The 143,848-nt window shown below is 37.6% G+C and overlaps 2 protein-coding genes across 2 annotated transcripts; both read right to left on the reverse strand.

The window, feature by feature from the left end:
- Nucleotides 1–704: 704 nt before the first annotated feature.
- On the reverse strand, nucleotides 705–36,257 carry txnrd3 (thioredoxin reductase 3). Its single transcript, XM_039771122.1, has 16 exons — nucleotides 35,938–36,257; nucleotides 34,204–34,264; nucleotides 26,719–26,828; nucleotides 25,463–25,570; nucleotides 22,042–22,114; nucleotides 18,524–18,643; nucleotides 17,204–17,346; nucleotides 16,617–16,732; nucleotides 15,286–15,511; nucleotides 14,601–14,693; nucleotides 14,394–14,470; nucleotides 12,760–12,916; nucleotides 11,520–11,627; nucleotides 10,637–10,732; nucleotides 7,725–7,859; nucleotides 705–1,697 (listed from the first exon to the last, which is right to left on the reverse strand). Exons 1-16 carry the CDS (start codon nucleotides 36,043–36,045, stop codon nucleotides 1,635–1,637), a joined length of 1,794 nt encoding a protein of 597 aa, XP_039627056.1. The 5' UTR covers nucleotides 36,046–36,257; the 3' UTR covers nucleotides 705–1,634.
- A 26,895-nt stretch (nucleotides 36,258–63,152) lies between these two features.
- On the reverse strand, nucleotides 63,153–119,205 carry LOC120540398 (protein SSUH2 homolog). The gene is made up of 13 exons (XM_039771123.1): nucleotides 118,940–119,205; nucleotides 91,696–91,773; nucleotides 89,941–90,045; nucleotides 88,374–88,440; nucleotides 86,904–87,033; nucleotides 85,432–85,492; nucleotides 83,304–83,425; nucleotides 80,358–80,420; nucleotides 75,668–75,750; nucleotides 74,239–74,331; nucleotides 70,867–70,972; nucleotides 70,643–70,750; nucleotides 63,153–63,878 (listed from the first exon to the last, which is right to left on the reverse strand). Exons 1-13 carry the CDS (start codon nucleotides 118,965–118,967, stop codon nucleotides 63,738–63,740), a joined length of 1,185 nt encoding a protein of 394 aa, XP_039627057.1. The 5' UTR covers nucleotides 118,968–119,205; the 3' UTR covers nucleotides 63,153–63,737.
- Nucleotides 119,206–143,848: the final 24,643 nt, after the last annotated feature.

The raw sequence follows: 143,848 nt of genomic DNA on the forward strand, positions 1-143,848 counted from the left end.
TCACTTTCCCGAACAATATCCTGACTTTTGGTGTGCCATTCTGATTCAATGTATTGAAAAGCTTCAGAAATTGATACTTTTTTTTAAAGTTTTTTCCCTTCATACTTCTAATTGTTATGGCACAGATTTTAATTGTATCCATAGCACCGAGACAAAAAAATCAAGGAATCTTTCTGAAGTGTAAGATCTGAATGTGAGATTTCTCCTCGCTCCTCCTACCAGTGCACCCATGTTAATGCTAGCTCTGTTTGGCCCAAATGCACATACTTAGTCTGCTCTGCATTATTAAATATACATTTTAATGTGTTTAGTATTCTCCGAGTGTGTTTGTGATCTGCTAATCCAACATGATAAATGACGCTTCTTAAAATATTACCTAAACAGAGCAGCACAGATTAATTGCTTTGGTTGCAGTCATCAGGTTGAAAAAAGAAAAAGGAGAATAAAAAATATTTCATGTGAAAGTTTGAAAATGTTGTAACATTTTACATACCGGTGACAAAATTAGCAGTTATTGCAAGGTACTGGTTAATCTGAAAGTAATATACATAACATTAAAGGACAAAGGATATTACAACGGCATATTCACTCAAATTATGTATTTTATTGGAACTGCAATTCTAGCCAACCTCTACAGAGACTGAGTAATAGAGCTTTCAAGACTTCAAGAAATACTCCAGGTAAAAAAACACATGACAAAGAAGGACGCGTATATACTGTTTATTGAGACAAAAACATTAAGAAATATGGACATAATATTACAGTCTCAACAGAATACCTTCAGTATCAGCTTTCAAAACATTCTTAAATATTTATTAATTATACATTCAAACACTGAGGTAAGAACACAAAAAAACATTGCTTTTTTGGAGCTTACCTACACAGCACTGCTACCCTCCTTATGTATAGGTTGCAAGTGAACAGACTTGATACATTAACAAAAAGTAAAGAATGGAGGAAATAAAATTAACAAGCTTACCAATACATGTATAGTTAAACCAACAAAAATGTATTTGAAGGAAATTCCATTATTGAGAGGGGTACAGTATATTCTTCATAGAAGGATGCTAATTATTGACTAGATTGGAGTGTGCTTATGGTTAAAAGATTTAATAGACTGAAGAAAACGTTAGGCAAATGAAAGCACAACCAGAAACAAAACAATACAAGGTGAACAGAAACTGACAGTAAAAGAAATTCCACTAAAAATAAAGATTAGAATGCAATGTATGACATAATAAAAGTCTGTTCGTTTTCTGTGTCTTTAAGGTCATTTCTGAAGGAGGTACGGCCATCTGAAATCCTAAATGTTGCTCAGAAGTAATCAGTCCCAGTCCACCAACTTATTGGTTCAGGGCTAAGACGTCAAAAACTGCCAGGATGGCATTTCTGAGCACAAGTTGGATCCAAGATTCTAAACATATCCCTGCTGTTAAACTGTCTACCCAGTAACATGTCATTCTAATTTTGCTTGGCCAAATGTATGATAAACCCTGCTCCATCAATAGCAGGCATATTCTCTTTGTTGTGTAAAATTACCTGAGAAACTTACTGGTGCAGTTCTAGACAGCCATAAGCCAAAGCAAAAATTAGATACTGAGTGGGCAGAAGTTAGGCACAGCAGGGATCTATCCTCAGCAACCTCTTTGGGAGATATCAGCTCCAGAGCGCTTGGTAACAGACAATGTTGTAAATATCTGTAACAGAAAATAGATTTTTTGCAATTTAACACAAAATGTAAAATATACAGTTTCAGAAGTGCTACATATACTGGTCTGCACTGAGCAGAAAAATAATTTTTGTACTGTATAAATGTAGGGGTGCTAAATCCATTTTTAATATTGGAATTTCTCTACCACAAACCATCTCCACTGTATATCAGATTCAGTTGGGGGGTGGGAAATCAGTTACATTTGTTTAATGGCACAATTATTTTTCATGCTTAGAACATTTGAAGACTATTTTGTGCTGGTCTTAAAATTACATGAGGTGGAAACAACCAAAAATTAAGTTTTTGCTCTCAATTAGTATTTTTTCCCCTCCTCATTTCTTATTCCTTCAAAATAAGTCAGAATTATATATTTAGAAATGTATACATTCACATTTTCCCCCCTCCGAAAAGATAAAGTTGATATTTAAGTTGTTTACAGAAATATGTAAGGTTGGTTTGATCCATTCATTGTCTTGACCAGGCAACAGGTAAGTTTGTTAAAGGAAAAAAAAAAATATATATATATAATAATAATAATAGGGCCATAATTTCCTTGGGAAAACTGAAGTGGAAAGATACAAAGAACTAGTGGAGCTTCTCTCTTCCTACCTTGCACTTGGGTGCAACTTGTCTTTACAAACCATTGACCAATCTCATTTTGATTTTATATTGAGAACATGGGAGGATTTTCAAAAGGACATCACTCACATGGAGAGATGTCACCGCAGAAAGTGAAGTATGTATATGTATATATGTAGACATCTGTTGGTCATTCCACTGTGAAAACACCTTCAGATGATCATTATAAAGTGGGTTTGGGAACTACCACTTGACTATTTTTTGTAAGCAATAATTATATTTCAAACAATGTGTTAATGTTTTCAAGTCCAAATAATGCATTTAAAAATATTACTTTTTTCACTAAAATGTTTGTTCTTCATTTTACACCTGCACCTCTCAAAAACTGGATGTAATAGAGCAATTTGCAGACCGATGTTATTACTCAAAAATCACTTAACAGTCATGTTTGTGAACCCATTTTTTAGTTTTTTCTTTTTTCTTTTCTTAAAACCACAAAATACAAATTTAGGAGAATTTGTTTAATAATTGAAATAAATTGTAATTATTCACAAATATATGTGCTTTGAGAGAAAATTAAGCAAAATACATGGCATACAGAAATGCAAGTTCAAAAATAATTGAACCCTTAGTTCTATTTTTCACATGAAGGTAAAGCAAGATCAAGTGGTTCAATGATTGAACTAGCCAATGAAACTAAATATTTAAAATGATGAATTAGGAACAGCGAATAAAATAGTAAGAAAGCAGGTTGGCTAATATTCTAAGAACAAAAAAAAAAAAAAGAAAAAAAAAAGTAATTTGCGCTCATTGATCTAGACAAGGTGATGCAGATATTTCAAGAAGGTTTGGACTTCATAAATCCAAAGTCTGGCAAAAATCAACATGCAAGTGAAAGACCTTTCAATCAATAGCAGCCATACCAAAAAGAGGACATCCTCCATAAACCAGCCAGGGTCAGAAGGGGCATAAGAGGTAAGAGATAATCCTAATTTTCAAGCCTCCCTAGCTACCTTTGATGAAGTAATGCATGTATCAACAACAACCACCACCTTTGACAGATATGCCACATATAGGAAAACAGTCATCTTTTCTCGGCTGCTACCGTTAGGGGTCGCCACAGTGGATCATCTTCTTCCATATCTTTCTGTCCTCTGCATCTTGCTCTGTCACACCCATCACCTGCATGTCCTCTCTCACCACATCCATAAACCTTCGCTTAGGCCTTCCTCTTTTCCTCTTCCCTGGCAGCTCTATCCTTAGCATTCTTCTCCCAATATACCCAGCATCTCTCTTCTGCACATGTCCAAACCAACGCAATCTCACCTCTCTGACTTTGCCTCCCAACCTAATCCCAATGACCTCCCTCTCATTTACACACGTCTTCTGTCTTGTTCCTACTGACCTTCATTCCTCTCCTCTCTAGAGCATATCTCCACCTCTCCAGGGTCTCCTCAATCTGCTCCCTACTATCGCTACAGATCACAATGTCATCAGCAAACATCAGTCCACGGGGACTCCTGTCTAATCTCATCTGTCAACCTGTCCAACACCATTGCAAATAAGAAAGGGCTCAGAGCCGACCCCTGATGTAACCCCACCTCCAACTTGAATGCATCCGTCACTTCTACTGCAGACCTCACCACTGTCACACTTCCCTCGTACATATCTTGTACAATTCTTACATATTAAGATGTAAGATGATATGGCCTTCTTTAAACTTCTCCATCAACATCCTCTGAGCAAACATTGCATCTGTGGTGGTCTTTCTTGGCATGAAACCATTCTGCTGCTCAGCAATCATCACCTCACTTCTTAACCTAGCTTCCATTACTCTTTCCCATAACTTCATGCAGTGGCTCATAAATTTTATTCCCCTGTAGTTACTGCAGTCAGTCCTGCACATCTCCTTATTCTTAAATATCGGCACCAGTACACTTTTTCTCCACTCCTAAGGCATCCTCTCACTTTCCAAGATTCCATTAAACAATCTGGTTAAAACCTCCACTGCCATCTCTCCTAAACAACTCCATGCTTCCACAGGTATGACATCTGGACCAACAGCCTTTCCATTTTTCATCCTCTTCATAGCTGTCCTTACTTCCTCCTTGCTAATTCGTAGCACTTCCTGATTCATTATCTCCACATCATTCAACCTCTTCTCTCTCTAATTCTCTTCATTCATCAGCCTCTCAAAGTACTCCTTCCATCTGCTCAACACACTCTCCTCGCTTGTCAGTACGTTTCCATCTTTATCCTTTATCACCCTAACCTGCTGCACATCTTTCCCTGCTCAGTCCCTCTGTGTAGCCAATCGGTACAGGTCCTTTTCTCACTCCTTTGTGTCCAACCTCTCATACACCTCATCATACGCCTTTTCTTTAGCCTTCACCACCTCTCTCTTCACTTTGTGCCTTATCTCCTTGTACTCTTGTCTACTTTCTGCAGCTCTCCGACTATACCACTTCGTCTTTGTCATCCTCTTCCTATGTATACTCTCCTGCAATTACTCATTCCACCACCAGGTTTCCTTTTCCTCCATCCTTCCAGATGTCATGCCAAGCACCCTTCTTGCCGTCACCTTTATTGCCCAGAGGGGACTGGGCGGTCTCTTGGTCTGGAATCCCTACAGATTTTATTTTATTTTTTTTTGTTTTTACTGTCCACCCTGGCCATCGGACCTTACTTATTCTATGTTAATTAATGTTGATTTATGTTTATTTTTTATTGTGTCTTCTATTTTTCTATTCTTCATTTTGTAAAGCACCTTGAGCTACATTTTTTTTGCATGAAAATGTGCTATATAAATAAATGTTGATTGATTGATTATTACTACATCTGCTGTAGTTTTCCCAACTGTCTGGTAACTCTTCACTGCCACCCAGTGCCTGTCTCACCTCATCCCTAAACTCAACCTTGCAGTCTTCCTTTTTCAACTTCCACCATTTGATCCTTGGCTCTGCCCTCACTCTTCCTCTTCTTGATCCCCAACGTCATCCCACAGGCCACCATCCTATGCTGCTTAACTACACTTTCCCCTGCCACCACTTTGCAGTCTTCAATCTCCTTCAGATCAACTCTTCTGCATAGGATGTAATCTACCTGTGTGCATCTTCCTTCACTCTTGGATGTAACCCTATGTTCCTCCCTCTTCTTAAAATACATACTCACCACAGCCATGTCCATCCTTTTGGCAAAATCCACTATCCTCTGACCTTCTTCATTCCTCTCCTTGACATCATACCTACCCATCATCTCCTCGTCTCCATCGTTCCCTTCACCAGCATGCCCATTGAAATCTGCTCCAGTCACCACTTTCTATCCCTTGGGTACACTGTTCATCACTTCACTCCAAAAATCTTCTCATACCCATTGCACACCCAACTTGCGGTGCATATGCCTTAACAACATTCATCATCACACCTCCAATTTCCAGCTTCATAATCATTACTCTGCCTGACACTCTTTTCAACTACAAAACACTCCACATACTGTTCTTTCAGAATAACTCCTACCTCATTTCTCCTCCCATCCACACCATGACAGAATAATTTGAATCCACTTCCGATCCACCTAGCCTTACTCCCCTTCCATTTAGTCTCTTGCACCCACAATATATCAACCTTCCTTCTCTCTATCATATCTGCTAACTCTCTCCCCTTACCAGTCATACTGGCAACATTCAAAGTTCCTACCCTCAGTTCCACTCTATTTTCCTCCTGCCTCTGGACACATCTACCCCCTGCCTCTATTCGGCCAATAGTAGCCCAATTTCCGCCAGCAACTTATTGGCTAACATTACTGGTGGCGGTCGTCGTTAACCCAGGGCTCCGCATATTGATTTGGCAAAATTTTACACCGGATGCCCTTCTTGACGTAACCCTCCCTGTTTATCCGGACTTGGGACCGGCACGAAGAAACCCCTGTGGCTGGGTTTCCCCTGTGGGACAACAGTGTTAGGTGTGAAATATTAAAGTCTAACAATCTAGAATTCATGTTGGATTATAAATAAATAAACCTGTTGATCTGGTATACCGGATGAAAATTTTTCGTTGGCTATGGAAAATACAAAATGTGCATGTATAAGGAAACAGGAAATGTTACTTTCTGTCAGTGCATGCGTCTTAAAAGGTAAACTGTGTGTAATAAGTGAACCTGCATTTTTAGGAATATCACTCTGAGTGCCGTGTGTTTCAACCCAATTGGTGAGTTAATGCAAACTGTAAGTTAGGAATGGAAAAAGTCATGTCTTCTCCTATACAAAAACAAGTGTACTTTTTATCTGTTTGAGGGGGTGAATACCTGATATCAAATCTGAGTACCACAGCGTTAATTAGCATTAGTGCAGGTAAGAGATGCACTACTGTGCACAATTAATCAGTAGCACAATTTAACAGAAAATATACTGCACAAAAAAATTAAGGGAATGCTTAACCCACTGAGGGCTGGAAACAACATCACACCAAAAAATCAAAGTCAAAAACTGAAATCAAAGTTCGATCCAACTTGCATGAATTTCATCACAGCAACTCATAATGTGACTCAGTAGTGTGGATGTCCTAGACTTGCCTCTATGCACTCTCGGCAACGTCTGGGCATGCTCCTGAAAAAACAGTGGATGGTGTCCTGTGGGATCCCCTCCCATACCTGGATCAGGGAGTTCCTAGATAGTTTGCGGTGCTATTTGGCGGCATTGGAAGGACCAATAAATAATGTCCCAGAGGTTCTCAATTGGCATCAGCTCTGGTGAAACATGAGGGGCAATTAATGGCATCAATGCCTTCGTCATCCAGGGACTGCCTATATACACTGGCCATATGGAGCCGGACTTGGTCCTGCACCAGTAGGAACCTAGGGTCCACTGCACCAGAATAAGGTCTGACATTGGCTCTGAGGATTTCTTCCCGGTACCTAACAGCAGTTAGGGTACAGTTGCCTAACACGTGGAGGTCTGTGCAAGTCTCCAAGGGTATGCCTACCAGACCATCACTGACCCATAGCCAAACTGGTCATGTTGGATGATATTGCAGGCTGCCTAATGTTCACAACGCTGACTCCAGTCTCTTTCATATCTGTCACATGTGCTCAGTGTGAACCTGCTCTCATCTGTAAGAACGGGGCACCAACAGCGGAACTGCCAATTGTGGTATTCTCTGGATGAATGCCAATCAAGCTGCATGGTGAAGGGTAGTGTAATATATGTGAGATATGTATGTGAAATCATAGTATAAGAAATCATATAGTATCTAGGCTCATACAACATGCAAAACACTAATATTTATCAAAAATAAATATTTGTTGTTGATTTGATACGTTAAACCATTTCTTTGTGTTCTTTTTTTAAAAAAGTTAGTTTTTGGAAAAATATTCAGCCCTGGAAGAAACAAAACACACAAAAAAAAAAAAAAAAAAGAGTTAAAATGTCAAAAATTACCTCTGCACAGGTTGGGTGAATGCCAATTGTTGTTTCAAGAAGTTCTTTAGTTAGCCCACATTTTATGGCTACACCATATCCCTGGGTAACTTCACCAGCATTGGGGCCTAGATAATGAAATCCTACCACACGTTCCTAGAATTAAAAAAGATGTTTAAAAAAAACAATAAATAAATAAAAATAAAAAAAATTATATATATATACACACACACACACACAGTGGGATGCAAAAGTTTGGGCAACCTTGTTAATAGTCATTTTCCTGTATAAATCGTTGGTTGTTACGATAAAAAATGTCAGTTAAATATATCATATAGGAGACACACACAGTGATATTTGAGAAGTGAAATGAAGTTTATTGGATTTACAGAAAGTGTGCAATAATTGTTCAAACAAAATCAGGCAGGTGCATAAATTTGGGCACCGTTGTCATTTTATTGATTCCAAAACTTTTAGAACTAATTATTGGAACTCAAATTGGCTTGGTAAGCTCAGTGACCCCTGACCTACATACACAGGTGAATCCTATAATGAGAAAGAGTATTTAAGGGGTCAATTGTAAGTTTCCTCCTCCTTTAATTTTCTCTGAAGAGTAGCAACATGGGGTCACAAAACAACTCTCAAATAACCTGAAGACAAAGATTGTTCACCTTCATGGTTTAGGGGAAGGGTACAGAAAGCTGTCCCAGAGATTTAAGCTGTCTGTTTCCACAGTTAGGAACATATTGAGGAAATGGAAGACAACAGGCTCAGTTCAAGTTAAGGCTCAAGTGGCAGACCAAGAAAGATTTCGGATAGACAGAAGCGACGAATGGTGAGAACAGTCAGAGTCAACCCACAGACCAGCACCAAAGACCTACAACATCATCTTGCAGCAGATGGAGTCACTGTGCATCGCTCAACCATTCGCGCACTTTACACAAGGAGATGCTGTATGCGAGAGTGATGCAGAGGAAGCCTTTTCTCCGCCCACAGCACAAACAGAGCCGCTTGAGGTATGCTCAAGCACATTTGGACAAGCCAGCTTCATTTTGAAATAAGGTGCTGTGGACTGATGAAACTAAAATGAGTTATTTGGGCATAACAAGGGTGTTATGCATAGAGAAAAAAGAACACAGCATTCCAAGAAAAACACCTGCTACCTACAGTAAAATATGGTGGTGGTTCCACCATGCTGTGGGCTGTGTGGCCAGTGCAGGGACTGGGAATCTTGTCAAAGTTGAGGGACGCATGGATTCCACTCAGTATCAGCAGATTCTGGAGACCAATGTCCAGGAATCAGTGACAAAGCTGAAGCTGCGCCGGGGCTGGATCTTTCAACAAGACAACAACCCAAAACACTGCTCAAAATCCACTAAGGCATTAATGCAGAGGAACAAGTATAACGTTCTGGAATGGCCATCTCAGTCCCCAGACCTGAATATAATTGAAAATCTGTGGTGTGAGTTAAAGAGAGCTGTGAATGCTCGGAAGCCATCAAACCTGAATGAACTAGAGATGTTTTGTAAAGAGGAAGGGCCCAAAATACCTTCAACCACAATCCAGACTCTCATTGGAACCTACAGGAAGCGTTTAAAAGGCCGTCATTTCTGCAAAAGGCGGATCTACTAAATATTGATTTCATTTTTTTTTTGTGGTGCCCAAATTTGTGGTGCCTGCCTGATTTTGTTTGAACAATTATTGCACACTTTCTGTAAATCCAATAAACTTCATTTAACTTCTCAAATATCACTGTGTGTGTAAATAAACTCTCCTATTAACATGCCAAGCTCAACTCCATTTACAAGTCTATCAAACAAAAATAAATTAAGTGTACAGTATAGCTTACTGTAGAAAATTATGCAATACAGGATGGTAAAACGGCATGTTAAAGATGATCTACTGCAACAAGTTATGCATTAACAGAACTTATTAATTGACTACAGCATTAAGGATCATTGACCATAAAGATATGTCAAATTTGACAATGCAATTATGAAAATTCACATAATTTCAAAGAAAAAAAGAGGTAATAAGAGCAATTTAAAAAAGGTACATTTTCTCGAACCTGACAACTATAAAGTTTCGTATTAATATACCAATAGGGTAATTTAAGAAAGAGGGATGAAATATAACAAGACACAGAAACAAATGTATAGCTTTCCCATTAAAGAAAAGGGTGCATTAGAATATTACCATTATAAAGGACATTACATCACAACCACCTCATAACACTTTCTATTTGTTAAAGATTGACTGAAATTTTGTAATAAGGCAAGGCTAACTTCCTGTCTTTCTTAGCCTGATTAATTAGCATTTATTCACCTTATTATTCAAATACTACACAAAATTTCTTGAGACCTTGTCAGATCTCTGTATTTTTACAAGGCATGAATACATTTAAGTTAAAATTACAAAGCAATTTGAATCAAACTAATATCACAGTAAAGAACTCACATTAGTGAAAAGGCACCATTGTGTTCTTGATGTATTTCAACATAATTGTAACAATTATGTGTATAGTAAAAATGTACTGTATGCTACATGTTACCGTTCTTCTCTTTATCTTCAATTAAACTTAAATGACTCCAAGGATATATGTAATCTTTAGGACCACTTATAGTATGAACAATACTTTACAACCAGTCCCAAGCAACACAGTAAAGTAAAATCTAAACACATGATCGTACAAACAGACACACAGTTACAATGGACAGTGAATCTACTGCCACATGGAATATGATGGTTTTAAACGCTAAACATACAAGAGAAAAATCATCATACTAATTCATTTATACACTTGTGCACATAAAGATCTGTATGTGATATTACCAATTTTCATATTTTATCTGTGATAAAAAGAGACTAACTTTTTAGGATGCATCAAAAAATAAAATAAGATCACCATTTCAATGATTCAGGAAAATACTTACATTATCCATTTTGTTGCAGATAATTTTGGAGTAACACTTATTATTGTCCCTGCCAGCAACTGTGTATTCAAGAGGCCAAAACAAACTGTGATATACCTATTAAAAAAGAAGTCAGAAATATCTTTAGCAGGATCATCATTTAACTAGCACCTTTTAAGCAATAAGATTCTTTCTATAAAAACTAAACAAATGAAATGACAAATGCAATTAATCTGATTTAGGGCTGTGAGGATTAGGGCACCAGTTCATAGCAGGGCCAAAAATTAAATAGTAAGGTATATTATTAAGCACTTTTTTTGAAAGATAAACATACAAATTAAGGGCAGTGTGTGTGTGTGTGTTGAATCTCTACATAATGCAAATCGCATCAGTTCGTTCTTAGTAGGAATGCAAACAACAAGATTGCTGGCATACATATAAACCATTTCTTAATGAGAAGACAATTCTTTAACTGGAATATGTTAAAATGTTTGTTATTGTTTATGCCAAATACTTAAAGTACTGTACATCTTACTTTCCAAGGAAATTAAAACACACTTTTTTTATTACTCTACAGTATAAAACAAGCTTAAAATAGTTTTTTAAAATAGTTGCACTGCTGCCAATTAATGTCTAATACAATTCAGCTCATCTACTGCAGCAAGAGTGTATGACTTTCGGAAGAGTATTTTTAGCCTTCTATTCTTCTACTCTCTTTGCAAGTTTAGGCTTTGGAGGTGTGTATTTTTTACCTGCAAAAATTTAGAGCCTAGACAACTGGGAAATGTCCAGTAATGATACCATTTGTACAGGTACTCTTTACATAAAAGTTAATGATTTATCAAATAAAGTTCAATTAATACATACATCCTAAACAATAATTCAGCATTATTGAAGTTCTCACCTCTAGGTTTTCCTCCCCATACAACTCAATGGCTTTCTCCTCCGATAAACCACAACAACCATATTCCAAAGGTGTAAAGACTGTGGTACAAACATTTATGTAGTCACACTTTATACATATTAAAAAAAAAAAAAAAAAAAGAGACAATATATACACAATTAGAACATTTGTTTTAAACATGTTCAATAGACAAAGTATTGCATTTATCCACATCAAATGAGAAATGTTATTTGAACTGACAAGTATGTAACTGGTCTATTGCTTATCAAAGAATACAGCAGCGCAAATTATTCCAGCCTCAAAATTATTTGTGTTTCCCCTTCTTAAAACTGAACCTACGATATTAATGCTTTTTTATACTGATTAAGTTGGCTAAATAATTTATTGAAGTGCCTTCACCGTATATTCAGACAATAACCGTTTTGAGTAATTTCTATTAAAACGTACACATCATTTGTTGGGTTGTGGGGGAGGGAGGTGTAATTATTTCATAGCCTTGATCAGATAGGTGGAGAAATGGTGATGGACAGTTACTATGGTCAAGCCATTAATTCCAGGACTCTGGCCACATCTCTCAAAGAGTTATTTCTTTCCCCCCATTTTAAGTAACAGCAGCAGCTTTGGATCATTCTTCTGCTAATATGCTTTCTTACAGAATTTCAGTGTTCTGACAGGTTCTGATTCAGTAACTGTGTACTATACATGAATATTCTTGCCATTTCCCCCTACTGAATAGATCTCCATCACTATATGCCATCACCACCATATTTTACAATAGGAAAAGTACGGCTTGGCTGGGATGTGTCACAGATACTTCAGAGTACCAAAGCCAAAATGTTCCACTTTCCTCTTATCAAGCCATAAGGGAGGACGTGGGATGCAAACCAATTATCTGCTTACTGAGAGGCAGCAGCACTACCCTTGTACCACGCAGGTGGAGCATCACAAGCAATTTTAGGTCAACACTATATGCTAATAGCTAAGTGCATATTTACCCAAAAACAGTGCTGCAGTTTTGTAATGCTGTAAAATTCAAAAATGTATTACTAGATATGAATAATTAATCATTTACTGAAATCAAATCACAAAGCACACCTTGTATTTTATAAATATTCGGTTTATCAGTTCTTTTTTAAAGAAAGTATCAATACAAATAAATAAGCTACAGAACAGAACTGTTTTATTTAAAAAAAACAACAAAACAAAAAAAAACAAAACAAAACAAAAAAAAAACCCGCACCTTTACAGAGGACCCTCCAAACAGCCTTCGTGCAAGCAGTTTTCCAGCTTGAATTGCAACAGGAGTGAGTTCCAGTTTCCCATCAAGGATATCGCCAATGGCATAAATATATGGCACATTTGTCTGTTCCTCATCATTTACTGGAATTTTACCATTCCTATAAAGCATATGATAATAATAACCAAAAACATTTCACAACACACTTTCCAAATATAGATACCAGTACTATTCAGACGAAAATAAAATTGGAAATTGACATTCTGAAGTTCTTGCAAAAACATTCTGGGACAATACAGAAAACATAGCTCATGAATGGCAATAAAATAAATAAAATGTCCCAGCTAAGTAACTGAAATTATGCATGGTTTAATTATTTTGCTCCAAATTAAACATTTTAACGAAACTATTCAACACATTTAAAGGAGGCACTTTACAGCTATCAACAAGTTAATCAAGTCATGTAATGTTCTAACCCGCTAATCCACATTAGGGTTGCGGAGGGTGCAAGCATAATGTGCAATGCAGGAACAAACCCTGGACAGGGCACCAGTCCATCTCAAGACAAACACACACACACGGACCAATTTAAAGTCATCAATTCACCTAATCTGCATTACTTTAGACAGTGAGGGAGAACCAGACCACCCAGACAAAACCCACAAAGACATGGGGAGAGCACGCAAATCCTGGTCTTCTTACTGCGAGGCAGTAACATTACCACTGCGCCACAATGCTTCCCTCATTTTAAAGTGAATGCAGTAAAAACAATTTTTTTTAAACAAACATTTTTAATGTATGAATAATATAGGAGTGTTCTCTTGGTGCTATGTAATTGATAGCTGTCAATCATATCACCATGTTAATATGTAAGAACAGACATTACTACTGCCTATTCCTCTCTTAAAATCATCAATAAAAGGACTGTGGAAAGATTTGCTTTAAGAATCCAGTGCACAATTACAGCAATTTCACTAACTAACCCACAACAGTCATCAATAGGTTGACAACATTCTGAATAATTTACACCCATAATGTGATTATGTCAAAACTAACTGTATTCACTGCCAGACATGTGCTATGCTGGACAGTGGGTAGATGGAAGTTATCCGAGCAGCTGGTAGCATAGAAGAATATTCTTGTAATCAAAAACAGTACATTACTTGAGATCATCTCGTTATAAGTAAAGAATCACAGATGTAAGAACTCTCCTTACAACAACAACATTTATATAGCACATTTTCATACAAATAATGTAGCTCAAAGTAATGATAAAGAAAAGAGAAATAAAAGACAAAGTAAGAATTAGAATAAGACAACACTAATTAACATAGAATAAGAGTAAGGTCCGATAGCCAGGGAGGACAGGAAAAAAAAAACTGCAGGCGGCTGGAGAGAAAAAATAAAATCTGCAGGGGTTCCAGGCCACGAAACCACCCAGCCCCCTCTGGGCATTCTACCTAACATAAATGAAAGAGTCCTCTTTGTACTTACATGCACATACCTAATGATTAACATCAAAAGATACATTTAGCGAGTCATTAAGTGAATTTCCTTCACTTAACAGGTAAGAAATTACACAGAATCATTAGAAAATTCCAAGTTTTTAAAAAATGTAAGATAAATAAGACACATACTTATCATTGATTTGGACCCCAACTTTATCAAGACCAATTTTTCTGGTGCAAGCATCACGGCCAACTGCTATCAAAACCTAACAAGGATTATAAAAACAATATTCATTACAAAAAGAAAACAATCACAGTATTAAATTACATGAGCAAAGTAGTTATGAATACAGCACTATTTTTTTTTTTGGCTTTTAAAAGTGTACCTTTACTTACAGTGTTGTATTCACCTTCTATAACCTCATTACTTTCTGTAGATTTTGCTGTTACTTTTAACCTTCCAGGTGTTCCTTCCTCAAGCTGTTCAACCTATTAAGATAATAAACAATTACACCAGTAGATCTTGAACAATGAATCTTTGTATAATAATATTTTGTTGCAAAACTTCTGTAGTTTCCTCTTCATTATTTCAGGAATGTCACTTGCCTTCCCATGGAAAGGTAACTCTCTTTGAAAGTAAGAACCATTCTGAAATAGGAATTAAGCACCGAACAATGCATATATGCAGAAAGGGTACAAATATCGTACAACTCTCAAGGGAAATAAAAGATAAACCATGCAGCCTCAGAAAGACCAAACCATTCTATTAGGCAATGTTACATAACCATTTTAATAATTTCAATGCATTTTCTTACATACAGACACTATCATCATAACCAAACGTATAATTATGTACACCAATCAATTGTGACTATATGTAACATTGTGCACTTCCTCCTAATCAGATTATTGGAAATGCTAATGTACCAGGTCATGGTTACATGTTGCATGCAAGATGGACTCTGTACTTTTGATACTACCACCACCACCACCAATACAACATACAAGCTATATACCTTTTCTCTAATTTGCACCAGTTTTTACGCTGATCCCAGGTAAATACAAATCAGCAGCAAATTACCTTTATAGGCACAAATTTTCTGATAAACTTGACACCATGTTCTTCCATATAAGCGCCTGCCTTTTCTGCCATTTCTTGGTCAAAGCCTCTCAGGAGAATGGAACGGACCATTACTGTGACATCCAAACCAAGGCCTGCCAGGAAACCAGCACATTCAAGGGCGACATAAGATGCCCCCACAACTAGCGTCTTCCCAGGGCAGTATGACAGATAAAACAAATCATCACTACAAAAATAAGATATTTTTTATTGAACATATGTAATACTACCATTCACAACTGATTTTTCAAATGTGTACAAAGACAAGCTTAAATGTTAATTACAATACAGAAGAAGTTTTTACCAGTAATAATACATCGAGAATGGGGTAAGTCAGCAAAGTGAAAATATGAACAGTATTTTCAAGAACAATAATTAATTTGAAAAGGATTCATAGGAGTGTTGAAAGCAGCACCTGGGAGGGGGCACCTTGTGCTGCAGTTGTGTATGGCATTTATTTGTTTACTTCAGTGTAATGTTCCCGTTTTTCCCCCAGTGGTCTTTATGTCATTTGGCAGCCAAAAATGTCTCTAACCTTGCAGTACACACAACCATGAATAAGTGAAAACTATGAAAGAATCTTTTAAAATAGTTAAGTCATGCACTGCTATTCACTGAGCATAACAGCTCCACAGCCTGAGATTACAGCAACTGCAGCCCTTACATATATAACAGGTATATAAACTAATACCCTTTGCAGGCTGTTTCAGGAGGTAAATCTGGCACTGCCTTTACCAATTACATCAACCCCATAAGCCCTAAGATTAATGCATTCCTATAATTCTCACCTCCTTTCAATAATTTAACATATAATGTAATGCAAACAGTATTCTGATCTCTTACCATTTACAAACATTTAGAAAATGGAATTCAATTGAAAACATGCATGCCTTTTTTGTTATCATGCAGTTTTGAATGTGATTCAATTTAAAATTTGTAGGTATGCTTTTTTGTTAGTAACTCATTACAATTTATTGCAATACCATTAAAAACTGTATGTACTCATTTCGTGTTATAAAAAAAATTACAGTATTTATATTTTTGCTATCACCATTAATTAAATTGATGTATTTAATCAATGCAACCTCTATAAGTAAACCATTCATCAATTATTAATTGCAGCCACCTGCCCCAACTGACCAGGATAAGCAGCCAATGCTGTTCAATAAAGGATTTCTTAAAGGACAAATAGTAAATTTGCAATTAACTGCAACAGCATATTAATATTTCACCAGATCATAACTTTAAAAAAAAAAAAAAACACCATTATATAAGGATAAAAGAACTCTGACCTGGTAATACAGTACTCTTTATCACCTGGAATACCCAAATATCTTGGACGTTCCCCGGTAGCAAGGACAAATGTTGCTGCTGTGTGGAAAGTTTCCTTGCCTCGTGCATTTGTTGCCTAATGAAAACATCAGATAAAAATTATCTATAGTTATATAGTTCAAAATTTATCACAAATAAAAATCTATTGACAGTGTCTATTTTTTAAAAGACCAAATTGAAAAACCTAGTATATACAGACTGTACTACATATATTGGTACTTACATTTTTAATCATATTTATCTGACCAAAAAGTCACTTGACTGTCATATATAAGAATTGACCAAAGGTGGTAAAATAAAACAACACTTTTAGTAATTATTAGCCAGACAGGAAAGTTTCGCAAAGACATACTCTAATCAAGTGAATTATTTCCCATAGCTACCACCAAATCCATTTCCAAATGTTAAATAGACAAGAAGCTTTAAGCAAAAGATCCCAAAAGTTTTACTCATTATTTTATTAATTTCTACTCTACTACTATACTGTATTCATACTCTTGAAGAAAGCAAGAGTTTTATAAAATGGAAAATCCAAAATATTATTTACCTTAATTTTATGTGGTTCTACGAATTCGGCATAGGAGTTCAAATAAGCAACGTTCTTGTTTCTTAATTCTACACGATATCCCCAATTCAAAGAACCAATATAACTTGAGATGGCATCTTTCATTGTTGACCAATTGTGCGTGACTAGAAAAAGAAATTTTAACAACTATCAACACCAGACACAGTTAATGATATGATTTTAAAAGAATTTCAAATGTAACTTTAAACTCAGATTGCAACTAAAATTAAAATATTACTGTGCTCTCACAACTTCAGGGACTAAGCCTCAAATGACTGTGAAGATGATGAACCTCCCAGTATATTTTGAAGTAAAATACTTAACACTATTATACAAGTTCTTTTATTCCCTACCTGTCTCTAGACACCAAAGTATACATAAAATGGCAAATCAGATTAAAAAAAAAATGCACAAGAGCAGAATGTTGAATGATGAAAGACACAACTTCAATTAAGTTTAATTTGTTTCAGCATGGTTCCACATTTACATTGTACTAATGCTGACAAAGCACAAAGTGGTTAAGTTCCACTTAACATAAAAAACATTCATTCAGGATTTACAAAAACCATTCACCAACATCATTAGGCTGGATTTTAAAAATATTTATATATCTATATCACAGACAGAAAACCAGATATGAGAGATATCCCTCACACCAAATTAAGCACTATAAAACTGTTTAAATTAAGAAAAATGTTTTCTCCACTGCAAATGAGCACAGGCTGTATGTTTTCATTTTCATTAGGAAAAATGCTGGATATACAATACTGTACACATCTGACATTAACAATGCAGTAACCAAACTGCTTTCTGGTAAAGAAAACACAACATTGCAGAGTACTCTGGCCTACACAGAATTTAATAGTTACTAATTTGGTTAGGTTGTTAAACTGTAGGGAAATGCCTAAATCATTTACTGTATTTTATCACTACCATTAACTTAGGTTATATAAAGTAGCAGTAAAGGTTAATATTTTAAAGGCAAACTGTCAGAAGAAATCCCCTTTACTGTAAAATCTGCTGTAAAGAAGATTAGATGCTTCCAGATGCTAACAGTTTTCCATTTTTTAGTTGAAAAATATCATGTTCTGATACAATAAGTTTACAAGATACGCTACATCCTGCATTTAAACAAACATAACACAGAACCGTCTCATCCCAGGTCTTGGAGGACTAGAATCAAACGAGCAATGGATGAAAAGCATTAAATAGTCCTGGACAAGGAACAGTCATTCGCAGGGCTCATTCACACTCAAACAAGGACAAGCTGCATAAAAAAAAAAACAAAAAAAAAAAACTAACCTTTGTCTTCATATTCCCAGCCAAAATTTTTTGAATCTTTAAGTGACGTCCCCAAGATGGCAGCTTGGTGCATCAGCTTTTTAGGAATACATCCAACATTTACACATGTGCCTCCAAGTCCTTAAAAAAAAAAAAAAAAAGTCAACAAGAGGTAATGCTACAAATAAAACTTCATTCTTTCAGTAAGCTGAGAACTCATTTTAAAATATGCAATTTATTCAAAACTGAATCTGCAGTATTTTAACAACCTATTTTCTATTTATGTAATAATCAATTGAATAGCAGTTGGTCAGAGTTATATTTTCACTCCAAATTGTGTAATCCTATATTAATTGCTCAAATTTTGGGAATTTTACGGTTCATAAAGTAAAACATTTGCCTGCTCTGTCTGTTTGAGATAAGATTTAAATTGTTTCTCTAATTACTTGGAAGCAAATGGACATGAGACAGACAAATGATGAATGTGAAGGTTACCGGCAATGTATGAAAAGCAGGTATTGTATAGAATACCTAGGCAATGTATACATGCCTGCCGTTTTTTAGGCAAGGCATGAAATATATGCGTTGTTACATACTTTTCCTAGGCATTGCATAAAATGCCTAGGCATTATAAAGAATGACAAATATTATTTTACGCAAAGTGTGAATTGTCCAGATTGGAAAGGTCTCTAATAACAAAATGTCTAAAAATGAAAGAAGAAATACAAAATGAACTACAGGATATGCTTACTGGGATAACAAAAGAATCAAGTGTCATTAATTAGCCTACTATTTGTTGCAGCAAGGAAGGCTAGAATGGCATTCTGAATTGCACTTAATTTTCTTTTTTACGCAAAGGCATTTGTTGTTTTGGCACTTAGTCTTGCACATACACCTCACAAATCCTTGGCCACTTCCTGTGGACTAAGCAGTAGCAGCAGATCGAAGAGCTATTTCGTGGTCAGGAACATCTTCAACCATGAGTAAGCCCTTTTGACAAACACTGAATTGTGATCTTGCATAGAGTTAGTTCAAAATTTCTCGCACCGTTCCAAGTCGGTAAAAGCAGTCTTCTGTCACATTCATAACAACTGCCAAAAGATTTCGCGGGTCACCGCACCCCTTGTCGACGTAAGGGATAGGAACCCGCACAGTGTCCCCCAAAGATGCAGGAGGGAATTTTTTGTCAGTGTCCATTTTCATTTTTTTGGCCTGTACTTCTAGATTCCCTTTCAATTGTCTCTTACTTTCTACTGCATTCTCAATGTTGAAGCAAATAGCGCACCAAATATTAGCCCCATAACCTTCCATTTCCTCACCGCCATCGTCTTTATTAGCATGTCCACAGATCACATGAACATTTCGGCCACACTTTCTGCACATACGGGCACCACTGCTTTCCTTTAAGCACACACAACATGTGGCAGAAAAGGAGTGTTCTTCACTATCCATGTCTTCCCTGCTACTTTCGTTTCCTTCGTCATGGATTGAATTCTCGTCAGTATTTTGTGCAGTAACCTCAGTCTCTTCTGTCGAAAGGTTTGTTTCTTCCAGCTGTATTGTTTGTACACTTTCTATTATCTTTTCCAGTTCTTCTGTCTATACACCTTGTAAAACATCTTGGGGTATGGAAGACGTTGTAAGACCCACTTTAACTTTGCACCCAAAGAAAACTTCGTACAGTGTTCTCTGAATCCCAGAGTGAAAGGCCCTGTTTTTCATAAGCTAGATGAACCATATTCGCTCGCTCCAGCGGTCAGTTTTTTCATCTTGCATCCAAGTAGACAGCATATTTTTCGATGTCTTGGTTAGCTCGTTCGACACTTCCCTGGCTTAGTGAGTGGCGTGGCTTCCCATGGACAATCTTCAAAGTTGGCCAGTATTCCTTCAGGCTGCTGACCACTTTATTTGCAAATTCCCGACCGTTGTCGGACTGTAAAATCGATGGTGCTCCAAGCAACGTAAATATGTCTATCAAGTTGTAAGCTACTTCTTCCGCTGTCTTTGATTTCAGAGGCCCGAGAACAACAAACTTGGTGAGATAATCTTGATACACCATTTTAAACTTGTATTCCTTATCAGGATGGGACTGAAAATCGATTAGATCCACCTGACAGCAGGAACTGAAATCAGAAAACACCATAGGCTTCACTACAATGCCTTTTTATACACCTTTTTGATTCTTCTGGTATGACTCACAAAGGTGAATATACAGTTCAATGTCATGACAGGTAACATTCTTGTATTTGGGTGCAAGCTCTTTCAACATTCTGTCTCGTCCTCCATGGCCAATGGCCAAATGAGCATCGTGAAGTACGTCAAATAATTCAGAATCTCTGACGTAAAACTGGATAGCATTGAAGCCTTTTTTAACAGGATAAATCAAGTTGCTTTTGTTCTCTAACATTATCAAATCATAACGTTTCAGCAGCCAATAGTCCCGTGGTTCCTTCTTAGTAGTCGTTTTAGCCTATGTTACATCATTCACTAACTTCTCGTAAGTGGCTTCCATTAGAAAAAAACAATTTTTAGCAGAGTTGGCTCGCATTTGGGATAGTTCTTTGTAGAACCGTTGTCTCATGTCAGCATGTTGTGATTCTTGTCCATACACTACATTCTCTTCTCCCATCTTCACGCAGCACAATATGGGTCAGCTTCTGTAGCAGTACTTCACCCACCACAATACTGCTGCGGCACAGCAAGCACACGTGCTTCTACATGGACAAATAAAGATCCAGGCGCCACTGACTAAATGTTCTGGCTAGAATAAGCTTATTCTACACTCTGCCGGTTTGCCGTTTAGGTATTGTATAGAATGCCTAGGAAATGTATGAAATGCGATGTATTTCATACTTTGATGTCCTATTTCGGGCACTGTATACATTGCCTAGGTATTCTATAGAATGCCAATTTTTACACATTGCCAGCAACATATATAATTTTTGCATAAATGTAATACACAAAACTTAATTTAATAAAAATAAAAAATGAACTTGGAGTACCTAAAAGAAGAGATATAAAGTGAAACAGCTGAAGAAGCCTGTGACGAATTACACAAATTTATTACTAAAAACGTCACACACGACATATTCCTCCTACTACATCAAAACAACCTACAGGGGAAGGTGAATGTCACATATTTGTATTGCAAAAGAGAAATGCCCACTGCTGGCACCCTGCCCGGGGTTTGTTTCCTGCCTTACTCCCTGTGTTGGCTGGGATTGGCTCCAGCAGACCCCCCGTGACCCTGTAGTTGGGATATAGCGGGTTGAATAATGGATGGAAAAAGATGCCCATATCAAAACTTGTTAAACAGTGATTTAATTGTGAGAGCAGAATCTGATGAAGGAAACTTTTTTCTTACTGAAGAACATAAATTGCCTTAAAATCATGTCTTACAGTGTAATAATTAGTTTATGTAATCATGATGAGTTATACTCTTCAAAAGCTTAATGTAAAATATTTAAATCATTCTACAGTAGTTAAAGCAACATTCAATTAAATGAACAGTTAATAGACAAGTAACTATTTCTTCTTACCCCATTTAGTTCCTTTTGGTGTAGGAACAACATAATCCAGGACCATTACTTTCTTTCCTAATAATGCAGCTTCCTAGTTAAAAATAAAAATAAAACATTTAATATTACATTTACAGAATATTGTGATATATTAAAAACTAAGTACAGTAATCCCTCGCTATATCATGTTTCGACTTTCATGGCTTCACTTTATCGCGGATTTTATATGTAAGCATATCTAAATATACAGTATAACACAGTTTTTTCGCTGCTTCGTGGGTTCTGCGGACAATGGGTCTTTTTAATTCCTGTACATGCTTCCTCAGTTGGTTTGCCCAGTTGACTTCATACAAGGGACGCTATTGATGAATGGCTGAGAAGCTAACCAATCAGAACACGCAGTTGAGTTCCTGTGTGCTGAATGGCTCAGCGACGGAGTGCTGAATTCGATTCTGCGGCGTTAACCAGGAAGTCCCGTCTCGCTCATTCAGCATCAACGCGTTTCACTGTGTAAAGAGTTAACTTTTGTGCTCTTTTATGTTTATCTTTGTGCATAGTCAAGCCCTTCATTATGGCTCCAAAACGATCTGCTCCTGCTACTGCTTCAGGGGCCGTGCCCAAGCGCCAACGGAAGATGTTAATGATTGCCGAAAAGGTAAACGTTTTGGATATTTTGAAGGAAAGGAAAACCTACACCGCTGTAGGACGCCATTACGGCATCAACGAGGCCACGATACTTTTTATTTAAAAAGTAGGAAAGAAATACAAGATCTACAGCCGCAGCGTCCTTTTAAACAGGGTGCAAAATGAGTTGTAAGTGGATGTAATAAGGCAGTAGTCTGGATGGAATCTGCTCTAGGGATTTGGATTGAAGTCTGCTGGAAGAAAAACAACGGCGGTGCTATACAGTTGCCTGAAGAGGCTCCTTTAGAAGAGCTGTAACGCTCTCCTTTGTTGTGCAGTAAAACTAAACTCCTCGTTATCGGACAAGTCATTGTGTCATTGTTGATAAGTAACTAATTTTCTACTTACAGTACTTATTACATGTACATATGTTTAGTGTCACTGTACACACATTTACTGTATACAATTTTTCTTGCATTGTACGTATTTATTGCTGGGGGCCTGTCCATCATATATGTTATCAGAGACACTTGATATCTTTAAAATAATATTTAGGTTTTACTGTATATAAACAGTGTGTTTACATACAGAATTTCAATTAATCTTACCTAATATCTAAGAGGATACAAAGGGTTTATGCTGTATAACTGTGCAGGGAATATTTATAAACAGTGTGGGAGAGTTTATAAGGGCTTAAAATATATAAAAATAACCTTACAAACATATGGTTTCTACTTCGCGGATTTTCACCTATCGCGGGGAGGGTCTGGAACGCAACCCCCGCAATCGAGGAGGGATTACTGTATTTCACATTTTAGCAACAATAAAAACTGCAAACTTTGAACTCAATTATTAAGAAGTAGTCTGTGAATTATATAAAAATATTTCTGGGTAGGGGAGGAAATGTCCAACTTGACTTGAACAAAATGCAGCATTATTGTCTCACTGATCTGCTACTTATTGATTATAATGCAATCAATATAAGCGATACAAATATTAAAATACATTTTTTTTTTTTAAATGTGTCCTAATACCAATTTAATCAACACATAAATGCAATAAGAAATATTTATGGAGTATTTGCATGTACCTAATGGCTGTAAAAAAAAAAAATAACTGCTTAAATTAAATGTGGTACAGTTTTTTTTTTTTTACAGAGGTATTACACAATCACTCTTAATTATCTAGGGCAGGGGTTCTCAACATCGGTCCTGGGGAACCCCTGTGGTTGCAGGTTTTTGTTCCAACCAGATTCCTAATCAGTGACAACACCTTATAGCACTGATCTCATTTAATTAGCTGGTATTTTTTTTTTCTTTTATTCAACATTCAGAAAAGGACAGCAGAATTTTTACATTTTGCCTACAGCTTTTGCTATAGATTTAAATGCTTAACTCTTTGGCTGGTTTCATTATACTTTGCCCTTTTTCTGTGCAGTTTTTCCCCCCCTCATTGTATCTTAATAATGACAACTTAAAACGAGCAGAGCAGACACCCAGGCAAACACTGAATAATCAAAGGCTGCAGCTACTTTAGAGTCAGACCCACTAGTAAATAACGGATTAATTAAACAATTAGAACACCTAGAAAATTAGAATGAAAATCAAGATGAAAATACTGTTAAAAAGGAAAAAAAAAAAAATCACATTATTCCTATATAACTGCTTGGTACATGTTAATACAGTATATATATTTTTAGCAAACTTGGTTTTCTAATTAATATATTGTTCCTTAAACAGAGAACTTGTGAAATATCAGTTAACTTAATTAGGCCAGAAGTTTAATTAAAAACAGAAGATGGTTGGAACAAAAACCTGCAGCGACGGGGGTCCCCCAGGACCGACGATGAGAACCTCTGGTCTAGGGATTAAGGTTTCTTTTGTGCTCCTGAATTAAACCTAATAAACCAGTCACAGCTACTTTCACACAGTAACTGTGATGGAAATACTGCCCTAGAGCACCAGTCCATCATAGGGACCACTCATACAAACCTACAGGTTATCTGGCAATACCAGATTACCCTTAACACGCAACCTCTTAGGAATTGGGAGGAAACTAAAATGCTTGGACAAAAACAGACAAGAACATGCAAACTACACAAACTGAATTTAGATTTCGCAGTTGAAGTAAGCATCCTGGTACTGTACACCACAAGCAAGCATAAATATATTACACACAACCAAATACAATATATGACTGTGTAGTTGAGTACAGAAAGGAAGATGTCAGTGTAGAGAAGCAACACCATCAAATTAACAGCTTCTTTATGATGAAACAGCAATGATTTTAAGCATCAAGGCTTTTAACAAGATGCTTAAAAATTCTATATGTACATAGATATACTTTAAGGTTAGAAAATATCTTTTGCTCTCCAAACGTAACATATAAATTACCACATTAAGTATAGGCTGTAGCCTAACTTTAAATTGACGTATAATTGCAGCAGACATACTGTAGATATATATGAATATGTTTAACTTACAAAGAAAGTGACCTTCGCAGCTTAAGGGTATGAGCAGCTCATTGCTCAAAAAATAAACACTAAAACTAACTGCAATGTGAACTGGTTTCCAGTACAAACCCTTATTTAACTATTATTTGTAATTTTTAGTTTTGTGAAATGCAACAGACATGAAGATTAAAATATTTGAGCACTAGGATTATATCACATTTAAAGCAACAGCATGAGAAATAACTGACAAATGTTAAGCAAAAAAAAAAGTCTGCCTAACGCAAATGATAATGCTCAGAAAGCAGAATACATAAAATAATTTACTGAGGTTTACTTATCTGCTATAGATGTCATAACAGATCATACCTTAGAACATGCAAGACCGCCTGAACCACCCCCAATAACAATGAGGTCATAATCATAGGATTCAGTGCAAATCCCCAGGAGTTTCTGAAGCACTCCATCATCATGAGCCTGTAAGTGTAAATGCACAATAGTTAGAAATTGCAAAACACCACAAAGGTACTAGATTTGTAACAGAAGAAGTAAACAGAATAATAGTAAAAAAACTCAAAAAAAACCAAAAACAAAAAACAACATTGTTGCCCTGCACTCAAAATATCTGATTTCTATAGTGAATAAAGCCAATTAATTTTCACAAATTAATACAGGAATTGGGTCACTTTCTTATTACTGAATATATGTTGTATAAACTACTGTTTAATTTTCATAAATACAAAACTCATTTGTACTGAATGTGGAGGTTATTTTGCATGGGTCAATTGATATTGTACATCATGAAGAAGATTTCTGAACATTATACCGCACAGCCTCAATAACATTAGTTAACCATCTGTAATTAGGAATGGCTATATTCCATTTGGTGCCAATTAACAACAAAAATGGTACATTGGCTATTACAAGGGAAAACAGGGAGAGAGAAAATAAAATCTAATCAACAACTTCCACCACTGGACGTATTTTTGATAAATCCCAAATTAATTTCAGAAGGTATTAATGCATGGACCTCTGGTTTTCTATCAAATAAAGGCCTAGAAACTTAAAATTAGGCCCAGCTCTAAAATAGGGTTAATTTATGAGTGAGCCTTGAAAAGTACTAGTACCTATTTGGTACCCCAATGCTAAGTTCTGCAACAACATTTAAAAAAGAAAACGTATATACAGATGTACAAGATCCCCAGACTACTACGAAGCTAGTTGCATTTTCATGTAAGCATTTTAGAAACTAAACAGCTAAATAAAAGTAAATTGACTACAGCAGTTAAAGAAGCACATTAAATAGCACTACGGGGAAGTAAAAAACGCATACACACTTTTATAGTTAATATTTCTATTCCTTAGTTGTGCTGCTTTCATTAATTCAATAAATGCATAGTGTACCAAAATTCAACAAATCTTAACAACTGAATATACACATCCACTAATATAATTTATCTAATATATTTTTCAGAAACACAGGAAAATAGAGCTTTTGCAAGTATCATCGTCAACACACATTCTGTAATGCTGCAAATTAGTATTTGCTTATTTATAATCAGAATACGCATTTTGCCTAAGAAGTCATTCATTAAATGATTATTTAAAAGTTCTTCAGAAATTACCTGCATAGTTTTATCGCAACCTCCAATGTGTTTTTTATTGACAAATACATTGGGCACCGTTTTCTGGCCAGTCATCTCAAACAATACATCTTGGAAGTTTGGTCCCTCATCTAAAATAAATAGCACACAAATCCAGATGTGTTTATATAATCATTACATAAAAATATGCAGCATTTCTTTATTTGACCATTTAAATCCATTGAGTTCCCTTAACCAATGACATAAATATAGGATGATAGGAAGAAATGCACCAACTCATGTGACAGCCATCAGGGTGTGTAAAAAGGTCAGAAACAGGCTTTAGCAGGGGCACTAGTCCTGAGAAGTATGGTATGGATCCCAAGAATAGCCATCCCAGAGAAACAAGTGTAGAACAAACAGCAATGATGGCAACTACAAGTCTTCCAACCAGTTAAAATCCAGAACAGAGTCCCCTCTATACTGAGGATGGATACCGGTCTTTGTTATTTGTAATTAGTTTCCATTCTATATTGATAATCCATTTTGGAGTATAATGTATATATAGTGTTGACATCCTTGGTCCTTATACGAGTTCTGATGAGTAAAATGTACAGACTATGTTTTTTTTTTTTAGTCATTGAGGAGTACAGTGCGGAGAGTGATTCAATAGAGCAAATTTAATTGACAAGGTAGTAATGTGAGCAAAGTCAATATATTACAATATTCTTTAAGGACATAAATATATAAGTAATATTCTGTACTACCTGAAGAAGCAGAAGAGGACCTATTAAAATTAAAGATAGCCAGAGATAGCCGCGTCAACAGCAGATCCAAAAGTTTGGCTTGGTAGCATCCCTTGGAAAAAGGTGCAAAAACTGAAGATTGGTAGCAAGTATGAAGTTTGATATATACAGTACATGTTGTACAATTTTACACTGTGTCAGCTAGGGAAATCCCTATAGAACTACCTATTGACTACTAATACTTAAAATTTCAATATATTTTCCTAATTTGCATATCATACTGCCATTGCCTCCTACTGAGAATGAAGCAAGTCACAGCATCCACACCAAGATGTATGAACTGCTGCTTCTTTCCTAAAGTATAAGACCAACTCCTTGATTTTTCTGACATTAAGGTGGAGATTTTGTCCTGGCACCACTGAGTCAAAATGCAAAACTTGTCTCTATAAGCCATCTTACTATTGTTGGTAGTCAGGCCTACAAGACTAGTGTCATGAACAAATGTAATGGCAAGTAGTGAAGTTGTATTTTGCTACACTGTTGTAGGAGGAGAAAAAAAAAAAAACAGCACAATACCAGTGAGGCACAAGTGATGTGGATGATCTGAACTAGCTTGATCATGTCAATTATAAAGTTTAAAATCTGGTTGTTGATCGTTATTGTAAGTCCATAATTTAGAAGCCTTAAGATCATTTAATGTGTACCAGCAAGAGTCTTTCAAATAATTCTCCTAGAATGTGAGAGAATGCCCAACTACCTGGTAATTATTGAAGAAGTCAAATTCTGGGTAATTGGTCACAAAGAAATCATCTTTGTGAAGCTGACAGTAATAAGGCATTAAAAAATATAAAAACCATCAGTTAATTGGTCACTATAGATTTTTATGACACACCCATTGGGAATCACTGGGACAAGCCAATTTATATTATTTTGTTTTAAAATACTACTTATGTCATGAACCAAAACAAAGAAGGCCTGAATTATTGAATGTTGCAGCAACTTTATGGGAAAGACATTCACTGTGATTATCAAAATATGAAAGAAAGAAAGAAATTTCACCTACGAGAGAAAAGGGAGCTACAACTAGATGAGACTTTAAGTGAACTAGCCAGGAAATTAGACATAATCTGTGTGACAGTTAAGGAAAAATACCCAACATACTGCACCTATGTCCAATGTTTTATATTGTGTGATAAAAATGAAGCATTGTAAGAAGTTTATTTAACTCGAACTTTCTTATATAAAGATACATTAAAATCATTTTCAACATATTGGCCAACAAAAAAATCATTTATGTTTGTAAAGCCGATAGTTCATTTTACATTTTATTACAATGTCAACTAATAACATGCATTTCTGGTTGTATTAGAAGAGGAACCATGTGCTTGATATATGTATAAATTGGCAGCATACTCTATCAGACAAAGTTTTGATTTCTAACTTGAAAGTACTACATATGAGTTTTGCAGTCTTCAGTACAGTGAACTGTGGAAAATCATAGGTGACAGAACACCATGGCGGTTGGGGAGGAAAGCGGTCTATTATTCCCCTAGCACTTGTTGATATCTAGATAGAAAGTGGGTCCAGCAGGAAGCAAAGTAAAAGCATTTGCTCGATAAACACACTGGACAGACAAGCTTATAAAGTGATTGCCAAGGATGCACAGATATTATTAGGTAGTACAAGGTCATGTTAGACAAAATGTAAACAGATACTCGGTATAAACTAAAAATAAATAAAATTTGTGACTAGAATCTTCATCTCATGCAAATGAAGGGAAGAGCCTGTAGTAGTGGATTTTCATTTTTAAAAAGGAGAAACTAGGACATTTGCTGTACAAAACAATCCCTGTTAAATGGTGCTTGGATAACGGGCAGATTCCTTTATGCGTTGCATTTTTGTGTTTGAATGGAATTATTTCAAACAAAAAGTTTTTTTCCCCAACTAGGGCTGCAAAAATGAATCGATGCAAAAACAAAACATTTGATTAAAATTATATTTTCTTAATCATTTAGTTGTCCCTGTCCCTCACAGTACCACCATATTTTTTCAGACACTACAGATGTATGTATAATGCATTACTTGTTTGCTGTCATTATTACTAGCAAATGCACTGAACTTCAAGAATTTTTTAGCAAATATATGTTAGCTAAACACGCTAGACTAGTATGTTAAAAGCACTTTTTAAATTTTACTTTGGACAGAGATGCACTTTCACCCTCTACTAGATATTTATGCCAGGGCTGGCAACTTGTTAACTGTCACCTTGTGGACCAAATAAATAAATAAATAAACTACTTATCAGCAATTATCAAAATTGAGCAGCAATAACATCCTATATAAACATAACCGATCAGGCTGGCTCAGTAAAACCCAGGTTTTAAAATTAAAAAAGTATGCACATTTCAAGCATAATGGTGCTGGGCTCTTCCAACATTCTCTCTTAAATCAGTACAGACAGCCTGATGACCATCTCACAGCCCTCATGTCGCTCATGTATGATGTATCCTTGAGTATAAAAATTTTCTCCCACTTCACTTTCCTTCTATATCTGAAACAACTGCAAAGGGTAATTGTTTTTAGCAAAAGAACTATTCTGAGTGAAATCATTTTTGTGTTGCACAGAACGTTTTGCATAGGATTTTTGAGGGATTATTAAAGCACACTTACTGTATGTGGTAACCCACTAATTAAGATATCCCATAGGTCACTTTTGAAAAAGTGAAAAATTGCCAAAGAACATCAAGAATGTAAAATTAATGCTCAGATTTATGTTCATCACTATTTTTATAAATAATAAAATGTTTACATGTGTTAAGGGCAATAACAAACAATGATATGGGTTTCCTTGTTGTGCAGACATTGTACACTTCAGAATAAAAAAACAAAGCCATTCCAATACTGTATTGGCAGTCCAAAAAAATACCTGTTAGTGAAAAGTTTAATGTATAATCATTTAATGCTTTGCAGCTGCATTATCCAACTAACCCTAACCATTTTATTCAAGTTATAGATGTTTTATTAAGTATGTATGCACATTTCTTTCATAACAAGAAGTCATGTTTAGGTTTACTGTTGGATCTTTTGGATTCAAGTCACATAACAATGACTTTAACCTGTCATGATTATATCATTTTATGTGTAAAATGAAAACCAAGTGAGCATTGATGATTATCATAGTGAAAATACTACGAATTTCTTATATGCATTTATACGCAGAAAATTTGTCTTTACTTTTAAGTGTACAGTATGATTCAGATTGCTGAGACTTAATTACCAAATTTTACATAATTCACTAAAGTATGATAGTACAGTTAATCCAGTTCTCGGCAGTTTTTCCCACAACACAAACAAGACTGTGATTATTTAGGAGCTGAAACATTTTGAAGAACTAGCTGACTAATGATGAAATGATTTCTTCAGTTTGTTTACAGAGAATACTTGAGCAATGTAATAAACAATATGCCTTTATTCTCACATTTTATGACAGAGACCTACCTTCCACTTAAGTCTCTGTCCTAATATTTTTTCTGTTACACTTTTACACTGGGGGGTAGCACAGTGGTACCATTGCTACCTCGCAGTAAGTAGACCGGGGTTCAAGCCTTGCATCCTCCCTGTGTGGAGTTTGCATATTCTCCCCATGTCTGTACTATATACTAGATTGGCCCTTGTGTGTATGTGTGTTTATATGAGAGACAACATGTGTGCTCGCTCTGCCCAGGCTTTGTTTCTGTGCCCTATGCTGGCTGGGAAAGGTTCCAGCTACCCCCGTGACCTTGTTCAGGACTAAGCGGGTCAGAAAATGACATTGACTTTCTTGCATCTTTATTCACAAAAGCTATTAAGAAATTAGATTTGAAATAAAAAAGATGCAAGCCCACACAAGAATTTGGCACAAGTAGCATAGCAAATACACACCAATTTATGACCATATGTTTTTGTTTTTACATTCTAAATATATACAGGTCAAATCCTGTTATAGCAAATACTAAAGTAACAGTTTTCCGAATAACAAATACTTTTTGTGGGTCCAGACAAACATTCATACAACATCATGTTAAATTAATTTAGTTTTAACAAAATGTAAATTTCAGTATAACAAGTGTTTTTTTGACCAGAAATGGCCACAGAAGATACCAATGCGATGCCAAAAAACGCTTAATGTGGTGCCTACTTTTCTGTGACGGGTCTCAGGAACCCTGCAACAGGTTGTCTCAAAGAAAGATAGTCTATTGTGAAATTTCTGGTCTCAGGTGGTCTTGGTGAGTGTGTAGGCACATCATCATACAGGTAAAGAAGAATTCAGAATCAGTACTCCACCTAGCCTCCATATGGGGAGTTGTGAAGTGTGTGGATACCGAGTTTCACAGCGTTTTTCTTTGAGATAGACCCCCCAAAAAAAAGGCAGGAAACAGCATCAGTTTACACTGAAAGAAAAATTACCAGTATTAGAAAAAGTTGTTTCTGGAATGAAGAAAAATGATTAGGCAAGAGCACCTTCATCTTTATCGAATGTCTTGCTTTAATTTTGTATTTTCATACATTTTTCTATTAAAAAGAAGTTACATCTAACATCTCGTTTTCAAATAAAATATTTTTTGCAGTTTAAGAAGTGCTGCTTTTTTTTTTTTTAATGCAAGTATTATCAACCTTGGGTCACAGAGTTGCACGAGAGACAGGAAGAAGAGTCTGGGCTTTCAAGGAAAATACAGGTACTTTATTACTGTATTAGAGATCGGTACTGCCACAAGACTTCATTCAAAATGGGCTATGACACAGGCATTCGTCCTGCTTTAGCTCCCATCTTCAGAATAGAAGAACACCAGCGGCTTCGAATCACTGCTGTGGCAGGAGTAGTCTAGAAAAGAAAGATCAGGCAAGCATTTCAAAGCCTGATGTTAAATATTCTAAATATTGCACGACAAGCATGCTAAGCAGTAAGCCTGATCCTGCAGAGGACAACCAATTGCTTTGCCCTTGGTTTACTGTTTACCAGACGCAGCAGATCAGCTACGGAGCTCTCCTCGCACCGCTACCATTAGACATTGCGTCCTCGGTCACAACAGTATACGTATTTTCCCCATATTCATTATAACAAAATATTTTTATGGTCCCATGATTTTCGCTATAATGGAATTCACCTGCAGATGTATCTGAATAAATGCTATGGCTGTTCTGATAACTGCTGTTAAAAATCAGATACTGCTGGAAGTACCATAGGTGCAACAGAGTACTGCAGTAGGTAAACGACCATATTTACACAGAAATCCAATGTGCTCTTCCTTTTCAACGAAGGACAAAATTATACTTGTGCACGCAGAATGAATTAAGAAAATGACTAAAACTACTTTGCCATTTCTTTAGAAACGCCCACAGTTCCCTACAGCTTACAACATATTGTACTCCTTCAAGGCTTTCCTTGATGCCGTACACCATCGTACTCTGAATTTTAAAACCAACATTCCATCTGCAGTTAAACTTTTCATGAGAAACTGAGGAAACATTACTTGACTGTTGAACAAAATACTGACAGATTACAAAGGAATGATGTCACACCATTTACAAGCTCTATCGAGATGTTCACCAAGATTTTATCTTTCATCCCCAGTATGTTCAAACTCAATCCAATTCAAGACCATTGGAGGACACAGCCTACCCATGCATCACTGGAATTAACACAGGAACCAATCCCGGACACAACAAGGCAAACGCTCATATGGTGCCAATGCATAGTTTATCTAACACAAGCATCTTTGAGGAGGAGGAAGAAAACTGGAATGCTCCTTGATTGGGTCGGGGGGATTCACGTAGGCACAGGGAGGACATGTAAATCAGTTGCAGGACTGGAACCCTGGATGATAGCTCTGTGAGACAGCAGCACTATCCACTTGACTACCATGCCACCTATCCTATCCTCCTGTATCCATTTACTATGGCTATTTACATACTGTAATACACTATAACTTTAATAATACCACAAACTACCTTGCTACTTTAAGTAGTTTTAAGTGTCCTGTACTCTGCACCATATACAATAATGTAAATCAACTTCCAGAATCTTTTCACTTAATGTTAAATAGGTTGTTTATAAGTTATAACCTGCCAATGAACCATTCAAAGGCAGCAAAGAACACCACAGATTTATTGGAACAATTGGAAAAGACATACAATCATAATTCATTTTTCAAAGCAGAAGTACTCTAAAGCAACAGTGTTAAATCATACATTAACAACCTGGTAGTCTTCAGATTAAGGCTCAGCATAATCACAATTATTTTCATTCATTCATTCAATAAACAAATAATTCAGAGTGCAGTAAAATTAAGAGTGCATAAAAGATACAAAAGTAGTGTTTCATAATGCTACAACACAAAGTTGCTATGTGACCTAAGTAATGTGTAAAATTCTTTTAACAGCGAGGTTTTAGGCACATTATAAACAAGGCTTAGAAGTTAAATGGAATGAAGCCCAACTTCCCAAGAATGATTCAGCAATTTGCTAGCTATTCACAGGCCATTCTAGCATCAACATTTTTATACAGCCGGGACACTGCATCTTAAGCAGAAAGTTAATAGCAACTCAAGCAACAGTCACATATTACAAATATTGGCCAAAACATCCTCATTTACAATAAATAAGTTAACTGTTAAAAGATTTAAGTGCCTTTTATTTCCATTTACTATAATTTTAGCAGCAACTGAACTATAGACAGACCTTTTAAAAATTGGCAAAAGTAGGGATTTAGAAAAATGGCAAATCAACAATACGCACAACTTACCCATTAAATCAAGCTCTACTGAATTAATGTCCACATTTAATTTTTTGAAAAGATCCTTTACCTATACATTAAAAAAAGGAAATTAATTTATAATAATTTGATTAAAACACAGGAAATGTTTGGAAGTTTTGACAGTAAACATGATGCATTGTTTATTTCAAGGGTAATCAAACAGAAAGAACCCATTATACAATAGGGGTTATATATTTTTAATCTCAAAATAAAAGGCTAAAAATATATAGACAAAGTATCATGACCGTAGAATGTCCAATACTATTCACTGATTAAGCAAAAATGTTTAATGTGTACAAAACAAAATTATCTTTCTGCAGTAACCAATGGAAAGATTTATCACTTGACTACAACAGTATTCTGTGTAACATTTTTATATAGCAATAAATCACACACAAAAAGTAACACAAGAAGCCAATCACTATAATATATAGTCAAGCAACGTGTTTAAAATATGTTTGTGCTGCATTTACAGATGTTACTCATGTTCCCTTCAATGCCTTTATATTCTCCAACAGGTATCACATTTTTGTAGCTTACTATTAATGATGAAATCTACTTTATAAAGGAATTACTAAATGGTACCTATTTATATGATCTATCAAATATAAATTCAAAATCTTAGACCAATTATTAATAGTGGATCTGGAAAACACAATCATCAACATTACATGGTCAAACGACTGTAATTACATTATTTCCAAACATGAATAACTATTAAACAAAATGTTTCTAATAGTGTATGAAAACATAAAAATGTAACCCAAATGTCTGTAGTTTTACACATTTAGATACCCTTTCTTATACGAAAAGCATTTAATATCAGGACTAGTATTGTCTCCTTTTCAATGTAACGATACATATGAAAGTATAACAGAACAAGATGTCCCTAATCAAAAAGCTTAAGAAAATGAACAATGGAGTGCGGACTCGGGGCTGATAAAACAGTCTTGTCAGCTCACAGATAAAATCTGAAATTTTTACTCAGAATAGTAATCTACTCGATCTCGTGGATATTGCATAACCTACACAGAGCTCAACTGTATAGACGGACAAAATGACTTTGTCAGCACGGTTAATGCACTTGTGTTTCTGAACTTGATATCACCTCGTCTAAAGTCCGAAAACCATACTTTCCTTAACGCAACATATATTGTATACTTACATAATATAGCGCCTTTCACATTGATAACAGACTAAACTGTACAACGGCCTCATGTATGCAAGTAATGAAAAGTGAGTAACATGACAAGGATTTAAACTAGAAGGGACAGACACAAAGGGAGACAGAGGAGGACACGCTCAGTAACTAGAAAGGAAAAAGAAACATTTACGTGGACAGGGTATACGCGATCAATATTTACATGTGTGTATATGGCTGAAAATTTAGCACGTGAGAAGGACTGTACAGCATTTTAAATCCCCAACCCCTTGCTCAAGCACTCTGGCATAAAATTACTCTTAAAACTTGTTTCTCCCAGATAAAGATTTCTAAAATGTTTGCGACGACAGACGGATAAAAAGTGGGGTAAAGTGACATCTTAAATTGGCTGCTTCTTCAAATCACATCTATATTTGAATAAAATACTTGTTTCTAAGGGCACATTTTATCGGATGGTTGTACTGCCCCGAAAAAAAAAAGTTAATACATTTGAGAAAACGAAACTCATTACAAATCCTTTTCACTTGACTGCCCCGATAGCACGTTAAACAATAACTTACCTTGACACAATACGGACAGTAGCTTTTACTGAAGACGACGACTCGGTTAGAGTCGATAAGAGACTGGACTCGAGCCCGAAGCTGATCGCCGCTTCCTGTTGGAGGCATAGTGGCAAAAGTAGTAGCGGCAATTTAGCCTAGCTTAACTACAGGAACGGGGAAGAAAACCTATTGGGATAAGACAAGAAGCAGCCCAAAAAAGAACAACAGTCACTAACATCAAAAAATTCCACCGCTATAAATAAGCGCCATGTTCAATCCCGCGCAGCAGCCAACCGCGCAATGACAGTCGCAACGCGCGTAGCACCAGCGGGACTTAAGGTGGGAAGGAGGTTGTCCACAGAGTGCCTGAACAGTAAGCACAATAAATTGCTTATAGCGCAACTTAGCAGTCGTTAAAACGTCACAGAATATTAAAATTATATCACATTTGATCAATGACAAGGTCCATTTTCATTTTGGCTGCATCAGCCTTAAAGTCCAGCAGGCAAAATATGAACCTCTTTCGCCTTGTTTCGTAGAAGATGGTGTGCCATCTTGTGGAAATCTTATTGTTACCCCAGAAAGGGAAAAGATACACAGCACTGACTGAGTCACGGGTTAGTATAAATAGCAGGGGTCAAGCTTAGATTACTTTCTAGCAGTTGATGTTTAATGGAAAACACTAATAATAAGATTATCTTCTTAGACATAAAACTAAGTGCCAACAGTTGTAAACTTAACTGTTATCAGGAATGTTGCTAAAAGAATGGGAATATATTAATAATTAAATCAAAAACAGTATGCTAGTTTTCATCCTAGTCATAAACGTCAACCAGTGCATTTTTTTAAAAGAAAACAGTGCAGTCTCCAGAAGTAAAATTCTAACTAAATGAAGGTGTTTAACCAATTCTGTGTTACAGTCAAGTTCAAGTGTTCATGCAGTATAATAGCTCTTTGTCTATATTTAAGTAAAAAAAAAAATTGTAATATTCAACATTTCATTTAGACATCACATATATTCTGAAACAATGATTTGATTTTTCTCATTGAAGAAAGTGACCTAAAATCATATTGAAATGTTGAAATTGGATTAATTTGAATACACATTTCTGAAGACAAATGACTGCTGGGGAAAGATTGCTATAGAGGACAGCAGGGAGTTCTTTCTCAGTCACTGGTTCCATACAATCTGTTCAGCTTTCAAAATAAACTAGTGGAAAATACACACCTCCTGTCTTCAATAAAAGAGTTTTGAAAAGTTATGAAGTCTACAAGATAATGATAAAATTTAACATAAATTTTAAGAACACACAAGCACCATGTCCTGGTAGATTATCAGTACAGGCTCCAAGAAATGGCAAAGATAAGGAACTAATGACACTGCATTTGTCCAGCACTGAAACAAAAAAGGGAATGTAAAACTTAATTACGGGCAGTGTAATGTGGAAGTCTGAAATGAAAGATATGTGTTATTGGAAAAAAAAAAAGAAAGCAGCATGGAAAACACAAAGGCAAGCAAATGGAAGAATGTGATGAAACATTAAACCAAAAGATTAAGTACTGTGTGTTGCAACAACATTGATCTTGTGTGAAAGAAGAACTTTTTAAGTTGTGGTAGCTGTATGACATCTGGCTGTGGTTGCAGTTTGTATTCTTGTGTAACTTGCCTTCTGTTTGTGAAAGCTTGATTGCATGCACTGAGGAAGGATCAACAGTATGGGGGGCCCGGAAGGAGGTAGGGGGTGAATGGCGTGGAAGAGACTACACCTTAATTCCATATTACAGCTTGTCACTATTTTTTGGTAATGTTATACTGTAAAGGTACTTTAAACTTGATTCATTCAAAGCAGAAAAATGGTAAAAAAAACCTTGGCATCAAAGCTTAAAATTATCACAGGCTTATTATAGTGAGTTTGAATAAATATCTACCAAAAAAAAGTTACTAATTACTTTTACTAACTGAAAAGTGCCATCTGCTTTTAGTCTCCTTCTAGCATGTTATAAGAAACAGCATCTCAATGAGCTATAGTTGAAATTGGGGTCTATTCTTTTGCATTGTGGTTTAGGTCCAGTACTTAATTTGCAGTGATTCTTTCTTTTGTTTTTTAATCATTAGTGTTTTTCTCACTTGAAAAAATGTTTTGACTACTTCATGTGATTTTCATGTACAGTGAGATGCAAAAGTTTGGGCAACCTTGTTAATAGTCATTATTTTCCTGTATAAATCGTTGGTTATTACGATAAAAAATATAAGTTAAATATATCATATAGGAGACACACACAGTGATATTTGAGAAGTGAAATGAAGTTTATTGGATTTGCAGAAAGTGTGCAATAATTGTTCAAACAAAATCAGGCAGGTGCATAAATTTGGGCACCGTTGTCATTTTATTGATTCCAAAACTTTTAGAACTAATTATTGGAACTCAAATTGGCTTGGTAAGCTCAGTGACCCCTGACCTACATACACAGGTGAATCCTATAATGAGAAAGATTATTTAAGGGGGTCAATTGTAAGTTTCTCTCCTCCTCTAATTTTTTCTGAAGAGTAGCAACATGGGGGTCACAAATCAACTCTCAAATGACCTGAAGACAAAGATTCTTCACCATCATGGTTTAGGGGAAGGATACAGAAAGCTGTCCCAGAGATTGAAGCTGTCTGTTTCCACAGTTAGGAACATATTGAGGAAATGGAAGACCACAGGATCAGTTCAAGTTAAGCCTCGAAGTGGCAGACCAAGAAAGATTTTGAATAGACAGAAGCGACGAATGGTGAGAACAGTCAGAGTCAACCCACAGACCAGCACCAAAGACCTACAACATCATCTTGCAGCAGATGGAGTCACTGTGCATCGTTCAACCATTCGGCGCACTTTACACAAGGAGATGCTGTATGCGAGAGTGATGCAGAGGAAGCACCAACAGAGCCGCTTGAGGTCTGCTCAAGCACATTTGGACAAGCCAGCTTCATTTTGGAATAAGGTGCTGTGGACTGATAAAACTAAAATTGAATAATTTGGGCATAACAAGGGGTGTTATGCATGGAGGAAAAAGAACACAGCATTCCAAGAAAAACACCTGCTACCTACAGTAAAATATGGTGGTGGTTCCATCATGCTGTGGGGCTGTGTGGCCAGTGCAGGGACTGGGAATCTTTTCAAAGTTGAGGGACGCATGGATTCCACTCAGTATCAGCAGATTCTGGAGACCAATGTCCAGGAATCAGTGACAAAGCTGAAGCTGCGCCGGGCTGGATCTTTCAACAAGACAACGACCCGAAACACTGCTCAAAATCCACTAAGGCATTCATGCAGAGGAACAAGTACAACATTCTGGAATGGCCATCTCAGTCCCCAGACCTGAATATAATTGAAAATCTGTGGTGTGAGTTAAAGAGAGCTGTCCATGCTCGGAAGCCATCAAACCTGAATGAACTAGAGATGTTTTGTAAAGAGGAATGGTCCAAAATACCTTCAACCACAATCCAGACTCTCATTGGAACCTACAGGAAGCGTTTGGAGGCTGTAATTTCTGCAAAAGGCGGATCTACTAAATATTGATTTCATTTCTTTTTTGTGGTGCCCAAATTTATGCACCTGCCTGATTTTGTTTGAACAATTATTGCACACTTTCTGTAAATCCAATAAACTTCATTTCACTTCTCAAATATCACTGTGTTTCTCTCCTATATGATATATTTAACTGACATTTTTTATCGTAACAACCAACGATTAATACAGGAAAATAATGACTATTAACAAAGTTGCCCAAACTTTTGCATCCCACTGTATATTTGGGTGCTGAATTAAAAAAATAAAACTATTTTTCCCCATTACACAACATAGTTTCATAAAACACATTTTTTTGCTGACAATTATAGTTTTTATTTTGTTTTCACATTATAAATAATCAAATAAATATTTTAATAATTTGTTTGAATTTATTATTTTTTAATATTAAACTCTATGTTTAAAGCTGCAATGAGTATCATTGGTTTATATGTGGGGACTTGAAAGTTCAGCGTATGTTAGTGAGTCAGTTGTCAGGTCAGACAAAATTCCCAGGTTTCCTCTGTGAGTGAGGCAGCAGAGCCAAGAATTGACCCTGGGTTCAAAAGGAATGGCCAGCTAGAATAAAGCTGCAGCTTGGTACCAAATACATCATCAGACCTAGTTTGGTGGATCCATATAAAGTGCTGCTACTACTGCATCATTGTAAGCTTGGTTTAATGAAGCAGTTTGTCAGAAGATGAAGGCTATTTTATGTATTTGTGCTGTTTCTGGGTTTGGCTGAGTCTAAATTGAAGAAGGAATTTTTGCTATTAGAAAACCCGAATGACCTAAACATGATGCTTGGATATCATTCATAGAAGTAATTTATAAGTTTTGGGGTCACAATAAAGATACAAATTATAAAAAAATGTGAAAAATTTATAAACTAAGTTTCAGAAATGCAGTTGCAACATAGGTCTCAAAGTTCACTTTTTAGTTTTGGATCCCTGAAAGTCTGGAGCAGTGAGTTAAGAGCTTGGTAAAAGATTTTATCGGGATATCAACGATATGGAAAGAAGGTACCTGGGACATTGGGATGTCAGTATGATGGTGGACTACTGCTGGGTGATTCACCAAAAAAAAAAAGTGTAGACGGGCCAGCAAACAAAGTATGGATCAGAAAAAACTGCGAAATGGCAAAAACTAGAGAAGTTTTAGGTTAGTTAATGAATGTGCATTGTTGTCTTCTTTACATGTATTATGTTTAAAATCTATTAATATAGATTAATTTAGGTCAATGTTAGATCAATATTGTATACATAAATTGTGTAGTTTGCTAATTTTTTATTAAATTTCTTTTCAATTTTGTACCTAAATGCTACGTAATGGAAACATTCTAATTATATTTTTTATTGTGCTTGTGAATACAAATAAAAATAATTTTATAATTAAAGCAATTTTCATGAGTTTAATTTTGCAGACCTGGGTTACCAGTCATTAAATGATTAAACTGGTAAGATATTAGATTTCAGAATCATCTCGTAAAATGTGTTTTACAGTGTTGAACCCTTTTTCACCTTGTACACAGCACATCTGTAACTGTAACTGAATAGCTAAAAAAGAATCATATCTGTGAAATATTGCACGGGTCCCTTGGGTCGAATCCCAACAAAACTTCCAGAAAGCTAAATCACTGTTCTGAAAGCACCCATTTGTAACATTATCTTTTATTGACTGACACAGTTTCTATTTCATTAAAAATGTGAATTGTTGGACTATTATTAAAAAAAATCAGAACTAGAACCAAATGTACTTAATAATTATAGACTTTAATTCAATGTGTCTTATCTTTTTAAAGTAGTTAAAAAAGTAGCTTTTGTGCAACGTCAGTCTCATATTACTAATTACCACTTACTTGATACATTTCAGTTTGGCTTTTGTAAGCATTCTGCAAAACAGCATTGACATGTGTTCTTAATAGCATTTTAATATCATATGATGAAGAAAATGCTACACTTATTATGTTGCTAAATTTGACAATTGACCACTCTGTTCTATTACATAGGCTGACAAATGATCTTGGGCTCTCACTGTCTTTGCATGGCTTAATTCATACTCATCAAATCATTATGTACAGAAATAAGATTACAGTACACCATTACTACATTCTGTAGTTAAATACAGTGTCCCCTAGGGCTCAGTATTCTTATTCACTTTATATTCTGCTCCAGGAGATTAAAACAGAAAACATCACATCTGTTTTCATCCATATTTAAATGATGCTCAGCCATATCCTTCTTTTAGAGCAAATGACCTTTCTCCTATTGTGTCCTTAATTAATTGTGTTGTTACACTACTGTGTTTAAGGGATAGTTACAGGGCTCAGATCATACCAGTAATACCACCCTGAGCCTGGGGGTAGTGCTGTCAGACTCATGGACAGAAGGCCACAAAAAACAAGACCCATAATGTTTGCAGTTAGCCCCTCATCTTCTTCCCAAGAACATTTTAAAACCCAGAAAAACAAAGGACCTGGCAGTCTGAAAGTAGACTTTGATCTGGAAAGACGTTGCTCCAGCATCAGCTTATGTAAATGTATTGTTTGTGTGTTTTTCTCTTTTTTTGCAAAACCTTGCCATTATATACATGGATCACTCACATGCCCCAAGCCTTTATCTTTCTTTTTCTGTTCTGTTGTAGTGACAATAAATGAAAAGATTGAATGAGCAAAGAAAACGTATTCTCTAAAAATGCAGAAAAAAACAGAAATGTTATTAATTGGTAGGAATAATAAAGACAGTAAGAATGTCCTGTCTTTTTTTAATCAATAGTCCTAGGCATACATCCAACTGATTTAGCAAACAATTCAGCTGCTATCTTAGACACCAGTTTATCTATTGCCACATACTGTATATTAAAATACTACCTAAAATTCCTCTTAAAACTTATTTTAATGAGGACATTTTCTAAATACGAAGGATACTGGGAATCACAGGCAGGTCAAATCACTATATTGATAGCTTTCAATTAATTCTAAATGCTGCGGCACAAAGCACTACTAGAAGTAGAAAGTATGATCACATAACCCCTGTTCTTTACACAGGCCTCCAGATAAGTTTAGAGGTGATCTGGATCTTGCTTCTTACAGAGGCATCAAATCTTTCCATTTTCCTAACCCGCTTATCCAGGTCGCTGGACAGCTAGAGCCTATCTCAGCAATCGTTGGGTGTGAGGCAGAAACAACATTTTCCAAGAGTGCCCGTCCATCACAGGGTAAACACATACTCACTATATTAATATGAATTTACCCAAACATACATAATGGAACATACTTTATGGCATAAAGCTTCCAAACTACAAAAAATTCCAAGGATTATCAAAACAACAATGAAAGTTTGAGGTTTATCTTGAAGATCCCAAAGCTATGAAATGATCGGCCTTCTTGCTTATGAAGTGCCCCATTTCTCTCAGCATTTAAATCCACTCTGAAGACCCATTAGTTTAGTCTACCAAACTCTGATTAGAGTTGCAGATTAGTTTTTAACTTTGTAATCCTGTTTGTTAATCATTTGCACATAAATTTATCTGTGACTATCATTATGAATTTTATTCTGTTCCCTTTCTCTTCTTGGTGTCTTGCTGTGGAAATTGATGGCACTCCTATACTGCCAAACTGCTACTTCTGTTTATCAGAAATGATGCAATGAATACTGGGAGCCTTGGAACTCAAGAATGAGAAGATTCCTCTTATTAGATTACCTAAAATGTATTTAAAAGGTTGTATAATACCCAGAAATTTCTAGGCAATCATTAGACATAGGTCACCAGAAATTGTCAGTTTCTCTAACTTTGATTGTGTCTCTGTCTGTTGTAGCCAACTGTGGATAGACCCCAGAGATTTATTTTCCCCATTAATGTTTTTGACTGGAGTTTCTATCTTTCCTCTTCTTTGTTTTCAATTGGCCATATCACAATTAGCCCCTGGGAAACAGAGGAAGAACACCTGATACCTCAGAGCATCTTCTTCTCTCTCCTTTCTCCCAAGGTGAGGTCAGTGTGAACCTGCCATGCCTAAGAGGACACCAGAAACCAGGGGCCCATGGACCTCCCAGTGAGGATAAGGGTGCAGAATGCGGGCCAAACCTCTTTCAGATCATGTGATTTTAGGAAGACTAATACAAAGGGACACCAAAAGGACTGGGGGCAGTTCACTTTACAAAACACACAAGGAACTCTACTCTTTGAGGGATGTATGTACTTTGTAAGAAAGAGATTGTTATGGAAGCATCACAGACGGAACCTGTGCTTGCGGGACAGTCGTGCACATTGGATAGACATAAAGGAAAAGAAAGGTTTTAACTTTCTAAAAGCTACCCCGACAGACCAATGTTATGAACTGCTAGCTCTCAAAACACACTTCAAAGTGAGACTGCAAGGCTCCAGATGCAGCATAATAACAAAAGCAGTTTAACCCTAAATTCTACATGCAGGCTTATTGGTCTGCACAGGCCCAACAAAAGGTGATAAAATACATTTAAATTCAAATAATCCAGAAAGGGAGAGAAGAACCATGAAACTTATGGCTCAATTGACAAAAACAAACTTTATCTATACTTAAAAGATTTATTTACAAAAACAAAAAGAGCAAAAAGGAAACAGAAAATGTATGCTTTGTGAAAGAACAGCCCGGCAACAGACAGACACAGACTCCATATGTCCCAAAAACACGCACTATTTATTTTGATTTATCAAGTACACACAATACCATGCACAAACCACAAGGCTCATTCCTTTTACTTCTCTTCAGCCATCTCCACTCCTTTTTCGTACGCTCCGTCTTCCCCCTCCCGACTCCGGCTCCTTGAATGGAGTGAGGCGGCTCCTTTTATCCCGCCTCAGATGTGCTCCAGGTGCTCTGTGATGGTCTTCCGGCAGCACATCCTAGTGTAGCAGGAGTGCTGCCCTTGCACCCGGAAGCCCTCCGGGCGTTCATGGTTCCTGATTTGGCAGCACTTCCTGGTATGGCGGAAGTGCTTTTGTCTTTGGCTCAGGAACCATCCAGGCACCCCTTGGTGGCGACCACGAACCCCCACAGGGCTGAGCTTCCCAACTCCGTGGTCCTGATGGAAACCAGGGAGGCCTGCCCTCTTACGCCCAGGGGGAGTTACTGCCTCTCTCCCGGTCCTTCTGGGTCCTAGGTATCCCAGTGAGGCAAGATACCTGGCCGTCTGCCACAGCTTAAATGGCAAAACATAAATAAACAAAGCCAATCTGAAATTTAGTAATCCTTAAACAAAGCCAAACTCCGGTAGCATACATCAATCAGAAGAAGAACTTACAGAAATGTAAATCAAAAAAAGCCATCAGTGTCTAAGCAGCCCTTTTGTGGTGTGCTGGCTCTTAAATAGAACTGTGGAGGTCCCCCAATTTCCACATCAGTATCCCCCGCCCACCACCCCTGCTCAACATACATAGCACAAGGAACATAACTCAAAAAACAAAATATCCGATGAATGGAATACAAATAATACTTCCTTAATAATAACAAACTTAAAAATGAGAAAGGCTAAAGCATAACTTACAAAGAAAAACACAAAGTGCAATAAAATAAAGAAATAAAAAGTAAAAGCTTTGAGCAAGGGATGAATCTCTGTACGACATCATCTAGGAGCAACTTCCATAAGGAGCTGAGTCATTTGAACGTAAATAATTCTATTCTGAGTATGTAAAAAATAAATAACTTTTCTTTAAAAACAATGGAATGTCTGATTTGTATGTTCTCTCTCTCTCTCAAGGTGGCTGAGTGCAGTCCTGCTACCACTAGAAATAAATATACAATATATTTTTTTAAATACATGAATCTGTGCTACAACATACAATATCACAACTGAAGCTTTCCATCCTTTGAGTCCAAGGCTGCCAATTTCTCAGATGTATTTCAATGGGCAGGAAAATAGCCGGGAAGTAGAATTGTGGCATCAAGGCCCACAGCAGGGCCCTGAGAAGAGAAATATGTTAGATTAGAGTTTGGCCATCCATCCCTCCATTATCCAGCCCGCTATATCCTAACTACAGGGTCACGGGGGTCTGCTGGAGCCAATCCCAGCCAACACAGGAAGGCAGGAAGCAAACCCTGGGCAGGGCGGCAGCCCACCACAGATTAGAGTTAGTAATAGTTCATAATTAAAGAATTACTTATTTTTTTATACAAATAATTAACACACAGAGATGTTATAATAACTGCTAATCAGCACTTTTAAGTCAGGGTATGCTAAGACTAGAGTAGTAAGTCTTCATCTTGGATTTAAACGTCAATACTGAAGGGGCATATCTTATACAAGTAAGCAGATTATTTAATATCTTTGGGGCTTGTAGTTAAAAGCTTCAACTCCCACTGTTATTTTGTTGATTCTTTGAAGCCTTACAGTAGTAGACTGGCATCTTGAGATCTTAATTCATCCTCCAGTTTGTAAGTAATGATAAGTTCAGATATGTAAGTAGGGCCTTGGTCGTTTAAGGATTTATATTAAAGAAGGTGAATTTTAAAATCAGTCCTAAGCCTAACCAGAAGCCAGTGTAAAGACTTAGAAACAGGAATTATTTGGGCATACCTCTTAGCTGCAGTTGGACTAGATAGTGAATAATGCATTGCAGCAGTCAGTGCTACTAGTAGCAAATGCATGAATTCATTTCTCAGAATCCTTTATATTTAACCGTTGTATTTTCCCAATATTTTTACACTAGAAAAAATAATTGTTTTAGATAATTTTGTAAAGTGTGTTTTAAAATGTATACATGGGTCAAACATAACACTTTAGTTGCATGTTAATTCATTAAGACTAATGTTTATAACAAGTGAGTTGAACAGTGCCAGAATATTGTTGAAGTCACCATTCCCCCAATAAAAAAAGATTAAATTTTTTTCTGTATTCAGAGACAAGCAGTTATCTTTCATCCTCTGTTTCAATTCACTGACACTATTCATTAAAAACACAAGGAGGAAAACATAATTTAGGATAAAAACGTATAAACGGTGTTTCACCTGCATATGAGTAAAAATGAATGATATGTATACTAGTTGCCAATAAAAGTGAAGTGAAAACAGTAAAAGTCTGAGTAGAGAGCAGTATGGGTCACCATATTTACCCTATGAATATAATGACAGAGTACTGTCATCAAATTTCTTTACATACTGAAATCAATTTGATAAATATCAACTAAACCACAGAAGAACAGTGCCTAATTGTCCAGCCTATTTAAAATAATAAAGTGATTAATCATATCAAAGGCTGCTCTTAAATCTAACAACATAACTACTGTGAAATTTTCTTCCTTAGGCGATATTACAATGTTGTTTGCAATACAGGTTAGCTCAATTTCTGCACAGTCATTTTCTAACCCGCGTAGTCCTGAACAGGGTCATGGGGGTGGGGTGCCAGAGCCTAGCCCAACTAGCATAGGGCACAGGGCAGGAACAAACCCTGGACATGGTGCCAGTCCATCGCATGGCGAGTGCACACATTCACCTCAACCACACACTAGGGCCAATTTAGTATTACCAGTCCACCTAACCTGAATGTCTTTGGACTGTGGGAGGAAACTGGAGTACCTGACGGAAATCCATGCAGTCATGGGGAAAACATACAAAGAGTGATTTTTCTTCATAATAGTCTGATAAGTGACTCTTTTTTTGCGCATTAGGAACTATTGATAATGCTAGGAATGGCTGAAACCAGAACAGCAATTTAACTTTTTACTAGTTGTGTTGGGACAAAAGTCTAATTCACAGGCAGTAGGTTTCATTTTAGAAGATTAAGTTATGATTTCATTTTCTGTTGTTAAACTGAAATAACTAAATTGTGTGTGCAATAGTTTTTTTGTGTGCTTTTTTAAATTATAGATATTGACTAAAAATTGCTCATTGTTTTAAACTAAATATTGCAACATGCCCATGACATGGTTGAAAAATGAGAGAAAATACAGTCACTATGCAAAACAGGAACTCTGCCTTCCACAGAGGGGTGTGGTAGTGTAAGACAAAGTTGCCTAGTCATGTTGTTAAAGCAGATTGTGAGCTGCGTTTAAGCAATCAGACAAGAAACTGTGCAACCTACTGTAGCTATTAGCTAACCAAACACCTACTGTAGATCAACTGAGCAGAGTCCTTTTGATTGTAGCTTTTTTGCTTATTTTTCTTCAGTTACTAGGATACACATCCTAACAGTATGAATCACTACAGCACTATGAGTACAAGGATATGAACAGCTGCCTTACTACATGTACTTAAAGCCAGTGTTTTGTAAAGAAGATTACAATTTTCCAGTCAAACCCATGCAGCCGATCATTCTTCTAATCAGTTTTGTAATATATTTAGAATCTGATAAAATTGCTTAATTTGAGGGATGGATCCTACCCTTAAGTGAGCTCTTTATTAATGTAGTATATATATGTCATTTCAGTTTGTTGAATAAGAATAAATGTACCCTCTGTCTAACCCTAACCCTAAAGCCTAACCCGAATCTTTGTAGCAGCTGGTATATAAACTAGCCTTAATCAGGGTGCCAGACAACGGCAGGACACGCTGATTTAGGCCATAAAGTGCACCCACTAGGACCAGATACAGGGTGTAAAGCCTGAGCACCAATGTACTTTACCTGCCTTGTACTTTTCTCTGAGATTTATTTATGCACAACACAATTATTTACCTTTAAAAAAGTTTTTAAAATGTATTTTTTTTTAACATTTAATTAATGTTAAAAGCAACTCATCCAAAAGGGATAGGTGTAAAAATACAATATCCTTATCTTCTACTAGTCTAAATGCAATACATAAATGCAACATAATCAAAAAGCAAATAACTTGCGCAGTTGTGGCTGCTTTAGGTCTTGTCAATAGTTTGTAATGCTTAACTTTTACAATAATCAATCAATAAATCAGGCGAGATTATGACAACAAGATGTTTAATAAAATATACAGCAATGCATTTCAAAATTCTTGCCATATTCATTTCTCATCTGAAAACTGGGGCATTCTATATGTTTTACTATCTTTTTTTTTTTTATTCTTTAATAATTGTTATTTCCTTCTGAATTGCCATAGTGAGTTTTCTTTGCAAGAGGGGAACTCCAGTACATTAATATGCACTGAGATTTTTCAGATAAGGATGCCAGTGATCATGGTGCCTGATAGTGATGAAGTGCTACAGGTTGACTACTATATGCAAGTAAGAATTTCTCTATATTTTGTACACATGACAATAATGATCCTATGTAATAAGTGTGTAAGTTTAATATGTCACTGTGCTCTGTGCAAATATATTTTATAAATCTGTCTTTTTCTTCTCACATGCACAGTTGATACAGAGCCAGATTTAGCACACAGGAGCTGCTAGGCAAGCATTTTAAAACAAGACAAGCTAGGGACAACTGCAAAATGGGCAGTCAGACTGATGACCATTGTATACTATTACTGTGTGTCAAACTCAGCATGAAATTGAATCCTTTGTGACAGATGGCCGGGGCCCATGCCTGGCCGGGATGCCCCTTCACCACATCTGCCAGGGAGACAAGGTTGGGAAGCCCAGTATCTCCTTCTGGACGCTAGGTGGCAGCAACCCTGGGTTGCAGCGGTGCCTCAGACATCCTTCATGGCTTCATGGGGATTGGAGTTCTTTGAAGCTCTGTGGGGTTCCACAGGCGCCACCAGGGGGTGTCGCAACAGGAACGACTGGCCCCTTTTGGGCACTGGTTTTGCTGCACCTGGAAGTGCAGCTGGAGGCCAGCAGTCAACCACCTGGAGCACTTCTGGGTACCTGATAAAAGGGAGCCAGAAACCACCACTCGATGGCCAGAGTCGGGAGGAGGAGGACTAAGCTTGAGGAGGAGTGGTGGTAGAAGAAGAGAAGAGAAGAGTGTTTTGTGGTGTGGTTTCAGTGCTTGGGACTGTGTTGTGGCCTCCAGCTGAAGAAAAATAAAAGTTTTTTAATTTTACACATGCCTCCGTGTCTATCAGTGTCGGGTCAGGCGCTTATATATCGTCTTTTATTACACATTTTTGTCCTTGTTTGGAATGGCATGATTCACCTAAGTGGGGGCCTGCACATGAAGAAAGAGTATAAAGCCTTGGAACATTGCCCGGCACACCTTTGAAGCCGACCGACAGATGGAAGATAACGTCATCCGATCCTGAAAATCCTTCCAACGCAGCAACGAAAATGGCAGACTCTACATATCAGGTCCCCACTCCCAAACTGGGTTCTTGCCATTGGCTTCGTTCATCTGTTATTCAGCTTAAGCCGTCATTAAAGAAAGCTAAGTTATTTCTCCTATGTGATTTCTTACCGCCATATTACTAAGGGAGGGGCAACGCCTTTTAATATATCACGCCCCCTGCTGGATACACCCTATTACCTATCAAAATGTTTTTTGTTTGCTCATTTTGAAAATTAGTTATTTTAATATTACAACATGCACCAAAAGTGAAGGAAACTCAGACAGCAAAATGGTGTACTTATTTGTAACTGATCTTGCACAATGGAGGAGTAAATACAGAAGAACAGTAGAAAAGCAAATAACAGAAAATTATAAAAACAATAAAAAAACACCAGCTCTTTCACTGCGTCTTACTCATTTGCCCATCTGTCAATGTGCTTCCAAAGCACTTTTCATCTCAACTCTTCCTTCTCCCATATCCTCTGTTCTTACTACAAATGAGCTTTCACTCAAAATTCCCACTGATTCTACAATTAAAAAATCTTTGGCTCAAGATTTGAACCCAGAGCATTGGATATGTAAGGACCAGAACTAACCAATGTTCCACTCTACCTCTACACTTCTGGGCAACCCCTGGAATCAGTTCATGTTTGGCTACAGGATAGCTTTAAATATTAAAATATTAAAACTGAATAGCTTTAAAGATTCTATTTCTAATCTCTTGCAGAAGCTGGATGGTCCCTTCTGCCCCAGAAGTAAACCACATGTGGTCCTCTAGTAGACCGGAAATCTTCTGGCCTATTTCCATCACTAAAACAGTGCTTATCCCACCATCAAGAAGTCTATTTTGTTTTCCCGCTTTTAGGATCCAGAATTGCAACCTGCCAGCCCTTGTCTTGGGATCCATGGGATCCGTCTTTCTGATGCTTCTTAGGATGTTACTCTTACAATTTGTTCACATGTTGTGTGAATTTTTGAAGGTCCCAGTTTTGAGTGTCACCTGGTCACCTTTTTGCATCCACATAAATTCGTCGTTAATATTTTTGGAGGATTGCTGGTCATTTGTTCCTCAGTTTACACAACAAGCATGTAAAGATAATCTCTATTTTTTCATGAAAATAAAAAGCAAGTAAAACTTTCTAAGTGGCCCTGCGGTGGGCTGGCGCCCTGCCTGGGGTTTGTTTCCTGCCTTGAGCTCTGTGTTGGCTAGAACTGGCTCCAGCAGACCCCCGTGACCCTGTAGTTAGGATATAGTGGGTTGGATAATGGATGGATGGAACTTTCTAAGTGTGTATCAAATCACCCCAAATACAATTTGATCACAAAAAGCTACTTCTTGATGACTGTGTCATTTTTTTATTTAATATATTAAGAGTTCAACATTACATCAAAATTCAGGTAATTCAGGTAGAGTTATTTTCTCTGAATTTTCCTTCTCATAGCTCCCACTTTGAAGGGTGCTGAGTGAAATTTCCCTCAGGGAAATATATATTTTGGTTTTATCTTAAAAAGGAAATGATAGATTTTTCTTTTACAGTTAAATAAACAGGGAGACAGACAAAACAAACTGTGGTTGATGTACTGGCAGGGGTCATTAACAAGATTATAAAAATGAACAAAACTCAATACACAAAGATTAAAGTTGAAACTGAGGGGGCACACAAGAAATTCAAAGTCTAATAAATTGTTCCACACACTGCTAAAATTCAAAATGGTTTTTTTTCTTGTTTTGAATCCAGTTTTGGACCATAAGGAAGTGCACAATTCTGACCTTTATACCAACGCTACACGAATGTCACCTATTGCCACTACTGTTTACCACATGGTAGCAATGGGAGAAAGGAACAAACATAAATTCATTCAACAATGAAGGCACCTTGGTGAAGTAAAATAGAGGCATGCCAAGATGTAATATAACTTTAAGTCCTGTGAATTCTTTGTACTTCAAAACTTCTGAGGTGAAGAACGAGTAAGAAAGTACACAAAATTAAAAACTGCACTGAATCATAACAGTTTTATGAAGACTGTATCATGCTCTATAAGGGAGATCAGAAAAGATGATGATTTATTAGAACCTCATACAGAAAAAATCTGAGTGCTTGTGATGCCAAACCTGCTACTTGCAAGCGCATATGTGCCCTGCATAAGCACAACAATTGACATGATACTGTTGAAGACGAGCAATTTCTAGTAAAGATAAAAAGAAAAAAGTTCACACAAAAAGCATGAAAAACATATTTAACCATGTATATAACTTGCCAGATTGGATATATTAATCTGCCTATTGTAAAACAAAATGAATACAGCCAGCTAAAAAAGCTGGGGTACCAGCAGGGTTGTCCCATGTAATAGGCAGTAAAGATGAAAAAAGAACACCAGAGGGTGTAAAACACTCTTGTAAGTTTCCAAACCTAACATTTTTTCCTCTGGCTTTGGTCTTCACCTCCATGGTACATGGAAGCGACTTCAGGGTGCCCATACTGTAGTGCATTTTGGTGTTGTTCAATTACATCTACTAAACCCTCATTATTAAGCCATGTATGTATTCATACAGATGGGGTGTTGTTCTTAAGCAGGTCGTGTACCAGATAATCACAGAAGCCTAACTCCGCAATTTTGCCTTTAGAAACAAGATCACTTCCCCTATAAGTGAAACACTTTGGGTGGAGCTGGCTTATAGAGATGAATCTCCAGTCACAGCATTTTTCAGCTTGACAATCTGATATAAGATCATATTTGGAGAGCATTTCCTTTTTCAAGACTGAAAAAATATCCGCATGAAGTTTAATACATCCATCCATTCATCCATTATCCAACCCTCTATATCCTAACTACACAGTCATGGGGGTCTGCTGGAGGCAATACCAGCCAACACAGGGCACAAGGCAGGAAACAAACCCTGACAAGGGCGCCATCCCACCGCAGGGTGCACACACACACGTACACCCACACACCAAGCACACACACTAAGGACAATTTAGGATGTCTTTGGACTGTGGGAGAAAACCCACACAGTCACGGGGAGAACATGCAAACTCCACACACACGTCAGCTTGAAATAGGGTTACCACTTTTAATACAAAAAAATAAGGGACGCATACTGCAGCGGGGGCCACATCCCTTGGGGGCCAAGCGCAATTTCATTCTCAAATACGGGACGATTTTAAAGGACGGGTGGCAACCCTAACTTGAAATGAACTGGCTCTGTGCAGGGGCAACCTGTTGTCCGAGGTTTTAAACGGGTTTATGTAGGGAGCCAATTCCTACTCTGGTCGGAAATCACGAAGAGTTTGCGTAAGAAATTTTGCGTATCTTACACACAAAAAAAAATGTAGTGGGCATGCGCCAGTCTGAGGCCGACTCTATTGGCGTGGTGTCTGCGTCAGAAGAGTGAAGTGAACAGGGAATAAATAGCTCGTCATTGCGTAGCTTGCTGCACGTGCAGGAGCGAAGTGATGGCTTGCAATCCCAGCCCAGGAATCACCTGTGCAAAGGGGATGCTAAAATAAAAACACATTTACCGGGAATTTTTGTTGTTGTTGGGTTTTGTTTTTCCTTTTTATTCTTTTACGATCAATGCATAAAAAGCACAATGACACACCAGGATGTTTCGGCCACCAGTGCGAATCGTTCAAGTATTTCAAACGGTGTTACACTCTAGTTGGAAGGATCTTCTTCATTTCAAGTGTAAGCTTATTGATCTGAAGAACTGTCTGCTAAGTGTATAGCACTGCACCTTCTAGGTGAAAATCAAAGCACTGGTTCAGTTGGAGGCTGCTCGCTACCAAGTGGCAGGATTACTTTGTATTCCAATAATATGACACATTGGAGACAGAAAGGATACAATGAATGGGTAGGTGACGCGAGCCAAGCAGCAAACAATAAGAAGAGGAAGGCGAAAGTGGTTGCTTTCATGTGTGATTGAATATGAGAAAGATGGAAGAGACACTTTTCCCACGGTGGTCTCAGAATGAAGTAAAGAGTGCGAAAGGAAGAGTACAAAGCGAGTTGGAAAGCATAAGTGTAGGGAAAAAGCAAGAAAGTGACAGCCTTGAAAATGAAACGAGAAACGAGAAATGAAACGTTAACGTGCAAAGAGTGAAAAGAGGAATTGGAAGGAAGCGTGTAAAGTAAAGAGAAAATGAAGGCATGAAATGAACAGTCCCCGTGACCCTGTAGTTAGGATATTGCGGGTTGGATAATGGATGGATGGATGGATGGAAATGAACAGTACAAGCGGAGAGCGTAGAATGAAGAAACTGGCACGAGGCGAAAGTAGCAGCAAAAGTGCGGAATGTGAGATAAAGAATCGGCTTTAAAAATGTCAAGGTGGAAATGAAGCCCGGGTAGAGAAGGCATGGGACGCGAAGCCGGCTGGTTAGAACTGAAAGCGGCAACAGTCGCTTACCAGCAGGACATCTTCGAGAGCGTGAACTTGACATTGGAGCGTGCATTTGAAATGGTGATTAAAAGATGACTGCTGCATTTAATCAAGACTGAAAAAAATATCCACATGAAGTGAAGTTTAAAACATGTCAGCCCCATTTTTCATCAGATATTACTGTCTTCTTTATTATTGGTAAACTGTCTTATAGCTCATCCTTAAGAAATCATGTTTAAATAGTAATTGGTAATTAGAGAATCTTGTGTAATTGAGCAAGCATATCTGAATCCTGTTATTCTGTTCAAGTGAGCTGTCTTCTCTTGGTTTGGCATTCCTAAAGTTCAGTGATGGGTTCAACAGTAGACAAGGCAAAACAGCTTTCTGAAGAAACACGCTTGTTGTTTTGTGAAACGAAGCCAATCCCATGTATCAGATTGCCAGCCCCCTGATGATTTCATACAATGGTGTTACCATAGACCAGGGGTGCCCAATGCATCGATCGCGATCGACCGGTAGATCGGAAAGGTAGTGTAGGTGGTTCGCGTTGCATTCAAAAAATTCTTTTTTTTTTAAATGTTAGTCTATCGTATATCCTCCCTATGGCATTTGCCACTTGTTTGACATACAGGGCGACAAGTTTGAGATCTCTTTTCTTCTAACACACTGGTCATCCCGCACGCACGATCAAACGCGCGAGCTACTCCAAAACTCCGGCTATCTAAGTGATCTAGTTAGCCTTCCAATTTATATCGAATAAAGAAGGGATTTTAAAAAAATGTTGTTTATGGGCTGTATGTGGAATTGGAAGAAACTTTTCTATGACTCTGTATGAGTTTTGTGACAGTGGCGTAGAAAGGTTTTGGGCAGCCACCCGTATAATTTGGTTTGTTGCCTGCAACAGTCGTTTTTAAATGAATACTGCACTGATGGGCACACAACCAAGTCCAAGACAGAACTGAGGGACTAGGGAAAAGGTGTTAACTCAGAAGCTCATGTTTCCAAGACTAGAGCACTGTTTCTCCAAAAATGGACTAACATTGACTAAAACCTACACTTCTAATGTAACAAAAGTGTTTTGCATCCAGATGATTCTAAAACCAGTCAGAAGAAGATAGCAAGGCATGTCGGTGTTACAAATGGGGAGGAAGAGATTAGAGTGGATAAACAGAGAAAGAGAAATTGAAGTGAACTGCTTTTAAAACACAGCAGTTCTTATCATCAGTCTAAATCATACTTCAAGGAAATTTTACAGACAATTATCACAAAATGCCTGATGTTACAAATAGACAAAAGAATACCAGCAAAGCCAGTTTTAGAAAACAAATGCTTTAACTCATTTAATTTCTCATCATTCCTGAACATCATTTTTGGCTTTCTTACAAACAGCTTACAGAGAAGAGGTCTACCTGCTGACTCAGAGGTACCAGGACAACAATCTCATACTCAGCGTCAGCAAAACCAAGGAACTGGTCATTGACCCGAGGAAGCAAAAGGCAGACCTCACTACTATCTACATGCTACTGAGACTGTGAACAACTTTAAATTTGTTAGAGGGACTATTACTGATGAACTAAAGTGGGTACAACACATTTCAGCTCTTTTCATGAAGGCCCGCCAACATCTCTCGTTAATCAGGTGTCTGAGGATGCCTTGCATTTACCCATAATTTCTCTTTAACACTATGGTCCGTCATCACTGGATGCATCACAGTGCTTTTTAGCTTGAGATTGAAAAGCCTTGCAAATGGCGATGAAGGTGACGCAGATTATTACTGGCATACAGCTGCCTTCTCTTTGGGATATGCACAACATTTACTGTCTTGGAAAGGCAAAAAAGTTTATTAAAGGCCCAGTCGCTTTTCTTTGATAGAGAACCATTGACACTCACACCAGTAGATTCAGGAATCGATTTTATCTACATATCATAAAATTACTAAACAGCCAATCATCTGTCCATCCATTTTCAAAACCTGCTTAACTTGAGGAGGGTAACGGGAAAGCTGGAGCCTATCCCAACACTCAACAGGCCCAAGACATACGCAGTACCTGGACAAGGTGCCAGCCCATTGCAGGTGGAACATTAGGGGCCAATTTATAACATCAGCAATCCACCCAACCTGCATATCACTGGACTGTGGGGGGGGGAAACCAGAGCACCTGGAAGAAACCTACTATATTTTATAAATTATATATATGTTACATGCTATACACTGTATAACGTGTGTGTGTGTGTTTGCTTGCATTGCATTATTGTCATACAAGTAGCAACTTCATTGTACTGAGTACACATGAAAATAATCTTGAACGCAAGGAAAGGTTTCTGCTTCAAACTGACAACTCAGTAATCCATTCCAGATTTCCACAAACCCCTTTGAGAATACGAGTATCCTGTCTTCATTCTTAAATGCGCTACCCTACTTATCAGCATGATGATTGTGTCAAAAACTACCACATTTTTAAATATTTAATGTTGATCTGCACTTTCATTTATTTAAAATGGGCCTGAAGTATCGTTTATGAGGTAAAGTAAATCGGGTAATAACCACCACTTACAAAGTAAATAGGCTGCAGATTTATTTTTGCTGTGTAATTCTACCTTTACATTAACTGCAGATCCACTAAGCTTTAATAAACCAAACTATGTCACATTTTATAAATTTAAAAGCATTATTTATTTTTGTAGAGTTCATCCTTCATATGCATTGCCGCACATCATCAGCTAATCCCGTACTTCTGAGATATAAAAACCTACATTCTATTAGGGATTTAATACATTGTAATACACAATTAACAACACAAGCCCAAAATTAATTTTTTTTTTTAAAAGAAGTGACAAAAAGGGTGGAAATAAATAAATTATCACCATGTTTCCTACTCCCATATACAGTAAATACAAGCAAGTATGTTTTTCTTTCCTTCATCTATGCCCATTATTGTTTATTTAATAACAAAATTTAATTTACAAAATGCAATGTTACACAAAGCTTCTAAACTCTCATGCAGTTCATTCAGAAGTGGACACAAACTCTACAGCTGGTCCAGGATTTGTTGCCCATTGGTTGTCATTGCATTGTTACCCTTTAGTGTAGAATTGATTTGTAGTTTTCTCTTATTAGGTAGTGCTGTGTCCAGCAGGAGCTGCTTGCTCTCTGAGATTGTGTTCTTTATGAAATGCAGGACAAACTGTATACTGTATATACTCCATTGGTAACCATGGCACAAATAATCAGACCCGAGAAGTATGGTACAAAATGATATATTGTGGACACTAGGTGGCACTGTTGCCCCTTAAACCCAACAGACAGACACGCAGGACACATGGTAAAAGCAACAAGATATTTAAAATTTTTTTTTCCTGTAACAGTGCCCTCAAGCACCACAGCCACAGTTAACAGGCAAATAATTAAGCACAATTCTCTCCAATAACTCCAGTTCTCTCCTCCACACCTCCCGACTCTGGCTCATTTGCTGGATTCACAGAAGTCCTTTATATATATAGTCCTTGACATGAATGTGCTTCTGTTCTTCCTCCCACGTGACTTACCAGCACATCCGGGTCTTGGAGGACTTGAGTTATCTACAGCCCAGCAGTACTTTGGAGCTTCTGCCCTTGTGACTTGGGAGTATTTCCCAGCTATGGATGAAATATAACTCCTCCGGTCCTCTTGCAGCGTCCCTTGGCACCACCCACGGTACCCAGCAGGGCTGTGGTATTACACTACATTGTCCCATAGTTCCCTACAGGAATATAGGGCACCCCTACAGTCCAGGGGAGCTGCTATCTAGCATTTTGGAAGAAGCAGTGTCCTTGAAAAGCTGCCTTCCCTCATCCTTCCATCACAAGGGTGTCCCAGGATGAGCTGCCGGCTGTCTCTTACAATATATATTTTCCATATATATATATATATATATATATATATTTTTTTTTTACAGTAATTGGAACTTGCTTTAAAATGCAGCTTTCATTTCCAATATACAAAGACGTATAATCACTTATACATACATACATATTCAAGACGAGGAGAAGCCATTGGAGAAGTACAATCATTGTCCAGTTCTTCAGTAGAGCATGCTGATAATTGTACATCTGGTTCAGCTAAGTGCAGGAGGCATTCTTCTTTCAGGCTTCTAGAAGGTCCCTCAGCATTATAAATACCCACACATTTTGCATGTTCACTGAGATTTTTATTAAACTTGCCAGGTATGGCTAACTACTATCTGAGTCTATGTTAGCTATGGACTGGACTTGTCTAAAATCTAAATAGCGTCTCTTTTTCTTATCTATGCAGAGTGCACCTGCTCTGTTCACTCATGGCCTCTGCCTAAAACTGACGGATCCAGTCTGCTTTTCACATCCAAGATCCCTGCCTGAAAGAACTGCCCTTACATCAACTCGCATGTATGCTACACAATTAGGCTCACAAATTACAATTATCAAGTAGTTATCTTTCAGGTCTGGTTACAGGTGGTGTCGGGTTGCTACTCATCTCTTGTTAGTCACTTTACTTTGGGATTTGCATTGGAACATGTCTAGAATTTATATTCTCCCAGGGCTGTTTCTGAGGTGGGGTAGGCTGGGGTGTTCAGGGTAGGCTGGCCCTGCTTAATGAAATGGCAAGTATCTATGTGTCAGTGCATCTGTGTATCTGTCCAGTTGCTATGTCTTTGTAGTTCCAACAGAATTCACAAACATTTGTAGTCATAAGCTACATTGTATTGGTCCTTCTAACAGATTAATTACAAACATTTGTAATAATAAAATGCTTTGCATTTGTCATAATAACAGATGGCACATCACAAACATAAACACTGCTCTTACGAATCCCATACCAAATCACATATAACAGAAACATATGCACTGCATGTCATTCCAAAAGATGATGCATCTATAGTAATGCATTTTATTACTACAGATATTTGTGATGCACTATCTGTCAGAATGTTAAATGTAATGCATTTTATTAAGATATGTATTACAAAGTACATTCCAACAGAAGATTCACCATAAATGCTAACACTGACATTACAACTGCATTTGATTTCAACCCTTCTTACATGGGTAGCACAGCTAGATAATTATACATTAGTGTTTACTTGATTAACTGATTTCTATAATAAACATTTGATCTCAAGAAAGATTTTTGGTTCATTTACTTTGTTCCCCATCTCTTACAAATCCAGTGCCAACTCTAGAATATTGATGTAACCATGAGAACTATTATTGTCACATGCAGAGAGTGCAGTGAAATGATCCGAGAAGAAAAAGTATAAAGAGGGTGACATACCACACTGCCATACAAAAATGTAGTGTTTTAGCTTGTTACCAAAGGTGTGACAATTTCATCAAGGATATGGTAAGTCGACTTTAAACACATCGCTGCTGCTGCCACTCCTCTCACTTTTTAAAGCTGCACAGGTGTTGTGGCTGGCCAAAAGTCCTCACAGGACTTACCCAACTGTGGCCACTGACCTACAAGATCTTCTTCTTCTTTCGGCTGCTCCTGTTAGGGCTCACCACAGCGGATCATCTTCTTCCATACCGTTCTGTCCTCTGTATCTTGTTCTGTTACACCCATCACCTGCATGTCCTTTCTCACCACATCCATAAACTTTCTCTTAGGCCTTCCTCTTTTTCTCTTGCCTGGCAGCTCTATCCTTAGCATCTTTCTCCCAATATACTCCTCTCCACATGTCCAAACTAACGCAATCTCGCCTTTCTGATTTTGTCTCCCAACTGTCCAACTGTAGACCTTCCCTTTCAATCTTGCTGATACCGGTCTGTCACAAATCACTCCTGACACTCTTCTCCACCCATTCCACCCTGCCTGCACTCTCTTTCTCACCTCTCTTCCACAATCCCCATTACTCTGTACTGTTGATCCGAATTATTTAAACTCATCCACCTTCGCCAACTCTACTCCTTGCATCCTCATCTTTCCACTGACCTCCTTCTCATTTACAAACATGTATTCTGTCTTGTTTCTACTGACCTTCATTCCTCTCCTCTCTAAAGCATATCTCCACCTCTCCAGGGTCTCCACAACCTGCTTCCTACTATCGCTACAGATGACAATGTCATCAGCAAACATCATAGTCCACAGGGACTCCTGTCTAATCTAATCCATCAATCTGTCCATCACCATTGCAAATAAGAAAGGGCTCAGAACCAATCCCTGATGTAATCCCACCTCCACCTTGAATGCATCCGTCACTCCTACTTCAGACTTCACCACTGTCACACTTCCCTCGTACATATCCTGTACAACTCTTACGTACTTCTCTGCCACTCCCGACTTCCTCATACAATACCACAACTCCTCTCGAGGCACCCTGTCATATGCTTTCTCCAGGTCCACAAAGACGCAATGCAACTCCTTCTGGCCTTCTCTATACTTCTCCACCAACATCCTCAGAGCAAACATTGCAAACATTCCAACCTCTCATACAACCCATCATACGCCTTTTCTTTAGCCTTCGCCACCTCTCTCTTCACCTTGTGCCTTATCTCCTTGTACTCTTGTCTACTTTCTGCATCTTTCTGACTTATCCCACTGTTCTCCATCCTCTTCCTCTGTATACTGTCCTGTGCTTCCCCATTCCACCACCAGGTTTCCTTTTCCACCTTCCCCTGTCCAGATGTCACACCAAGCACCCTTCTTGCTGTCACCCTTACTATATCTGCTGTAGTTTCCCAACTGTCTGGTAACTCTTCACTGCCACCCAGTGCCTGTCTCACCTACTCCCTAAACTCAACCTTGCAGTCTTCCTTTTTCAACTTCCAACATTTGATCCTTGGCTCTGCCCTCACTCCATTCCTCTTCTCGATCTCCAACATCATCCTACAGTCCCCCATCATATGCTGCTTAACTACACTTTCCCCTGTCACCACTTTACAAACTTCAATCTCCTTCAGATCAGCTCTTCTGCATAGGATGTAATCTACCTGTGTGCATCTTCCTCCACTCTTGTATGTAACCCTATGTTCCTCCCTCTTATTAAAATATGTTTTCACCACAGCCATGTCCATCATTTTGGCAAAATCCACTATCCTCTGACCTTCTTCATTCCTCTCCTCGACACCATACCTACCCATCACTTCCTATTCTCTCTTATCCTTTCACCAACATGTCCATTGAAATCCGCTCCAATCACCACTTTCTGTCCCTTGGGTACACTGTTCATCATTTCATCCAACTCACTCCAAAAATCTTCTCTCATCCATTGCACACCCAACTTGCGGTGCATATGCACTAACTACATTCATCATCACATCTCCAATTTCTAGCTTCCTAATCATTACTCTGCCTGACACTCTTTTCACTTCCAAAACACTCTCGACATATTGTTCTTTTAGAATAACCCCTACTCCATTTCTCCTCCTATCCACACCATGATAGAACAATTTGAATCCACCTCCGATCCACCTGCCGTTATTCCCCTTCCATTTAGTCTCTTGCATGCACAATATATCAACCTTACTTCTCTCCATCATATCTGCTAATTCTCTCCCCTTACCAGTCATACTGCCAACATTCACAGTTCCTAGCCTCAGTTCCACTCTCTTTACCTTCCTCCTCTCCTTCTGCCTCTGGCCAGGTGTCCCCCCTCTTCTTCTTCTTCGGCCAACAGTAGCCCAATTTCCACCAGCACCCTGTTGGCTAACAGTACTAGTGGTGGTCGTTGTTAACCAGAGGCTCGACTGATCCGGTGTGGAAATTTGTATTGTTGTCCACATATTGATTTGGCATTTATCTGGGCTTGGGACTGGCACAAAGAAACACACTGGTTTATGCATCCCCTGTAGCTGGGTTGGCCACTGACCTACAAGGTACTTTTGTCTTTTCTGCTGACCGGATTGTTGCATGTGGAGAGAAAATGCATTTGTATTTCCTCTCCTGTTAAACGTGGCTATCGCTGATGGAAATGCTCCACTGCTGAATCCAGAGGGTAACAAAATAGCTTTTGTAATTAAGTTATGAGAAAAATGCCTACAGTGATTAATTCTGTATTTTAAAAATTACTTTTTATTTTCAGAAATATTATTTTAAAACTAATATTTAAACCAAGTGTGCTGCTCTTGTCATCAAAAATATCTGCAATGACAAATTCTACCTTTTTTGTAATTACTGGTTATTATTTATCCCTAAATAATGCCAGCTTTTTTGTTATGATTAGAAAATTAGATATACTAGTAAAAAATAACTTTTATTTAATAAACACGCACACAGTCAGTTTTTGAATTAGCTTCTTAACTTTGTATCATGTTGTAAAAAACTCTGTGACACTAGCGGTAAAAATGATGTTGTGAATAAACGTAGGTTCAAAAACAAGCACTACTGTCAAGACTGCAGCAAAAGTACAAGAAGGGAAATATCATGGCTTGTGTACACAGGGCCCTCACATATTCTCAAAGTTCAATGGGGGACCTTGGAATAATAACAGTTGAGGACCACTGATCTAGGAGTAATAAACTTATTCCCAAAATGTCTGTGCTTTTAATACACACAGTATGGTCAGACAAAGTGGTTACTGTTTGATGTTTTAATGGTCTGCTCTTGTCTGACCCATCATACATGCAAAATAGAATTTCACTGTACACATGACAGTAATAACCCTATAAGTCTATACCAGTTTATAGGGGACATTCAAATAAGAATCTTATTGCTGTGTGTACACATGAACCACCTAAATTTGAAATTAAAAAAGAAAAGCTATTTGTGGAGATTTGCCTCACTATGACTGATGACCCACGTTATGTTTTATTTTAAACAATTGCCTAACGTAAATGGTCAGCACTACGACACAACTCGGACAATTTGGGTAGCTTTGTTTTGTCTAAATTGTCCAAGATGGAATTCCGAGTTTGTCAAACATTGACGTGGTATTGACAACTCAGATTTACGGTCTATCCAAAAGAACACGAATGCAGCAGAAGCTGGCCCAACAGGAATATATTCCGCAAACACGCTTACCAGCAAGCACCACATACTGTATTTACTGCAAAAAAAGACCTAGGCGAATTTCACCAATCAACATTAATTTCAAATTTTTATTTTACTGAAGCATTAAACTAAAGACTCCACAAATGGTGAGAAGATGGGTGGCTTATATGGGGTGACTTGGAGGCCATTGTTTTCAAGACAACAAGTGGGGAAAAAAAAGATTTTTAATTGATTTACAGGGATTCACATACTAATGACATACTTAAATTGACTATATAGGTAATAATTCACAATAGTAACTTTTTATTTCATTTTTCCTACATGTAGGATTGCTAGACACCGTTACAATTTTTATGAAGAGAAGAAGGTTGAAATGTAATTATATATAAAAAATATTACTAAATGATATTACTACTACACAAGATAACTCATGCATATACTAACTGTAATAATTAAACCTGAGTGGAAATGTACCAAAAAAAATCCTGACTTACTTTATTAACTGTAGTCATGCATTCTGCGGTCACATTTATATAGTATATGAAAGTGGGTGATTTGTATTACAATTTTTATAAAAATGTCAACATTTCCACAGAGCCTGTTAAAATGTGTGGTCTGAAGAGTAAGGGCTCCAATATACTTCTCCATAACGGAAAATCATACACTTATAAAAAAAAAAAAAATAGAAAAAGAAATGTAAAAAAAAAATGTAAAAATGACAAGCATACAGTTTTGTTTTTTTTTTTTAAAGACATGACATTCTGACTTGCATAATTCACAAACTAAATCCTTTACAATATGGTACAGCAGCACGTATCTGGGTAGTCCGCTGCATTGACTTTCTTCTCTTGCCCAAAGACCGTAAAACTGTAATTATTCCCATGCCAGGTGTAGTTTGCTTTTGTGATGGGGATCAGTTCAATGGTGTGTTTCTATAAAGACCAAGTTAAAAGAAATGTCATAAATGAAAAAATCAGGAGAGTAAATTGCACACATTTCTCAGAGAGACAGAATTTTCATTTCAGATGACTGAATTCTAAACTTTGGCTGGATTTATTTCTGACGTTCTATTAGGCAATAGGCAACTTATTCACTACAAGAAGTGCACTCAGTGGTGCGTCATTATTTTAGGAAATTAGACATCTATATTTAACAAATTTAGGCAGGTAAATTACAAAAAGGTGTGAAAAGTAAGTGAAAAATAATTTATAAAGCAATTGTACTGGCCAAAACCACAAAGCACTGTACACTTTTATACACAATTAAAAACATACACAAAGATAAACAGTGATTTAATCCAAAAAAAAGGCGGACAGTAAAAATACACCAGATTGACAAAACAGAACAATATGACTTAACAGGAATGCTACTCAAAGGGCTGTCTAAATAAGTAAGTCTTAAGCTGACTTCTGAACGTCTCAATAGAATGAGCCTGATGCAGAGCCACTGGAAAATTATTCATTCCCTAGCCTCGGCGCAACAGACTAAAAAGCAAGACCACCACGCGCCTTCAGTCTGGTGCGTGTTACAAAAAGCCCTAACAAATTGACCAGCATTGTGAGGACACACAAGGTTACTAATAAGAACATAAGACAAACGACAGGACACCATTCAGTCCATTGTCATACCCATTTGTTTAGCCGATAGCTAAGATGTCCCAATATCTCATCCAGATTTTTCTTAAAGTTGTCAAAGTTTCTGCTTCAACTACATATCTCGGTAGTTTGTTCCATAGTCCCACAACTCTTTGTGTAAAGAAGTGATTCCTGGCTTCTGTTTTAAATGCACTTCTCCTAATGTACTGGGAGGCCTGGCCATGGAGGGCTGTATAAGTGAGAGTCAAGATTTTAAATTGAGTTATAAATTCTACTGGCAGCCAATGAAGGGATAATAAAAATCTGCGCAATATGAGACCTCCTGCTGGAACTCTACCTAAGGCCTGGCAGCTGATGGAGCTATGCAAATTTACTTAAAACATGTAAACAAGGAATTACAATATAGTCTAGGTGACATAAAAGCATGGACTGGCATTTCTATCTCCATCTTAGTAACCATAGTTTCTAGACCAAAAAGATTTCTCAGATGGATGAAACAACAACTATGAGACCTGAAATGTGCATCAATGGTGAAGGATTAATCAAAAATGACATCCAGGTCATGAAGACATGTTTTAGTAGAAGTGGAATCTTCACAATCCAGGGTGCAAGTCAGGAAAGGCAGAGATCAAGACATCAGTTTTCTGTTGTCTTAGTTGTAAATAATTGGCAGACAATCAGACAGTTTTGCTAGCTGGTAGAACCGTAGAGGCTTACAAGAGCATTAAAACAGAATATCAACAGCATAAAAGTGATAGGACATCTCATTAAATGAACTAATAAAATGTGTAACAAAAATAAAAGGGGTCCAAGGATAGATCCTTGAGGCACACCACCTGAAAATGAGATACTGGTAGAAGTGCACTCACCCACACTGATGGAAAAACTCCCATCAGCTTGGTATGACAAAGACCAGGCCAAGGCTGAACCTGAAATAACCACAAGTTTTTGTAATCACTTCAGGAGGACCTCATGGTGAACAGTGTGAAAGGCTGCACTGAGATCTAACAAAATGAATACTAAACACTCTCCAGTATCAGCAGCCATAAGCAGATTATGAGACACTTTAAAGAGCATCATCTCAGTGGTGTAGCATTTTTAGAAACCTGACTGATAAGGGCCTGGCACCTTTCCGATTTTCTAGAAACCCACTAATGACAGTTAAGATTTTGAGTTATAAGCCATGTGAGCATTATTTGAGTGATTAAGAGTGTCTTCTCTTTAGTGTTGGTTGAAGTCCATATGAAACCCTGGAGCCCTGGCCTTTTCCCTCTGGGTTTTTGGAACATATGTCCATTGTGTTACCGAAACAGCACCTCTCAGTGTCCATTGTGCACTGCTGATGGGATTCCAGAGCATGCTCTGCCTGAGTTACATAATCACCACCCCTCAATGTACACAGTGTGTGCCCCTTAACTTTCATAAACCGTGTCCCAGGTGGCAACCTATGGACTGACTGGCTGTCCTCATAAGATATTTGAAGACTATAGAAAATGGATGCCTATGGCATCAAGGTCTTAATTTACTATTGGGATGTCTTGGTCAAACAGAACAGCTTATCTGCTATCATACAGTACACCTTTTATAATTCAGATACTTAATTTACTTCATATTAATATTTAAATATATTCAAAGTTAAAAGGCAGGCTGTATATGTAACAAAAGAATAAGTAGGCAAGAACTGATTAAACAGAGAACAGCATAAAACCAAAAACAAAGATAGACAAGGATATCAATTTTAATAGTTTAATGTAGATAAGGACATTCTTTAATTTGAACTGAAGAGTTGCGCAGACTAATTAGACTAATGTTCCAGAGGGCTGCACTAAGTTCATGCAGATAATGAGTAAAGCCATCCACTCACTTTTAAACCTTATTCAGGGCTGCAAAAAGCCAAAATTCATTAATGCTGCAACGATGGAGTAATAATCCATCTCAGGGCACAAACAGACACTTTCAGACAGGAGTAATTTAGAGTAACCAGTTACCCTAATGATACAATATGGGGGAAATGCTTTAAGTAGAAAAAACTGATTCATCATATTTCACTCAGGATTGTAAAAAAAAAAAAAAAATCGATTTTCATATCAGTAATAAAATAATTTTAAAAAACGTTTCAGTAGTTTATTCTTTGATATAAAATAAAGCCATTTACACTATGAGACAGCCACCAAGACATTCCTAATTAAACTGTTTTTTAAATTCGCAGGATACTGAGAAATTTATGCATTTATTATTAGCTACTGCAATGCATTGTTCACTGGCTGCTCAAACCATTCTATATGCAGCTTTCACGTAATTCAAAATGCTGCAGCAAGAATCATTCAAATCACTAGAATGTATGACAATAACTCTCCAGGTTCTTAAGTCTTTAAGGCTTCCAGTTCAAAAATGTTCACCTTTTCTCATATGAAGCCTTAACACTAGAATTACCAGAGCCTACGAAAAAACTCGTAATTCCGTCCCACCTTAAATTGCTTCTTAAATCCCTTCACACCTCTCCGCCAGCGTTGTTTGTCCTCTAAATGTGCTGATAGAGAAGCTAGGAGCAGCCAGCTATTCCATCCCCCCCACCAATTTAGAACGTGCACGAACTTCTCCCAGCCCATGCCTTGATTGAGTATCTGGGAGTGAAGTGGAGTTTTAGAGTGGAAATAATAGATTGTTATTTGGAACACACGCATTTCATGTCTGTTCCGTTTCTACAGTAATCTGTGTCAACACATTGTTAAAACAGAAACGTTTTTATATTCTAGTAGTAGATGACAAAATGTAGGCATAAACTATATAATGTATGAAGCCTGAAGTCCAAATAACAAAGAAACATTTTCACAAAAGGTTTCAAATATAACACAATTGCACGTTTATTCAAAAATATAACTACAGAAACAAAAAGCCGCCTTAATATGTGACATTGACAGCCGTTTATTATAACTGTCTCTGTGGTGCAATAGAATCAGTTTTTGCCTTGGAATCAAAAGGTCGCGAGTTCGATCCTGCACCAGTACGTTTTGAGAAGTAAACTGCTCTTAGTCTTACTATTTTAGAATAAAAGCATACATTTGATTTCAGTCTGTAACAGCCGGTGCAATTTATGATCCTTGTAAAGGTTAGCTTTTTTTTTTTTTTTTTTTTTTTAATTCACTTTTCATTCCTCAGTCGCGTTCAGAATCAATCCATACAACCCCATCTGACACGGCTGTTTTCACTAAAGACGTGCTATAGCTCTGCAGTGTACCACGATGCATACTAACGCGACCCTCACCCCGCAACCACCCGGGTTCTGACACACAAACGCTGGCGAAGCTGCCTTCTTCGTATCTCACCGTCACTTGATTTTCTTTTTATTCAGTTTTATTGAGTGTTCCTGCAAGTCCACGCATGTTGCTGTATGCTGTTTCTTTTGTACTCCAGGACATGCAGAGGAAAGAATGGTAAAGAGCAGTAACTTCGGCGCTATCATCAGACACTCCCCATCTGCCCGTGTCGCTCAAACACAGGAACATACAGTATATTGGTGTAAAAGTATAACAAAAGTGCACTTTTATTCAAGTGCACTTTTTCCATCGCCTTTTCCTGTAAGAAGCAATGTACACACTTCTCTCTATGCTGTGGTTTCTATTACACACCTGAAAGAAAGAGACAATATATGTGAAAATATCATCACACTAATGCAATATTATTTGAAAACGAACAGCGTCAGATCGGGTGTGAATTTATGCAGGAACTGGAAATTCTCTGATGCGGGACCTTCCCCCAGGGAAGAAAGTACAGTGTCAGGTGCTCATTCAGTGTAATAGGAACCATAGCACAGAGAGTTGTGTGCACTGCAACAAGTACACGTGACGTAAATGTAGGAAGGACGGTCCTTGGGTGTGTGGGAACTGTTACTATTTGAATGTGATGATTTTATATAGCACGAAATGAAAATCAGCACTTCTTAGCATTGCACCATGCAAGCTGTCGTATCAATCGCCTACTGTAACTTGCTTTCTTTTTTCTTCGGTTATACAGGTAGTCTTGAATAAAAGTGCACTTGTTTTGTTTGCGAAATTAAGTGTCTGCGTGCACTTTTCGTGGCATTACACTTGTATTTTTTGAGCATGCCTGTTTGAGCAGTATAAAAAGTATTGAAAAGTATAAAAAACAACGGGCAGATGGGGAGTGTCTGATGATTGCATATAGCGCCGAAGTTACTGCTCTTTACCATTCTCTCCTCTGCATGTTCTGGGGTACAAAAGAAACAGCATACAGCAACATGCGGGCAGGAACACTCAATAAAACTGAATAAAAAGAAAATCAAGAGACGGTGAGATACGAAGAAGGCAGCTTCGCCAGCGTTTGTGTGTCAGAACCCGGGTTGCTGCGGGGGGGAGCGTTAGTATGCATCGTGGTACACTGCAGAGCTATAGCACGTCTTTAGTGAAAACAGCCGTGTCAGATGGGGTTGTATGGATTGATTCTGAACGCGACTTAGCGAATGAAAAGTGAATAAAAAAAAGCTAACCTTTACAAGGATCATAAATTGCACCGGCTGTTACAGACTGAAATCAAATGAATGCTTTTATTCTAAAATAGTAAGACTAAAAGCAGTTTACTTCTCAAAACGGACTGGTGCAGGATCGAACTCACGACCTTTTAATTCCAAGGCGAAAACTGATTCTATTGCACCACGGAGACAGTTATAATAAACGGCTGTCAATGTCGCATATTAAGGCGGCTTTTTGTTTCTGTAGTTATATTTTTGAATAAACGTGCAATTGTGTTATATTTGAAACCTTTTGTGAAAATGTTTCTTTGTTATTTGGACTTCAGGCTTCATACATTATATAGTTTATGCCTACATTTTGTCATCTACTACTAGAATATAAAAAAACGTTTCTGTTTTAACAATGTGTTGACACAGATTACTGTAGAAACGGAACAGACATGAAATGCGTGTGTTCCAAATAACGATCTATTATTTCCACTCTAAAACTCCACTTCACTCCCAGATACTCAATCAAGGCATGAGTTGAGAGAAGTTCATGCACGTTCTAAATTGGTGGGGGGATGGAATAGCCGGCTGCTCCTAGCTTCTCTTTATCAGCACATTTAGAGGACAAAGGACGCTGGCGGAGAGGTGTGAAGGGATTTAAGAAGCAATTTAAGGTGGGACGGAATTACGAGTTTTTTCGTAGGCTCTGGTAATTCTAGTGTTAACTGGCCAAGGCCCTACTTAGTTATCATTACAACCAGAGATTGCATTAAGCTCTCAAGATTTCAAGGATTAGAAAAAGAACAGTGGGAGGTCAAGCTTTTAGTTATAGGGCCCCGAAGCTGGAGAACAATGTCCCTGCTGATATAAGTTGTGCACCTTCAGTCTCAGCTTTGAAATCCAGGTTGAAGACTCATTTCTTCAGTTTAGTATACCCTGACAAGAGCTGCCGATTAGCTGTGCATACTGCATCTCTGTTTGTTAGTCATTTGTAAAAAAATATAAATACAATAATTATGTTTTTAATTATCCTCTGTTCTGTATTTTTTCTCAATACCCTATAGCACTTGGTGCCACTGATCTACTGTCAAGTTGTTTTTTTGCCCATGAAAAGAAATCAGAGTGACTGGGTGCTTTTAAATCATCGGATATAAGGATTCTGCCATCAGATTACACAGCCCACGGCAGATTTTAGTATATAATGACCAGAAGGGGCTGGGTGACAATTGGCTGAAGTCTCCAAGACCATGACTGCCCACTTTGGTTTGTTATAACTGACCATGGAACCCCCAGAGGTTTAGTTTCTTCAGGGATGGCAATGACTGGAGATTTTCTTTTCCTCTCCTCTGGTGTCAACTTGTCATGGTTTAACAATTAATAACAGAAAGATATTACTGTGTTCCATTTATGACAAGTTTCCAATCATTTTGCTTTCCTACGAGTTTAAAAACATTTAAGCCTTTATGTGAACTCACTAAGTAATTAGTATTTTGTAAAGCCTGCATTTGCACCTACCAGCAAATCTGTCAAAGCAAGACCATTATCCAATGCAAATGATGTAAATATCTAAGATTAATTTTTGTAGTTCTCCTTCTCCATGCCGAAACAAACAAGCATACTATACCTGTTGAATAATACGAGATGTCTGTCCATATTGGCTTTGGTGTTCCCTCACCAATTTCTCAGAAGCCTGAGCGATAGCCGGGTCCGGAAAATTTACAACAGGATATACCTGTGAAGCAGTATCAGAAAGTGACATGGATATTCAGCAGGAGCCAAAACTGTCCACATCATCACTCAAAAAGCAAATTATTAGAGAATTATATAAGAGCTGAAAGCTTTTCTTACCATAACCTGTTGATCAGAAAATAGTTCCTTTCCAGTTACAGCCTTAAGTTTATCCGTATCAATTCCAGAATCCTGACTGCCCACAAAGTCACTCACATTATTTTTCCTGGTAAATACAATTGGAAATTGACAATTAAACCACTCAAGGTTTCATGTATGTAACAGGCAGAAGAAGCACATTATCACATCAAGCATGGTTCTTTTTATCTGAAGCTCTTTTTTTGATATTCTTCACACATTTCACAAACTCATAAATTACTGTAGTCAAACATTTCAATCCTTTTCAGAATCTGATTGATCTTTAATGCCCTGAACAACTGGCACCCACTCCAGCAGAATGCAAATAAGGCATTAAGAAAACAAACAAATTATTCTTCATATTTTCAAAATGTAATGAAAAATATTTAGAATATTCTAAATATTTTAAGAAGTTTCCATTTTCACGGATAAATTATCAATATACAAAATGTCCTTAATTAGGAAACAAATAAAATTAAATTTAAAGAATAGCATTACAGTATCTTAATGTTTGGCATACCATTTCATGACTGCACGATCCTGGGTACACATTCTGTACTGAGTTCTACCAGTGCTAATTTTTTGTCTGCTTGGATTTTATTTTTCTATTTTTTAAATGGTTAACAAAATTCTTAAGTTTATTGGTGACTCCAAAGTAACCTCATGTGATTGTGTGTCGATATGACTACAGGTGTGCCCTGTAATGAGCTGGTGCCTTGTCCAGGGCAGACCCCAATGTTGTGCCCAATGCTTTTAGGATAGGTTTCACTTGCCATAACCATGAAATAATTTAAAAGGAGCCTAACAAAATCAAAGGATGGGTAAACAGAATTTATTGAAAACAATTTTTTATTAATTTTTAATACAAGTCAAATGTTATAAATTACCCTATGTGACGGGTTCCCACAGCCACTACCCAGCCAGGATGCCAGCTGAATGGAAGGACTGGGAGAGAGAGCATCCACAAGGCATTACCTTTCCCGGTACCCTAGAAGGCAGCCATCCTAGGCGGCTGTGGCACAAGGGGCACACTGGGAGTTGGAGTTTGGTATAGCCACGTAGGGTTCCGTAAGGGCCACCAGGGGGAGCTGCAGAGACCTACATTGGACGTCCGCCACACTAGACAGTGATGCCAAATAACACTGATAAGCCACCTGGAGCACTCCCAGGAGCTGCTTAAAAGGAGCCAGCTCACTCCACTTGGGGAGCCAATTGCCAGGAGGAGTGGAGGTGGATGGAAAAGAAAAGAGAAAATTAGAAACGTGTATTTTGTGCCGTGAACTGTACTTTGGAACTGCTGTGAACGTGGGAAACGAGGGAAGAGAGTTTCCCACGAGGAAAAAATAAAAGCATGTGTGTTGAACTTGTGTCCTGCATCTGTCTGTGTCAGGTTTGGGAGGCACGAGTGCCCTCTGGTGGCCACACTTATTTATTGAAAAGCTTTGCTATAGAGGTATGCGATTCAGACACTTTTTCCAATTTTCAAGTTTAGGCTAAAAACATTTTTGTAGTCAAACCTATAGTTAAATATTCAGCATCGACCATAAAATCAACATTTTCTTATCTTTTAATTTACCATTGTATTGTTTATTGTTTGTTCACAGTTTGATATTAAGTTTATCTTTTCCGAAATGCTGTTTTTGGTTTGTACCGAACATGTCTACTGTTAATATGGCCAAACAACTATCATTGATTCATCTGTCCTGGGCACATTGTTCCGGAAGGCCTTAAATGTTCAACAGCAAGCTGCAGTCTTGTTCTTTTTGGGCAGCAAAGAATTTTTTTCCCCTGGCATACCTTGTAACACATCAAATATGTCCAATGGCGTTCTGATTGCAGATGTATACACTTTGACAACCACAGCTGTAAGAGTTAATGTTGGGATTCCTGGAGACTTCTTTGAGTATCACACTGTCAGCTCTTGGGCTGAATTTGCTAGGCCAGCCAGTCCTGGACAAATAAGTAGTTGTGTGAAATCTACCCCACTTGCAGAGGATTTTCCTTACAGGGGATTAATTGATTTTGTACAGTTTCGAGATCTTTTTAAATGCCCTGCCAGACTCACAGGCATCTACAACATCTTGGCTTGATAACACCACACACGCTAAAAGCAAAGAGAACATCAGACCCAAGATATTTCTGTTTTAAATAAGTTGGGTTCCACCTGCATACACCCTTGGGAAGTTCTAATCATTGACACCTCATCTGGAACACCAGATTTCAGTTTTATGGTTTAGATGGTTTTGGTGAATAAATGTAAGGGTGTAGTTTCTTTTTTCATGTGAAATGTGCAGTTCTGTAAATTTGGATTATGAGAACGAACACACCATGTCAACTGTATGTGCCATTTGTTCAAGCACAACACCTTTATCTATATGCACTGTTTGCATGAAGATATAATGTTAGCCTGTTTTAAATATGTTGAACAAGTCAACAACATCTGCGGGGTGTACTTATATTTTCATGTGACTGTAAATTTAACAAAAGACATATTAGTCATAATCAAAGCTGACCATGCGAGTTGATAGGAGAGAAGACCCTAGAAAGAAATTACACATTCAGCAAGGCAGTTAAGTGCATCTTCAAGAAGGAATGGGCGCATTTTAAACTTCATTTCAAAATTGTTACAATCAGACTCTTCTTTAAATTTCCTTCTGGGTTGATTTTGACATTTTGTGTTTTGGAGTCCATTTGGGGGATTTGAGGATGTACAATTTGTATATGTTGCTTGTATTCACATTAAAATTAATTTTATACAGGTAAAATTATTTTCATTTCTTAATGTGGGCTCTTTTTCTTTTCAATGGTGGGCTGCTATTTTGTGGTCCTCTTATTTACATATTGCCACATGCAGACAACTGGAAATGCACACCAAGTGATGTCACCATTGTGATGGTGTAGAGATCAGCATTGTGCACATCCTGGTTGTCGTGTGTTTTGTCTATTATTGTGGGTATGACTTCCTAGTTTTTGATGATCTTTTTATCTCCCAGTCCCTTTTCATTTATTTCACCATTTTTCTCTTAGTCAGAACAGAAATAAATATATCTACTTTTTAACAGAGACACAATATAACTCGACAAGTTATCTGAAACAGAGGGGAGTCTACTAGGCAGTTAAGTTCCATTTGTTGAAACTAGAGGGCAAGTGAAATAATGGCAGTCACAGACAGAAGATGTTCAGTATGCATGTTGAGAGAAGCACTTGTGATGTTCAATTAGAACTAAAATTATTTACAGCTAAGATTGAAGTTATTTCTGTTTTAGATTTGTTTTAGCTTTACAATACCACACACTGCAATAACCAAGATAAACCAATTAGCAAAACTAATACTGGATTTTAAAACCACTTTACCATTCAACATTAAGTCTAATGAAGGACAGAACTTGTCCTTTGCCAACACATGCTTCACATTCTTTAAATCCAGTGGCAGAACAGGATGAACAGCTGCAGAAGGAAACAAAATAAGAAGTTAAATGCAAATGTATCCATGACACTCCAAAAATGAGCCATACTCAACTAGGTTTACTACATCTGATTTAATGCTCATGTCTTCTGATGGACTTTTTTCCTACCTCATTCCAGACACCAGCCACAGGTCAAGTATATGTGGCCCCACAGAAATATGGTGGGCTTATAAAAATGAGAAAGTGTGCTGTAAAATATAATGTATCAAATTTTTAGGCAGTGCCAAATCTCAAGGGAAACACAAAGTCAATTTCATACCCAAGGTATTAACACTTCTTGGCTGGATTCCATGCGAGGATTCAAAAACTCTGGGGTATTAACATGCAAGTTGTTACGATCAGTGTATACAAATTGAATTCCTGATCATTGTCTGCCTGGTTAAAGAAAACAATTTCTGTTATAGGTGTTTGAGTTTTTAGTTAATGGTTAGATTTTGAAAGCAGATTGATTTCATTTTCGGTATTGCCCTAGACTTGTATCAGACTACATTAAACTACATTCAAAAAGTGTATTGTCCCAAATAGAATCAATATAGACCTTTTATCCAGTCACTTGGATGACAAAACATATGTTGCATATTCAGGGGAATTCTGGGAACAATACCCTAGAGAAACACATAAATTCTGTGCCTTAGAATGGTGGCACCCAGAAAAAACAAAGAGAGTATTGTGGCATAACTGTCAGTATTTACAACTTCTTCAATATATCGTGAACACAAAAATTAATGTTAAACAGATGCATATTTTGCAAATATTAATTGAGGATAACTCAAAAAAGAATTATTACAAAAACACTGATCATAGCATGGTCAGTAAGGGTCTTTTAATTTTTTTTCCCACGCTGTTTTCCTGCTATTCTGTTTCTATTGTATATTTTGAAATTTTGTTAATGTAAAACCTGAACACTTGGACTTAAAACTGTAGGACTTTATAAGCATGCAATTATAAAGTGGTAAAGGATTAAAATAATTACAGGCATATGTCCTTTGTTATAGCAATAAATACATTTATGTAGCTCTTGATGTATAACTATGGAAATAATCTGTTAGGATGTGTCATTTTTAACAATTTATATATGTATTAAATGAGTTTCGCTCATTCTGTTAATAAATGCTCTTTATTGGAAAATTGATTTTGGCAGAATATTGTACGGACACTGTTCTGTCAGGTCCTGCAACACTTTGTTAGACAAAAGCTTGGTCTCACTGAATGTCATTGATTCCAGCCTATATATCTATTTATCTAAAGAATTTGAATAATACCTCATTTAGAAGAATTCTGAACTACTGGCATGATTTTTACATAATAAGACTTACTTCATGGCGCCTAAGCCACTGCATTTCATGCACTGCTCATCGGTGTCGGATTTACCACTTCCATTACAAAGGCTGCAGCTCTCCTAGAGTTTAAATGAGGATAAAAAACATTCAGTATAACACACAATTTACATTTTTAAAACATTCTCTTCATATCTATACATCTTTGTAATGAATTTCTTTAAAGTAACTGTTTAGACGTTTCTCTGCTAAGGGTTATATATATATATAAATTTATTCAGTGGATCCACTGAAGAGGGACAAATGAATTCTGCATTAAATTTGAAGGTTCTACAGTTTAGATCTCCCGACAGGGTTGGATCTTCACATAAGCCAAGTAGGCACCAGCATGGGGCACCAAAACCCCTTCTTAAGCTCCCCCTGCATTTGCAGTGATGCAGACCAATCTCCCCTTCCCTGTCATCTATTTCATATGCGATAGGGAGGGTGCCTATCCCTCCCTTCGATTTTGCATGCAGTTGAGAGGGCACTGATCTTCAAGATTGACCTCCCCGCCTCATTTGTTGATTTCTGTTACAAATTTGACCGTGTGGATCTAAAAATGTGAATCTCTTTTAGATGTCTTTCTTGGGCACTTGCTACCACCACTGCCTAGGAATGCAATGTATAGTTGAGCTGGCCCATTTCTTGATAAAACAGACAGCTAAAATGCAATGATACATTTTACTGACTGCTAAAGAGATATTATATATGTTTTTATAAATAAATTAAAAAGTACACAAACTGTGCAACCTGTCTAAAAGAGGTTGAAATCTAATAAGCGGATTTCCTTCTGTCTGTTGGTATGTATATTTCCAGTGAGTTTATTACCAACGAACCGCAATATGGAGTATACAACTTCTCCAAAAGACAACTCTCCACCACAGAACAAAATATTCTCGCTAGAGGAATGAAATTCAACTACAAAGACGCATACGACATGATCTTCCTAGGTTCCCTGGAACACATCTTATTAACCGAAAAAATACCGACAGACAACGCATGAGAAATAAGGTGCACAATTGCCAGCCAGTTACATACAAGACACCCGACCACACATATTTCGACAAAAGAGCAGAAAGCTCTACTATTGCTACAGAATGATAACAGCATCGTTATCACACCAGCCAACAAAGAAGGCGCAACTGTCATATTAGACAAGGAACAATATACCACAGCAATGGAAGAAATGCTTTCTGACACCAGCACTTATCAACAGCTGCATAGTGACCCAACTAAGATCATGCTTAACAAAATAAACACCACTCTGATCAAACTCCGGAATAACAACCACCTAGACACACAGAATTATTATAAAATGAAATCCAGCAATGCTAACTGCCCTGAATTTTATGGACTCCCAAAAATACATAAAACACCTCTAAAATTCAGACCAATGGTCATCTTAATAGGTGGACCAATTTACAACTTATCAAAAGACTTTTTCAGGTGCTGAACATTTAACTTATGACTTGGAACATTCTGTGAACAGCGCCGAGTTGGCGTTGCAACGCCTCAAAGATGTATCAATCGCCGAGGACGAGGTCATGGTCTCGTCAGATGTCATATCACTATATACTATAATTCCGATCCATCTGGCTACAGAAACACTACTAATTAGACTGAATAATGACCCCACTATAAAGACAAGAACAAAGCTGTTCACTAAAGACATAATGCACCTAATATCACTTTACCAGAAAACTCACTTTCATTTCAACGGAAAATACTACATTCAAAAAGAAGGCATGCCAATGGGATTGCCGTTACCAGGACTTCTGGCAGAAATGGCAAAGCAGCGATTCAAAAAGGTGGCTCTAATTCAGTTCACACCCAGAATTTGGATACACTACATAGACGACACATTCGTCATACTAAAAAACAACCAGCTGAATGAGCTCTACAACCACATCAACACAATATACCCTGCAATCCAATTCACCATGGAAAAAGAAACAAACTGACGCATCAATTTCCTGGACATCTCTATTGAAAGAAGTAACGACACCACCCTGATTACAATTGTCCATCGTAAGGAATGCTGTTCAGACAAGATATTACACTTCGCCAGCAATCACTCAGCATCTCATAAACGGAGCTGTATTAAGTTTTTATCCAGAAGAATTCATACCCATTGTAATAGGAAGGAGACAAAAACGAATGAAAGATGCTACGTGTATCTTTTCCGTCTTTTTACTTCAAACGACTACTCAAAGACATTCATTAAACAATACCTACATAGGAGACACCAGAGAACCCAGCAAACAGTCAACTACAATCTGATCCTACTTCCCACCTTATACACACTTCCTTATCATCATGGATTGTCAAAAGGAGCAGCACATATCCTATCCAAATCAGGCATCAGAATAGCACACAAACCTACAAACAATCTGGGCACTATCCTTTATAATGCCAAAAACAAGAAATCGGCTGCAATTGTTGTCCAGCGGTATACATAGGACAAACGTCAAAAAGAATCGCAACACGTATACAGGAGCATCAAAACGCCGTCAGAAGAAAGGACTCACGATCACTGATTTATATGCACAAAAATTCAACCGGACATACATTTAACTGGGACAATGTACAAGTAAGATTTAAGGCCGGTACTAAAAGTGCCAGAGAGCTGGCTGAATCGTTGGCTATCAAACGAAAACGCCATTAACAGACATTTGGACATGAACCCAGCATATGCAAACTTAAGAAGAAGAACATCCTCATAATAAATAAAACTCTAAGACCAACACCCTCCTAACTCTGCCTCATTAAAGCCCCCCCCCTTAATTTTGCTATATATTGCCTTTGATTCTTGTATGTCTAATCATTATCCTCTGATGACGGCTCCTGGCAGGACCTGAAAGCTCAGGAATAAATACTACTTTATGATATGTGATTCATTTTCTCCCTTTGTGGATCTCCATTTATATATATATTCTTCGGTTCACGACCAGAGTTTTATATATGTATATATGTATATATATGTGTGTATATATATATATATGTGTATATATATATATATATATATATATATATATATATATATATATATATACCTTTCTACCTTATGTGTCCAGCCTTATGTGTCCAGCCCTCCCTCTCTCGCTCGCTCACTCCCTCTCTCTTTCATGTGCGTGTGTCTCTCTTTCGGGAGCCAGGAGCGCCTGTGTGTGTCTCTCTCTAGCACACTCCTGTGTGTGCCTCTCTCTAGCTCGCCCTGTGTGTGTGTGTGTGCGCGCGCCTCTCTCTCGTGTGTGTCTCTCTCTCTCTCTCCCGGGCCTGTGTGTCTGTGTGTCACACTCTCTCTCTCTTGCTCGTTGCACAGGAAATACACAGGGAGAGACTGAACATGTACAAACCTGAAAGGGAAACTGGCTTGTTCGTATACCGAGTGTGTGGTCATGAACCAAGGCAAAAATTTGGCGAACTTTTTGGTCGTAAACTGATTTGTACGTGTACGGAGACATTCGTGAACCGAGGTTCCACTCTATACATATATATATATATATATATATATATACACATACATATATATATATACATACATATATATATACATATATATATATACATATATATATATACATATATACATATATACATACATATATACATACATATATACATATATATATATACACATATATATACACATATATATATATATATATATATTATAGGTGTGGTTACTGCTACTGCTACGGTGTAATATATATATATATTTTTGTTTCCCGCCTTGCGACCTATGTTGGCTGGGATTGGCTCCAGCAGACTCCCGTGACCCTGTAGTTAGGATATAGCGGGTTGGATAATGGAGGGATGGACACCTGGCAGGTTTTCGAAAGCTTAGGAATAAAATATTTTAAGATATGTGACTCATTTTCTCTCGTTGTGGGTCTCTAGCTTCAAATATGTAAATCGTATCACAGGCCTTCTCTTCCATATTATATTATAAATATTTTAAAAAATCTAGATGAATACAAAAAATATTCCTTCATAAATTTACACATAAAAAACAAGCAATTTGTTTAACGTTTATTTAAAATGTACAATATTCACTACACTGGTAATTTACAAGTGAAAGATTGTAGGAGGCTTACACAAATTGTGTGTTAATATTTTTTATACACAGTCAGCAATGATCTGAGATACATACTGATCTTAAAAAATCAAGTTGCAAAAACATGTTGGGTATTTAAAAGAAAAACAAAAATCTTCAATTTAGGCTGGCACAGTGCTGCATCAGGTAGAATTGCCGCCTTGCAGTGCTAGATCTTGGCTTGACTCCTGTGGATAATATTATTTGTGTGGTTTTTGGATATTCTCACCATGATTATGTATATTTCCCACAGAGCACTGATATTTTCCCATAGTCTATGTACTTAGGATGATCAGCACCTACACATTTTCTTGTTAAGACTGAATGAATTTGTTTGTTTGTGCATTGTACTGGACTGTGCTATGGCATTGACCACTGAATCACATTGCTGACAGGACAGAGTCTGCAGACATGGACCGGATTAAACAACGTCTTAGAGATGCAGATGGTAAACATATTAGAGAACCTGCCATAAACTGAAAACATCCTTCCAAAGTCACAGGTTTATTCTTATCCAAATAACTTGTAAAATTCCCAGATGAAAATGTAATAGTTTACAGTAAAAGAGTTTTAATAAGATATACAACTGACCTTTGTTCTTCCGTCACACTTTTTGCAAGGACCTTTTCCTAAGCCTGAGCATTTCTGGCAGGGCTAAAACACAAAAACACATAAAATGGACAAAATAAGCTGAGCATAATTATTCAACTTACACTTACTTTCATACACATTTATTACACATGGCTGATGTTAAACAATGTAGGGAGGGCAAGTGATAGAACATTAGGGAGGGAGTAGCACAAAATCATGATGTTAGTACAGAATCATCATCCTCAAAAATAGCTCCTCTATTAGATGCCTTCCTGGAAAGCTGCAGAGGGTGTGTGCACACAAAAACTAGCAAGTGAGTGGTGGCAGGAGGAGAACAATCAGACACTTAAATAGCAGAATTTACAAGAGCAGCTACTGGTCACTGGCCACTTTAAGTCTTGGGAGGGATCATGGCTTAGATTGGCTCACAGAGTTGGGGCAAGTGAGTGCGGACTTTGACAACTCTGACTCAAGTGAGTGGTTTGAGGCAGAGCCAGCAGCATAAATGCAAGCAGGATATATAGCACATAAAAAAAACAAACACGTGGAATGAGCTATGAAAGAGTGAAGCAGAGGTGTTGCAGGGCAGCCGATAAAGTAGATGGCCTTCAGTAAAACTCACTCAGCTTTTTACAATGTATTAGGCTAGAAAACCAATGGAGATAAAATTTCACAAAAGAAAAGAAAAAAAAAAGTGGTGAAACAGTATAACTGTCAAAAGACAATCTTAAAGTATATCTTAACTTCAGGTACTTGAAATCAAATGCAGAAATGCAAATGAACATTCATAAATTTCCATTTTTTTTGTTCAATGGGCAAACTTCTAAATCATATTGTGCATAAGCAATTCACATGATTCATGTAAAAGCCACATTTTATTTGTTTTATGTGGCACCAGCCAAATTTCGCGATGTGGACAAATAAAGCTCTATTTAGTTCTAATAAAACTTATTATCTATAATACATAAATAAATGTGTAACTTTCTCCTGCCTGTTCTTTTACTGTATCAAATTTCCTGGGGTTATAGAATGTAAAAGGGAAGGGGAAGTGCTGAACTACAGTACCACACAGAGTGGTAAGATTATGGAATTTATGACATTTTGTTAAGGTCTATGCAGTAAAAAAGAGGAGAACAGGGTCACTGTAGGACCCTAATATAACAAAATGAAAATGAATGAATGTTATAAAAGAAAAATGTTATAAAAGAAGCTGTAGATGTTTCAGGGTTTTAATTTCTGTAAACTGATATTTCAGCTGCCAGACAGATTCAAGGACTGGTCATTTAACTCTGAGGCTGTTGCTCTAATTCCTTTCACTGCTTAACATGGCACTACAGTAAAACCTCGATTATCCATCAGGGGTCGGGACCTGAGGACGTGACAGATAAGTGAAAAGATGAATAACAGAACAGCTACTTTAAAAATGATAGATTAGTTTACAGAATAGTCATATTTATTTACAACAACAAAAAATATTAATAAGTGGGTTGGCACCCTGCCCAGGATTGGTTCCTGCCTTGTGCCCTGTGTTGGCTGGGATTGGCTCCAGCAGACCCCCGTGACCTTGTACTTGGATTCAGCGGGTTAGAAAATGGATGGATGGATGGATGGAAAATATTAATAAAATAATGTAGTATCAATAAAATGTATTAATTTAAATAATATTGTAATGACCAGCGTAATAAGCAAATACAACTCGGAGGTAATGGAGTTTGCTACATTTTACTTGAAGTCATCATTCTGTAACAAACGGTGCCCTGTCTTATACTTCGTTATCTGGGTTACAGAGCACATCTCCAAAACAATAAAAGAAAGCTTTCCCTACTAATAATTATCTCCTGCCACTCACGTTCTGTCTTTTACTGTACTGTAAACACTCTTATTGTCTCCTGAATCCCTATTCAAAACATCCTTCCGCCACACCTTCCTTTTTCTTCTAACTTCTCCCGTCACTCAACTCCTAAGGGACATGTCCGCCCCTCACAGAACACAAGCCCTTCACCCAGACACAAGCTGCCTGCATGTCACAATATATTAACAAAACATAATATAACAGAATTTAAAAAGACAATTACAATGCGGAAAACATTAACATTAATACGGAATAACAATACCGTCAGTGGTTTCCATTTTCGACACGTTTTTCAATTTTGTCTGCATCATGCTTTATATCATTCACTGTTGTTCTTCCTACTCCGTAAATTAAAACAATATTTGAAGCACTTTTGCCGTTTCGTGTTTAATAATTTCAATTTTTTGTGACAATTCCAACACCACATGCATATGTTTAATCGGCCATAACAGTGTATAGTAGTTTAATTATAACAAAAGAGAAAAGCTATGAAACTATGAAAGCTAAAGGTACGCAACTGACACTGATATCAAAATGCGGCATGACATGTGATGCTGAGGAAAAACACTATGTGCTAGCAGAAGGGAGAGTTGTTCCAATGTTCAGAGCTTGCAGCGTATCGTGTGGCAGTAGTAATCAGCTGGCATGCTCAATGTTTTGTTGGTTTTTTTTTGCACTGACGGTTAATCGAGTGACGGATAATCAAGGTTTTACTGTACTTCAGTTATAACAAAATGATATATAGATTGCCTGTTTACATCACAAAATCAGGCAAAAATTCATCTCTGAAGCTCCAAAGTACCATATCTAGTTATAGTTGTTGCTTTTCTGCTTATATATAGTGGTTAAATATTTCCCATCTGTGACAAAAAGGGACTGAACATTTCATCTTCCATTTGTAACTTAACTTAATTGCAGACAGAAGTCAAAGTCTACTCTTCTAGAGCAAAAAAAATGTAATATCGATGCCTTGATCTCTAACACACCACTTTAAAGCCACTACATTATAAGATTAGACTTCTATAATGACCTTTTACCTAACTAAAATGACCATGGTTTCATTCTCAAATGACAAATAAGAGAATGAGAATTACCTTTAATGAAGAGGTATATGGGATTTTAATGGACTGTTTTTCAGCTTTAAAGAATTTTTTGACATCAACAGGAACATTCCATGGTGCAGGAGGAGGCTGAATGTTCGCATCCACTTGTTGACCTAAAATGTACATCAGATAAGTTGACAAACACACACATTAACACGCACAAGATCTTTACTGATCCAGCTTTATTACGCGCCTTCACCCACCTATGATCTTAGAGGTTTTACTGGGAACAATCACTGCAAGACAATACTACATTTTGGAAACAGTGACAGTTCAAAACTGGTAGAGTATTGATAGCCTTGCAGCACAAAAAGCTACCAAGTTTACAGACGATGACAAGCAGAGGAAATGTAAAACAAGCAGAAAGTCCAAAGTCAGTGATACACAAATATAAACTGAAGAATTGCAGTCAGGAAATCAAAAGTAAAACTCAAGCACAGTAAAGTCTAAATTGCAAAACTAATACACACACAAAGGTTGTTTTTTCATTTGAATATCTGCAAATTTGGATACTGATGTACCTGGCACACTGAACTCTTAAAGCGATGCACTGATGACATCAGTCACGTCACTTCATCATGATATGATATGAAATTCTTGACGACTACACAAATTGCCATGTCTCGGCAAAAATAAAATGCTGATGTAACAGAGGTTATACAACTTTCCAATTACAGCCAACCAGTATTACTTATTTATATAGAATTTGTTTGTTATTTTAAATTGTGAGGGCTAAAAGACCAGGAGTGCCAAGTTGAATTTTAATAGGAAACAGGGCTATTGCAGAGCTGGGAGGTAAATGGTATTTTCCCCAAAGGGAAAAGGGGCACACGCATCTGGGCGTGCACTCAGTTCTATAATGGCTACTGTGAGGTGAGGTTTTTTTTTTGTTTTGGCTTTTTATAATGTTTCAGTTAATAACCATTGTGGTATTTCAGCCTCAGTACACTGACAGACAGACACCAAATGTCCAAAACAGACATGTTTAATTATAGTTTTCAATATTGTACAGCACCACACAATGCTCAAACCAGCCAAAGTCTCTCTTCTTCTCTTTCTGCCGCCTTCACTCCACTCTTCCACACACAAGCTCCGTCCTCTTCCTCCCAACTCCGGCTCGACTAATGGAGTGAGGCGATCCCTTTTATAATGCCCCAGATGTGCTCCAGCTGCTTTGCGATGAGTGCTGCAATCAAGGGCTCCACAATACTCCGGGCAACCCCTGGCTGGGGCCACAGACCCCAACAGGGTTGAGCTTCTAAGCTCTGCTCCTGTGGCCCCCGATGCGGACCAGGGTGGCTACCCTCTCATGGCCCAAAGAGATATTGTCCCTCTCCTGGTCCTTCCATTTAAAGATTAAAATAAAAAGATTATTTTTTTTTTACTTTGTATTACAGGGCATGCAGGTGATGAGACCCTCTAAACATTTTGTGTTACAGGTATCTGTTATATTTAATGTTTCTAAAAAAGTAGAAGAGTTCTGTAATGGCTGCTGTGAGCGATATAAAGAATTACAGAGTTGCTGGATGAACCCTTTATTGTGGCCTCTGTCTGCACATAAACAACAAAGCAGAGGGCAACCAGAGGCGAAAGTTACACAGACAGCAGTGCCTCATAATTCCTAATAACTGAAAATAAAATCTGTTATGAAAATAAATGCAACATTCTTACTTAGAAACATTTTTCAGAACATGGGGAGGGTTACGTCAGGAAGGGCATCTGGTGTAAAATGTTGCCAAATCAATATGAGGACAACAATTTTTTAGATGACTCGCTGTGGCAACCCCTAATGGGAGCAGCCGAAAGAAGAAGAAGAAGAAGATGAAGATTTACATTAGAAGGAATTTAGTAGTGATAAAAAGTGTTAAGACAGCTTACACCCAAAATATTAATGTTATGAGAAATAATTGCTTTTAAAATCATCAAACTGATGTCCCCATATACTAGGTAAAGTCTACAGGGAACATAAAGTCAGTGATAATATTATTAAAAACCCTTTTGTTTCAAACATGTCTTTCACATTCTAAGAAAGCTCTTTAAGCCTTAACTTGCCAAAGATCAACATTAATATTATTATTTCCTGTCTTCTTAATGGGTAGGAAAAAAATCTCGAGCTCACCTTTATAAGGTTCCTCTGCCCATTCAGGTTCTCTGGATTCAGTAAACGTTTCTAGGCGATACTGCAGAATTGCACAGAAAAATGAAATGAATAAATGTATGCTCATACACTAAGCATAATCTGATTTGTACAGAATATGCATAGCAAATTGTAATTAATATATCTTTGTAAATGGAGTCTCAGTTTCAGTGGTTAAAAATTAATTTTCTACTACTTGGTTTATATTTTTTAATTTAGGAGGCAATGATAATCTTACTGTGCAACGTCCAGTGCTGGCAGGTTATGTAGAAATGACAAATATTGTATGGCTGGTTTCACACTACAAATCTACTTCTTAATTTTCATATTAAAAACATCAGTGAAAAATATGACAGATTTGTGCTGCAGGTCACAGTGTCATGGAATGAATCCAAGGCATGGTCACTGCTTACGTGAAGGATGTGTCGGTTTTTCTCCAGTTAATTCATTCTTTCCACATTTGAAAAAAGTGTTGGTCAGGTTATTTAGCAACTCTAATCTCATCTGTGAAACAAATGTGGTGTGTGTGAGTGTGTCCTAATTAAGAGCACAGGAAGGTCATGAACAAGACCAGAGCCTTCAACCCATCTAGCTTATTTGCTTAGCTATGATGTCGATGACGGATGGGTACCCCACCCAGAGGGTACCCTTACCTTCTAGTTCACCAAGAAATGAAGGCAACTAAAGGGCAAAACAAGGGGTAGTCTTAAAAACAGACCAAGGTCAAAACCAAGAATTAAGCAAACCCAGAAAGTTTAAAGAAAAAACTCCATGTACACTTGTAGTAGAGAGATCCAAAGTCAATAGTTCTTTGAGTCTAAAAGCTCTTTTTTCAAAATATTTACCCTCATTTGTAAAAAAAAATTAAATAAGAAACCTTAGCAAATGCCAATACATCGAGGAGATCTTATTCTATAGCAAAAAATATGATGTTCCATGCAGCTCGAGTGAGAATGAAATGACCAGCAAAGAGAAAAAGAACCACAGGGAGACATGGAGCAAAAATATCATCATGCTGATGTCACCATTGAGACAATACAAAAATACAAACAAGCTAAAAAATAATTGAAATGAAAAAAACAAAATGCACTAACACTTTTATTACTAGTGCAAAAGTATGAATTAGCTGTAGAAAAACAGAGGAGAATGTGCAAAATTCACAGTCAGTGCCGAATTCAGGATCTAAAACCTGCACTCTGGAGGTGCAAGACAGCACTTATCAGATCAGACGGTAACATATAGGAAAGACAATAGGGCATAGAATTTCAGAAAATCATATGTACTTTAAAAGCAGAACAGGACTGAAAAGAACAAAAAAAATAAATTTTTCCTATTGTAACATTTGTACTGAAACATTTTTGGGTCAAAAAAGGTATGTGGCAAAACTACACATCCAAATAACTCAAAATGGTTTTCATTCAGGTAAAGAAAGACATAAACAGATATGCTCTTACCCTGTAAGTGTTGTGGGCTACAAGATTTGTGATCTCTGACTGTTCAACTGGATCTTTGCCATAACAGCACTTTGAAGAAACGTAATCATGAAGGGCTTTTTTGGCCTCATCTTGTGACAATGATGGAATTCTATGAAACAAAGTAACATTCACATTCGTTTTTTCATTCAGTATTTTGAATAATCCAGTGACAACTTTTATTTTATGTATTCTGTCCAGATCTTGGATGAACCAATAAAAGCATACTTTGTATGTTATATACATACTGTACATAATGTGATGTTAGTCTGGGTAATGGTACCCTTATTGACCAACAGAGGGTGCTACCCTCACAGCAGGAGGTCAGTGAAAACACTGCAGGTCATAATAAGCGCCCTATTACAGTTTTTGAGGTTTCCCAGACTGCTAGCGGGTGACTGTAGGCGGTAAAGGAATCCCCAAGATTACCGTTGATGGTAATTCTGGATCTCGAAGACACTAAGAAGATCAAGATTGTGTTGTGAGAAAGAAAAGTTTAAGAAACACTAGCTTAGAGCATTTTCTTCCAAGGGATTGATTTTCTTAGCAGCTAGACTAGATTCTTGCCCAGCTACCCAATAATAATATATAGAGTTGTTATTTATATATAGAGTTTCCCCAAGCTTTATATCTATTGGAATGTATTTTTTAATTCATGCAGTAATGATGATGTCTCACAAACACAAGCACTGCTTTTACAAATCCCTTACCAAATGGTACATAACAGAGATATAGGAAATGGACAGACACTTGTCCTTTTATTAAAGAGAATTCATTCATGTACACACACACACACAAACATGGGGATTTCCTCGGAGTACTTGAGAGGAGACATATCAGGCTTTAGGTGATTCCATATTAGTCCAGTGGGAGTGCAAGTGTAGATGTGGGTGTGTCAGTGGGTCCTGTGATGGACTGGGGGCCAATCCAGGGCAGTTTCCTGCCTTGTATCCCATGGTAATGAGACAGATGCAATCCCCTGTGACCCTGTATTGTATTAAGCGGTACAGAGGATGATCTGTTATATTTTGCACATGCTAAATTAATCTGGCTTTCTCAGCCTCTCCTTCAAGGTCATATTAATTATTCCTGCTCATTTTTCACCTTCTCCAAAGCTGCTGTACATTTCACAAGATGAAGAAACAGAGATGGCATCACCATTGCATGAGCTACTTCTTAAGGACATTACACAGCCTGGAAATAACGATCTCTGACATTTCCGTTATTTGATATGCGCCACATCGCTCTGTCTCCCTTTTAAATAGATTTACTGCATTATCTGCATGATGTCATCTCTGTAACTGCTATCCATCCCTGTGGGAATCAATTTTAAGTGCTCGGCCTCTCCTATTTAACCCGCACTGCATGTTTAATCTGACATCTGAATGGCCCCTTGGCTTCAGAGGGCTTTCTTTAGATTGAACCCACTTATATTGAAAGCATTGATCTTACTTCCACTCAATGTTAGCTGGTGAGGGTCCACTCGGATAGCCAGTATTGGGTGGAGGTAAAAATCCTCCTGTGATGAAAGAAAGAAAAAAAAGATTACATTTACATACTTAAAACTATCTGGATCTAATCAAAGCAGCAGCAAAATCAAAGCAACATTTACTATTTGTTTTGTTAAAAGATTGTTTCGCACAAGGTCTGAATAGCATGCAGGATTCCTCCCAAAATGGGTTCAACAACAGAGCAACAGGTAGTGTGCACCAGAAAGACACACTTCTGAAACAATTGATCATGGTCTTCAGGGACTTGTGCAAAATGTAAAAACAAGTCCGTTAGGCTTTGAAGAGGCACATCATCTCCGATTAGAGTGGGAGAATCCACACCTCCATCATCTATAAGCAGATGTGTGATGAAAATGGAGAAAGATCTGTAATGTATGCCATTTTATTTTCTTCACTCATAGGGGATGGACAACTACCTTGACAGTATGCAAAAAAGGCACAACATAGCTTTCAAAAGCTGGCAAACTACCCAAGAGCAATAGACACTCCTTTCTTTGGAATAAGCTCTACGAAGTTTGTAAAGAAAATAGGCAACATCTCCTAATTAGCTATGTTCATGTGTCCTTTTTTTTTTTTTTTAAGTGATGATTACACGCCCTTAGGATTTCAGCAGAAATTACATCTGTTTATCTATCTGTGGGAAATGATTCAGGCCAAGTCGTTCCAGTTACAACGCTATTATGCCATTTATACTCTTGTTAATTTATTTGGCGCTATGTTCATACTCCAGAATTATGACACCATGTTCGTACTAGCACTCAAAAGCCCAAACATCCACATGAACTAAAGTGATGTTCTTTTTAATTCTCCCAGATTTGTTTCCAATCTTTATGGCGCAGGAAAAGTAGTCACTGTGCCACCACGTTCAAAGTAAATGAGGAATAAAATTAAGCAACAAGTTCTTTTGGAGGCATAAATGGCCCTGTCATATTACACATCTTATTTGGCAGCAGTCTTCATTTACATCATTTTAGTGAGTCAAAGGCATCTGCGGTGCACTCCTGTAGCCAGCAGTTATGTAGTCGGACATTCCCAGCAACTCAGTCAATGACTCATCCTAATGTTTAACAGCTGACCAGTAAGAACTGTTCAGGGTGTATTCAGATATATCTACAGTATGTGCTACTGTACTACAGTGTAAAATGTATACATTTGGACTTTCTATAAAGTTTACAAATTAAGCATGCATAATTAGAAACTTCTGGTTTCAGCTACTCAGTAGTTTCAATCAAAGAAATACTGACAGACCCGACAAATCCAAACTCATTGAGAATGTAAAATAAGGAAAAAAAAATATAAACAAAAAACACTGCAGAAGGTGCATTTAAACTGCTGTGGTGTAAATGCTGCATGCGTGGTAAACAGTAGGACTTTTAGGACCTTCAGAACTAGACATGATGTTGTTTTGGAAGACTTGAGTGAATTGGACTAGCAAGCTGTGCTGAAATGAAGGGTCTGTTCCCATCTAAATTGCTCTAATGTCTGTTGTCAACTTTCAGTAAACTTACCACTTCCTGTTGGGCCCATCCCTTCATATCCAGGAAAGCTACCAAGTATTGGAACAGGTGCTGCCACTGCTGCTGTATACTGTGGGAAACCAGCTGGAGGTACCACTATGTAAAATAAAAACAAGATTTATTCCTCTTGTGTTATTTCCGATACAGTAAATATTCCAATCTAAAGTTTTGTATAAATCTGTTATACTAGCAGTTTAGTATTCCAAAGTGTGTCCTTTAGCTAGGTGTTTCACAGGATTGTAAAGGTCCACCTTGTTTTGCGATTTGCTGTGTGCCATAGTCTATATAGAGTAGCTTTCACTGGTGGGCTGTTGAGCTGGAGATCAGTTGCCTGAGCTTAGTACTTGTCTTACATGGTGCTATGTGATATAAATCATTGGTTTACTTTTGCATTGTGCTTCGTCTTCAAAATAATGGCATACCATTCGGATTTGCACATGGCTGGCAGCTTATTTTGCAAGTATTGCACAACATGGTTTTCTATCGAGTCCATTTTTGTTACTTTCTCTGCTTCAACCAGAGACACGACGATGCAAACTATCCATTTTTCTGAACTCGCCAAACCCCTTATAGGGTCATCCATCACAGAGTCATTGGGCTGATAGCCTAATACAGGCACATTTGCACACTCATAATTGAATGCTGAAGCTATTTGTATTATTGAATATCTAGCCGATCACTTTACCCTATGAAATTTACAAGATCAGGGTTCATTACAATAATGTTTTATTACATGAGTCATACATGCATATCTGAGGAATGTAACACCAACCTGCATCGTTTCCCATTCCTTCCACAGTGCTGAGAAGATGCCCACTGAAGGCAACCAACACTGCTCCCTCCGGTCAGACCTCTACAAACAACGGACAACCCTGGAAAGAGGCATCTATTCATGCACTAAGCCAGATGGAGCTCCTATTCATTCTGACCCAAGCAAGACAGCCAATAAGCCCAGGCTTGACAGGTTATGTCTTGTTATTTATCTTTGTTCACTTTTTGCACCAATATGCACCAGCTTTTCTTTAAGGACTCGCCTAATTAAGCAGGAAAAACAGTATGACCCAGTCGACACCTCAACATTTCTTTTTTCAGACTTGGTCATTCCTTCATGCAGCCACTTATATATGTTTTTAACAACAGCAGCGCAGCCAGGAATTAATGCCTTTCTTGAAAATCACACTGTAAGACATTAGTAACGACTAAACTATGAACCGTTGTGTTTAAAGTCCAGTTCCTTATCTGCAAAACCAAACAGTCTTGTACCGATCAGGACACCCATAACAAAGATGAGGTAAGGATCACCTATGAGACTGATTTATGCACATCTTGCAAGGGTAAAGTTTATTCAGCTTCTGGAGCCCAGTAGATTGATCTGGTTTGGGGACATGTTCAGAACTTTAATTTAAGAACTAATCATTACCCATGTTGCTCTCCTGGCTATGAGAGGCACCCATATAAAAAACAGCTGACCAGTAAGAACTCGAGGGCAGGATTAAGTGTGTCTCTGTGCTTTAGTAGGCCTGCTGTACAAGTATGACAGTGTATTTCTAAAGTTCTAAAGTTTCCTACAAACTTTATTAGACTCTTTGGTTTTCAGTTGTTCAGTGGTTTGAAAGATACACAGACTAAGTAACAAAATGAAAGAATGAAAACCAAAAATGGCATTGCAAAAATAACATTTCAACTTTTGTAGTGTAAACACATGCATGAGTGTGTGCATTCTCAATGAAGCTTTCAGTAACTTACCACCTCCTATTTGGTTTGCCCCTTCATATCCAGGAAACGTGCCAGGCATTGCAGCTGGGAAACCTGTTGGATGCATAGCTTCACAAAATAAAAGCAAGAGTTAGTGATGCAAAAGTTTATCATCATGCATTATTTCCTATACAGGCATTTTTTCTAATCTAAGTTTTCATATCCATTTTACCAACTTTTAATCTCTGAACTCGCTGTGTCCATTACAGGGTCGCCTATCATGGAGTCACTAGGTTGCTAGTCCAATGTAGGGCATATTCACATAATCTTAATTTGAATATTAAATTTAGAAGTATTATTGTATGTTCAGCATATGCCTTTACTTAATGAAATTATACAAGATCAGGATACATTTCTATAACTTAAAACACACACACATGCACACGCACACACACTCACACAGTGTATATAGAAAATGCATAAGCTTTTGGTTTTATATACAGAGTCACCTGTAGTTTACATATAAATATACAATCATGGGAAAAAGCAATTACACCCCATCAAAACTGTTGACTTTTCCTAAACATATTTGAACAGGCAAGCATTAGATCTCATACAAACAGTGCCTACAGATAAAGGTGATATACTTGAACAAACAACACATAAAAATGACATGGTGCGTTCATTCACATGTTCTTAATTAACAAGAATGCAGACATGTTACATGGAAAAAGTAATAACACCCCCTTCCATTTATCACCACTTCCAATTCATAAAATCAGAATCCGAATTAGATGCCAGTGATTGGAACCTCCTTAGGGAGTATGCAGGTGGGCCCTGTCTTTTTTAATCCAGGGGTAGGCAATGTGGTGGCTCTGTGGCTAAAGATCTGCACTGGCATCTCAAAGGTTGCCGGTTCGAATCTCCATCACTGTCAAAAGAGATGCTACTATGCTGGGCCCTTGAGCAAGACCCTTAACTTTCAATTGCTCCAGGGGCGATGTACAATGGCTGACCTTGCGCTCCTCTCCAAGGAGTATGCGAAAAGATGCATTTTACTGCGTGTTGTCCTGTATAACTATGTATGTGACAAATCAATAAAGGATTAATTAAAATTATGTCAGTCCTGGAGGGTTACATTGGCTGCAGGGGTTTCATTCCAACCGAAGTGCTTATTTAGAAACCAATCCTTCCCAATGTCAGACCTTATTTAATTTAAACTTGTTATTCTGCAATATTAGGTTCTTATATCATGGATTTTTTTCCTTTCCAAGGATATCATTTAAATGATTGGACTCCAAAAACGGATAACTTTCAGTCTCACATTTTTCTCTTAAGTGTTTTATTAAACCAGAGAGTGCATGATGAATCCGCACAGATGTAAATGGAAACAAGTTAGATGGAGAACTGCTGGCTCCTTTGTCATTTGCATCGTATTCCTAATAAGGAGCCATTAAAAACAATTACCTATCCCTGATTTAACCTATAGATATTGAGGGGCTGGTCTCTTTGCTATTGATGTGTGTAGTTTCATCATATCAAGATCAAAAGAGCTCTCTAAAGCCCACAGAAAGAAGCTTCATGTTTGGTATGGGTGTTCTGATCAGTACAGGGCTGTTTGATTTTGCAGGATAAGGAACTGGACTTTAAACCCAAAGGTTCATAGTTTAGTCGTTACTGATATGTTATAATGTGATTTTGAAGAAAGAGATTTAAAAAGATCGCCCAGTTATTATTCATTCCACTGTAAGGAAAGTCTAAAAGTGGCACAGATTTCAAACAACTAATTTGTCCAGGACTGTCTGGCCCAGCAAATTCAGTCCAAGAAATTACTGTTTGATACAAAAAGAAGTCTCCAAGAATCCCAAAATTTCATGGCAGGATTTAAGGGTAACATTTGCAAAAACTGGCATCAGGACATGTATCTACAATCAGAAAGAGACTGTATAAACGTGACCTGTATGTGAGGTGTTTCAAGACAACATTTTGCCATTTGACCAGACCTTCTGGAACAATTTGTTCCGGACAGATTAATCAGTTTGGTTCAAACCAAGGACAGCATTTCAGCCAAAGAACCTCATACCACCTATGACGCAAGGCGTTGAAAATGTTCTGGTTTGGTGTTGCTTTGCTGCCTCAAGGCCTGGGCAGCTTGCAGCCAAAATCAACTATGACTTCTATTTCATAAAGTGTGCTTGGGAGAATGTGAAGCCATCTAGACACATTAAATGTGTCCAAAAGCTGAAACTAAACCAAAAATGCACCCTTTCACAGGGTAATGGTCTGAAGCACACTAGCAAAATCAATAAGGAATGGCTAAAAAACAAGACGTGGAAGGTTATGGACTGGATTTGAATCCCATTGAAACATTATGGTGGGATTTGAAACAGAACAAGTGAAGTAATTTTCACAGAGTCAATGACAGAGACTGGTGAGCAGTTATGCAAAATGCCTACAAGAAATCATTGCTAAAGGGGACAATACCAGCTTCTGAGGGTGCACTTACTTTTACCCCAGTAGACCATTAAAAATATATCGATGTTTTTGTTGACTAAATGATTAAAAAGGCCAATTTTTCTTGTGTTTTAATTTAAGCACGTTATCTTTATCTGTAGTCACTGTTTGTGTGACGATCTACTGTTTGCCTGTTCAAATATGTGGAAAAAGTCAACAATTTCCAAGGGTTGTACTTAATTCATCACATAATTATACAAACATACACTACCGGTCAAAAGTTTTAGAAAACCTCGCTTTTTTCAGCTTTTACGGAAATGCATGGTTTATGAAATCAAGGCATAGAACAAATAAGCAATGACAAATAAATAAGTCAAGAAAACACTAAGTGTACAAAATTTTTTTCAAATTTTTGATTCATCAAAGTAGCAAGCTTTTGCTGATAACAACCGAACTGTGGTAACCCTTTTGATTCAGAATGCAAGTCACCAACTCCGCCTCCAGCAAAAGAACCCCAGACCATCAAACTTCCTCCTCCATGTTTGGCAGTTGGCGTCACACAATGAAGGACCATCCCTTCACCAACTCTATGGCATACAAACACCATGTGCAATGAACCGAAGATTTCAGACTTTAAGTCATTTGATCCCCTAAAACTTTCTTCCAGGCTGCAGTTGTCCAGGCAAACCTCACTTTCTTATTTTGCAATTTAAGGAACATCTTTCTTACTGCCACTCGCCCTGTCAAACCTGCAGCACAAAGTCTCCTCTTCACAGTAGAAACTGACACTTGCTTTTGTCAACTACTGTAAAACTGTGCTTGAAGCTGTTGTGTTATGAGTTGCCTATCACACAAGCTGGTGACCCTCAGAAACTTGTCTTCTGATCGAGTTGTGACTTTGGCTCTGCCAGATCTCTTCCTATCAGGGCTTCTTCCAGTTTCCAATCACCTATGGATTGTGTACGACACTCTACTCACTAACACTTGGATTATTTTTGCAATTTCTCTCAATGAAAGTCCTACACTTCTAAGGGTAAGAATGTTCTGTCTCATTTCATTTGTTAGTTGCCGTTTTCTTGCCATTATCACTGGAATTGATGTATTACGGTGTAATATTGTCCAGAGGGTAGTAACACAGTTTGTACCAACTCTGCTTTAAGACAGACAGGGTTTTTTTTTTTAAGTAATCAACAGAAGTTGGGACACTTGTGCAAATTGTTTGCTTCAACTTGCAAGGCTTGATTTACTTTAATTGCTGCAGAACATCTGTAGGTTGTAACCTATTTGTAATTCCCTGAAGAAGGCAAATTTGTAATATTCTGAAATGTCTATTTTTTCTGTTTTTGGTAACCCAAACTTTAAATTTAAACCTTTGGCTGTTCACTGCTTACCTTTTCACCATTTTGGTCATGCATTGCATTTCAATTAATTAAATCTGGAAAAACTGAGGTGTTCTAAAACGTTTGACCAGTAATGTATATACAGTATTTTTTAACAAAACAACACAGAAAGAGATGAACGACCTGCTCAGTATCAAACCGTAAGACAGCAGTAATGACTTAAGCCTTATGGTTTAAACATTCAAGCTCAATTCCCCATCCGTAACACCAAACTGCCTTGCACTGATTAGGGTGCCCCTGCCAACCACGTGGCAAGGATAAAGCCAATTTCTGAACAGCTTGGAATTCTGAAGTTTAATCAGCTTCAGCAGAATGCAATGTGGTAGAAAAAAAATGTGAAATCCTGATGGCAGTTGAACTGTAATTTGCTGCCATGATTTTTTCAAATTTATTAGTAAATATTTAGCAGGCATGTTTATGGAAGGAGACTTACAAGATGAAGATATGTTACATCTTTACTTTTTTTTTAAAAAAAAAACAACAAGAGCAGAGGCAGGTTATACAACTTGCTCAATGAGTCACAGGTGGGCAATAAACCCCCAGCTTTGAGGTTTAGAGTCCATTGCCATTACTAAAGCCCCATACTGCCTATGAAATGCTACTTTTATTTCAAATAATACATCTTCTTCCTCATCACAGGCAGGCAGAGTGTATGCCAGTAATAACATGCACATGGAAGTAACCACCTTCCTGCCTCTTTGTTTATTGGTTCATACGCCCACCATAACACCCCCTCTAGGCATTTCTGTACAGATTCCAGGAATTCCTGTGCCTCTACACACTGCAATTTGACCTTTCTCACTCTGGATGGGACATCAGCCCATTGCAGTCAATCTTAAATCTTATGGAAATGCCACTAACTCATAATATGAAGCTTCCCTCATTTAGCTTTTAAGAATAATGCCTCATTCAGATGACTTTATATCCGGAGTAACTGAAGATGTATCTGGAGTAAGTCTGGGCTGTTACTAAAGCATGAATTCAACAGGCAACACATACAAAATGGAAAGGATATCCCTTTACTTATCAGGCTCCATTACTCCCGCACCCACCCTGCGTCAAACAGTTTTTAATCCCTCAAGCAGTCAAATTGTTTGTTTAGCTGAAGGAAGTTTGATCTTTTCTTCTGGTTCTTTTCAGGCTTTTTAAAGCATATTTGAACGAAGGGCTATTTGTGATTATGGAGAACAAGCGGAGAATGATGGAGCCAAACCCATCACAGGAAGCTTAGTGTGAGCTGCAATGAAAACTAAAAGACTGTCCTGCACTGGAGTCCTGAAACAAGGTAATATTGATGCATGAAACCAAAAAAGGAGAAAAAAATAACCTACTGCATTCAATTCAGGACTCTGAAGCCTGTCTGAGGTATAAGGTGTAGAAGGTAGGAACCAACCCTTTGGTGGGGTGCTAGATAGATAGATAGATAGATAGATAGATAGATAGATAGATAGATAGATAGATAGATAGATAGATAGATAGATAGATAGATAGATAGATAGATAGATAGATAGATAGATAGATAGATAGATAGATAGATAGATAGATAGATAGATTTTGATCTTGACACACTTTTGCTAAATAATTAATTGGCTGGAAGCTCTCAGCGTCAGTGTGTCAGACAGATGTGCAGAATTGTTCATAATGGCATTCAGTTTTGTTTTATGTCTGTCCTCCACTACTACCTCTAGGTGGGTCCAGAGTCTGTCCCATAATGGAGCCTGCCCTTTTAATTAGCTTTATGTTTTGGTGGGCCTTTCATTGAATGATGTCACCACCACAGAATAGAAGATTGCACAGGCCATCACAGAGTTATAGAGATTCTGAGTCTAGGATGTTCACAATTGTTGAGAAAGCTTGATTTTAGTGTGGTGCCTGAAGAAACTTATGTACAATGACAACTTCACAAAAAATGACCTCTTTTCCAAATAAGTTGCTTATGTTTGTCTCATTACAAGCTCCAAATCTATTGCTTTTGGTCAAATATCTCCATGTCCTTCAATATAACCTTACTATGCCCAATGAAATCTACCATAGAAATTCTTTAATGTAATTGAGATGGTATCAGGCTGTTACGTTTAGTCACACAAACACACACTCTTCAAAGAAATTTAAAAATGATGATAGTCGGCAGCTTGTTTGCCAAATGAGGGAACGTGCAGGATGATGCAAAAGAAAGAAATTAACACACACATACCAATAAATCTGTAAATATCAGCATGCACAAAGACATTAGGCCAGCCTGTACCACTCTGTCTGTCCATATATCTTGTTTGCTACATTTGATGCAATGTGTTTAGTTTTAAATTGAAAATTATTCATGTTGTTCATTCGATTGTTGGTTCATTTTACTCAAATAATAAGAGAAAAATATTGCTCTATAGTTTAAATTTGTAAAACATCCATACAGAGGAGTCCAAATGGAAGACTGGGTTGTAAGCTACAGTATGCTCTGAGATCTTCCAGGTAAGAAAGTCAGACATTCCAGGGTACTGTAGTTCTACTCACTAATCATAGCACTGGAGACTGGCAACATTTTGCAGTTGATTAGAACATGTAAGACTTTGACTGTACTGGGTACACGTGACAATAATGACCTAATAGAGGTAGCCTTTATTTTGTGACTCACTGACAGTGCAAATCCAAAAATCCCTGTTGCCTATTGTGTAACTTCAATGAGGAAGTTAGCAAAGATTTGTGGTCTTTGTAGAGGTTTCATTTGTTAAAATTATTTCTGAAATATGCCTGTATTTGTAAAGAAAATATTTTAAAAGCAACAACTGGATGATAACATGGGTGTAAAAAAAACAAAACTGAAAAGTCACTCTAATCCTTTGCTCCTCCATTGACATTTATTAATATACATGTTCCTAAAGAACTCTATTTATAAATAATGTAAAAATTAAAATTAAGAAAATAATAATTAAACAATACAGATTACAAAGAGGTAGCATTTGAATCGATGATAATAATATACTGTACATTCATTTAGTAATAGGTGGTCAGCACAGTGGTGCAGTAGTTAGCCATTTTTCTCCACCTATATGTAGAATGGAGGAAGAGCTTGGTAGTATAAGGTGGAGGACTTATGTTAACTTACTTTGTTAAAGTCTTGGGATCATGGGACTGGAGACTTAAATCTATACTAATAAAAGGCAAAGCCCTCCCTCCCTCCTTCCCTCACTCCCTCACTCCCTCATCACTAATTCTCCAACTTCCCGTGTGGGTGGAAGGCTGAAATTTGGCAGGTTCATTCCTTACAGCTTCCTTACAAAAGTTGGGCAGGTTTTATATCGAAATTCTACGCGTAATGGTCATAACTGGAAGCAGTTTTTCTCCATTTACTGTAATGGAGATGAGCTTCAACGCCGTGGGGGCGGAGTTTCGTGTGACATCATCACGCCTCCCACGTAATCACGCAGTACATAGAAAACCAGGAAGACCTAAAAAGCGCTGAAGAAAACATGCATTATATAATTGAGAAGGCAGCGAAACAATAAGAAGCGAGCGAGTGACATATACAACCATATTCATGACTTCTGCTACTTCAGAAACAAAGCACGATGTAAACCTACACTTTAAATTAAGTTCATAGACAGGCTGCCGCTGGCGTTTGTAATTTAGTGCCTGCCCATATAAGGCCGTCCGTCCGCGGCAATCCAATAGCAAACTCCACTAAATATTCACGGGTTAAGGACTGTGCTTATGCAGAGGAAGATGAGATGGTCAGGGTGGTGTTTGGTACAAACTCAGCAAACTGAGAGAAAGTTTTAAGTGCCAGGACTAAGGTAACATTAAATACAGCCATGGACATAGCACGAGATGGCACCAGCACAGCTGGGAAACTTCGATGCATGTACACCGAGCGGCTCACGTGAACTGGCGCGTGCACAGATAAAAGCAACAGTTCCAAAGAGCTGAACAAAAACCGAATTACACAATTGAAAAGGCAGCAAAAAATATGAAGCGTCTCATACATACAAGCATATTCATAAATCCAAAACAAAGCACACGTTGGAAAAAGTCAATGTCCGCTAAAGGAAGACAGTGTAAAAAACCGTGCATGCAGTGTGTCAGGTCTCAGATAAAGAAGAAGACGAGCTGTTTATTGATGCAGTAAGAAACGAATCGATGAATGAAACCTGTCATCTTTACAACGATTGACAAACACGGAATGTAACTTGAACACAACACATCCTACAAATACGAACCTGATTGAAAGAAATAATGATAATCAAATCCTTGATGACAGCAACACTCAGTAACACTCACAAAACAAATACTGTATATTGACAGTCATGTTACGTTATTTTTAAAATGTTCCCTTTTCTTTTCATAGCTTTTTAACACACTACTTCTCCGCTCGACGCGGGTATATATATATATATATATATATATATGTATATATATATACCCGATCTACATACTCGAATAATGGATACTTTATTCGCCATCAATGATTGTTTTGGTAAAGCCATACTCAGTGTATTCATTAGATGAGCGGTAAAAAGTAAGAGCGAGGAAGGATGACTTATTGAGGCATGCAGGCTGTAGTGCGTCAACTCTATCTGAATTGCGCGATCACATTTGAAAAATATATCTTTTCAAGTTCTATTTAGTCCATATGTGTCAAACTCAAGGGCGGGCCACATCCGCCCGGTGTGTAATTATATCCGCCCCGAGATCATTTTATATACTGTATTATTGTTATTAAAGCCGGGTATATGAAGCGCTGGTAACACAATAAACTACAGATCCCATAATGCAGCGCTTCAGCTGCCTTGCCGAACACTTACCGAGTTAATCAAGTTATTGCGAAGCTAGCTCACACGATGCTGAAGAGAAAAGTTGATTCTGAAAATAGAGCCTTTAAAAACCGATGGGAGGCTGAGTATATGTTTACTAAACCCGTGTGTCTCATTTGTGGAGCTAATGTGGCTGTAATTACAGAATTTAATCTAAGACGGCACTATGAGACAAAACATCAGGTTAACCTGAATGCAATGCAGAAGATACAGAAAGCAGCATAATTAAATAAGAATCTGACACTTCAGCGGACGTTTTAACCCGTGCACAATCACAAAGTGATTTCAAGTGAAGCTGCTTTTATGGGAGACACAAATGCACCAGTGCACCTTGCCTCACTTTCCCTGTTGCCAAGTAATGTTAAACCAAGTCGTCACTACGGTGTTCCCAAATCGCACTTTGCTGATAAACTGGCGCACTGAGTTTGCACGGCGCTTTGGTGACTTGAAGAACAAAAAGTCCGTCTACATGCGGCTCGAACCTTATGCATGTTTGGTAGCACATATCTGTGTGAGAAGCTCTTCTCAGTGATAAAGACTAACAAAACAGCACACAGGAGTCGCCTCACTGATGAGCACCTGCAATCCATCCTGAGAATCTCCACAACACAGAACCTCACACCAAACATAAACGAACCTGTGGCCAAAAAGATGCCAGGCGTCCAGCTCTAAAATGACATATGAGCAAAGACAACTGAATGATTTGATTTGTTATTGCTGAAAGGAACACTTTATTTATATTTCTAGGTTTTGTTATGCAGCATGTTCATATTTGAATTTGTATCATTTTGACAGGATATATTTTTATGGAGAGCAAAATCTTTTGGGATATTTAAAATCTAAGTTTATTTTTATATAAAATTACATAAGAGTAAAGAAATGAATGTTTGTTCTTTTAACGTTTACTTTATTTCTAACTTGTATAATTTAGACAGGATAAATTTTTATGGAGAGCAAAATATTATAAGTTGTTTAAGGTTTGAGTTGATTTATTCACGAATAATATTCCTGTCTGTTTTTACCATTCCTACCAAAGATATTTCTGTCGACTAAATAAAAATTCCTTCTATTTAAAATTTAAATAGAACTTGAACAAATCGATAGTTCATAATATCCACGCAGACTTGCACGTAAGAGCGGGAGTTATCCGTTTTAACAAGCAGCGTATTGCACTGATACGAAATAGCTGTGTGTGTATATATGTAGATATGTATGTATATGTATATATATGTTTATATATGTGTGTGTGTATGTATGTATATATATATGTATTTGTGTGTGTATGTATGTATGTGTGTATGTATTTATGTGTGTGTGTATATGTATGTGTATATATGTAGATATATATATATGTATATATATGTGTATATGTATAGATATGTATATATATATATATATGTTTATGTATGTGTGTGTAAATATATATATATATATATATATATATATGACAACAACACTCATCACTCACAACAGTGACAAAACAATTACATTGACAATCATGTTACGTTATTTTCAAAATGTTTCCTTTTCTTTTCATTGCTTCTTTAACACACTACTTCTCCGCTGCGAAGCGCGGGTATTTTGCTAGTCTAACTATGTATAGTAGTAGTAGTAGTGAAATAGGACCATGAAGAGGGCACTGCCTGGCTCCCTAGTCCTGACTTCACGCTTCCCCCTCCCCTCGGGGCACAGCCTCTGTCTCAGTGAACTAGGATTCTTAACGCGATGAGAGAAGTCGTATAATCAACTGGAATATTCAAGCAAATTCTAGAAAAAAACCCATTTAAATCCATTAAGTAGTTCTCTTGTTTGCTAGCTAAGTGGAGGTAAGGTATGCAGCGAGGATGGCGCATGAGTGAGGAGGCCCTGCTCCCGTCCCCTCAGCCCGCTGCGTGTCTCTCCGGTTCACGCAAATAAATCAGTATCGCAAGTGAACTATGATACATAGCGCAATGAGAGAAGTTGCAAAATCAAACGGAATGTTCAAGTAAATCATTGAAAATAACTCAAACTAAATCCATTATGTAGTTCTTTCGTAAAAAGCGGACAAACATACAGACAAACAGATGTTGGATTATATTGTGTATATATATATATATATATATATATATATATATATATATATATATATATATATATATATATATATATATATATATATATATAATATATATAATATAAAATGGTATATTTATATATATATAAAATGGTAACCGTAATGAAAGAAGGACATATGAAAGGATAAATCAAGAATGTATGGAATAAAAATTCAAAGGGAACCATGAAAACATTAATTACTAACAAACAAGGATGATAGGGAGATTCAAAGAAATTCGAAAGAAATGAGTAATCCACAGAAGCAACATAGAGTCATGTGTTGACAAGAATTCCACGAGTAAACGAGAGTAAGAAGAATAAACCTATCCCTTCCAGAAGCTCTAACATGATTTATTACACCTACAGAGAATAAAGGGACCAAAGTTTTATGTTTTCCCAAATGATATTTTTTTATCTGGTCACTGTAGCCAAGATGATTTTCTTCCTAGGGATCAAGGAGAAATTGTCAATGGTCACAATAGGCAGGTGGTCAATTTATACAAACATTTTGTCATATAAAACACCCTGTTTCAGAAGGGAGCAAGGAAAAGTGGTTACCTTACACGGGTGGTCACATTAACAGGTTCTAATGCGTGTGTATATATATATATATATATATATATATATATATATATATATATATATATATATATATATATATATATATATATATATATATATATATATATATATATATATATATATATTCTGTATATATTGTGTAATGCTAAGGGTTATGTTTGTCACACCTTTCTCTTAATCGAGAACTCATGCCATGACATGCATGGCATGGCCCATAAACTGGATGTGTGAGCTACCTCATCAACATAATAACACTTCAGGTGCTTCTCATGGCAACGGTGTAACAGCCACATACATGGCTGACAGGAGAATTACATCATAACTAGTGTCTATCAAGCACACTGCACAGGTCACCTTTCTTCAAGGACTGGTAGTCAGTGTTTCTAGTATCAAAATATTGCATTGCATTTTGGGCAATGCTTTGATTTTGTTAACAAGAAAAGGTAGTCTAGTAACATCTCCAAACCCAGAAAAAACAAAGAGGACAAATATTATTTATTGTTAATAAATACCAAGGGAAAACTAACAAAAGACAGCAGGTTAAAAATAACACTACAAAACCAAAAATATAATCCTACATCCTCTCTACAATTACCTAAAAGTGGCCCCTGAATGTAATTTTGGGTGGCTGGCACACTTGCCTACCTCAGAATACTCCACACAGTTACCCTGTTTACCTCCACTACAGCCACTACCTCATGACTCAAGTGGCATGGAGTGTCATCTAATCTAAGATTACAACTGAACACTTTCAGGAATCTCATCTGGAGTTAAGAGTCCTTGGAAGCATTGGATCCATCTTCCCAGAGTTCCCCATGGCATAATCCCAGTCCCAATTCCCCCATCCATTATTATTGGACCAGTCAGTCCTCCATAATGGGCAGCATGTGTTCCCCCTCATGTGTTCACTAAAGGAAAGCTGGCTATCCCTCAAGGTCAAGGAGATCTGGTTAATACAGACTTCATTTACAAACATTAGCTTTCATAGCAATAACTTCCTAGTTATGTCAAATATTTATGCATGTAATAACAGTCCCTTTTGGACCCCTCATGATAATTTTTCAATTTATAATCACTAATCACGGTGCTGGAGAGTGGCGACGTGAGGCATGTTTATGAGCACATGCAAGTAAGAAGTTCACTCTACTGTTTATATGTACCTCACTGATATCCCTTTTCTAAGTAGCTTATCCACTTCAGGCTCACAGTAAGAATTTTTCTGTATACATGTGACAAAAATGACCCTATACAATATTTAAAAAAAGTTAGGAAATCATAAGTTACATTTAGGTTATTTTGAAATATTCACCTGCTTCCTTGCAAACACACAGATGAAAATTACCACAAAGAAGATGCTGCAAATCAGCATTTGGTGTCACTTTCACCCATATCTGCACATGTTAACAGAATTAAGAGAGTGTTACCGACCTCAGGTCTAGGGGAACCTGGGCCAGGTACATGCCACTGTTGCTACAGGGTGTAGCCACAGCGATATGATAAAGCATAAAAGAAACAGGCAGCAGTCCCGGGTCTCAGACCATAATTCTCTGTTCTCTATTTTATTCTCCTTTTACCAGAAATATACTGTATATATATGCTTCAGTTTCTGCATAGATCAACATGTCAATCAGTTAAACAATGGTGCAAGCCAAATTTCCTCCTCTAGAAGAATGATATAAACACATTTACTTTGGCAGCAAAGGTATTGTGGCCAGAGGAAGCAGACAGTTCTGTTATCACCACATTGTGTGTATAGTGTGGATGAGATACTTAATCAAAGCAGGTAATACATAACCATCAACAATAACCTGGAGAAGAATTTTCTGCCTTTTCTTTAAAATGCTAGTTTATAGCCCATTACACTAAGCAACAGACAGAAATGTCATTTTCTTTAGACTACTGAATTTTAGCCCATTACAAGAGCAAACTATACAGAATAAATATCCATCAATTTCCCAAAGCAGTTTATTCAAAGGAATAAGACATTATCTAAGCAGTGCTGGGCATAATGAAAGAGCCGTCGTTAGATAGGATGCAGGACACGCCACGCACACACCAACGTTCACATGGGTCAGCACTATTAAATTAAACAATTTTGTCTTTGGTTTCTGTAAGGGCACTGAATTAGCAGGAGAAAATTCCACACAGACACTGGGAGAATTGTCAAACTCCACCCAGACAGTGGCCAATCTGGAAAAAAAATGTGGTTCCAGACACTTGTAATGCAATAACCATTGCTATCCACTAAGCCACTGTGCTGCTTTTAGTGCTTTCACCTATTTCCTAATTTGAAGTGCTGGCTTTTATGGATCTTTTGACTTTTGAACTACACCGCTAGTATTTAGGAAAGGAAAAAAAAAGGAAAAAAAACACCCACGCAATGTCCTGAAGTAAGGCTTTGATCTTTCATTCTCATGCAATTTGGTAGTTCCTTAGAATTCCATCGTGGGAGTACTGTTTTTAATTACACAAGCCTGGTCAGCTCCTCTTTTACGCTATCACAGCTTTAATCAAGCTTGTGCTCCAAGTCTGTAACATTATCTGGACCATCATAGAGACACATACACCAATTAGGGCCAGAATCAACAACATGGTGCAGCAGCCTCCAATAGCAACAATATGCTAGAATGAGGGATTGGCCCCTTTAAACAACTCCCTTCCTCTCTCAGCCATCTAGTAGGATTTGATCCTGGACCCACCTGGTCCCTTGCAACTAAACAGAGGGCTATTTGGACTATGCTGGACCAAGTGCTGCAGCTGCCGTCACCGCCACTATCGCCCTCCTAGCTGGGCTACTTTCATCTACATACCAAACATGTGAAATCTGAGATGTTACCAGTGGAGGCCCAAAATAGGCAGCATTCCAGCTACAACTCATTAGGCTGAGCAGCACACTAAATAACTTACTGGGAAAATGAGGCAGTACAATATAGACACTGATGATTATAAATGATTACTATTATAAATTCACATGAAAGGAAATAACATAGAGCCACTGGGAATCGAAACCCACATTAATTAAAATATTTTATGTCAAAAAAAACAAAAAAAATTGAGCCACTACAACACAAAAGCAAAGCTTAACGTGTAAGTAACTCTGCAGAAAAATATTAAAAAAAGTGATTTTTTTTCAATATGTAAGCAAATTGAATCTATAAGTTACATTCTAAAATTAAAGCAAGAGCAACTGTGGTAAATAAGTATTACAATGCCTTACAAGGACTATTGAAATCCAAGTTTTTTGTCCAGAAGATTAAAGTCATGATGAAGCCAGCATTTCTGTACGAGGCTGAATGGTGGACATTAACAAAATGTGAAGGAAATATGCTGTGCACCTGGGAAAGAAAGGTCCAGAGGAAGATGTCTGGGCCAGTGAATGGAAAATGGGAGAATAAAGACTAATGCTGAAGTCATGTAGCGATCTACTTGTATAATAAAAAATCCAAAGGTTTGTGTCTGTGTCTGTGTGTGTGTGTGTGTGTGTGTGTGTGTGTGTGTGTGTTTGTGGAGGATCCTGTGAGCAATCTTATTGGCCGGTTTGGCTTAAATGACATAATTGAAAGAGGAGGCACATGTGTCTAACACTCAATGAGAAGTAATGGCTTAGGAGGCACACTGAGAGTCACCTTCAAAGACGGGAAGTATAAAAGCGGACAAAAGGCAAGCACAATGCCTGTAACATCTTGCCTGAGTTGCTTCGAAAGCTTGTATATTGTAATCTTTTTAGTTAGCCAATAAAAGGTGCAATTTTGCTTGACTTCTCACTACAAGCTAACATGGTACAAAACCCTAGTACTACAGTGTGGACAGATAAATCGATCAACAAGAACGGCTGACACATAATGTCAGGAAAATGCTCTCCTGGACTAGAACAAAGCACACTGAGATGTGGAAAAGAATTAAAATTGTATACCCACCTTACATTGATATTCATGTCCACAACTGGAGTACCTTGGGATTACTTAACAGCAGCGTAACGTACCGCACAAGTGAATTGACCTGCTTGGTAAGGATAGAAGTATGCAGAAGTATAAGGCGTAATCTCTTTCTGTTAATGTATTCAAAAACTTTAACTTTTAATCTCTACTAGTATGTGTTTCTCAGTGAACTTTGCACTGTTAAGATCAACAAATAAGTGGTTATTGAGCTGGGCTCATGACCAATGAATGAGCAGGCCTTCAATTCAAATGTTTGGGAGCATCTGAGCGCTTTCCATTTTAGTTCACAAGAGTGTTTTCCGGGAAATAACTTATTTAACCATTTTTAGAAAAAATTCATGTTTGATAGATTTTAAGCATATGGCAGAATGACTTCACATGCGGATTAAGAAACACGAGTAATGTGAGATTTTATTATGGACATTTTAATATCATTTGCTGTTGTTTAATGCTGGTTACCATAGACTTCAAAGTCTTTTTTTTATCTTCGTTCTGTATGAAATATTGTATATATATTAAGCCAATTTAAGGATGGTGAATAGGTTAATAGATAAAACTGTCCAGTTCACTATTAATAACAATATAGCCAAGGCTATATTATGCTACTGTTCAATTAAATGTAATGTAAAAGCTGATTCTAAACATAGGAGACATAAAACCATCAGTGATAATGGGCACTGGCCAAACCTTTCAGTTAATGACACTTTAACAATCGACAGCATTCTTTTGCCAAGAGTAAACCTTTCATGATTGGCTTACTATGGTGCCAAGGGATATTTCTTACATGACATTTGTGAAAAAAAATAACACTGAATGAAATCTAATTCACAAGAACATTTTTCTGCACCCATCGTTTTCCTTTCATTCCTTCATTCAGCTGTAAACATATCAGAGAGGAAAGGAAGGCAAGTCAAACTTTTCATTTTCATGTCTGATTTATCATCTGGTAGAGACACAGACAGAGGCGCTACAACTGGAAATTGTACACTGTAATCATTATTTGTATAAGGTTTGCTAGCTGTAGTATGTTTTTGCACCAACAAACACAACCTAAATGCTGTTTAAAGAAAGGAAGGAAGGGCAGCATAGTGGCACAAAAGTTAGAGTTGCTGCCTCACAAATAGTGGACTAGGTTTAAATTTTTCCTTTTATTGCTTTTGCATGTTCTCCCTGTATTGGCGACATTTAACCTCAATTTTGCCCATATCCCCTGCAAATTCATTTAATTAGATGGATGGGTATGGGGAGATGTACTGTATGAATTTGTAAAGTACTTTAAACTATTCTGAAACAAACTTAAATTAGGAATATTAAATGTGATTTTGTAACAGGTTGATTACACGAAGTACATTCTTGGTGGAAGACTATCTAGGAATAGCTGGGGTTGCTTCCGGAGGAAGTGTTGAAGAGGCCAACAGGGGGCATTTAACCTGTGGTATGTGTGTGGATCTCAATGCCCCAATGCAGTGATGGGGAGACTGTGCTGTAAAAATGGTCTCCATCCTTTGGAAGAGACATAAAACCGAGGTCCTGACTGTCTATGGCCATTAACATTACCATACCTGAAGCCTACAAAAAAACTCATAATCCTGGGCCACCTTAAATTCCTTCACACCTCCCCATCAGCGACTTTTGTTTAGTAAATATGTCGATCAGCACAAGCAGCAAGAAAACTGCTGTCCCATTCCCCCTACCGACAGAGGTCAACTCAGGCATAAAGTTCTCTCAGCTTAAGTCTTGTTTATCTCGGTGTGAGGTGCCTGGAGTTGTATATGGTAAATAATATATCGTTATTTGGAACACATGCATTTCATGTGTGTTCTGTGTCTACAATGATCTATGTACGTGTAGAATGGCAGGAAATGCGAGAAATGCAAGAAATGTTGAACACATACCTAAAACATGTTTTAGTACTAACAACAACATTTTGACATGAAGTGTGTAATGTGTGAAGACTGAAGTCCAAATATCAAATATCAAATAAACACTTTCAAGATTACACATATAACAAAACAACTGCGCTTTTATTCAAGAACATAACCGAAGAAAAAGAAATTAGGTTAGGCTACAGCATTGACACAACCGCTTTGGTAGTACAGTGGTAAGAGCTGCTGACACATAATCAAGAAGTTGTAAATTCAATCCTGACCACTTCCCCAAATTAATGTTTTGAGTAGTGAGCCGTTTTTACTGTTACTATTATAAATACAATAAAAACATACATTTTTATTGATTTTATTGATATTATACGAAGTTGTTATCTGTCTGTTATGCCTTCATTGTTGTCACTCTTTGATTTAATATTGTTCTTTATCAGTATGCTGTTGCTGGAGTATGTGAATTTCCCCTTGAGATTAATAGAGTATCTATCTATCTATCAATCTATCTATCTTTAATTTGAGTCCGTAACAGCCAGTGTAAATTTATGGTACATGTAAAGGTTAGCATTTTTTTTCATTCAGTTTTACTCTCTCAGTCATTTTCATGCTCCCCCTCATCTGGCACTGCCATTTTCAAATAAAGATGTGCTATAACAGAGATGAACTCAGATAAGGATGAGCAAGGCATGCCATGCTCACCAAGGTACCATGCAAAGGTCTGTTTATGATTATGTTTTGTGATGATTTTTATATAAAAAAACATTTATATGTTACTTATATAAAAGCCAAATTGAATGTTATTTACCTGTTTACCTTGATTTATTTACTTATCTTCCTACAGTGTAAAGTCACATGTGTTTAATCGACACAGGCATGCTGTTGTGGTACAAGAAAAATCCATATCATAACAAAAATAAAAAACGGTTTTCGGTATGAACTGGTATACCTCCCAGCACTAATGAGAATGCAGTCAGACTTCTTTTTTTGGGCACATACACTGGTGGTGTTTGAAGTGACTCCATACTCTCTATGTAAAAGAGCTCAGACTAGTGGGAACAGTGTTATATAATAATAATAATAATTCTTTACATTTATATGGCGCGTTTCTCACTACTCAAAGCACTCAGCAATTGCAGGTTAAGGGTCTTGCTCAAGGGCCCAACAGAGCAGAGTCCCTTTTGGCATTTACGGGATTCGAACCGGCAACCTTCCGATTGCCAGTGCAGATCCCTAGCCTCTGTGCCTCCACTCTGCCCATATGAATGTAATATCTTCTTATTTTAATATGACCTAACAAACACCACATTGATATTTGCACATTTATAAATCTTAAAGACACATGCATGATCTGAACATCAAAAATTATATGTTAAGCTGGCTGGCATAACAGAAGTTAAATAAAAAGCTTCATGTGATTGAAGGAATTTACAAATCCCTAAGTAAGGTTCAACACCTAACATGAAGGCTGACATATTTGGTTCAAATCAGAATTATGACACTACACTACAATTTTCAGTCTCTTTCTATTTGATAATACCTTGATTAAAAAAGTGATAAAAATGAAAATTCTAGTATATGAACTAATGAACATGCCTTTATCAGTTGCTTTCACCTTGCACATGAAGATTATAGAAGCCTGGTCAGCTTACCACATGGAAATCCCTCAAGCATGCCTTTTATTTTATCGGTCATGGGTGTCTTTTGTGATTTTGCCTTGCACCTGATGTGCTAACACCTAGTTTGGAAAATAGACAGATGGGTGGCCTTTAAAGTGTGGTATGTCAAGCCACTATTTAAAGACATATTGTTTCCCAAAATATGGATCATTGTAGGTTGTGGTGTCAAATTTACATCTTGAAGGGCAACAATAGCTGCAGGTTTTCATTCCTGCCACTTTCTTAATTCAGAAACAATTATGGCTGCTAATGGGGAAATGTTCTTTTTAGTTTAAGTTTAATTGACTTGATGTTTAAAAGTCTAGACCCTTAATTGCTTTTTTTTGGCATTTACAGTCAGTCAAACAATAACAAGTTTCTAAGAAAGCCAATAGAGGTCTATTCTAGAGAGGGATGTTCGTGTGAAATCTGGCTAATGTAACTTAGTATCCACAGAAATTGAGTTAATTTCATCCCAGACAAACCATGGCTTTTGCCAAATTTGTGCTTCTGGTGCAGATTAAGCAACAATTGTGGGAGGTCAATGACATGGATAATTCAATTCACTCATCATTCCTACTGAAATGGGCTCAGGTTTTGGTATGTTCCAGAAAGAAATCAAGCACAATTACTAAGGCAACCAATGCCCTGAAACTAAACAAAATGTAGATTTAAAACAAAGAATTTACATTTTGAGAATGCAATAATTAATGAGCAAAAAAATCTAACCATAGGATGAAATATCATATATACTTTCAGAAAAGCTGCACTATTTAAGAAAACAGAAAGCAGATAAAATACCGAAAAAATCATACCCTTTCCCAAACAAGCAGTTGACGCAGACACACAATCCCTTGGCCAAATATTGTGCGTATAAAGGGCACAGAAAGATCAGACCCCAAACAGACATTTTCACATGTCCTGTGCCTGTATGACCTTTACAGTTTTAAATTTAGGCCTTATTATATCCCAGCAACATTCTTAAACATATCATGCAATGGTATGCACTGCGATCACCAAAGTGTCCCCAACTTTGTAAAGGCATCTGTACACATTGGTTGCCTTCCTGGGACACAAAATAACCGCCATCAAGTACAAATTCCACAGAACTACGCGTAGGGCAATCTAATTTAAACAACTGAGACTGTGTCTTATAGATATTAGACTCGCTGGTAGAACAAGCTGCCCAAATCCATCCTTTCTGAGGAGTCCCTCTGAAGACTCTCCTCTTTTCCAAAGTACTAGATCTACTGTATATGCTATTAAAGCAGTTTCAGTTCAGCATTCTGCAATTTAATAAGTCAACAATAATCAGTTCTGCATTGTATTGTAGTTCATTTGGCCAATTATACTGTTGCGTACAGCACATTTGACTGTTAGCGTAGTTCCCCTTTTCCCCCCTCTTGCTTTTACTCATTTATGTACCTTCCTTTGGGACACTTGTAGCCATACTCATCCTAACAGATGGCTACTCAATTATTCTTCCCCCCATGTAAGTCTCTTTGTTATTCATGTAGTAGCAGATGACAGCCATTTGTGAGCAGATATTCATCTTGTATTATTACAACTATATGACCATTAAATCTTTTACCATAAGTGCAGGTACAGACAGAAGGCAAAGTATTCCCATACAAATATCCATACATCCTTTCCTTTATTGTTAAGAGTTGCCACCATTGGAATTACAAAAGTTGAGCCTAAATACCCAGGAAATGGGAACACTTCCCAGGCGCTCTGTGAGTCAACCTTGTTTGAACTGGCAAGTTACCATGCTAAGAATGGCCATTGTTCAAAGTCTTGTGTTGCAGATTTGGTCCCTTTTGGCATGTAACCACAGGACAATAAATGGCTTAATCCAAGCGGAATAATGCTGGACATCTCTCACAGTACTACTTTAATGACTAGAACAACTCAACGCATGCTGAACACTCTTACACTTTTTTGATTTCATGAATACGGCAGAAACAAAATGTAGTGCTTAATTGAAAGCAAATGATGTTATAAAGCAAAGCAAGAACTTCAGGGTATATTTTGCACGCTACAGTGATTCACTCAGTTTACATGAATGTCATCAATTAACTATTCTATTCTTTAGCTATTTCAGTGGTACTCCACCACAGCATCTCCCTTTCTTTGGCAGCAGCCACTGTTTGCAGAGGATATTCCGATAATCTTCTCATTCTGTTACCACCACCTGTTCCTCTGCTGAGGTAAAGGTTGTTTCCTTGTTTTCCTTAGGCTATCTCCACACTACTTTGTTTTCTCCTATAAAGGGCATTTTTAAATGAAAATCAATCTCTATGCGCATTAGAATTTTTAATCATTGATGAAAGTATCACCCTCCACGATATCATGACCAAAAACACAGTATGATGTAGGTGTTTGCCTACACTGGGCATGCATGCATCGGTGGAAAACATCCTTGAAAGGATGGTAATGTCACTGGCCACAGGGTTTATTGTAATCTGAAAACTGTAGTGTACAGACTGTTATATTATTTGCCGTTTGTGCATATATGCAGCATTCATACAGTAGCAAATGTAATTTAGATGTGTACAGGTAAGCAACAACACAAGCACCACTGAAGGTAACTCCTCAAGATCTGCTATGTTGGAATATGGTTTTCTTCCATGAAGGGTAACCAACCAGAAAATAAGCTGTTGTTATAAACATGATCCAATCAGGGAAGGGTTACATAATATGTTCAAACAAATCTGAGCACAATTAAAGGCTGCATTTTTAAAAGTCTGTGTCTTCATCCATTCACATTACAAAACTGAGCTAGTGTTTTCAGCAGCATATGGCTCTGTTGAGCTTTTTCAGAAGTGTCTGTTTCCTGGGGTTAAAATGCAGAGGTAGCACAGATGAAAGACAAAATTGGAGACTAATGTCTGCTTTTTTTATATGTAAATGTAGCAATATGGTCATAGCCTCTGACTTGTAGTCCATGGTTGATCGACTGTTCAGTGCCACTGGTGTGAAATGGTGCTAGAGCAAGATGGGATTCTCTTTGAGATTCAGGATTTTCTAATCTTTCTTTCTGTAAAAAAGATGTTTAGATAGATAGATCTTTATGGTCATTGTCACTTTTACAAAGAAACAACGAAATTGAAGACAAAGGAACAATGAAATTGAAGACAAATGTAACTTTACCCATTTACAGCTTTGCATCATTGAACAATATTTCCTCCAATAGCACATTTTCATGCAAAACATGAAACTCAATGTGCTTTAAATTTAAAGAAAAAAAATTACAAAGAATAAACAAACTATGTTCCAATGAAATATTTGAAAAGAAATACAGTAATCAAGCATCTGAAAAAGATCAAGCTGAGGATACGTTCAACAAAATTTTTCGGTGGTTGAATGAGAGCACTAGCAAGCTACAGAACTTGGAAACTAATAGCAAGAACTGACTTCTAATTGGTTGAAGAGAAAATGGTGGCCCTCCACAAACTGAGTTTAAAACTCCCAGGTTAGCAAGTCATCTGACGATTACATCTGCATCTCCTTATTATTTTGCTGCTGGTTAAGTAAAAACCAATGGTATGAAGAGGTCCATACAACACTTCTATGTAAATTTCACTTTATTGATAATGCAAGGAATCTTTCAAAGGAATATTTTAGAACACAATACAACCAATGGCACTGTACAATAATACAGAATAAAGTACAATAACCTATATAATAATAATGATGTACTCAAAAGCTGAAAAAAATGAACAGGAAATTGCATCAAGTGAACAACTTCAACAATATTTAATTTGACACTAAACACACTGTTGAAATGAAATGAAGTGAACAGTGGTTTCCGTAACATACGCGTACTGCATACTAAAGTTGGGTTTCCTATAACTTTAACATGTAATGAAAATAATTTTTTTGTGATGTTTACTATTTTATAATTGTGTCTTTCATTTTTCTATTCTTTAATATGTAAAGCAGTTTGAGCTACTGTTTGTATGAAAATGTGCTATATAAATAAATGTTGTTGTTGTTGTTACTATCAGTATTTTCAATATATAATTTTACAGTAGGCGGCACGGTGGCGCAGTGGGTAGCACTGCTGCCTCACAGTTAGGAGACCCGGGTTTGATTCCTGGGTCCTCCCTGCATGGAGTTTGTATGTTCTCCCCGTGTCTGTGTGGGTTTCCTCTGGGTGCTCCGGTTTCCTCCCACAGTCCAAAGACATGCACGTTAGGTGCATTGGCGATTCTAAATTGTCCTGTGTGTGCATGCCCTGCGGTGGGATGGCACCCTGCCTTGCACCCTGTGTTGACTGGGATTGGCTCCAGCAGACCCCCCCCCATGACCCTGTAGTTAGGATATAGCGGGTTGGATAATGGATGGATGGATGAATTTTACAATAAATGTTAAAAAGCATTTTAATACTTGCATATTTATAAAAATTAAGTGGACCATTTCATAAATGATGCACACATTTGTAGCAATGCAAAGTGGGCAAGGCAATCCTAGTGCAAATGTCATGACTTGTAGTTAAAGGCTTCAGAAATCAAATTGTGTGTTAGTTACATTATATAGTTATATTTTTCCTTTTTGGATAAAAACATTCATGATGTTTGATTTGCATTTATGTATATTGATGTACCTAATCCTAGAGGCCCCGTTAAAAACTTTCACATGGGCCCCATTTTTTCTAGTTACGCCCCTGATCTTTACTTAGGAATATCGCAAGTATATGTGTGCACATGCTCACACTTGGGTGTGCCTTCATGTACACTACCGGTCAAACGTTTTAGAACACCCTAGTTTATCCACAAATCTAATCAGAAGAAATGCAATAAAAGACTTAAATCGGTGAAACTGTATGCTCTGCAATGGACTATTACCCTGTCCGGGGTTTGTTCCAGCCTTGAATAATGCTTGCATTGGGGCGCTCAAGCCAACTCCCCACCCAAAGCCTCCCTATTGACCCTGGGTCTGGATTAAGTGGGTTAGAAAGTGAGAAGACTTGATATCTTGGATTTAAAGTTTTTTGTCAATAACAGAATTTTGTGCTCAGTGTATTTAAATCATTACTTACTAACAGCCTCACTAGTAAGTACAGCCTTTCAGCATTCATGGACGTCTTCCTAATAATTTTCGTTTTGACACTGAGACAAACTACAAAAGAAAGTTGAGTATTTAAAGTGATAGCAAAATTACAAACATTTGAAATTTCTTACAAATGTAAACTTAACTACTCTTAAGTTCTCCCGAATTGCAGAGCTTCTCACCCTATATCATGGAGTGCCAGCACAGCCACCCTGTGAAGAAACCTAATTTCTGGCAACAATGACAACATTTTAATGGATTTTAAGTGTGTCCCGAACTTCTCAAAATGACATAATTTATTTGATAAGCACGATGCAGAAGAACAAAAGACCAGGCAGCACTGAAAAAAGTAGAACATTGATGTTGTTCATTCAATTAAATTTTCTCTTTCAAGCAACTTAAGATGAGTCATTTAGTGTTGTAGCTTGAAATATTTGGTTTCAGATCTCAATCAAAGTAAAAGAAAAATTGTTTGTACCAAAGTAAGTTATGGTGGGGGGAATAAACGTAAAAATCCTATTTCAGTTAACCTAATATTTTAGGTTGTTCGTGTGCTGTGTTTGAGGGGCCGTTTGTATATTCTTCTGGCTGAACTTTCCAGTGAGATGGCTTTCCAACTACCATAAAAGAAGAACACTTTCCCAAGTGGAGTGGATGTGGCAATACAGGTCTGGTCATTTCAGCAGCAGACTTTTAGAACGGAGGATTTCTGGTAAGTAACCCAGTTTCTCAACTGTTAATTTTAAGTATAAGAACTCTTAATAAAACATACTTTCAAGAAAGCTGTAGAAACATTTAATACTTTTTTGTTGTATATTTAAGATTTACACTGCAAAATGCTTGTGCATTTGCACTAGATTTTTAAAAGAATGTAAAAAGTACAGCATTAGAATGTGTTATGTTCATAATATTTCTAATAGCATAAAAACAAGTTACGACCAATAAACCGTTTTAAATTGTAACAACTTAAAAAATAGATTTACTTCAGTATAAAACAAGTGAATTGCACCCAATCACTCTGATTTGCCTCTACTTAAAAATTGTGGGTCCAAGAAGATAAAAAGAATTATATTGGTTCAGATTGAAAATATTAAGTGTGACTCATTACCTTAATTATTTTAAGTTGAATGGAGGTTATATTTTTTTCAGTGAGGGGCGTTTCTTTGATTCGATGCTATGAGTCCCCTTGTCTGTGTCTTGTTTCTCCCCGTGGTGTATTCTAAATTGTACTTAACTTCTTTGCCGAGCGTCCAGCGTGTTGTTATACACAGTTTGAAGAGTGATGACGTAAAAAAAAAAAAACTTCTGGAGGGCGAGTGCTTGCCTTAGAGTAGGGGTGCCCACACTTTTTAGGCTTATATGGGTAGTAACGAGTTTATACTTTTTTTTTTTAAAAAAAAATTGTACTTCTAAGAGTGGTTTTACTGCACCATACTTTTTACTTTTGCTTGAGTAAATTTGTGAAGAAGAAACGCTACTCTTACTCCACTACATTGGGCAACATTCGAATCGTTATTTTTTTTCCATTAGATAAAGTCTGACAGACAATTTTCAATCTGCTCTGTGTAGCGTATTCTGTCAAGTTGCACACACGCCTTCCATTGCGTCTCCAGCTCTGACGCGAGGTTTTGGATGTTGCACAAATCAAGGCTCTGCAGCTTTGAGGACAGATGTTGCATTTTTCGTTTGAAAGCATTAACTGAGTGAATCACATTGACCATGGTTTTCTCTTTTCCTTGCAGCTGTAAATTAAGCTCATTCAACATGTTGGTCAGATCGGAAAAATAATGGCAAGTCTAGCGGCCATTGATCGTTATTAAGTTGTATTCTGCATGTTTAATGACAAGGAGAAACTGCTTTTTCTCCGGCCAGGGGTCTTGAAATCTCAGCAGGAATTTCTCCCTAGACATCTGCCTCAACGAAGGCATCTTTTATGATCTCTCCATCTTGAAAGGTTATGCTTAATGACCGTGTGACTCACCCGGAACGACGCTTCGGTGTGTCTGCCTTTGCTTTTGAATTCAGCCGAGTGAAAAATGACGGCTGTCCGATTAACTGCGATTTTAGTTCCATCTTCTTTCTCAGATCGCTTTTCGGAAGGAAATCAGTTTCGTAGTTTTTATGAACAGTTTGAAAGTGCCTTTCCACATTTTCCCTTTTTTGGAATAGCAATGACAGATCGACAGATCAGACAAACGCACTTCGATTGTGACATTGTGAGAGAATAAAATCCTCTTCCAATTCCACACCCATCTCATAACTAACATTTTTTTAAATCACTTCTTTAGTCGATATTAATTGGGAAGCTAACTAGATCACTTAGATAGGCGGAGTTTTGCAGTAGATCGGGCGGGCGGGATGACCAGTGTGTTACAAGAAAAGAGATCTCAGACTGGCCGCCCTGTATGTCAATCAAATGGCAAATGCCATATGGGAGGATATATGATTGACTAACATTTAAAAAATAATAATTTTTGAATGCAACGAAATCTACCTACACTACCTTTCCGATCTACCGGTCGGTAGCGATCGATGTATTAGGCACCCCTGCCTTAGAGCTTTGTCGCCTTTTTCTTCATCCCCCTTGGCGTCTCGAGTTCGCTGATATTTCGGAAAAAAATGTAGATCCCAAACGACCGAAAAGATTAGGGGCTTTGCACAATATAGCTGGGATTTAAACCTCTGAAGGCTTCACCCTACGCCGTGGTGACCAGATCAAGTAGGTATAAAACGCTGACTGAAATAAAAAAAACCTGCTGCCACCTGGGGGCCCCAGAACTGAAACTGCGATGGGCGGACCAAGAGCGTGTAGTGTGAAGAAAGCCCCTCACACAGAGGAGAATGGCTGCGAAAACAACCTATAAAACCACGCCCACTACGAATAAGACTCATTAAATAATGAGCCAGGAGTCGGGAGTTTTATATCCGAACTCTTTGGGGTCCGTATACCGGGGGTTGATAAGATGGACATTTAAAAACAATCGGTAATTTCGGCTGCTCTGATCACTCATCTAAGGCTTAAGATTTTCTGTAATACAATGCATTGACGTACGTCCTTGCAGTCATTTACATTTTAAAATGGACACTATTTAAAAGTACTTTTGTGATTTTTACTTCAGATTGTTGGCGAGCCTTTGATTTAAATTTTGAACATTTTGAAATAAGGTCTATTACGTCTAAAACAAACTTTATCTAACAAATATGCGACTTTGATGGGTATGAAAAAAACTTCAAGCACTGTCACCAAATGCACTGTTTGATTGCGATTATACATTTTTGGTTAAATCGAACATTGAAGTCACTTTGCCTCGATAAATAACGGTAAACGTAGTCAATATTAAGGAATTAATTAACTTTTCGCAACGCCTGCTAAGGCATGGCCGTCCTTTTCGTAATATATTATAGGAAACAAACACATTAAAAGAACCATACCGTATCCTGGGTTCATCGGTGAAGCCATGATCTCTGAAAAGCAAACCAGTTTCGGAAGCTTCAAGTCTTCTTCTAAAGGCTGCCGTCTCCCGACTCTTCATCTGCTGGCTGGCGGCTGGCTGTTTTCTGTAGTTCGCTCCCCCTCCTTTCTAGTTTGCCACGCCCATCTGCCCGTTCTTGTTGATCGATTTATCTGTCCACACTGTAGTACTAGGGTTTTGTACCGTGTTAGCCATTATGAATGTAGTGAAAAGTCAAGCAAAAGACACCTTTTATTGGCTAACTAAAAAGATTACAATATGCAAGCTTTCGAGGCAACTCAGGCCCCTTCACATGCGGTTCTTTACTCAGAGCGCAACATACAAAAGAAGGAGGTTTGCGAATAGTTCCACCTCTGAAAGGTTTTCAGTTGCCACTCCCGTACACTGATCATTTACAGTTTTGTAAAGTCGTTCTTGGTAAGGGGAAGGGTACTGAAATATATGAACACGTGGCCCATCGCCTCAAGTGTCACTTTGATGTGGGCAGTATTTAAATAGAATCAGCGCTATCTGAGGCAAAGTCCATTTTTGCCGTCCACTCACCCCATATACCCTTAAGTATGAGACAGTACAATTAATAATAATAAATAATAATACATTTTCTTTGTTCCCACTCTCAAAGCTCTTACATAAAATTCAGAAAGACCAACAGGATGTATACAATACTAGGTACAAGCAATATGTGCATAACATACTAAATAATGATAAATACAGGCTATGCAAAGCATTGAAACAGAATAATCAACGATGAACCAGAATAAAATACAAAAATACGAATGCTGCAAGAAAACCCAGAACAAATAACATAATTTGTGGTACAAATGCAAATCTTCCTGGGCATCTGGACAGAGACTCAAAGTGGACAGAAATTGGAAAGTGGACCTCTTATATCACTGAAAGATGCTGAGAAATTAATTCACGCTTTTGTTTTCAGTTGACTAGATTACTGTAACGCACTCCTCTCAGGACTACCCAAAAAAGACATAAATCATTTGAAACGAGTGCAGAATGCAGCTGCTAGAATCCTAACTAGGAAAAGAAAATCCGAACACATCTCTCCAGTTTTGATGTCACTACACTGGTTACCTGTGTCATTCAGGATTGACTTTAAAATTCTGCTTATGGTTTATAAAGCCTTAAATAATCTCGCCCCATCTTATATATTGGAATGTCTAACACCTTATATCCCATATCGTAACCTCAGATCCTCAAATGAGTGTCTCCTTAGAATTCCAAAAGCTAAACTTAAAAGAAGTGGTGAGGCGGCCTTCTGCTGTTATGCACCCAAAATCTGGAATAGACCGCCTATAGGAATTCGCCAGGCTGATACAGTAGAGCAATTTAAAACACTGCTGAAAACACATTACTTTAACATGGCCTTTTCATAACTTCACTTTAACTTAATTTGGATACTCTGCAGGTTCAATTCATCATAATAACTATTCATAGTGGCTCTAAAAACCTTACTAACCCCTACTCTCTCTCTCTATAGATTGAGAAAAGCAGCACACCCAGGATAGAGCCTTGTGGAACACTATATTGGATATCATTTGTCTTTGAAGTATAATTATCACAACTAACAAAGAATTTTCTACCTGCCAGGTAGGATTCAAATCAATTTAAGACACTGCCAGAGAGGCCCACCCATTGACTAAGGCAATTTCTAAGAATATTGTGATCAATGGTATCAAATGCTGCACTCAGATCTAAGAGGATGAGAACAGATAAATGGCCTCTGTCTGCATTTACCCGCAAGTCATTTACTACTTTAACGAGTGCAGTTTCTATACTGTGATTTGTTCTGAAGCCTGACTAAAATTTATCAAGAAAGCACACAAAATATGCACTAAACAATAAAAATTATAAATTCTTCACTGATTATGTTTAAAATATTGACATAATACATTTTTTATTTACTTTTGTGATTGCAGTCTATCAATTCCTCCTTCCACTGGCTAGTTTCCAGTCTGTTGCAGTGGTGGAGAAGAGATGCTGATGATTTAGAAAGCCCCCTGAACTAAGGTGCCATCTTTATTCTCTTGTTTGGTAAGGCTGTCCTAGCTAAGGATACCAGAGCTTGACGATTGTATTTAAAAATAATAATAATATGGAATGAATGGTCAACTAAAATATTAATAACACACCACATCTTTATTTTTGCAAGTTATCCTGCAATCTGTACCCTGGGGTCTTTTTACAGCGTGCCAACCTCTTTTCCTGGAAGTGTGCGTTGAAAATCAGTGCAACTGCAAAATTTAGCAAAGGTCTTCCATTAAAAGATCTGCAGACCCATCCCAACTCGTCCCATTACACATGCGTAAGTGACAGGCTCTGTTTCTTGATGTACTCAATTAATATGAGATCAAAGGCTATAATGGCTGTCTAGCTCTGAGAAACGGACTTCTTGCATTGTTTTCTAGCTTGTATTTAGGCTACCCTGTTTTTCTGACACCCATTGCATGTCCAGCCTACCTGGGGGTCGTCTCTCTTTGAATTGTCCTTCCTAAGATTTTTTCCTGCAAGGTTTTTTGGGAATTTTCTTACAGATTCGAGACTGGGAGGCTGACAATAAAACAGGGCCTGTTAAAGCCCATTGAGGTATTCTTTGTGTGATTTTGGGCTATAAAAAATATATATATATATATTGTTGTTGAATGTGAAATGAAATTTGGCTGTTTCACTCATCCTGCACAATTCTCCCCCTTGTTATTTACAAATTCTCTCCTGCCCTTTTAACTAAACTCATGCATTGCAAGAGTTAATTATGCATTGTATTTATACATCTGGATAATTACTTATATATTACCTTTAGATATACCTTTAAATACTGTGTGAAATATCTTTATTTTAAAGGTTTCAAGTGCCCAATAACACAGTACATACAGCAAACATCCAGGAATTGAAATGATGCATGCAGATTTCGAGGCTACTGTATATATCCACTCATGACACTGGCATTCAACTTCCTGACTTTCTCATATTGTAACAACAACAACAATATTTATTTCTATAGTACATTTTCATACAAATGATATAGCTCAAAGTGATTTACAGGAGAAAAAAGACAAAGTATAAAAATAAAATTAGCCAATAGTAATTCACATATAATAATAGTAAGGTCCGATGGCCAGTGAGGACAGAAAAAACAAACAAAAAAAAAAAATCCAGAAAAAAACAAACAAACAAAATCCGCAGGGGTTCCAAGGCCACGAGGCCACCCAGCCCCCTCTATGCATTCTACCTAACATAAATGACCTCAATCAGTCAGGCTTTTCAGGCTTCACGTGAAAGAATTTGATGATGATGGTCATGAGGACCTCTGGCCTTCAATCCATCAATGTAGGGACTGCACGGTGCTTTGATCAGGCGGTGGTGATACAGACCACCACCATAGAAAACCAGAAAAAGAACAGCAGAGAAAGTAGGGGTTAGTATGGATTGCGGAGCCACCATGAATGATAATGATAATTCAATGCATATACAGAATATCAGGATTACACTAAAATGAAGCTATGAGAAAGCCATGTTAAAGTAATGTGTTTTTAGCAGTTTTTTAAAGTGCTCCACTGTATTAAACCTGATGAATTTCTATCAGTAAGCTATTCCAAATTTTAGGTGCGTAACAGCAGAAGGCTGCCTCTCTACTTCTTTTAAGTTTAGCTCTTGGAATTCTAAGCAGACACTCATTTGAAGATCTAAGGTTACAGTTTGGAGTGTAAGGTGTAAGACATTCTGAGATATAGGATGGAGTGAGATTATTTAAGGCTCTGTCAGCCATAAGCAGCATTTTAAAGTCAGTTCTAAATGGCACAGGTAACCAATGTAGTGACTTCAGAACTGGAGAGATGTGCTCGGATTTTCTTTTCCTAGTTACGATTCTAGCAGCTGCATTCTGCACTCGTTGCAGTCGATTTATGTCATTGTTGGGTGGTCCTGAGAGGAGTGCGTTACAGTAATCTAGTTGACTGAAAACAAAAGCGTGAACTAATTTCTCAGGATCTTGCAATGTTGTAAGAGGTCTAAATTTTGCTATATTTCTTAATTGAAGAAATGCTGTCCTAGTAATCTGATTAATATGTGATTTAAAATTCAGGTCAGAGTCAATAGTTATCCCTAAATTCTTTACCTCTGTCTTGACTTTTAATCGTAATGGATTATGTTAATTTCTAATACCCTCATTATATCTATTTTTGTCAATCACTAAAATATTTATAGTGATTATATAATTCTGTAAACTGTTATTACTTTCTAGGCTGTTATTAAGGTTAAGGGTGGCAAAGTGTTAGTACATGTTCTACCCGTGTCTGCATCGGTTTCCTCCTGCCTGGAACTCATATGACTGGAATTTCAGCCATTTTGAAATTAGTTCGACTTCTTCTGTGTAGTTTGTGCTTTCAAGTACTCTGATTATGTAGAGTCACCAGCCTGATGCCCCAACTCTTTGACATTGTCTTGTCTCCTCTTTACAACATGTAGACAAACAAACATAAAAAGCAACATTTTCCTTGTTTTAAATATTGTGTACTATATTTGTGAACTTTTTCATAATTTTGAATTTTTAAAAGTATTAATGAAAGTAAGACTTGCTTCATATGGTAAATTTATATACAAACAATTTATCTTATGTAACATTAGATGTAATGTAAATAAGTAGCAGTACAGCTGAGACTCTAAGAAATACAATTATGTTTTATGGCTTGGCTGGCTCCCCAAAGCCTAAATGCTAAAGTTCACAAATGTTTAAGGTGTCATCCATATGTTCAATATATGTTAAACATTTGCAACATAGGTACTTAGCTAAAAAGGGCAGGGCAGAGTTTGAAGGTACCAAGACAGAGATGTGTGAAGGGTGAGTGAAACAGCTGAGCTTCGTATTTAACCTGAATAAACACGTTTTTCAGGGTCAAATAGAAGCAGTGAAGAATTTATACATTTGTATTGTTTTTATGCATATTTGGGGGTTTTATTTGAGTGGAGTGACAGCAAAATTGTTCTTTATCCCAGAGAGTATTGTTTGACCTTTTGTTGAAACTTGTTTCATTTCTGTTTTTCATACTCGATGTGCCTACTGATCCACACCTCTGCCACAGTTTTAGTAGTAATGTGTGGGTGTGGAGTTTTTTAGTCATGTGCTGGCAGGCTATAAGCACTATGGCCAATGTGTTAATCACCCCCTGCTCTGTACTTGCAGTGGACTGCTTCATCTTGTTGTTCAGTTATAACACCATTAAAAATATAATTCCAACAGGAAATTACAAATTATTTTTTCAAATTGTCCAGCGGTTGTTTCTTACCAGTGCCACTAGGACAGCACCAAATGGAACTGGATAAGGGGTTAGAAAATGGGAAGGATCAATGGCTCAAAATAAGCTGGCATTGTTTCTGAGAGAAGTCTATTTGGTTCATCCAGATCATTTCCTTCCTAAAAGACAAGATGCTGATGAAGGGGCACCACTGAGAACAAGAGGTACAAAAATTGATCATTTATGTTATGCTCTTCTGTCTGCTTATTAGTAATTTGGATTAAGTGTGCTTCAGGAACTAGATCTATAGATGCTCTGTAGGTACATTTTTAGAAAGAAGATGCCAAATAAAGGAAATAAAAATGGGCTTACAACAAGACAAACGTGTTTTTGTTAGAAGGAAAAGCACTCTAAACTGGGTTCCAGTTAAGACAAAGGTTAATTAACAGTCTGCTGAATTTTTATTTTTCCTCTCCTTTTATGCTGTCAACTTGATTTATGAATCTGATGATTATTTAATTTTTATATATTGTTTAAAGTATTAGAATGAGATTGCACGCAGTTTGTGTGAGAATCTTGCAACTGCCGATCCTAATGTGATGTGGGAGACTTTCTGTGACAAGACCCTGAAGGTTGTTGAGGGTTGTTTTGGTGTTACCGGTGTTCCCAGAAGGAGGTGTTTCATCTCGCAGGGCACCCTGGATATCATCGACAGGAGTCGCAGTGCATGGTTCAATGGCTACTCTGGTCTGTATCAGGAACTGAGAAGGACGGCACACCATCTGTGGTCTAGCGACCCACGTCCTGCTTACAGAGGAATCGAAGCATTACACACATCAGAATCTGTTCCTCGGAGAGTCGCAGTCAGGGCGGCTGATGGAACTGTCCTTACAGATGACACTGCAGTTGTGACCCGCTGGGCTTGCTACTTTGAGCAGTTGTTCAAAGCTGATCCTCCGACTAGGACGTTGGATATCTCTGGGTCCACGGTTCTTGAGGCTGATCCTCCGATTAGCTGTGAGACACCCAATCTCACTGAGATTGCACAGGTGGTGAACCAGCTGAGGGGGGGAAAGGCTGCACGGATCTGTGGTATCCGGGGTGAACTTCTCCAGGCTGGTGGTAAGGATGTCCTCCTGGCATTGCAGCAATTTTTGCTTCCATTTGGGGGACTAGCATCATCCGAACTGACTGGAAAAAGGGACTTGTCGTCCCTATCTGGAAAGGAAAGGGTGATTGCCTGGATTGCAGCAACTACAGGGGGATAACACTGCTCTCGGTGCCAGGTAAGGTCCTTGTTAGGGTCATCCTCAATAGGATCCGTGATCACTTGCTCAACAACCAGCGACCGGAACAATCTGGTTTTACGCCCAAGAAGTCTACCATCGACCGCATCCTGGCACTGAGGGTTCTTATGACAATTTTCATAAAGTGTTCAACTCAGTTGATCGAGCTGCCCTGTGGGACATCCTGAAAGTTTGCGTGATCCCCTTGAGGTTTCTAGATATCATGTCTGCCTGGTGGGTTGCCAACTGGGATTCTGAGTTGTTTCGTCGTGTGGCGAGTGCAGCAATGCACTGTACCAGTGCATGCTCCCTAAACTGACTTGACTTGTTTAAAGTATATACACTGCTCAGCCACAACATTAAAAGCATCTAGCTAATATTGTGTAGGTCACCCCTCGTGCCACCAAAACGTCTCTGTCCTGTTGAGGCATGGACTCCACAAGACCTATGAAGGTGTACTAAGGTATCTGGCACCAATATGTTAGAAACAGATACTTTATGCCCTGTAAGTTAAGAGGTGGGGACTCCATGAGTTGGACTTGTTTTATCAGCACATCCCACAAATGCTTGATTGGATTGAGATCTGAGGAATGTGCAGGCCAGGTCAACACCTTGATCTCATGCCATGTTCCTCAAACATTGCTCCATGGTCCAGTTCTAATGCTCATGTGCCCATCCTGGGTGCTTTTGGTGATGGACAGGGGTCATAAGCACTCTGACTGGTCTGCGACTACTCAGCCTTGTGTGTAGCAAGATACAAAGCAATGTGTGTTGTAACATCTTTCTCTCATGACCAGCTTTACATTTTTCAGCACTTTGTGCTACAGTAGCTCTTCTGTATGTTTGAACCAGACAGATTAGCTTCAGTGAGCCTTGGATGCCTAAGACCCTTTCTCTGGTTTATTGGTTCTTTAAAGCCTAACTTGGACGAATAGGAAAGATACAAAGGTGTGAAATTTAGAAGAAAAATAAAACTAACTGACTGACATTTAGTTAAAGGAACACTTTACTCAAAGGTGATCATTTTTTATGTTATGTATGTTATTTACAATTAATCTTATTCTTACAAGGCAAACAGGGATCATAAAATTTTTGAGAGAATGAATTAGATGAAGACCCATCTTGAAACAGCAAACAATACCAAACCATCCTTGAAAAGAAGTCTTAAATTACTTGTGTTGCATAATCCAAATGATATGTGTTCAGTTGTATGCTCACAATGTCCCAAATGCATATTTTTAAAAAAATATTCTTAAATTAACCATTTTTAGAAAAAAGCTTATACATGACAGAGAAGTGTGTTCAAATGGAATCGAGTTTTTGAATTAAAGACTCACCACTCACCCCAATCAATAGTGGGTGAGGAGTATTTAATAATACTACAGCAAAAACTGCATTCTCATCCGCCCCCAGCAATATTTTGGTAGAAGAAGCAACATTAGGGGTGGTTTCCCAGCAGCAGCATCAGGTGAACCCATCCTCCCCTAGCTCATTATAAAGATCATAAGGAAGAAAACATGGAAAACTAACATATACATTGTTTACAACAATACAGAAATACTGAATAATTAATAAATAACACAAATTAAAACATAAAACACAAATAGAAAGGATGAAATAACACAATATTTATCCAACTATTTCCTTAACCTGCTTATCTGGAGCATGTTGGCGGGGAAGCTGGAATCCATCCTAGAAAGCATTGTGAGTGAGGCAGGAATAATCCCTAGACAGGGTTCCAGTCCATATACAAAATAATATTTACAAGACAAAAAAAAATGAATTAAAAAGAAACCCACTTGAGCTAGGGATGTGGCTCTGACTGAACTACACTACATATATATGTACAGTATATTATCACACAGATATGCTTGGGAGACAGTTTATGGACTACCTACTAACTCTTTCTCCTCTTTCACTGCAAAACAACCAACGAAACCTTCTCATAAAACCACTTTCGGTCCTCAGAAGCCAGCTTACGTCACGTCCTCTTCCAGTCATCAAGACCACCTCCACCTGATACCATTTCTAGTTCCCAGAATTCCATGTTCCCATTACATCACTTCTGCTCCCTCATCTATATACGTCATCCATTTTGCTCCAATTCAGTTCTGTTTTGAGCTCACGTCTATAAAGACCTTTTTACAAACCAGCTTTCTTCAAGTATATGGGGTGGATCCCCAAACCTTTTTCTTTGTTTGGTGAGTTCTTTTACGATATATACTGTATATTACAATATAGTTTTAAACATATTGTAACTGCTATACTGTAACTACTTTTCTATATACCTTAAAGTATATATTTCAGGTTTTTTGTCATGTTTGTGTATTACAGCATATTTAAAAAATTGGCATGGAAAATGTCATCCACTTAATATTTCATAGGTGTTTCATATGTATTGAGAAGTATTCTAGACCAAATAAAAATGTAATACAGGAGAAATTAGAAACCTTTAATTAAATGACTACAAGTAAGTAGTAACTTTGCAGATTGTATTCTGGCAAAGATACCTACCTGGACTACATTTAGTGAGTTACAGGGAATTGGAATAAATTTGTAATCAGAGGGAAAATAATAATTAGCTTTCTCCAGATGATAAAATAAGACAAGAATGAATGGCCCAGGGGTAAGGACACACCTTATTGTTATATTTATTTATTTGGTATCTGGTACATTATATTAATCCAAGAGGGGAAGTTGTCTTTTCGCATGACCACCAGGGCTCCTCCCAATGCTGAGATTCAAATATCACATTCTTGTCTATTATTATTGATGTTGTTTTATGTTACCAATGTTGATTATATAGTCTCTATATATTAATGGGTATTTTGCCATATTCCTTTTGTTTTGTGGGTGGTCCCCCAAGAGGAGGGGGCATCTGCCCATCACCGCAAGGGACTGCACTCTGCACTGTGGGGAGTTCCCCTGTGTTTACTGTTTTTTGATTATTTATTATTTTACTGGATTCAGCGGGTTAGAAAATGGATGGATGGATGGATCTTCCGACCTAATGCTCTGTTTTTGACTTCCTGTTCTGAATTTATGATTGGGACTTGTTTCCCTTGGATTGCCTCTGCCTTTTAAAGGCATCATTGGCTGGGTCTTTTATGCTTTTTGGAGCTTCATTGTTTAACAGAACATTTTTTGGAAACGAATCTATTTATTACATAAATATTCCTTGTTTTTTTCCGTTATTGTAGCTTGCTGGGGCTTAACAGTCTTTTCCCCCTCTAGTGGACATTTGAGTAATATTTGGGACTTAGCTTGGCAACTCCTTTGCTCATAATAATTATATTACATGTGTTATACACAAATTGTTTGCTGTAATATATTAAGGGAAATATATTTTATTTTAATTCAAATTTAATCCTAAAAATATATATTTGAACCAAACATATTTTGCATTATACTATTTATTTCCCTATTTCTGCACAAATACTGTATATGTTTATTATTTATAAATTTACCAATCTGTTATTTGTCCTATGATGTCTGTATCTTTGTTTTTTTACATTTCAGCTGCTGTATGCATCTACATTTCTCCTTGGCAGTATTAAAATTTATCTACCATAACTATTCTGCACAAAATGTCCACATACCTTTCAGTTATATTGTAATGGATTTCATGTTCATAAGGCTCCTTTGTTCCAGCATGTCTCTCTTTGCTGCTTCTTTACTTCATTTTTCCCAATGTGTTTAGTTTTAAATGAAATGTTCTTGAAGTTGTTGATTTCATTTACTGTTCATTTTACCTGACATTTATTTGTGTACATCATAGATATTATATACATTAATGTACTTAATTGCTTATTATTGTATTATATTGTAAAGTCTTCCGTTGAGTGATTTGCTGTGATATCACTAAATTAAAGTGAAATTTACTTGGAAGTACTGTATGGATGATTTCATACTGATTTTTTAAATAAATTTTCAAGACAAAATAAACATATTAGAAATCAGTTTGTAAATGAATGGGATTAAATGCGTTTGTAAAATGACCTTTCATCCATTTATCCTACTGGAACTATTTAGTCCTCCTACTGAGTTCTTACATCACTTCTTCAGCGCTATTTCCTTTATAATTATCAGTGTAAGTGAAGATTTCCTCAGGTTACATTTTTGTCATACTTCTGGAGTTAGTCAATATAAAAAACGTTACATGAAAAAAGAAAAACCTGGCATAAAGAGAAAGAAAATGACAGTAATGGATTTCCAATGAAGTTCAATATTTTAAAAACTATGCAACATGGATTGATTCTCTGGAACTCATCAGATTGTGAAATCTGATTCAGTTCACTGACTGTTTCCTTAGAAGCACTTGAGTTTCCCATGAATAGTTCTCAGTACTAATGATTGTGTAACTACGTCCAACCTATATTGTACAACAGGAATTCTTGCCTTTATTAAAACTGCATGCCAAGGTTCAAGTGTGTGGCAGAAAATGAGGAAACACAAATCAGAGCAGTTCATTGTACAAAGAGGCCAAGGAGCCTAGAGGAGTTCGGCTAGACTGCTGTATTTTTGGGAAGTTGCTTCCTTAAAATGTCTGTAAGGTGTATGACAGTCGGTTGGTGTGGTGGCAGATGGATTGTAGACATGATCAGCTGGCACAGGACAAAAAGGGTAAAGCCCATCAGAGCGTCAACACAAAGAATGAAAGTGTGACATATAATGTTGTATGAATTTAAAAACATGGCACATGTGTTGTGCGCTATGGTAGGGCAATACACATGGGTACCAGAATTACAGATAAGAAACACCTGAGGTGGCAACAGCACTTTGTCACTAGATGGTACCCAGTCCTAGAAGAAAATTAAAGGACAGTGCTGGCTATCAAAAAAGAAAGCAGTTAGGTTTCTAGGGCTTCTTTGGTCATAACTGTCATACAGCCTTTTGAAAAACTAAGGAAGTAAGTAAGTAAAGTAAAAATGTTTTATGAAGTGCCTATCACAGACAAAAGTCACAAAGCACTGAATAATAAAACACAGAATAAAATGAAATATTAAAATAAAATACAGAGAAATGACATTGCATAGATGACAGTGCTACGCAAAATTCCAGTCCGAACAAAATGCATCCTGAGTTGATACCCAAACAGTTTAACAGATTCTGCTGATCCTCAAAGTCAGCGGAAGACTGTTCCATAACCTTGGAATATACAGGCTCCAGAGACCACCAGGAAACAACATGGCAACGATCTGATCCGCTCTCAGCTATCCCAGAAAACAAAACCAGATGAAATTCAAATCCAAATCTCACCAACAAAACCAGAGGCAGACAAACCGGAGCGTGCCAGTGGTGAGCAGGTAATTCCAATACAAGTGGTGGGACAGACGCTTTCTGTTCACCCACGTCATACCCCATCAGTTCTTCAGCAGCGAGTCAGATGTCAAAGAGTGCAGGGCAATCACAACAAAGCGAAGAACTCGATCCGTTCACAAATGAACAACAAAAGAAAAAATAAATGCAAGTGGAGTCGAGAGTGACAGATGGCAAGCCAAACACAGGGACAATCTTGTACAAGTAAAAAAAAAAAAGTACACCCCATGGAAGTTGTTGATGTTTTCAACATACAGTATTTGAACAGACAAACAGTAGATCTTCATGCAAGCAGTGCCTACAGATGAAGACGGTATACTTGAATAAAAACAGATTCAGTCACTTTTCAATCATCTATTCAACAAAAATATCTTTAGATATACTGGTCTATTAGAAAAGAAGGAAGTCAACCCTAGCCCCCAGCTGCTGGCATTGCCCCCTTTAACAGAAATGATTTCTTGTAGGCATTTTGCAAAAATGTCTACCAGTCTCTGATATTGACTTGGTAAAATTTCGGAGCAGTCTTGCAGGCAGAATTCCTTCAGTTGCAAGATGTTTGTGGATTTTCTTGTATGCACTGCCTGTTTCAATTCTCCCAATAACATTTTAAAGGGATTCAAATAAGAGCTTTTACTAGGCCAGACCATAACCCTACATTTGTACTTTTTGAGCTTTGGGTTCTTTGGACCATTGTCATGATGTAAGGTCCCATTTCCAATTCAACTTCAACTTTCTCTCCAAGCACACTTCAATATCATGAAAAAATAGCAGTTGACTCATTAACTGCAAGCTTCTCAGGCCCTGAGGCAGCAAAGCAACCCCAAACCACAGCATTACCAGTACTATGGTATGTTTCATAGTTGGTATGAGGTTTTTCTCGTGAAATGCTGTTTCCAGGTTGCACCAAACATGTCTTCTTTTACTGTCCAAACAACTCTATCTTTGATTGAACTGCCCAGAGCACATTGATCAAGAAGGCCTGGTCTTTGCCTAGATGTTCATTACAGTGGAATGATTAATTTCATATAATTTGCAGATGTTTTTAAATCACTTGTCAGACTCCTAGGAATCCACAAATTTCTTTCTGAAGTCCTTAGAGAGCTTTTTCGATCTTGGCTTGATGACACTACAGACTCAATAGCAAAGAGAACACAAGACCCTGGAAATCTGTGATTTAAGTAAGACATGGCCCAATTGCATACTCACTAGGGTCTAATCATTGGCACCTAAGCTGGGACACATTTGAAGGGGTGATAAATGTAGGGGTGTCCTTACTTTTTCCACTTGATAAATCAGCATTTTTCTTAATTTAGATCATAAGAAGGAATACACCATGTCAATTTTATGTGTCATTTATTCAGTAAGATCAACTTTATCTGTTGGCTCTCTTTACATGAAGATCTAATGTTTGCTTGTTCAAATATGTTGAAAAAGTCAGGAATGTCCATTGTGTCCACTTAGTTTTTTTTAGATGAGTGTATGTACAGAGTGCAGTGAAATGTTTGCTTTCATGTATTAATCAAAATTCAACACATTGCCACTTTCTGGCACCATGATTACAGAGTATAACAACTTTAACTCAAAATTGAAGACATTTACTCATGATCCCTGAATTCTGGGAATGGATGATGCAAGTTAACTTTTTAATTCTGATGTTCAAAGTAGGTAGCTGTGGCAGCTTGATAATATCTTATCAAAATACAATCTGCAGTTCTGTGAAAACCAACACTGCTTACAGGGCACTTTCTGTATTTGCCAGTATGATTACTTGCTCCATCTAATTGCTGACATATATACTCCTCGGAATTTACAATGTGTTTTCACACAACATAAGGTAATCATTACATGAAAATAAATATCTGTTTATTTTCCTTACCATACCATAATCAATAAATGATGATGAGTTACTGTATTTTGAGTTCTTAAGTAGTAGAAACACTCTAAATGCCTATCTTGAATAAAGTTGGGTGACTAATTAAATTTTCATTTCCACTATTGATTCAGCTTACTGCCGTTTCCAGTGACAGTTGGACTCCGCCAGGGCTGCCCTTTGTCACAGAACTTTTATGGACAGAATTTCTAGGCGCAGCCAGGGCGTTGAGGGGGTCCGGTTTGGTGGACTCAGGATTGGGTCACTGCATTTTGCAGATGATGTTGTCCTGTTTGCTTCATCAGGTCGTGATCTTCAGCTCTCTCTGAATCGTTCGCAGCTGAGTGTGAAGCGGCTGGAATGGGAATCAGCACCTCCAAATCCGAGACCATGATGAAAATAGTGGAGTACCCTCTCAGGGTTGGTGGCGAGATTCTACCTCTATTGGAGGAGTTCAAGTATCTCGGGGTATTGTTCATGAGTGAGGGAAGAATAGAGCGTGAGATCGACAGGCGGATCGGTGCGGCGTCTGCAGTGATACGGGCTCCGCATCAGTCTGTCGTGGTGAAAAAAGAGCTGAGCCGCAAGGCAAAGCTCTCAATTTACCAGTTGATCTACGTTCATACCCTCACTTATGATCATGAGCTATGGGTAGTGACCGAAAGAACGAGATCGCGAATACAAGCGTCCGAAATAAGCATCCTCCGCAGGGTGTCTGGGCTTTCCTTTAAATTTAGAGTGAGAAGCTCAGTCATCCGGGAGGGGCTCAGAGAGTAGAGCCGTTCCTCCTCCGCATTGAGAGGAGTCAGATGAGGTGGCTCGGGCATCTGATCAGGATGCCACCTGGACGCCTCCCTGGTGAGGTGTTCCGGGCTCGTCCAACCGGGAGGAGGCCCCGGGGAAGACTCAAGACATGCCGGAGGGACTATGTCTCTTGGCTGGCCTGGGAACGCCTCGGGATTCCCCCGGAAGAGCTAGAAGAAGTGAGCGGGGAGAGAGAAGTCTGGGCCTCTCTGCTCAAGCTGCTGACTCCGCGATCTGATCTCAGATGAGCGGAAGAGGATGGATGGATGGACTATTGATTCATCAGTTCGAATTTGTAGGCCTATATGATATGAAAAGCGACTATTATATATATATATATATATATATATATATATATATATATATATATATATATATATATATATATGTGTGTGTCTTTTACTTATCTGTGCTTGTTTATCTCTATATATGAAATCCAACGTCTGTCTGTATATCTCTCCGCCTTTCACGAGAGAACTACTTAACAGATTTAGATCGGGTTTTTTCCTATAGTTTGCTTGAACATCCCGGTTGATTTTGTGACTTCTCTCATCGCGCTTAGTCTCATAGTTCGCTTGCAAAAGTGATTTATTCACATTAACTTGAGACAGAGGCTGCGGGCTAAGGGAAGGGGGATGTGTGATGTCAGGAGTGGTGAGCTGGGTGGGACCCTCCTCACTCACGCACCAGCCTCTGTTCGAATCGTTCTGTCTCTGGCTCTATGTTTTGGAGAGGACCTTGCCTCCACTTATTAATTTTTAAAGTCTTTCTTGTTTCACTGCTATGCGGGTAGAGCCATGGGGGACAATTTAAGGGTCAGCTCAAGTAAAATTTTTTTTTGTAAAGGATAAAAGAGGAAATTGCAGGAGATTGCATCAGTCAGTAAATCAGATACGTTCAGTTCAGATCAGAGAAAGGAGTAATCCAGAGAAGGATTTCTGGAATATTCAGTTCTTGTTCATGTTTTATGTTATATGTTGCTAATCTGTGCCCCATTTGAATATGTGCAAAGACAAAACAGTATATACGGTGTACTGTGAATTTCCCCTTGGGATTAATAAAGTATCTATCTATCTATCTATCTATCTATCTATCTATCTATCTATCTATCTATCTATCTATCTATCTATCTATCTATCTATCTATCTCAGAAAGAATTCAGATTCCTTCACTTTCTGCACACAATATTGTGCTGTAGATTTAATTTAAAAATATCAATCTACACCTACTGACCCTTAATGACAAGGTAAAAATATGTTTTCAGAAAGGTCTGCAAATTTGTTAAAAATTTGGGTATGAAGGGGCTTGGTCAGGGAGGTCAGCGAGAATCTAATGATTACTCTAACAGAGCTTCAGAGGTCCTGTACCAAAATGGGAGAACCTTTCAGAAGGATGACGGTCTTAGTAATACTCCATTGATCAGGCCTTTGTGGTAGAATATTCAGACAGAAGCCACTCTTGAGTAAAATGAATATGACAGATTAAAGGATTCTGAAAGTATGAGAGAGAAGATTCTCTGGTCTGATGAGACAAAAAAAACTGAACTGTTTGGACAGAACTCCAAGCACAAGACATTGTTTATCACTTATTTAATACCATCCCTGTGGTGAATCATGGTTATGATTGCATCATACTATGGAAGTGCTTCACAGTGGAAGGGACTGAGAGCCTGGTCAGAATTAAGGGAAGGACAAATGCAGCCAAATGCAGAGAGAAAACCTGCTTCACAGTGCATGCAACCTCAGACTGGAGCAACTGCTAACATTTCAGTACAACAATTATCTGAAGCATACAGTCAAGACAAAGCTGGAGTGGTTTGGGACAAGTCTCTGACTGTCATTGTGTGGCTCATCCAAAGCCAAGAAATAAACCATACAGAGCATTTATGGAGAGACCTAAAGGTGGCAGTTTACAGATGCTTCCTATTCAGTCTAATGGAGATTAGGAGGATCTGTCAGGAACAATGGGATGAACTACTCAAATCCAAGTGTGCAAAGCTTGTTAAAGACATACCCATGAAGACTCAATGCTGCAATTGTTGACAAAGTGGCTTCGACAAAGTACTGAATGAGATTTCAATTTTTGATTTTTATAAATGTGCACACCTTTTTGGCAACATCTTTTCACTTTCTCATTATGGGTTAATAAGTGTAGATTGATGGACAAAACCAGCACATTTATTCATTTAAAATTAAATCTAAAGCACAATAAAATGTGCAGAAAGTGAAGGGGTCTAAATAACTTCTCAATGCTTTGTTTGCCTTAATTAGCTGTGTTTCAAGTTCCTTTTTAAGTGAAATTTTCATAATTGTCCCTTTTGCAGTGTTTAGTAAAGATTTTCTAGTTAAAAGTAATGTGTTGTTTTCTCTTTTGGATGTTATGGTGATTCAAACATCTGTCATTTTCTTTCTGAATCCCCATTTTGCATTAACAGGTTGCTGTTTGCTGGACTGGGTACAAAGTGAGGCAAATTAAATGAGATGGGCCAACAACATATTGTGTACTTCCATACTTATGATGGAACCTCTCACCCAGCTTTGCTTCATATTAAGCAATTTATTTATTTAAGTGGAGGGCCATCTTTGACATTTCAATGCATTAGTACTGATTTCTGCTGTCTTTGATATTACTATATTTCCGGTTCTCCATTTTAGATAGATTAATCATTATTTGCAGGTACTGGAGTGAATTACAGATAATGATTAATATTTAATTACTCCCAGCATAATGCTCTCTATTTATTCTCAACATTATAAGAACCTTTTAAAAAGAAGTGGCATGATTCAAACCGAAGAGCCTAAACACATAGCTGAGATCTCACCAGGGATGAAAAACATCAAATAATTGTTAGTACATTCAATCAAAAAAGGTACCAGTCAAGAGTTGAAATGTATAAATGGATTCTTAGCAGGCCTGATCACTCCTCATATTAGCTGACATGAAAACACAGCAAGCACTGCAGCCTACCACTCCTTCCCTGGCTCTCAGCTAGAGACCGCAGATCAGTTTTATTGATTTTTACATTCGTTTCATTTTCCCACTTTACCAGCATGATTATTTATAGGATGGCAACTGTGGGCCGCCCCTTTTGCAGTAAATCTCGCTCTAAATACAGTAGATCTTAATTTCAGCAGCAGGCAACCTATCTGTATGCCATCTAAGATGGGCACGTGCTTATCCCTCTTCTCAGATCACTTCACTAGTTCCCTGTAGCATCACGCATGAAGTGCAAATCCTTGATGCTTGCCTACAGAGTAGTCAATCATCCATCTATATATATAATTCACTAAGGGCACGCAAGACAGTGAGAGCAAGTAAGAGAGCCACGCCCGCCAACTCACAAAGCCCAGCCCGCCAACTCTAAGACCATGGGATATGCTCGACAGAGCCCCGCCCACCAATTCTAACCCTCCTACCGCGTCATGGGATACGCACGACAGAGCCACGCACGCCAACTGTAACTCTCCTCCCGCATCCAGCGTCGCTCTCGAGGCATGTGCACTGCCTGCTCATGTGCCCACATGCAACAACTCACCAAACACAGCCTCAGTTTCTTTCGTCTGTGCAAAAGTCCACATGCACCTCTGAGCCACATGCAAGACAGAGAGCCACGACTGCCAACTCTAACAGAGCCCCACCCATGGGTTACACACGAAAGAGCCACGATCGCCCACTCTAACCCTCCTCCCACATCATGGGGAACTCGTGACAAGGCCCCGCCCGCCAACTCTCACCCTCCGCAGGCTTCCAACATCGCTCTTATATCGCTCGGCAATTATATGGCGACATCGACTTCTCAACTGTCACTCTGGAACAACTCAGTACGTGAGCTATATTAAGCGTCACCAATGAAGACTCACTACACCTTAATGAACAGGTGCTGAAACGTATCCCTAACGACAAAGTAACTTTCACCAGCGTTGACTCTATCGTCACAGACGATCCTGCAGATCAACTTGCTTTTGCCATGCCTCCGCATAAACTCAAAATTAAAATTGGTTCAGTCATCATGCTTCTCAGGAACCTCATGCCAGCAAAAGGTCTCTGTAATGGCACTAGACTTTCTGTTACCAGCATTCACCGCAATATACTGGAGTGTAAGACTATCACATCTGCTACCTCACAATCTGTCCTTATTCCCCGGATTTCCCTGACCCCATCAGATTCTAATTTGCCTTTTACTTTTACACGCAGACAATTTCCTGTTAGATTGGCGTTTGCAATGACTATTAATAAGGCACAAGGACAAACTTTCAAAAAAATATGCCTGTATCTGCCAAAACCTGTTTTCACTCACGGACAATTGTATGTTGCTCTCTCCAGAGTTCCATCTTTTCATTCAGTGACAGTTGTATCCTCAAATCCTCCCTATTTGGACAACTGTGTCTTTCAGGAACTGTTCACTCATCAAAAAATAATTATACACAGCGTATGCTACACCACGGGTTGGCTAGTAGTATTTAATGGTTCAGCACCTATGTACAGTATATGGAGACACTTGTGTGGTCCTATACTCCATCTTGCTCACTCAGGCTTGCTACTGAACGTTGTCTGTTGATGACATCAAATCTCAATCCAGACTCTTTTCATGTGTAGCTCCAAGCTGATGGAATGAAATGCCCAGCTCCACTCAGAATTCCATATCCCTCCATGTGTTTAAGAAGCGTTTTGTTCTGTAAATATCTGTCTAATAGATAACTGGTTTTTGTAACTACAAAAAGTTTAAACAGTTTTGTGTTCTTTTTGATGTAAATCTCTTTACTTGTGATGATCAATTCTGCAACCTTGTCCTGTAACACTTGTTCCAGGAAATATAAAGAAGCAGCATTCATGTTTTCAACCCAGCAAGGACTTATGGTAATTATGGATTCCATTCATACACAAATAAAAATAAAAAACAAATTCTCAGTTCATTACAGCAGAGAAATTGATAGGGAGGTAGTGCACATGACAGATGGGACAATTGCATTTTATCCAGTATTGACAAAATGATCAACATTTAAAACACATAAATACAGACGTGGACAAATTTGTTGGTCCCCTTACAGCTCATTCAAAAAGTGCTGCATGTCTCCTGAAAAGTGTTTAAATGAAAAGCAATTGTCCTATGAATACATGCATGCCTTTGATATGTCATCGAGTAAAGCAAAGCAAGTGTGATACAAGATCTTATTTGTTGCTTATTCTACAAAGGTATTCTAAAATGGCCTGGACACATTTGTTGGTACATCTAGAAAAGATCCTAAATAATTGGGTTTGAGTGATTTTCAAAACTAGCTCTTTTCTTGAATTTACATCCCACATCCCCAATCTTGCAGTCAGTCATTCATCTGATTTAAATGGAAAAAAAGTCATCACTGTGCTGTTTGGTATCATCATGTGTCCCCCACTGAACATGGATTAGAGAAAACAAAGAAGAGAGTTGTCTGAGGAGACCAGAAGGAAAATTATAGACAAGCATGTTAAAGGTAAAGGCTAGAAGACCATCTCCAAGCAACTTGATGCTCCTGTGACAACAGTTGCAGATTTTATTAAGAAGTTTAAGGTCTCTGGGACTGTAGCCTACCTCCCAAGATGCACCCGCAAGAGGAAAATTAACCCCAGAAATGGCAGAAGGATAGTGAGAATGGAAGACAAAAAGCCAAAGATAACTTAAAAGAGATCCAAGCTGAACTACAAAGTCAAGATCCATCAGTGTCTTATCACACCATCTGTCACTTTATGAGTGACAGTGGGCTGAATGGAAGAAGTCCCAGGAGGACTCCACTGATGAAAGAAAAATATTAAAAAGCCAAACTGAAACTTGTGTCAAGCCACAATGCTTCTGGGAGAATGTACTTTGGAACAGATAAGACGAACCTGGTGCTTTTTTGGAAAGTTGCATCAGCTCTGTGTCCACAGATGAAAAAAATGAAGCTTTCAAAGAAAACAACACCTGACCTCCTGTGAAACATGGAGGTGGCTTGCTTATGTTTAGGGGCTGCTTTGCTGAGCTTGGTACAGGGTGCCTTGAGTCTGTACAGGGAACAATGAAATACAAGCCTATCAAGACATTCTGGAGTTTAATGTGCTGCCCAGTGTCAGAAAGCTCTGTCTCAGTTGCAGGTCAAGGATACTCCAACAAGATAATGAGCCAAAACACACAGCTAAAAGCACCCAAGAATGGCTAAGAACAAAACATTGGACTATTCTGAAGTGGCCAACTATGAGCTCTAATTTAAATCCTATCAAACATCTATGGAAAGTATTGAAACATGCAATCAGGAGAAGACCCCATTCAAACCTGACCCAGCTGGAGCAGTTTGCCCAGGAAGAACAGGCCAAACGACCTGTAGACAGGTTCAGAAGTCTCATGGAGAGCTCCAGGAATTGCTTGTTTGCAACGATTGCCTCTAAAGATTGTATAACAAAATGTTAGGTTAAGGGTCCAACCATTTTCATTTGTGCTATTATTTGAACAATTCTGTTAAAATAAAACTCTAAAGCAAAGTGTTTTTTTTTTTTTTGTTAAATATGGAATAAACAATAATAGGTGCCAATTACTTTTGTCAGTTTCAAGTTATTTCAGTGGCAATTCTAGGTTCTTTTTTTTGTGGAGGGGTACAAACAAATTTGACCACAACTTTACTTGCTTTCTTAACTTAATCTATTATACAAATATACCCAAGCAATGCATCCATTAGTTATTTGTTGAATATGACTTTTTATGATTATTGCAATTGCTACTACTGTATATATTTTTATTTAGCCAGTTAATTGATTCACTCAAGGTCACATTGGGATTCAAAAGTGAAAAATGAACTGACAGTCTTGTGGTTCAAAGTTCACTGGCCAAGCTGCTAAATCCAGCATCACTTGCTACACAATGTTACAAATTCAGTAGAGTTAAAATTAAATACACCATTATTAGTGACAAAAACATAATGCTGGACACAAAAAATATATACTATGCACATGATGTGAAAACATAGAAATCTTGCTATGCTTTATTTAACAGTACCTCTGCTTCCTGGAGGTCCATAGTCCATGGCTTGATAACAAGTATGTAGATTGCTGAAAGACACATGGAAATGAGATATCACTTTCTGCTCCATTGGTAAAGGTACATGGTACAACATTTTTAATTTTGTATTTAATAAAATCTCAGTTTTCGGATTGATATTAATTGTTTTGACACCTAATGATACTTCATACAGTCAAGTGAAAAAGTAATGCTTCCTTTGGCAGAAACAACCCTAAGTCAGCACTCCTGTCACTGTCCAGAAGTCTTAGACATCAACTGGGAGAAGGTTTTTCCAATTCCTCAATGAAGAATTCTGTCAACTGTGTGGTGTTTGAGGAGTGTCTTGTATGCATAGCCCATTACAACCAGCATGTTGGCATTACATTCTTCTAGTCAAATGCTGTCTTTGGTTTATGCCAAACTTGTCTTCTGGTTCTATGGCCAGATAAGTCTATCTTTGCCTAGTCTGTCATGAGCACATTGTTCCAGAAGTCTTGGTCTTTCTCTAGATGTTCACTGGCAAACATTACTCTTTCCATGATGTTTTTTCTGGACAGCAAAGGTTTCCTTCTGGCACAACTCCGATGTAAGATCTAATTTGTGCAGCCTTTTTCAAATGGTAGACTCATGCACTTTGTGGCAAGAACTACCTGTGTGTCCCCTGATAAAATTCTGGGCTTCTTAGAAACTTCTTTCAGTATTTTGCCTTCTACTCTCTGATGGAGCTCCCTAGGGCAGCATGACCTGGACAAGTTGGCAGATGTTTGAAATCTTCTTTGCTTGTAGATGATATTCTCGATAGCGGAATAGTTGATTTCCAGGTATTTGGAGATCTTTAAGACTCATACACATCTATAATCTTCTTTCTGAATGCCTTTGGGGTCTCTTTCGATCTTGGCATGGTGATAAACACTTCAACAACAATTAGCAACCCTAATTATTGTCTTAGGTTTAAACAAGAAAATCCTCCTTAATGATATTCTGATCATTTGCACTTGACCTAGTACACTTTAAATTATTTTTAGATATTTGAATAAGTGATAAATATATGGGCGAACTTAATTTTTCCATAAATGTGAAGTTTGCATTTATGCTTATTTAAATTATACAATGGACTACAATTTCATGGGGTGTATTTAGTTTTTCTTACATGACTGTGTATTTAGTCTGCTTGTAGCTGTGTGAGAACTTTATTAATCCTTCATTTCATTGCATATTTAAAGACAGTTACATGGATTGCCGGCCTTAAACTGGCCAAGTCCACATGAACGTGTGTAAGTGAGAGAAGCGACCGTGGCTGAATGACAGTCAACTTTCAGACTGGTGGTTTATGAGTGTTTATTACCATTTTCTGGAACCTTTTCATGTACACACCTTTAGAGCTTGTTCACTTTCCAGCTAGGCGATTGTTTATTAACTGTGTTATGTGTTCAACAGTCACCATTTTCCTTTTTCTTAACCCACAGTAATGGAAGGTGAGGGCTGACACAGAGAGACAGAGAGAGAGAGAGAGAGAGAGAGAGAGAGAGAGAGAGAGATCGGCTGATGCCACCAGGAAAGCTCACCATTCACAGTGTGTTCTGAGATGGGCTTTGTGCAGCTGATGGATGGAGCTCTCCATTTACCTCCCATTGCAAATCATTTGTTTCTGAGCCAGAGATCATGGGTTTGTTGCTTACCACTAGCAGTTCACCACAATGCAAATATTCAAGCTGAGATGCTTCAGTTGGCGATGAGGATGGGATTTGCACTGTGGACTGTGTATATCTCAGCCAGGGTTCTTCCCCTGACTGGTGTTCAAAGTTTTGTTTTATTTCCTTTTGTTCTTTGGTGAGACATTTCTTTATTTTAATGTTACTTTTGTTAATTATTAATTTGCCTGTGTTAGTTCTATGTGTTTTGTGAGGTTTCTACCAATCACTGCCAGGAACAACACTCCACCCTAAAAATCTTCCACAGGATCTTCCACTGTTCCTCCTGGTTCACTATGAATGAGTTCTGGAGTTGGTGATTTTACTTTTTGGTTTTTTGACATTATTGAATTTTTTGACCTTCTGTTCTGTTCTTTTGGACTTTCTTTGCTTTTGAAATTGCCTTCAACTGGCATCGTATGCCTTTTGTGCTCTTTGGGGCTTCACAGTATTACAGGGCAATTTTTATGAAGAATAAATCTTTTGTTTTATAAACATATGACGTGGCCCATTTTTGGGGTTTTTGACAGGATCTCCCCCTCTAATGGGCATTTTTGGAAGTGCTTTTGGAACTTATTGGGACTCTCTGGTGCTTTGACCTCTCAGTTCATTACAGCAACGCTGTGAAGAAAAATGTGGCAGTTGACATAGAAAGACGGATCAGCTGATGTCACAAGGAAAGCACACTGCTCACAGTGTGGGTAGAGATGGGCTTTGCATAGCTGATGGTTGAAGCTCTTCATTTAACTCACACTACAGTGTTTGTTTCTGAGATAGAGATCACATGTTTGCAGCTCACCACCAGCAGTTCACCACAGTGCAAATCTTCAGAGTGATGATGCTTCGAAGTGTGAGTAAACGGCAATGCATCTGGCAAAGAGCACGCAAAGAAGTATGTGAACAAAAAAAAAGCAATTGCAGTTACATCATCAGCATCAAGTGTGAGTGAATATAAGAGAATATGAGTGTGACTTGATTGGCAATGTCATCTTCTTAAAGCTCTGGTCCATGCCTTGTATCTGTTCCTGTTATGATAGGATCTGGATCTATAAAAACAGCTAAGAAAACATTCCCATAATTGTTAACTTCAACATACTTTTTTTTAATTACAATTTTTGTTGGCCAGATAATTAAAAGTATTGTTATATTCATTCAATTGTACATAATGCATGTGGCTAAGGAAGAAAACAATGTAATATTAAAATATAATAAACAAAGACAACAATAATAATGTAAAAATCCCCCTAGCCTTCCCCCACCAACTACACACTGCCCTGAAGTAATTTCAACATCCATTACTGTGGAACCATGTACAGATCTAGCATCTTGTTTGAATTTTGGTCCAACTGATGTCAGTCTGGAGGCTGCATGTTCTATTTGTCTCACCATGAGTAAACCAGTTCCCTCGTAACATCCTCAAAGACATGTGTAGGAGGATAAATGTCAATTCCAAAGGGCCATTTGTGAGTGAGTGTGAATGCGTGCATGGGTGACCCCTATAATGGACAGGCACCCTGTTCAAGGCTGTTTCCTGCCTTTCGTCCGTGCTGATCTGAGAGGCTCTTTACGGTGTGAGTGCACAGCAATTCAATTGGTGGCGAGAATGGGATTTGCACTGAGGGCGGTTGGAGTGTAGGTGCGACTGTTATATC

The sequence above is a fragment of the Polypterus senegalus genome, chromosome 12 (assembly GCF_016835505.1).
Source record: "Polypterus senegalus isolate Bchr_013 chromosome 12, ASM1683550v1, whole genome shotgun sequence".
Classification (NCBI taxonomy): Eukaryota; Metazoa; Chordata; class Cladistia; order Polypteriformes; family Polypteridae; genus Polypterus; species Polypterus senegalus.

What these genes read in the sequence shown, in the direction of transcription:
- txnrd3 (XM_039771122.1), bottom strand. Translation starts at nt 36,045, where the DNA reads ATGCCTCCAACAGGAAGCGGCGATCAGCTTCGGGCTCGAGTCCAGTCT. An exon ending in TAGAACCACATAAAATTAAG is followed by an intron (nt 16,733 to 17,203) that starts GTAAATAATATT and finishes TGTTTTCATTAG; the next exon opens with GCAACAAATGCACGAGGCAA. An exon ending in GGGGTCCAAATCAATGATAA is followed by an intron (nt 12,917 to 14,393) that starts GTATGTGTCTTA and finishes TATGCTTTATAG; the next exon opens with GAATGGTAAAATTCCAGTAA.
- LOC120540398 (XM_039771123.1), bottom strand. Translation starts at nt 118,967, where the DNA reads ATGGCTTCACCGATGAACCCAGGATACG. An exon ending in GGCAAACCAAATAGGAGGTG is followed by an intron (nt 90,046 to 91,695) that starts GTAAGTTACTGA and finishes TATTTTACATAG; the next exon opens with TGGTACCTCCAGCTGGTTTC. An exon ending in GATGGGCCCAACAGGAAGTG is followed by an intron (nt 88,441 to 89,940) that starts GTAAGTTTACTG and finishes CTTTCATCACAG; the next exon opens with GAGGATTTTTACCTCCACCC.